The sequence below is a fragment of the Eschrichtius robustus genome, chromosome 15 (genome assembly GCF_028021215.1).
Source record: "Eschrichtius robustus isolate mEscRob2 chromosome 15, mEscRob2.pri, whole genome shotgun sequence".
NCBI classification, from domain to species: domain Eukaryota; kingdom Metazoa; phylum Chordata; class Mammalia; order Artiodactyla; family Eschrichtiidae; genus Eschrichtius; species Eschrichtius robustus.
In genome coordinates, this window is record NC_090838.1 from 6,158,343 (window position 1) to 6,302,521 (window position 144,179).

The following is a 144,179-nucleotide window of genomic DNA, read 5'->3' on the forward strand; positions in this document are numbered from 1 at the left end:
TCACAAACTTTTGGAACTAACCCTTTGGGCTTATTAAGGAACTTTCGGCTGGAGGACAGGTCACTCGTCCAAGTCACAAGGCTCACTGATGACTGAGCCAGATGAATATCCAGGTCTCCTCCTAGGACAATTAGTGCTTCAATGTGGGTTACCTCTACTTTTTAAAACCATTCTTTTCACTGAAAAATTTTTCTCAAAACTGGTATCTGTGGAAATCCTGTATGTGAACATCACACATGGTGGGAGTCAGTAACAAAAATACTTTTTAAGCAAAGGTATGGTGGAGGCATAAGGGGAGGCTGGACATTTTGGAAGCCAAATAAACCTTCTCTATTATGCTGGGTATTTTAGACGCTAAATAAATTTCTTCAATTACCCTGAGTTCCAATTATAAATGCTTATTTTAAAAACCAAGAATAAGCGGGTTGTAAAATGGTGACAGCTGAGATACATCAAAATAAATTAACTGCTATTGTTTCAAAAAAATAAAATTGCGGGAAAAGTAAGTATTTTGTTCATTTTTTCCCTGAGTAGTATAATAATAACCAAAAATATTGATATAAATATGATGCTGATTGATCATCTCTGGAGTGGTTTCATGGCAACTGAAGAGTGGAGAAATAATATAAATATGCACTGAATCCTATTCTGTTGACTAAAAAAGAAGCAAGCACATATTACAATGAATCCCTTTAAGTTTAACATAGTAGAGATATACCAGTCTTCAATTATTCTGTTATAATTAGAAGTACTAATCCTTACAACACTCCAAGTAGATATATTCAGTATATAGAGCACAAAAAGTCTCTTCTTGAGGAGGAAGGTCAAGCTGAGAATTAAAATTATTTCTTTAGTTTTTCTCCTAGATTGTATACCTGTGATTATAATTTCTCCAAAATTAAATAAAAGCTATTCAAAACCCATTTCATACAAAAAACAAAAAAACAAACAAAAAACCTAGATAATCCAGGGGGATGGAAATCAGTCAAATTGTATATATAAGGTATTATCTTCAAAGTAATTGGAAAATTCATCAATCATCTTGCTTTCTAGATGGTAGTGCTACGATTACCTTCACTGAGCAAAAAACAGATAACAGTGATATTAGGTTTATAGGCTGAGAAATAAAAAATAGTCAGGTAATGGAACTAAATCATGATTATTTGTTAATGGCTAGGTAGGCTGAAGAAAAAGAAAGTTTTTAACGCTCTTTCTTGTTTTCACTTATGACATGCCTAGACTTGTCTTTTAACCTCTAAATTTGTTCACTTTTTCTTAATAGTGATCAGATTCTCTGCAGCATTAATTAAATGGAGGAGACATTGTGGGGGGCAGATACTTTCCATGATTATTCTTTTCTAGCCTCTCACATTCCACAGTTCTCTTAAGTTCAATGCATGGGAAACAGAAAATTTATTTAGCAATCCGTCTTTTCCTGGGAGGTAACAGGGCATGGCTAACACCATCAGGTGGAAAAAAAAAAAATTACCTTTAGAAAAATAAAAACATGTCATATAAACAAAGAGGAGGCTATTTCTAAAGTTCTGGGAAGGTACACTGATATTTTTGCTGATTAGACCTCAAAAGTTCCAAGTACATTTGCTTTTCCTTTCGTTTTTAATTGAAATACTACACAGCTTAAGCCAGGGAGTTGTTCTGTCCTTAACTTCATTTGCAGATTTATTAATGACAAAAAAAAAAGAGAGACTCATCATAGATAGACAATTTGCATTTCATTTAAAAATTTAAGGCAAAAAAGAAAATAAATTCCACAAAAGATGGGTCACAGAAAAGTGAAGTCAGAAGGCCCTGCCCATCCTTCTCCCTTTCCGCCCATGATTCATCATCTCCGGCCGTGGCCCTGATGCCAGGCTGGCATCACATCCCACTCCTCTGCTTTCAGCTACTGCAGCATCACAAGACTGTGGGGTTAAAGGAGATACCCAGCAATTCAGGCGAAATTAATTATGGTGAAAACAGCCCATAAGATAAAAGCACATTTTTCTACTTAAAGAATCTGAAACTCATTAACAAGAGTTAGTGGCAAAACTTTTATGTGAGAAGTTAAGAGTTTGGAAACTAATTTATATTATTCTCTACAGAGGTGGTTCAGACCCAATGACTTTAAGTTTTCATTTTCCTAAAACTTTCCCAAATACCAATTAAATTGTCATGGATAAAAAAGTGATTAGCTAGAGAGTAATTTCACTCAGTGATTTCTCTTTCAAAACCTTCAAGCAATCTCCCGCTATTATTTTCACAATCCTTTTATCATTCTATGTAATTTATGCTTGATACATTTCTTTTAAAAGTCCAACGTAATAAAAAGTTATTAAACTTTTATGTCTTACAGAATCACAAAGAACTCAGATAAACAGGGATGAAGAGCACTTCTGCAGAGCATTGGTCACCTGCCCTGCACACCTGTGTGCGCTGGTCACAGCTGCCACTGGCTCAGGCTACGGCCCCCGCAGTGCTTTCTTCATTCATGTCTTCCTTCTTTCCTTTGTCATCTTCTCTCTCTCTCCCTTTTTTTTTTTTTTTTTTTTTAAGAAAAATAGCTTAAAATATCACATTACCAACATTTAACTATGTTTAAGAAATCCTTCCTTGAAGGGCTCTCTGTCTGACACAGGGTAATTAAACTCTCCAGGAAATTGGCATCCACCACTTTACAGTTGCACAACATACTGTAGTCATTTGAGATACTTTAAGAAAACCCTTCAAATACTGAGATGTTTATTGCATTTTAAAGTATCCACAGTCTTAAATAGCCTGTTCAAATTCCTCCGGAATTCCTGTGCAGCATACAACATCAAATATTGAAATAGTGTTCTCACAATATTACACTTGAAAATACCATTTAGGAAACAATATTTTAGGAAATAGACAGTTTAAGGCAAGACATTCATTTGGAAAAGTTAATTTTTCTCAATCATCTAGATTGACACAATTATTTTTCCATCTCTTCAGTGCCTTGGGATACACAACATACATTCAGCAGCAGGGCACACTTACGACCCTATGGACATATGCTGAGGTCCTGAGTGCCCATTGAAATAATGGAAACATTTTTGATAAGGCATGGCCCACAGGGACATGGCATGGGAGGGGTCTTTCACTCCATTTTCAAGCTGGTACACAGGGCATTCCCTACCTAAAACTGTCCGATTTCCCCCCACGTGATCTCTTTCCCAACAGACACAAACCCCTTGAAAGGTGCTAAGATTGGTTTCTGTTAACATACAAAAAATAGCCATCCGAGTGCTTTCCCCATCATTGCTTTAATGATGAATGTCTAGAGGCTATTTCCTGATTCTGATTGCAAACATTGTTTGTTGTGGAAAAACTATTCTGTCCCAAAGAATTTTCTCTTTCATCATACTTTTTGGATCGTGACAGCTGAACGTTTTCATGTGTATTCTTTCCTCTTTGAGTTTTTTTCACCGGAAACAACAATAATACTAAGATACTAGCAGAGTGAAGGCTGTAATACCAGGAGCTAAAAGAAAAAAGGAAAACTTTACTTTATTAAATTCTGATAATTAGCAAGACTTAATTTGACATTTGTCAAAATGTCACAAGCCTCACCTAGGATGTGTGTATTTACTACACTATCCTTTTTTTTTTAAATTAATTTATTTAATTTATTTATTTTTGGCTGCACTGGGTCTTCGTTGCTGCACACGGGCTTTCTCCAGTTGTGTCGACGGGTTTCTCACTGCGGTGGCTTCTCTTGTTGTGGAGCATGGGCTCTAGGCGTGCCAGCTTCAGCAGTTGTGGCGCGTGGGCTCTAGAGCACAGGCTCAGTAGCTGTGGTGCACGGGCTTAGTTGCTTAGCAGCATGTGGGATCTTCCCGGACCAGGGCTCGAACCCATGTCCCCTGCATTGGCAGGCGGATTCCCAACCACTGCGTTACCAAGGAAGCCCTACACTATTCTTTTACCCATCCCCCTTGGATGAAACTCTAACCATGTATGCCAGTGGGTATTTATAAAGCACTCACACTAGATATCATATTGCATTCCTTTGTAAAGGTCATAAGGCCAGGACTAAATAGAGCAAAAACAAAAATGTACTTATTAATAGCTGCAGAGATCTGAAAAAAAACTCTAAAATCCATAGAATCAAATATTGAGCAAACTATGCAGGTAGTAAAGGGAAAGTAATAGCCTTGCCTGTTATTTACTGTCCTAATTAAGTTACAAATATTCCAATGATGAGAGTAATAGATAAGTAATATTGCTTCTTGATGGTTACTGTCACAAAATGAAGGTCACATTATTAAAGATATTATTAGAAGTATCATGCCTCAAATTAAATATAAACCAAATGTGACCTCCTGGTTCTATAGCTGTAAGTGCCAGTGCCTGTTGAACAAAGTACCTGAGACAGAAAATCCAACCAATAGCTCAGTCACATTTAGACATATGTAATATTTCTGTTCAAATGGACATTTTAGCAGGAGTTACTTATGCCTTCCTGTATGATTATTATGACTCTGTGCTGTCATTCTAAATGCTAGGGTAATGGAAAATAGTTTTTGATCTCAAAGATATCACTATCTACTATGGGGAGAGTGGAATTTGGTGGGGGAGGGAGAGAAGATAAACATAAACAAAATATGGAATTCAAAACAATAATTTCTATCATGTAGAGATGAAAAAGTACCAGTGAAATATAAAAGAGTGAAAAGGGAACCAATAAATGAAATACAAGTAATTTATTATCTTTTGACTGAAGAAATTAAGAGAATTAATAATTCGTTATAAAGAACAAGCTATACTGTTTTTTAACTGCTTCATCGTATTCTTTATTGTTCATCTTTTTTAAGTTTTCCTTTCCTTTTGGAGTTACCAGTCTTATAGCTGAACTCTTGTTCCATAGACTTTACCAATAGTTACTGGTGACTATCAGAGGATATATTTCACTTCCGTCCCTAAAATATCCCTAGTGACTCTTAAGCCTCTGCTTTAACAAATAAACTCTTAAACCCTGGCTCTCGAGCAGGGGTGAGCAAACTACGGCTTGTGGGGCAAAGCTAGTCTGATGTCTCTCTCTTTTTTAAATTGAGATATAACTGACATATAACATTATTAGTTTCAGGTGTACAACATAATGACTCGATATATGTATATATCATGAAATGATCACCACAATCATCTAGTTCACAACCAAGTGTAGGAAGAAGAGCTCCACTTTCCAGTGTAACCTTTGAGAGATCTGAAGCAGTGGTTACCCAGCTGATATTCCTCACTGTAAATCACACTCTCATCGGAGGTCTGAGTGGTGTTAATCCTTCCATAAATAAACTTGTGACTGCTTGGTTTAAGATTTAAAAGTAACTGACAATGCATTTAACTGCAGAAAACAAGCTAGGGTACTATTTTTTCTATTCTACCCAATAGCAAGAAGCTCTCTTTTAAAAATAAATTAAAATGAAAAGTAAATAAAATAAAATAAAATGATACAAAGGAACTTATTTACAAAACAGAAATAGACTCACAGACACAGAAAACAAACCTATGGTTACCTAAGGAGAAAGGGTGGGAGAGGGATAAATTAGGAGTTTGGGACTAAAATATATACACTACTATGTATAAAATAGATAACCAACAAGGACCTACTGTATAGCACAGGGAACTATACTCAATATCTTGTAATAACCTACAATGGAAAAGAATCTAAAAAAGAATATCTATATATACACACACACATACGTGCATACATACATATGTAAATAACGGAATCACTTTGCTATACACCTGAAACTAACACAACATTGTAAATCAACTATATTTCAATAAAAAATTTTTTTAAATTTCCGATATTTTTAAGAGTAACACTTACCTGTAAAACATGAGTGATGGTTTTATAGAAAGAAGAACGAATGGCACAACTGTGTAACTTATTGCTATCTGAGTTGCTATCCATGTTATGACATCATACAATAATTTAAGTTGGGGAGGTTCGATGAAATGATGTCTAAAGTTATTTCTCACCTGAAATAAACAAAAATATTTATCTTTAACACTGCTTATAAAATTACACTGACTATATCAACTCTTTCAAGGATGTGGAATAAGCGAAACTCTCGTACGTTGCTGGTGGGCATCTAAAATGGTACTGCTACTATGGGAAAAGCTGGATCCGGTTCAGAAAAAACTAATACATGTATATGTATAAAAAATATGGAGAGCGCATGGGGAAGCACGTGAGCAAAATGTGTGAATCTGGGCAAAGGGCGTACAGGAGTTCTTGGCAATTTTTCTGTAGATTTGAAGTGGTGTTAAAATTAAAAGTTCCCCCCCAAAGTTAAAAATTACACTTCCTAGAGCTCCTTAAATCATATTTTGTAAACTACAGTACAGGCACACCTCGTTTCATCGTGCTTCACTTTATCATGCTTCGCAGATACTGCGTTTTTTACAAACTGAAGGTGTGTGGCAGCCCTGTGTCGAGCAAGTCTACTGGAGCCATTTTTCCAACAACGTTTCCTCACTTCTTGTCTCTGTGTCACATTTTGGTAATTCTTGTAATACTTCAAACTTTTTCATTATTGTTATATCTGTAATTGTGTTGTGTGATCAACGACCTCTGATGCTATTACTATAACTTGCTGAAGGCTTAGATGATGGTCAGCATTTTTTAGCAATGACATATTTCTTAATTAAGGTATGTATACTTAGACATAATGTCATTGCACCCTTAGACTACACAATAGTGTAAACATAACTTTTATGTGAACTGGGAAACCAGAAAAATTCGTGTGACTCCCTTTACTGCAATATTCACTTTATTGCCGTGGTCTGGAACCGAATCCGCAATGTCTGCCTATACGTAAATAAGGTTCACTCCGTGATTAATTTTTCTACTACTATGAAAGGAGACATCCTTCCTCTTCTTTAACCTCTGCATTTGTGAAAGACAGCTATTACACACTGAGCTCAGGTCAAAGAGCACTTATTAAAATGAATGGCAATTACACACATCATTCATTAGGGGAAATTGAGAAGGGCTTCTCAGGAAAAAAGTGCTTTCTAATAACCACTATTTTAATATTTTTTAGCTTCTAAAACAGTCAAAACATTTCCATTTTGAAATGTGCAAACTTAACCAAACACTATTTTTTTTCTCTCGTGTCCCGGCTTTTTTCGTCTAATACGTTTATAGGTGAAGAGTGGCCCTGCTCTGAGACGCCACGCAAGTTCTTCAGAGGGGATGCAGTGTGAGGTTAGTGGTTCTTCCACACACAGACCAGCACTCTCAGTGGCAGGACCCTACCCAGGTTTCCTGCCTTGCTCAAGGCGGCAAAAGCTACCTGCACCCTCTCCCCTTCTGTCCACCAGGGGCAAATCCATTTCCCAAGGCGTGGCTCTCAGCAGCCCATCCCCACCCTTACCCACCCTCCCTGACTCCCTGATGTGGGACAGATGAGGATTAGGCTCTTCCCCAGTTTGCTGTTCAAGTTCTTCTATTACTGGCCTCTTCCTCTCTCTCCAGCACCGCCTCCCCCGCCCCTGCCCTTTGCCTTTCCAGGATCATCCACCCTTTAGACATACATGAAGGCTCTGCTTCAACCAGATTTGCTCGTCATTCCCAAATACACCACACACTTTCTAACCTGGTTTTGCTAATGTCATTTCTACACACAGAAAGGCATTTTCTCCCCCCCCATTACGCTTCAGTCACTACTGAAACAGTAGTGACTATTTCAGTCACTGCTGTCAGTCACTACTGAAATAACTTTCATCATCATCATTCAAATAACTTTCGTCATTTCTACACCTAGAAAGGCATTTCCTCCCCCCATTACGCTTCAGTCACTAGTGAAATAACTTTCATCATTCAAAGCCCAAATCCAAGCACACTTTCCTACTGGGGCCACCTCTAGTCAACCCAACCAAAAGGGATTTCCTTCCCTCTAAACACCTATGGTACTTACTATCCATAAAAGCGATGGAATCTATCATATATGCCTTGTGGTATATGCACCCACACACACACCCCCATACACAGACAGATACCTACACACATACATACACCTTATGCCCTTAGATTACAAACCACAGAAGAATAGCCTTTAGTTAATACTTCTTGACATTTACCTCATATATCTCCAAGGTACCTTAAAACTGAATACAATAAATATCTGCTAGTTTGTTAAATGAAGCCACCTCACCTGTAACTGACATAATAAGCCTGTTCAAACACTGTTTTTGTCACGTCACTTTCCTCCGATTGACTTCCAAGGACTTACACTAAACTGCCCCTCTTCTTTCCCATGTCACCAGCCTAATTCCTCAACTGTTTCCCAAATAATACACCAGGTCTCAGATACCCTACAGACCTGCGGCCTGCTTCGCACGTGGTGTCCGCCATGGGGAATGGCCCGTCCACATTATCTAGGCCTGGCCACGGTCCCCTCTTCATCTAAAAGAGGACTCAAAGGCTGTAGTTTTCAGGAAACATCTCTAAAATAAACCTACTCGTCTGGTCATCTCTATTTCACCCAGTTTTCAGCAATCCTTCCGAAGATTCTGTGACAACGAGGAACACGGTGTGGAGGCCTCTGTGGGCCAGGCCTTCCTCTCAGATGAACCAAGCGTGCAGCCCGCGAGGCACACCCCACGCTCCCAGCCAGCCCGCAGCACTGACCCGGCCAAAGGAGCAAGGCTGCCCGGTAGGCAAGAGGCTTACTGGGCCCCTGACACCAGGTCACGTGACCAGCACTGCAGGACGAGAAGGAACTCATACTCACGGCTCGCGCTGCCAGCGTCATCACCACTCCCGTGAGGAAAGTCAGGTAATAGCCCGGGTACACCCCATGCCAAATGGCAGAGAGGATGAACGTCTGGATGGTTGGACTCAAGGAGGTGCGCTCATAACACACCCTGGAAACCATGGAAAACATGAGTGATTAGAGCTTATCAAGTCCACAACGATCACTCTTATTCCTGGTCAGGATCTAGGAAAACAGCCACAACTTATTTTGGGCATCAGCTTGATCTGTGACTTCACGGAGGTTACGGCTATTGGGGATCAGATTTATGAAAAGAAATTTCATTTCCATCTCTTTACTGGTACACGTAATGGCCAAAATGATCATTTCTAGTGTTTGGGAGTCTATACTATGTACAGAAGAACTTTAACAAATATAAAAGTTATTTTTATTTTACATTATTTTATTATTTTCTTTAGTAACATTTAGAACTTTCAACTGATCTAACAATAGTCTTCTGGGAAGTAGGCTGTGCTTAGTGTAAAGTGTTCTTGTCACAGGTAGAGAACTCAGATGAAGATAAGATTTTCCTAAGGTATCAAATTTAAAATACAACAACAAAAAATAACACAACAGATTAGCTCGGGAAATCTCCACCCACTGGGGAGACTGCAAGGCACCATGAAGCGGTGATAATGTGTTTCCGATATTTCAAGAGGTAAAGGGATTGAACTTGTCATGAGTAAAGGACATGACAAAAGAAGGCTTCTCTACACAGAACGGTGCTTAGAGCCCTCCCATCCCAGGAGCAGTCGTTTATGAAATAAGCTCAAGATCGGGCAGTGTGTCCCATCAAGAACAAGAAGACAGGACCACTGGGAGTTTCTGCGCGGTGTCCTAGCTCCGTCTTTTGTAATCGGTCCCCTGCCTTCCCCGTGTGCACGTGACAAGCCCTCATAATTCTCGGCACAGGCGCCTCTTCGCCCCTCGTTCCCGCACGCTTCCCACTCACTCTCTCATCATTCTCGACAGGGAGCAGCACATGGAGATGACTGCCGAGTTTGTACCAAGATGGTGACCTCCCACTGCAGAGGCTGGGTCTCTGCAGCCTGTGCCCAACATATAAAGGTCCGCTGTCCTGAAATATTTTAAAACTGGAAGTGTTGTGCGAAATCTAGGGCATACGTATGGTGGCTGTGTAGGCATTTTTGTTTGGCCAAATCTCCCATGAATGAGGGACATATTGGTGATCTCAAACCTTGGTGGGCGTCTTTCAAGGCAGGCTACGAGGTCAGTGGGCTACATTCATGACTCGAGCCTAAACAGTTCTCTGACTTGGTAGCACCCTGCTTCGGACGACATTAACTCTGATTCCCGGTTAACGCAAGGTCACAGCGTGAATTTAATTTAGTTAAGAATGTGAACCCCGTGAAGCTCAGCCTCAAGAACTAGAGGCCAAAGCTCAGCTGATGATGGTTCCTGAAGGAGCTTACCTTTTGAGCCAAAGAGCTGTCTGAATATTCCAATTATCAAGAAACATCTTGAAACTTGTTGACATCTGAAAAACAAAGGAACTTTCTTCTTTGGCTGACAAAATAATGAAGCTTTAAACGTAAGTAACGTCTCACTGTGCTAAGAGAACATTACTTGACAATGATGGTAGTGTACGACCTCTTTCCTTAACACCGTTTTTTTCTAATAGAGTAACATCATTCTATAAAAGGAGTTACTGGAGGGAACATCTGTGAGGTAAATGGATTCTCACCATTTTCTCCTGTGTGCTAACACTTACAGGGGTTGCCATGGAACTATCCCAAAGACACTCCTGATGGAGCAGGTGAATGACCTTCCAGTGGCCGTTCACTGGGGGCCGGAGTGGACGCCCCATCAGCTGCAGCTTCACTTCCTTCAGTGCCTCCCTCCCCGGCTCCTGGGAGTCTTGGCCTCCCGGGACCTGCTCCCCCTGGAGGAGTGGTCTGCACATCTTCCTACCTTTCCAGGGCCTCACTCAAGCTTCCCCCACTAACGCCGCCCCCCGATCTCAGAGGGAAGCTCTGGTCTCCTGGCCGCGACTCCTTCCCTGTGTGACCACCCCTCCTCGGCTCTGCACTTCTCACCACTTTAGATTCTCTGCTCCGTTATTTACTGCTCTCGTCAAAACCTGAGGATGAAAACTTCTTAAGAGGCAAAAAAATCGTACTCTTTTATGAATAAGGCACATATATACATATAGGATATAAAGAGATATATACAATATATCTGTGATATTAAAATTTCATGGGGCCTGATTAGGAAAAAACAATAGTCTCAAAAGCTCCTTAGTTGGCAATAATGAACAAAACGTTAAAACACGGCCATATATTCATCACCCAATTTCCACAATTATCCATTTTCGCCTGTCCTTCCCCATTTTATTACTGACACTGTTAAGAGTATTTCAAAGCAAATACCAGACATCTTATTTCACCTGTAAATAGTTCAGAATTTATGTCCAATAAATAAGGACCTTTAAAAAAAACTACGATCAGGGACTTCCCTGGTGGTCCAGTGGTTGAGACTCCATGCTCCCACCGCAGGGGGCTCAGGTTCGATCCCTGGTCAGGGAACTGGATCCCATGTGCCGCAACTAAGAGTTCGCATGCCACAACTAAGGAGCCCACAGGCTGCGACTAACACCCGGCACAGCCAAATAAATAAATATTTTTTTAAAAAAGAATAAGAATAATTAAAAAAATAATGTTATAAAAAATAAAAATAAAAAAATAAATTAAAAAAACTATGACCAAAAAAAAAAAAAAAAAACTATGACCAGATCTAACCAAATTAACAGTAATTCTTTAATATCATCCAATATCCATTTTGTATTCAAATACCCCTGACGGTTTAAAAACACGGTTTTCCAGTTGGCGGGGTCAGTCAGGATCCAAACATATGGCACGTCTGGCTGACGTCTCTTTTAATGTGTAACAGCCCCTCTCTGCCCCCCGCTTTTCCCATACCGTGCGTTTGTGCGGGAAATCGGGTCACTGGTCCTGTGGCACTCCCCGCTTCTGGCCCTGGTGTCTAACTTACTTCTCTATATTCTGGGTCCCTTCCAACGGCAGAAGGATCTAGGGACCTGATCAGGCCTGTATGTCCTGTGGTCCCACAACCGCAGGTGCCAAGGTCCAGCAGTGGGTCTGGCTGCTCCGCTCACTATTCGTTCCCAGTCAGCCTCTCACCCGAAGTTCTGGTAACTTCTCCCATCGGGAACAGCCCCTTACGCAGGCTTGCAGAGCAATGCCTCCTCTTGGTTTTCCTCTCTTCTCTCAGCTACCCCCTCCCGCATGCCTTCCTTTGCCTGGCCTGTAAGACGGGGGCTCCTTTGGGGGCTCTCGTCTCTTCCCACCCCCTCAGTGTCCCTCATGGCTACTCTCGTGGTTCCTCCCAAAACCTGAAGTGCGATAGTTCCCAAATTACAATCTCAGCCCATGCCTCAGCATTCACTGGCCGGCTGGACCACTCGGGTAAGTCTGACATTTGAACACACCACCTTTCCCTTCAAACCTGTGCCTACCCCTTGCTCCTTACCCCAGTGAAAGGTACCACGGTGAACACAGCGGTCTAAACCAGACCTCTGGGCATGATTCATAGCTCGTTCTCTCTTGCTGATTCCAATGTATCACCAAGTTCTGCTGAGTCTCTTAAACAGTGTCCAGTGTGTTGACGTCTTTCCAGCCCCACTGCCACGACCCTGGTTGAGGTCATCATCATGCTGGACTAACACAGCACCCTCCTAACAGGTCACTGTCTCAGGAGGGCGACGCCTTCTGCCTGACATAGCCCCATCCTCCTAACGCACACGCACACACACACGCGCACGCACACACACACACACACACACACACACAATCGCCTCACTAGTCTAAGCTGGCCTCCTATCTTAGAAATGCCCTACATCTCTCTGATCACAGCCAATCTTTCTGTATCCCTGTAACCCCCCCTCGATTAAAGTTCCAGGAGAGCCCAGATTGTACTGATCTTATTCACTGGCTCCCCAGGGCCTGGGGCACATGGTCGATGACCAATAAATATTGGCTGATTGAAAGAATGAGTATTATTATTACAAATCTTTCAGGACCAGTCTTGGGACATCACATCATAACCTATGAAGGCAAATTATGTTACTTAAAGTGTCATAGGGTAACCAACTTCTTAATGATTTACTAACCTCTATTTGCTGAATTCTCAGATTGGAAATTAAGTCCCAACGAGCTGCTCCATTTTTGTCATATCCTCTGAATCCAAAGCCTGCCGCATTATTGATAGCGTCAGCTGTGATACACAAAGGAAAAGAAACTATTACAAACCTATGTAACAAACCACTATGTTCTCCCAGAAGATGTACGTTATCATATACTATCATCTTTAATTCTTAAACAGTCAAAGTAGATTCATTCTCATTTTTATATGATATAATAAAATGGGCCTTGATCCAGTTTTTAGGCTCTCCTAACAGTTTTTAGGTTCTATCCTTATATGTAGGACATGAACTTTAAGGTTTGTTTCTCCTGCATAGATGACCCTAGTTTTTCTCATTGGTCTTGACTATATATTCTCAAGAGGGTATTCTCCCGGCTATCACCAGGGTAAGATTTATACTTCCACACATGGACACGAAGGTTTATTCACGTGTTACTTACCTAACGTCCATGCAAAATAGTATTTGGGTCTGGCAGCCAAAAGAGAGACGTATAGATAGATAACCTTGGTCGGCCATGAAGCTGTAGCTTGAAAATGCTCATCAATGTTATACGCCACAGGTAATGTCTTAGAGATGGTCAAGTGAAATAACAAGGAAAGTCCACAGACTAAGAGCTTCTGAATAACTGCGAGCTGAAAGCAAGACAAGACTTCGTAAACTTAATTGATAACGTATTTGCGTATTATTGCCACATAACTCTTCCTGAAGGTCGTATTAACCCTGTAACTCCATCCAAAATCCTGAACTCAGGCGTGCTCAGAATTTAAAGCCGCCACTGTCTCAGTCTGAACACATGAAGCCTTATGTCTAATGACTGCCTCTGGGTTATGGCTCAAATCACACAAGAAACCCCAATGTGTATTTTCAGGACTTTCAGTAAACTTAGAAAAACTAAAAGCAAACACAGGTGTATAGGGTGACTATGTAAAAATGTTAACATTAATAAGTTTTGGTAGTGGATTTAATGTGACCACACACACACACACACACACACACGACTTTTTTTTTCCATTGTGCTTTTTCCCTATTTTCCAAATTCTAGGTATTTCATGGAAAACTCTTTTTACAATAAACAACTTTCACGTTTCTTTAAACCTGAAAGTTCTTTAAAGCAATTTTGTTCAAATGATAAAACGAAAAGAGCCACACCCAAGAAAACAAAAAGATCTGCATAAAGATTCTGATGGAAAGAAAAGGACAATCTTTACTTTATTCTGGTAAGGTTAAATTACCTTGAAAAACACCAACTCATGGTGTTTTTGTGTTTTCAGTAGGCTAGACTATTTCAATCTGATTCAATATAAAGGAGATTTTACAGGCTACAGAGGTAAAGAAACAAACAGACGAAAGAATGTAACAAAATACTTGGATTTAGTGTCCTGCACAGTAATCAAATAGTATTCAAATTAACTACACTAATTTGCAGATGAACACCTGTATTTAACACTTTCTGTAACGGGGGCCAAAAAGAAAGGCTCAAAGGCGAGAGTCAGAGCACATGCCTGATTCCTGCACTTTCGAAAAACCTTTATTTATTCTTGGGAGGCGCTGGAAGGTCAAGGGCTCTTTGTTGCAACTGTTCTTATTCTCATTTTCCTGGTCGTCTTTCAAAGCTTCCTCCAGTAAAGTAAGGCTACCTTTTCTTCACTCCTACCTCCAAAATATCTAACCTACACATCTGAATTTGCAACAGGTAATTAGGTAAAAATTATAATTATAAATGAAGTGAGATGAACCGAATGACCTCATACGTGAACGTAAAAATCGGGTACATCATTTTAGTAACATAATGAGAAGTACTGTGGCCATTAGACTGTACACACTAGTTTCCAGGTCTCAGTTTAAAACAAGTTAAAGTAACATATACCTGATCTCAACTACCAGCTGGCGCACACACCAACGAGAATCCCCAAAAAACCTCAGTCAATGTGGGATCAGGAGCTCTGAAAGGCAGGGGTGAGGGGGCCTGAAGCTGGGAAGCCAGGTGTAACCCCCCGTTCCCACAGCCTCCTCTCCCCCATGCTGGCAGGAGGCCAGAAGTTAACTCTCAGGGAAGCCTAACCAGAAAAGAGCCAGGCTTCAGGACGCGGGTCCAGAGTGGGGCTGGAATGAATGTGGAACCTGCGGTGGATGCATCCCGAGAGGCAATGTCTGCAGCCCCTGCCTCCCAGCTCCACAGACCAGCAGTCAAGTCTGAACACCCCGGGCAGAAGACAGGAGAAGCCCGCACTCAAGAAACCAAACAGCCTCAGAGAAAAGACCTACAGGCATCACAGCAGAGACTGACAGGTGTTCCCCAGGAGACGTGCTCCCCTTCTTACATAGCAATGGATTTTCTATTTGGGCACGGTGAAGTCTAGCTAAAGACCACACGTCACAGCCTCCTTTGCAGTTGAGTGTAGCTATGTGGTCACAAATAACATGGACAACTTCTGTGGCGAACCATCTTAGACCATGAGGATGAGGGAAACGCCCTAAGGATGGCCAAAACGGGAGCTTGGATCCCCCGCCCGTGGAGCTGCCATATTACCCATGGACCGCTGACACTTGAGCTGTCCTGTAAGAGAAGAATAAATTTCCACCTTGTTTAACCTCCTGTTATTTTGGTCCTTGGTTCAGCAGCCAAACCTGTATCTTAACTAACACAGATAAAGACAATTGGGAGGCCCCCAACAAATGGGCCGCTGGGTACCTGACTGACCCACTTGGGATTCAAAGAGTCTACACACCCCACTCATAACACAAAGAGCTTCTAAGTGCCTCTGAGTGATCTGTAAATAACTACCACTATTCGACTGTGTGAACTATGTACATATGAAATTTAAATTTAAAATATATTAGAACAGTGAGATAGTATATTAAGAGTATTTGCTATTGTCAACAATCTCTTATTTATGATGTCCATAACCTGAAGGAGGAAAGTGACGTTTTCTAAGAGCAAATCCCATAAAAATTCAGAGTGAGGCGACAGAAGTAATACATAAATTTGTACTGCTTTTTGTTGGGTTTGATTTACCACTACTTATATGTTTGTTGCACTTGATATTTTTCCAGCATTTTACAAAATTAAGTCTAGCATCTTAATTCCTAATTTCCTAGTTAGGAATTTCTAAATTCCTAAATTCCTTACTAGGAGTTTCCTAGATTCCTAATTTCATTCTCTTCCCAGTATTCTAGAATAAACCTCTGGGATATCGAAGCTGTCTATTAACTACCTTGAGTTCCTCCTACGGCAGTGAGGCCTCTGAAGGGTTAAGTGGTCAGCCTGACACAAAACAGTCAGCGAAGAGATCTGAATATACCCAGTTTCCCGTCCCAGTTTGAGCTGGCATTTATCAGTTAACACTTGGCCAGTTAACGGAAACTGTGAAGACAAGAGCATCTTTCTGGTGTAAAACACAACGGGTTGCACGGCACGAAAGAGAAAATACGAGAGATTTTGCAGATGAGTGCACGTCTTCATTCACTCTTTGTTTCATAATAACTTAGAAAGGAGCTGGTCCTCTGTTCCAAACCCCACATTCAGAGAAAGCATACTAGCCCCACCCTTTTGTCTCACAGACTTGTTGACTGGCCTATTTCTCATGGACCTTTAGATTCTACCAGATCAAGTCCAGCAGAACGTGGCCTGCACAGAGCTGCACAGGTTCCCTGAACAAGGAGCAGCAGTTGTTCCAGGGAATAAAGATTACATTCGGGTGTGAGGCTCAGACCGCCTGGGCTTGAATTCCGGTTCTCCCACGGCCACCCTGGGAAACCCTGGTCAAATTACTTAGCCTCTGAGTCTCAGCCTCCTCATCTGTGAAGTCGTGAGAATAAAGCACCTGCCTCGCAAGACTGTCCTAAGGGCTGAAAGTGCTGTGAAAGTGTTCACTATTATTATCTTTTTTATTGTGAACACTGGACAAGGTTTTATGGAAGAGGTGAAATCTGAAGTAGGCCTTTAAAGAGGCGTGAGATTTCAACTGGCAATGGTCGGCATTAGGAGAGACGTAAGGTACAGCTAAGGAAAAAGCCTGGAAAATGAGGCTCGGTCAGATCCACGAGATGGGCTTTTCTGCAAAATACTCCATGACTACAAGGCATTATCCTCACTAAGGAACGCAGCACGGCTTTTAAAGTAACGTTACTTTTGTTCTTCAATCACGACTGTACTTCTACTAGGCATCACCACTGGGTACTGTGTGAAGGGTCATTTACCTCGAAAAATGCTTTTAAAGAAAAAGATGGGTAAACTCAAAACTTGAAAACATTAGTATCTTGAAATAAACAAGGCTAATCAATACATGTTAGAGAGGCTGCAGACGAATCTCATGATCTTACGTTTGGAGATGGCTCTGTCTTTTCATACTGTATCTCTTCTTTTCCATGTTCGCCTGATTGTGTCATATGGTACGATCTGCCTTCGATGAAAGTGATGTAGTCTTTGTAAGAGCAGAGTGGGCCTGCCAGGATACCCATGAAGTTGCAGTTGTAACTTAAATACTCCAGAAGGCTCGGCATGCGTCTGCAACGAAAAGACACGCAACGTGTGAGATGGAACGTTTGCTTCCAGAAAATGTGACAAGAATGATCTTCTCCAACCTCACTTCTCTTATCGTTTCCAAAATAAAACAAGCTTTGATTTTCATTTGCATCCAAACAATAAGAATTTAAAGGTTCAGGATGAAGGAATGCGCAACAGTATTTCTGGATAAAAGAGTTTCCATACAGGTCTTTGTGAGCAACTACGAAGGGTTTCTACCTAACTCCTCATGATGAAACAAACCCGAGGAGGACAAGATATGGCAGCAAGAATCATCTCTTACTAGTCAATCATTCACTCATTTAACGTATCTACGTGTGCACCGACTACTACACACACGCTCCAGGGTCTAGAGATACCGCAGTAAATAAAACAGAGGAATTCTGCATTCATAGAGCTTACAGAACAGCTGCAGAAAACAAACAATAAAAAAAATACATCAAGTAACTTCAGAGATGCTAAATGCAAGGAGAAGGGGGCATTTTGGTGTATTAATGAGTCAGAGGAGGCCCCTCTGATCAGGAGACGTGTGAGTCGTGTGAGCGTCCCTGACAAGGGCTCCAGGCAGAGGGAACGATGAGGGCCAAAGCCCTGAGTCGGGGGCAGGCCCAGCAGCAGGCAGCCCGGTGTGGCTGGACGGGCTGAGCCAGGCAGAGAGGCAGGAGGGGAGTCAGCGAGCCGAGGTGAGGTAACACAGGGCCTGCCTTGCAAGGCGCGGCGGGAACCTTGGATTTTATTCTGAATGTGCTGAAAAACTACGGTCGGCTTTTAAAATACCTATGGTTTGAAAGAATCCCTCCAGCCCCTGGGTGTGGACAGAGAAGGGTGGATGGGGGAAGACTAGTCAGGAGGCCGCTGACCTCCAGGGGGAGGTGACGGGGCTGGGGCCTCGGAGCAGCAGTGTCTGCCTGCATTCTGGCAGGACAGCCCCGGGGTCGGCTGATGGACCGGATGTGCGGCCTAAGGGAGAAAGGAATCAAGGATGTCGTGCAACGTTTTTTTTTAATTAATTTATTTATTTTTGGCTGTGTTGGGTCTTCGTTGCTGCGCGCGGGCTTTCTCTAGCTGCGGCGAGGCGGGGCTACTTTTCATTGCGGTGCGCGGTCTTCTCATTGCAGTGGCTTCTCTTGTTGCGGAGCACGGGCTCTAGGCGCGTCAGCTTCAGTAGTCGTGGCTCGCGGGCTTCAGTAGTTGCGGCGCACGGGCTCAGTAGCTGTGGCTCGAGGGCTCTAGAGCTCAGGCTCAGTAGTTGCGGCGCACGGGCTTAGTTGCTCCGCGGCACATGGGATCTTCCCGGACCAGGGCTCGAACCCACGTCCCCTGCATTGGCAGGCGGACTCCCAACCACTGCACCACCAGGGAAGCCCTACTGCAACGTTTTTAATTCAACTGCTCTCAGGTCAGTCCAAATGGCACACAGTATCTAAAGTGTACCAAGCATTCCAGTTCTCAATGCAGGTAACCGGGAGAAAAACAGTTAATAACGTAGGAGATAATGCAGACCATGTATATCATCATGTAAATGCATCAGAAGTGTATTTTTTTTATTTTTTAAAACCAGCTCCATCTGTGAAGTCTGCCATCCACTGACAGCTATAAACTACCACAAATAAAAGAACAACTACACCTGGGGAGAGTAAGTAGGCTCTTGAATGTGTGACGGCCCTGTCTTCCTCTCTAAGATGACAGGTGATCTGCTAAAAAAGCACAGTCTCTATGGCCAAGAGGAGTCGACAGAACCCCCTCACGTATATTTTTATTAAAAAAAACAAAGAGAAAACAGTGCTTCTGGCCCAACTGACACTCAGCTAGGTCACCCCTTAGCCAAAACTCCTTAAAATTTTTTTCCTGAATTACTTTTCTACATTTAAAAGTTTCTGGAACATTAAGGAATTTTTCTTGAGGGCTCACAAGTGATTGGGAGCAAAATGTTTCTGGCAGATTTTCTCTTGTAGTTCTTTCCATGTAACACTGAAACAGAGGGCCTTCTCACCACCTCGCACAACCTGGACAAGTGCCCCGTCGTCACAAAGCTGCCAAAGCGCCCCTTGTGCTCAGGCAACAGAGCCCCATTTTCAACACCACTTATTTCAAGACCAAAACAGCGCCACGTTGTCAAGGCGCATCTCAATCTTACCACGTCCAAATATGTATCATAATTTGCAAGGACAGATGATTCTGAACCATGAAACTTGCTGACGTACAAATGACAAGTCACGTTAGGAAAGAGGCAGATAACTATAATACGTGCTATGAAATGAGAACGAAGTATAACCGTAATACTCTATTTATGACATCAAGTGGAAGATTCGTTCTTCATTCCATAAATACTTATTTGATATCAACTGTGCGTCATCCCAGGTTAGGGCTTCTCAGTCTCAGCGTTACTGACATTTGGGGACAGTATTTCTCTGTTGAAGGGGACCGTCCTGTGCACTGTAGGACATTAGCAATACCCCTGGCCTTGACCCGGCAGAAGTCAGAAGCACCACCCCTCTCCTTCAGTGACAACCAAAAATGTCCCTGGCATTGGCAAATGTCTCCTGGGGGCCACAGGCACCCCCAGGGCAAACTGCTGTTGAGGAGATGGGAATGTAATGATAAGGAAGACGAAGGTCTGTCCTCCTGGAGCTGACAAGTGGGGGACAGGGAGAGGGACAACCCCAATAAATATATTAGAAAACATCAGACAGTGATACATATGATGAAGGAAAGCAAAGCAGGGCCAAGGGCTACAGGGTGCTGGAGGGGAGGGCTGTGCGGTGACAGGTGGGCTGGGCAGGGAGGAAAGGAGGCTACGGCTCCTGTGGGACCTGCCACGCGGCCATCAGACCTTTGTCAGTTTATTCTCGATGGCATGAGGAGCCACGGGGGGGTTTTCATCAGGAGAGGGGGATAATATAATCCAATACGTGGTAAAAGAATCTCTGGCTGCCGGATGGGCAGGAGAGAAAATGGAGACCAGCCAGGAAAGCTCTGACAGTGGACCAGGTAGAGAGCGAGGTTAGGCTGGGGTGATGTCAGCGGGAACGGTGGTGAGAGGCCAGCCAGATTAGAGACGGCCAGATGTCATGGTCAGGTGGGAGACAGGTTTCAGAGGAAGAGTTCACTTGACTTGAGGGTGAGGTGGATTTGCAGTAAGAGAAGGGAAGTTTGCCTAAGTTTTTGCAACTGGGAGGGAAGTAACGGTGGAAGAACAGACGGGGATGGGGAGTGGGAGAAGGGACACGGAAATAAGAAGTTCTATTTCAAACAGGTTCCATTTGAGACACTGTTTACCCTCCACGCCTGGACGCTGCAATGGCAGGTGGACATACGAGGCCGGGGCCCAGGACAGAGGCTGGATGGGGATATAAACGTAGCAGACTTCAAAATGTGTGGACGGTATTAAAGCCAATGGAAGGCCAGTGATCGCCCGGAGAAGATGGAAAAGTCCAAGGATGTGCCCTGCAGCACAGGAACACTTCGCAGTGAGGCAGAGGAGGAGGATTCAGCAGAGACCAAGAGAAGCAGCCGGTGAGGCAGGAGGACACTGAGAAGCATGTGGTGGCCCGGATGGTAAGCGGCGAAGGTGTTCCACGGACTGAGCGAGCCAACGGGTCACGTGGTGCTGAGAGGCTGGGCGGCCTGCAGACCGAGGCGGACCATTAAATCTGCCAAGGTGAAGAGCAACCTTGAAAGAATGGTGGCAGACAAGCATCGAGGACAGAAACCTGACTGCAGTGGGCTGGGGAGAGAAAAGGAGATGAGGAAGTAAGACTAGAGAAATCCTTCAAGGAGTCTTGCTCTAAAGGAGTGGAGAGTCATGGGGTGGAAGCTGGAAGTGGCTGCGAGGTCAAGAAGGAGTTTTTTCCCATTAAGTCGGTGGGCATGAGCCCACAGAGAGGGAAACATTGGTGAGAGATGATGCGCAAGATGGGATAACTGAAGAAGCAAAATCCTTGAGTTTTGTACTCAAGAAGCAACGGGACTCAGCGCTGATGTGAAAAGCTGGCCTTGGGCGGGACTGCGGACGGTGTGTACGTGGCACTGGGAAGGAAAGGAGAGTATTCTGTCACAGACACAGGCAGGCTGGTAGGTTTGGCGGTTGCAGAATGAAGTAGAGTTGCCTCATTTTCTCCAAAAAGCAAACACCATCCCACGTGCGCGGGGCGGGGGGACGGGGTGCTGGGAGTTGGGGAGAGAGGACGACGTCGTTCCCAATCCTGCAGCAGGTGGAAAGTGAGTGGACGGCGGGGAGGAGGCAGGGGAACTGTGGTTAATACTGAGCTCCGTAGTTTTAAATCTGGGGTAACGAATCTGAAACACTCCAATCGGCAAGACAACGTTTTTCCACTCTGCCTTCTTCCGCTGTTTGGGCGGGCGGAGAGTTGAATGTAACCGGGTTTGGGGTCTTGCCAGGTGGCCGTGTGGGAGGGAAAGGGGGGACCAGGGCTGAGTGGCTCCTGACGAGTGGTTCCTGGGATGGACTGAGGACTCATACAGATCACAGAGCCCAGGTCAAACTAACCTCTCAGCAACTAAATAAATTCAAGTGCACATTCGCTGATATACAAAGATATATCAGCGAATGTGATCTATATATATCTATATAAAGACTGGCTATAGTGAATATCAAAATAGAATAATTTTAAAGATGGGGAAAATATAAGAAGATCCTCAAGACATACCACCTGGGATCAAAGATGAGCACTTAGGGTAGGGCCTTCCTACTACACAAACAATTTCATTCTTCTGACAGCCAAGAATATATTATTAGTTCCAGGTTTACAGGAAACAAGGTGCTTGTGGGAAGTTTTTCTTTAGGTAGATTGAGTATCTGACCTCTAATTACATTAGATTAAGACCGGCCCTGCCAAGAAATTAAGCTATTCTCAGATGAGTCCACAGGACGCACAATAAACAAAGTAGCAGCCTATCCCAAGATGAATTCCTCAAGTACCAATGGGAATATCTTGCTGGTTCTTCATTATTTCAAAACATGGCATCTCTGTGCTATATTAACACATCTAAGCCCAGCACCTGCCATCAGGTCATTGGTCTATAAATGGTAGCTGTGATTATGACTCATAATTACTACGTGAAGACCAAACAATCTTCCTGTCTTCAGGGAACTCAGAGCCTCGCAGGAGAGACAGAAGATTTCGTAGATGCCTTGTGGCCTTACAGGAGGTGCATGCTGCATGATGAAATACTCAAGGTGCTATGGGAGCCTTAGAAGGGAGGCCCAGCCCAGCCAGATTTCGTGGCGGGAGGTGTGCAGACGGAGGAATGTTTGGTTTTCATGAACTAAGGGCTTCTAGGAGGACAAGTTAGCCTTGGCCATGAGTAAGTGTGTGTCCCCAGCAGGGACAGCGTGAACCTCGGCAGGAGACGATTTACAGGCACATACCTTACCGCTAAGCCTCTCTGTGACGGAGTCAGTTCTTCATCCTTTCGAAACATCCCTGAGAAATAAAAATAGGCGATTTATCAATTATGATTTCTCCCAAGAAAAGAATGGTATTTCTTCCCATTCACACTTGCATTACTTTCCTCATTTGAAATTCATGTTATAATCCCAATTTTGGTCTATTTGGTATAACTAGTCCCTTTCCTTCTCATTACAACACAGGCTCAATCATGTGAAAGGACCATCATGTAACCAAACGCGCCTGGCTCTGGGCAAGATAAATAACACATGTCAGGGAACTAATCTGACTCTTTTCTAAAGGAAAGTATTATTATATTTAAAAATTCCCCAATGCTAGCATATTTAATAGTAAATGCAATGACTTTTCAAAGGGAGGCATGAAAATGTTTCTGTTATTGGACGATTCCAATGACTAATCTCAATGGTACGGACAGTATAAAGCAAGGAAGGATTTCCTCACTCCTACGTGACTCTAGTGAATGAAACTGAACTCAGTATACCATCTTCATCCACTTCTTTACCTGTCCTCCAAACAGGAGAACGTTACCTATGATTACACATCAACTTACTGAATCTTAAACCCAATTTAAAGGCCAGAGGAGGTCTAAGAAGCAACAACACACTTCGAAAATTCTTGTGGGTCTGCCCGAGCAGGTGGCACAGGATGGGTGATGGGTACTATGAGGCTGCAAATCCATCCAGGCTGCATATAAATGATTGCCCTACAGAGACTCCTCCTTCAGTCTCTGAAGAGACCAGAGTCTAACTCTTAGGACTCAGAGTCCTGACTGCCAGCATTTGCCATGGCAAGGTGTCCATTCACTGAGGATACAGAATATGAATATGTAAGTATTTGTACTAAAAGGAGACATAAATGTGTGTGTGTTCATGTGTATAAGGGAGAGGGGCAGGGGGAAAACATGCAAATTTTAATAAAAATGTCACACAGAGATGAAGCAGGGATTAATAAAACTTGATTTAGACCAAATGTCTATTTCCTTCATATTTTAAATTGCCACTGATGTGGGTCACGTGCCTGACTCACATTATTTTACTTTGTTTTTGTCACTGAACTGAATGCAAAATTAAGAATAAACAGTGAAAGAAAACAAGCACACTTTAGTAACCTTAAGCAGAGTTCAATATTTTCCCTATCTTACCGCCATCCCTTTCTTTCCTCTAATAGAAAGTTATCATAATCTCTCAAACAAATGATGGTTGGAATATAACCTTTTCAGCGATGAAAAATTAATTTCCAAATTCTTACCATCATGAATCTCATAAGCCAAACTAGTGATCTTCTGGGTAATTATCATCATTGGGCTACGACAAAACAGAAAATAAATATTTTAAAAGAAGAAATTTAAAATAATACTTATGATATATGAAAGAGTTTTTATTCTGCTTATGACTACAAAACCCTGAAATTTTTAAATAAAAACAAGACCCCAAGGAATTTCAAAGAGAGAACTCCAGGGTTGCTATGTTTGGGGAAGCGATAGAAGACAAGGGATGTGGGCTTTCTCCCTTGCTTTAAGAAAAGGCTCATCCTCTAAAGGAAACCCGTGTGAGCAGAGATGCAGCCCCACCTCCTCACTTCCTGCCTGTAACCTGAGGCCAGAGCTGAGGACCACACAGCCGCCAGATGGGACCCCATCACCCCATTCTCACTCAGTACTTTTCAATACTCTGTGCTGCCTTTTGCCTCAGGGCTGAATTTAAAGATGGAAAGTAAGTCGCCTGGGAAAAGGGGAATAGGTAGAAAATTAAAGGAGTTTGGGTGAGAAATGTGGAGCAAAACAGAAAGATGGAAATGGGCAAAAAGAGGAAGGACGACATCTATGTCCCTATTCCAGGAACCAGGCGAGGCGGGGGAGCAGCTGTTAAAACGCCCTGGAGCTGCACAAACCAGGTTACGCGCCACAGAAAGAGGACTTTCAATGTGTGTCACATGTGAGAAAATGGCAACCGTTTTCCCATATTTCATCATCTCTAATTGAATGGATACCTTGCGAAGAAAAAAAAAATCCACATAAGAAAACCCACCAGGCTAGATTTTTATCCTTTACGTTAGTTTACAGACATTGGTATTAAAGAACAATTAACCCTAAGTTACTTGTTTATACTTTTGGAATCTCAATAAAACCAGGAGGAAATCATGGAAGGCCCATCGCAGCCGGGGAGCGGCAGGGGGGCTCAGACCCACCACGAAGACCCTGAGCTTCCCCCCTACCCTCCCACCCCCGCCCCTCCCCGTGTCCACTGCTCAGAGCACAGACTGCCACCTTCACCAAAACAACCAGCATCTTTAAACATGTAAAGAAAGGAGGTGATTTCTCACCGTGTCAGCAGCGCCGGCAAGGGTTTGTTTTAAATGGTCCGACCACTGGCATGAGATGCACAGACCTGGGCCCCCCGAGAACTTAACAGCTCACTGGCCTCACCTAACAGGCAAGATCTCATAAAAAACCTGTCAGATGACGATTGCTCTTAAACTCAAAGTACTAACGGAGAGGATTCCTCTTGAGTTCCCTTAAAGGTCAGTTCCTACATATACATCACTCACTCTCAGGAAATTATTCCTCCGCTAACCTATTCCCCCAGGCTGCTTTCAACACCCGGTTGCCATTTTTTTTAACTTTGCAAGATATTTTACATGCCTTTGAGGATTATAAAAATACCTTGTAACTCCCATTTCCCTGGGGGAAAAGAATCATTTTTCTCACCTGCCTAATTCTCTTCATAGTTCAGTTAAAAAATGGATGAGAAAATACTCTTCGGTTCTAAATTTTAATTCTCACATCACCTTAAAACATCATAAAAACACCTGATAAAATAATTATTAAATTTATGCTATCAACTCGGTGACGTACTAAATTGTTAGGTCCATAACATCAGATGTTCCCCAAAGGCAAGTATGTGCTTCTTAAGTGCGTGCCCTTACTGTGCCTACTGGTTACCTGGCAGCCCCATGCAACTTCTACTCTACCAGGTGTGTAGGGCGCAGGCTCTCATGGAAGTGAGCTGGGCTGGGGGACGGAGGGTTCCCAGGAGCATGCTCCCTAACAGAGGTGGAAGGAAGGCGGGGAGCAGACCCACATGCTCCAGACTCTCCCCACACGTTGCTTCCTCCTGGAGCTGCTTTGCAAGGAGATCCCCGTCCCCTGCTTCAGGCCTCAGCTTAACAGTCACTCCGTGCAAGAGGCCGTGGGCAGCTCTACCCCAGGAGCCACCTCTGCCCAAATGCGACACACGCCCTTCACTTCATCTCAGTGCCTTGTTTATCTCCTTCAAAGAATTTTTCACATTCATGGGTGTTTCATTTATCCAGTGACGGCCGTGTTTTAAAATCTGTCTTCCCTCTTTAGAAGGTCGCTGCTATAAGGAGCTCACAGTCTTTTTCACCACGGACCCTCCAGGGCCGAGCACAGTGCCTGGCACAGGATGTGTGCTGAATAAATATTTCTAAAATACCACATAAGCTGAATCTTCTGAGTGTCAAGATCCATCACTCCTTCCGTAGGTTGATGATGTTCCCTCCCTCCTGTCCGCTCTCCTCTGTGCTTGAAAACAGGTACCAGACTGTTCTGTAATTATTGGTTGATTTTCCTGTCACCACAAAATCCATGGACTACTTAACAGCAGGAACACTGTCCTGTTCACCTCTGCACCCTCGGTACCTGCTATATACTCGGGCTCAAAGGTCTGGCTGGCTTGTAAAAACGTCTCACATGACTTTTCTGTTTCCTTAACTGATGACCGTTATCCCTGAACATTTCCTCTGGTTTTAAAGGGGTGGCCATTCCACAGCCTCTGGTCCAACCTGTCACAGGCTGGGGTCAGGGGGTGGCTAATGTGACAGTAAAAGGACAGAAGACAAAATCATTACAGAGTGCCTATGAAGGGGCCCTTTGTGAATGAAAGCAAAAAGTACTAGGGGGAAGCTCAGCACGGGAGGAACAGACTAACGAGGGCTCAGAAGAGTAAACCAGAGGGGAAGGCAGACCGACGAGTCCCACGCAGGCATGAGCCTGGCCGGGAGACAGAGCAGAGAGACGGAGGTAGGGCTGGCGCGTGCGGCGGCCGCCCGGAGCACACAGAACCCAGCGTGCAGAGGGGACGCTTCTGAGTGGAAACACTCCCAGGGTTGACAAACAGGTGAAGTGCAGTGGTTTTCCTAACAGTGTACTTTGTTCACAAATACCTGAATGGCGACAGTTAGAGTGACTCACGCAATTTTCACTTACACCTTTATTGACATGTTCACTACCTGTTTGCATCCAATATCTAATCGCTTCCCAGGTCCTAGGAAGTCTGAGATAACGCGACGTGAATCACACTCTCCTGCTTCCCTGGGGTGGAGGCTGCGGGGTGCAGTGGGGAAGGGCAAGCAGTCGGCTTCCGGGTCTCCATGGAGTGAGGCCCGGGCCTGGATGGAACCACCTGCACGTTCTGTACCACGACGTCGCTAGATTTAGGTGGGACTACACGTACTTCTCCCCCGGCACTCTGCCAGGAACATGGAAAAATGTGCCCTCTAGCTCTTCAAAATAAATACCTCAACTGATGAAAGAGCTTCAGGTAATATAAAATAAGATGTAAAGAACTAAAAAACTCCATAGACTTCTTATAATTTTTTTTAAAAGGGTACAAATTAACTTTGCTTTTTAACTAAAACATTTACATGCATTTTTTTTTTTCCTCTACAAAGAAGGAGAATAATGGGATTTACTTCTATCACACAGTGAAACTCAAACTGTAGTTAAACATTATCAGAGAATGAATACTAAAAAAGAACAATCACTTTCTGGATTGTTCCATTATTTCAAGGAGACTGCTAAACTCTAACAATGCTGCTACAAAGCAACTACGAGCACCTACTAGGTAAAAGGTCAGTTTGTCACCAGGGTACAAGTGACCTAACAACAGAACCAAACTTACTTCTCCACTCCCAGGCATGTCTAATACACAGGTGTTCTCTCCTCCAAAACAGCAAAACCCGCTGAAACCAACAAACCCCACGGACCTAACACCAAAGGAATGTACAGTCAGAGAGGATGGAAAAGGCTTCTGAGCCATCCATCCGTCCCCTTTACTCCCTCATTCGGAAAACAAGTATCTAATGAGCACCTGCAAGGCACCAGGTGCTGGGGACACAGCCGTGAACGAGACAGGGTTCTCATTCTTGTACTGGGGAGGGACGGATAACAGATGAACCTACAGGTAATAACTATATCGTATGCCAGCTGTTGCTCTCCTGCTCAGCAGGGTTGGGGAGAGGGAGTGCCAGGACACAGGTGAGGACTGGCCTCACCCGGGGGTGACGTTTCACAGGGAACCTGAGTCAGGGAGCAAGCCCTGGTGAGGCAAGTTCACCAGCCCCCAGGTGGGTGTGACTGGCCTGCTGGAAGGCTGGTAAGGACGCCGCTGTGACTGGAGCAGGCAAGTAAGGACAGGAACAGACGGTGAAGACAGACGGGGGGCAGCGGTCAGATCTAGGAGGCTTCTGCAGGGCGCTGTGAGGACACAGGCTGTGACCCGAGACACACCGGGAACCGTGGAGGGTGAGGGGAGAGAGCTAACTTGGTTCTAAATGGGTATATTCCAGCTCTGGGTGGAAAGGACTTTGGGGTGCTGGGATGGGGCTAAGAGACAGGCGAGAATGGCAGCCCAGACCAGGGTGACAGCACAGGCCTTGTGAAATGGATTCCAGCCACCTTCTGATGGTAAAGACAGTGAGATTTGATGAAGATTTGACGATGGATCAGATACAGGGTTTGAGACCTGAAGCCACCAAGGTTTTTGACCACAGCAAGAAACAGAAGGATGGGGCCGGCTGAGAAGCAGTGCAGGAGGAACAGGGAAGGGAAACTGGGAATTCTGTGTTAGGCAAGTTCAGTGTGAGATGCTGACCGGACAACCGGGCGGAGACGTGGGGAACAGACAGGTGGACCCGCGAGTCAGAAAACAGCTTACGTCCCGACTCCAGTACTTATCAGTTGTGGAGACGGGGGAGCTATTTAACTGCCCCCCCAAAAAATTATCGTCTATAAAATGGGGATAATAAAGCCACCGTGTGGATTAAATAAAACAGCAATAGGACAAATACCATGAACGGTATCTGAGGCACAGCAGATGTTTGATAAAATCTTCGTTCAATAAATACTGGAACTGCTGCTCAACAGAAGGCATTGGAGGGCTGCGATAATTAACTGCAAAGTGCTGTCTCTGAAGGAGCTTTCTCACTAAATTAGGAGCTAAACCGGTACACGAAGAGCTGCATAAAAAAGTGTTAAGTGCTGGGACTTCCCTGGTGGTGCAGTGGTTAAGAATCCGCCTGCCAATGCAGGGGACATGGGTTCGAGCCCTAGTCCGGGAAAACCCCACATGCCACGGAGCAACTAAGCCTGTGCACCACAACTACTGAGCCTGTGCTCTAGAGTCTGCGAGCCACAACTACGGAGCCCGTGTACCACAACTACTGAAGCCCGTGCACCTAGAGCTCATGCTCCACAACAAGAGAAGCCACCGCAATGAGAAGCCTGCACACCACAACAAAAGAGTAGCCCCCGCGCGACGCAACTAGAGAAAGTCCATGCGCAGCAACGAAGACCCAATGCAACCAAAAATAAATAAAATTAAAAATTAAAAAAAAAAAGTGTTAAGTGCTAAATGAGATATTTGAAGAAATGTGTAGAGAAATGAGAGATAACCTCAAACTAAGCAAACTGAGGGGGAAACACCTCGAACAGGAGTCACTTCACCTGGGCCTTTAAGAGCAGGGAGGTCTGGATATGCAGGTAGGGTTGGGAAGGGTGTTCCCGGCAGAAGGAATCTGAGGGGCAGAAGTGTGAGTACATGAAAGTGGCTGCAGCATCAGACGAGACAGGCTGAGAGGCGAGGCTGGGCACACACATGGGGGCTTTGAAGGCCAGAGATCAACTTTTTAGAGTCTTAAGAGAACACTGCAGATTCCTGATAAATACCGTTATACCACACTGCTTTGTGAACAAACATAAAATCGGGGAAAAGGCTAAGGTAGGGCGGGGAACAGACATACCAAACCATATAACAGACCCGTGCCTGTTGACTCCTGGTAACTTGAACTACCTCAGTGGCAGCTGGGCGGAACGCTTCCCCTAACCAAATGTAGGTCGAGGTGTCAGGAGACGCTCCCACAGGAGGAAACAGGATAAATGGAACACTGCGGTTTACGGGCTGAATAATTTACATCAGCCCTATTTACAGCACAGGCACTGGGCACAGCAGAGCGGAGGACGGTGCGGAGCGGCAGGAACCTTCCAGGACTCAGCCCAGTGAGCACAGAGAGACGGAATGAAGCTTTTAGACCAAAGGGTCTCTCCCTTCTTCTGCTTGACAGCACTGTCTCCTGCAAAAGTACTTAGCACCCAGCGAAACGTACGGCGCATGCTCAATACATCTTAGCTGAATGAACACACGGGGGCAGCTGGTAATAAGATACTTACTGAGCATCTGATACTATCTGGTTAGCTCTAAAATATATTCTTGATTTCAATGGAAAATACGCCACGTGTATCTTTTTTTAGGTGGATGCTTAACCAACCCTTCAGCTCCACAAAAATCGACATACTCCAATCAGAACTCATTATCTTCCTGCCCCCAAAATATCTTTTTCTGCTTCCATCTACAAGGGTGCAAGTATTTACGTTTCTTTTTCTGTCTCACTACCATTTACTGAATATCGAGAGGGGCTATTTGGATTTGGCTATTCCTATGTCAGTCCTACAATATTTAAATGACAGCTGCTTTACAAGCAGTGTATGTTTTTATATTGAATTTGCTACTCTCTAGAGTAGCACTCTAGAGAAACTTTTCAATGTGTCTAATTTCCCTCAAAAACCTCAACTTAAATTGCATAACATTTACAGATTAACTAGAGAAAAAGGACCATCTTTACAATACTGACTGTTACTCTCTGAATAAACAAGATGTTTCTCCAGTCAGTCTTCTTTTATATCCTACAGTAAAGTTTCATAGTTTTCTATACAGAGGTCCCTGCATTTCTTTTTACATGTATTCTTAAATATTTCATAGTTTTTACTGCTTTTGAAACTAGGATCCTTTTTCCATTATATTTTCTAACTGGTTATTGCTGATATAAAGGAAAGCTATTTCATTGTTTTACACTTCTCTTGTATCTATTTTCTGAGGCCAATGTGAAAGCTAACAACCTAGCTTTTCAACCTTTCTGCAACAAGAAGCTTCTATTAAGAGGTGGGTCCCTTTTGTCTAATCAACATTTTAAATGTATACTGAACCTATTTCTCTCTCTCTCTTTGCACACACGTACACACGTGCGCACACACACACAAAATCAGTGTTCCACACCTCTGCAAGTAACACTGCCCTGTACAAAACAGTTCCCATGCTATTCCTCAGCAAGAGCTTGGCTTCCCTTTTCTAACTTCAGGGCAACGGGACAGCTTAGCACAAAGAATGGTTCCCTTTATTCAGTTCTACCTTCTTCAGACAGCCAACGTTTTGGATGGCTACCATATCTATCCTAATTAGGATCAAGTCAGGATCTTTTCTGCTCATGTGTTGTAACACACTCAAGGCTTCTAAATGCTTCTTTTCTCTTCTGTGCCCATTAAAAAAAAGAGAGAGTCCTTTAACTTAGTTCAGCCTCGATGGTCTCCTTGAGCTGATGTGTCTCTGTCTAATCTTTATCAGTTCACTGATAATGGTCAGATGTTTTCTCCTAACGGATAAAAATTACACATTAAACAGGGAGTTTTGTATCAGGTTGTCCACCTTTAAAATGCTATGTTATTTCTCTTTGACATGCTTCAATATTTTAAATTATCCTTAAACATTTAAATGAAAATTTTAATTTCACTAAAATACTTAAAGCCATGTCACACGCATTTTGTTCTTAATGTAAACTATCCTCTAAATTGTGGGGTCATGGAACTAGCCTTTTCCAACAGAATGGGAGAAAGCATGGCATGTTCTCTCTTTGCTCAACTCACTACTGGACACGCCCCCTCATCTACTTAATCAAGAGGCTTCCAGAGACCCTGAAGGAGGTAGGGCCACAAGAAAGAAGGAGCCTGGTTCCCTGAATGACCGTGCGGAGCAGAGGCCCCCTCCTCACTGGACTGTACTGTGAGTGGGAAATTAACCTTCATTATGTAAAGCCACCGAAATGATGTCGTTGTTTTGACAGTGCTAGCCTACCCCTAGCTAGAGAGTGACATGAGTTTAGAACAGCAGATAAAGGAAATAAAAAATGACCAAGATTAAAACGAAGGAGGGGTTACAATGATCCAGCAAACACTGGGTCTCACGAATTTGTACTCGTACCAATCCATACTAATAGACTCAATTCAGCTACGTTAAATTACTCATTAAATCTGGCAGTTTAAAAATATAAGCAGCTAGTTCCTACTTTCGTTATACTAGGATGACAACACGTGACCTGGGTTACCTCTTCAAGTTCACCAAGATTTTCATGGTGGCCCAATACATTTATTGATTCTGCTCAATAGCTCTTTTCTTCAAGAATTCCTATTATTTATAAGCTAGATCGCCAGCATCTATTATTCACTTCTTCTGAATGCCAGATGTATTTCTCAATTCTATTCAATATATTGCTAATTTGACTAACTAGTGTTTTAGTGTATTTAATCAATTTTGTTTTGTCTTGGTTTTGTTTGTTCTTTTGGATGCAGTCTCCTTTCATCCAAGCCTATTTTAAAAATCTGTTTAATAAAAGTAAAATCCACTTTGATCTCATTAAGGAGAAAAAGATATTTCATCTTCTGAAATTCTCTTGTTTTATAACAGTGATTTTTCTCTAAGCTCATACAACTTTGGGCCTTTTCTACTGTTGAACAATTTTTTTCATAGATGTCATGATTTGTTTTATTTTTTCCACTTACTTATCCTTAAGTTGGATTTACTGGTCATTTTTTATCCTGTCCAGATGACTCAAGACTGACTTAAAAGCAGGTCTTCTGTATCTTGTTCAACAGAGAAAGCTCTCAGGCTTGACATAAAGACTATAGAGTTTTACCTTCAGCTTCCCCACCTGGTACCTAGGTGTTAGCAAGTGTCCCTTTACAAAGATGGTGAGCAAGTTCATTGGTAAGGACTTGGACTGCATTTATCTCATAATAGACATTCCATCAGTTTTGTTACAGGGAAAAGACCTCTCCAGTACCAAGGAGGTACTCAATCTCCTTTGAAGGAATAAAAGCCAGAAGTTATTTCTACCACTCAGTAGAATACTGAATATAAGAATGTAAAACATTCCATAGAAGTGAAATGCATAGAAGTAAAATACATGCTCAAGTGCCCTCTCTTGGAAATTCAGAATGACAAAGCTAGTCCGAGGACCTCTGGTCCAAAGAAAGTCCCCCAGTGTGCTAAGAAGCAAGAACAAGCAATCAGATGTTACACAGAAGCTGGTGAAACGACTGTATAAAAGGGACTCCAGAGAAAGGAAGAAGGAAGGAAAGGAGGGAGGGAAGGGCGGGGGGAAGGAGGGAAGGTAGCAAGGATGCAGGCTCAAAGGGGCTGATTTTCATTAGTTATAAGTGATTGCAGAAATTTCTAACAGAATTAGAAAATGCTTTCAATATCAGAATGCTGTACAACAAATTTAATTGCCACCTATTTAGAAATTTTGTATAAGCCAATTTTAAAAACCAGGTTATTTTTGTGACTTATGTAGCACTATAAAAGACCACTTTACAAGAAGAAAAATGCTAAATTCATAAAAGAATTTTCAACTAACAGAGCTTTTTATTTGAACCACTAAATGCAACTATATTTTGTCCTTTAACCAACATGTTAGAAAAGATAAACAGGCTTACCCTGAAAAATCCGCGGAATATTGTCCATAATCAAAGATATAGACTCTAGTAATTTGGCATACTGTGAGGTAACCCAAAGCAAACACAAAACAATATCTGGAAAACAAAAACAAGCTAGATTAGTGAAATAAAAAGATTCATTTTGTTAAAGAATACATTTTAAACTAATTTATTAATTATATGATACAGTTCAAAAAATTAAACATTACTAGATCTACTCCGCAAATAGCTTTCTTCAATAAGTTTAAAAAATCTTTACTAGTGTCTGCTTCAGTTTACTTGAACTTTGTACCATCTTCAATGGTAAGTGCGTTTAGTTCCTACCTTTATTCATTTTTTCCTTCTGAAAAAACTCCATACACCAAATTATGTATCTGAAAGTCATGCTCACAGCATGAAACTGAATATGTTGAGTATTGATATCTGTTCTATTTATTCCTCCTTCTTTCTAGAAAACAAAATCTAGTATGAAAATATTTGGCTGAAATATACATTAAACAAGTTCTTAATAGGATTTTTAAAACTTGTCCTCAATTGTCTAAAATCATAAACACTTAGTGTGGGTCAGGTGGTATTTACTCACATTTTAAAACATGAACGTTTAGTAATTTTCAGTCTTAAGATGTATGGGAGAGAGTTACAATAATTAAAAACACAGTATGGGAAAAAGAATTTACATATCAATAGAACAGAAATCCACAGACTCCAGAATACGTAACATTGCATAAAATGAAGGCTGCAATGCAAATTAGCAGGAATGGATTGATTATCACCGAATTAGTTAACCATCTGGCTGGGGGAAGGGAGTTGTATCTTCATCTAAACAATTCTAGATGGATTAAAGAATTATGAATACGACATAAAACCAAAACACACAGGGGCTGTGGATAAATATTCAAACATTCTCAAACTGGCGAAGGACTTTCTAAAACATATATAATGGAGAAATCAATGGAAAAAGACCAATGTATCTGGCTAAGTTAAAACCTTAAACTTCTCAGGTAGGCAATTCAGGAGGTTTTATGAAAAGGTCCTTTCAAACTTTATACCAGTAGGTAATTCCGACCTACTTGGATTATTCCTGAGCAAAGAAAAAGGGAGGAAAGCTTCCTAATTCAAATGATTTACAGAGTTAATATATTCCTGATAGCTATATCTGATAAAATGGCACATGTGCATACTCATACACAAAACGCTGAGAAATCAAACCTAACATAACTTCTAAATATCATGTGGCAGACTGCATTTTCCAAAGAGGGCTGCAACAAGGTCCCCCACTTCACATGCTCGTCTACAACCTGCCCCTCTGTTCCCTCGTCAGGAGGAGGAGTCTTTCTCTACCCACTTTGAATCACGGTTGGCCCTCTAACTGCACTGACCAGTAGACTACGGTAGAAGTAACACTTTGCTAGTTCAGGTGCAGCCCATAATTAGCCTGGCAGTCTCTCCTTCCTGCCTTTTGGAAGTTGTTTGTCAGGAAAAAAGCATGACTGTCCCAAGACCAACACATGTACAGGGTTCTGGAGGAAGGGAGTGTCAGAGAGTGAGGTGCCAGGGAGCACTAAGTCTTTAGACGTGTTACGTGAAGCTGAGGTCAGGTGAAAAAGAGGGCTCAATTCAGTTGAACCTTTCCTGAATTCCTGACCCACAGAACAGTAATAAGTGCTTTATTTTAAGCCACTGCATTCTGATGTAGTGACATAATCAGAACAGAAATTGGTAAGTGCAAACAGGGTGCTACCATAGGAAAAACCTAACACACACCGGCTTTAGGACAGGGAACAGGTGGCAGCAGGAAAGGTCTGGAGGAGATTGCTACTGAAGACCTAAATAGCTGGAGGGAAATTAAAATTGGAAGCAGAGAAAAGGCACCCCAGGTTATACAGTGACTGGGGAACTCTGCTGCCTGCTGTAACATGGAATATAAGAAAAATACCCAATAAAAGCGCTGAAAGGTTTCTCTTAGATGCATACAGCAAGGTACGGGTAGAGAGAGAGGAACTAAAAAAGAAAATGTGCAGGGTTTGAGCAGAATTAAGGAAAAATAGAAAGGGCTCAGGACAGTCTTTCTTGTCAGCAAAATATTCTTAAAGTAATCAGAGTAAAGATGAAGTCACGGGTGCTCTTGATGACACCTCAGAAAGATTTAAGGACACAACTTTATAGAACCTCTTAGGATTTAAAAAAAAGAGTTTCTAAGAATCTTAAGGGTATATACCTCTTAGACTCTCTGCAAGGCAACATTTTTAGGAACCTGAAGGATGTTGTCCCACAGCACTTTCAGACCAAATTAAAAAGGAGACTATCAAAAAGAGATCTGTGGGTGCAGCTTTTGTCTAATGCAGGGGGTTATAATTAGATACACAGGAAGCCCACATCATTTTTAAGGGAGTTACATGAGATTGGACTGAAAGGGAGAGACAGCTCAAAATGAAAACAAATCTTTGGGTGCCCAACTCTCTACTGTTGGGTAGTCGGCTAAGAAAACTATTCAACTGCAAAATCTGGCTATTTCTTATGAAAAAGGAAGGAGAGCTCAGGGTGTGGAGTCAAGAGTCTAGAGGGTGAAGCCAAGAGCCACAGAGAACCACTTGCAGGGACTAGGTCTGGGCCCTAATCAAGGAAGTGATAACAGGTGTCCGTCTGGAGTTCACAATTGTTACAGACCGGGGATTGCTAAGTGACCTGCATTCCCCTCCTATTTGAACAGAAAGGTCCACTACAGCTATCCTATCACTGTTCACCACTGTATAATGGGTCCACCAGGGGCCTCTTTAGTTTACGGTCCTCAGATGGAGAAGAACTGTACTTCAGGGACCACAGCCAAGAAGCCTCATCCATACTAGACCTGACTTAGATGACGAGATAGAGATCTTGAGCTTGATGCCATAATGAGAGGAGACTCTGGGGGATCTTGGGAGCCAAGTAAGTGCATTCTTCATGTGGGATGACTGTGAACTGTGGAAGCCAGAGGACAGAAGGGCTCCTAAGATTGCTGCCCCCAGTAACAACCCTCCCTGTGGCACATGTAGCTCTGCACCTCAAGAGTTGGAATATAATTCTCCTCACCTTGAATCTGGTCGAAATAACTTGGTTTACCAACAGAATACAATGGAAATGACTTCCTGAAACGTCAAGGCTAGGTCATAGGAAGTCTTCCTGCTTCCTCCTAGGTTTCTTGGAAGGCTTGTCCTTAGCACACTCTCTCTGAGCCCAGCCATTACCTGTGAGCAGCTCAAGCCCACATGGAGAGGTAACATGCAGGTGCTCCAGTCAATCATCCCAGCTGATCTCCCAGCCAGCAGCCAATGTCAACTGCCAGCCTTAGAAGGAAACCTTCTCGGATGTCAAGCAGTCATGCTTTCAAATAACTGCAGTTCCAGCCAATATTTAATAACAGCCACAGGAGACCCTAAGCAAAAACTGTTCAGCTGAGTCTACTCCAAACATAAAGCCATGAAAAATAATAACAGATCACTGCTAAGACACTAAACTTGGGGTGATCTGTCCTGCTGCACTAGATAACTGAAATAATGCCTTGAAAAGAGTTTAGCACACTAAAACTGATTGTAATTTAAAATAAGATACCTCGACCAAGCAGGGCTTATTGGATAAATGCAAGAATGACTCAGTATAGGAAGATGTATCATCATAGTGGCGAGTCAAAGGGGAAAAACAGTTATAACAGATACATACAAAGGCATTCAATAAAATTCTATAACGTTTCCACAAAGCAAACAGAACTCAACAAACTAAAGGAAGAGGATGCTTTCTTAACATTAAAAAGATCTATCAAAATATTCAGTACTTTGTTAGCCCTGAAACACTAGTAATTCATGGGGGAAAGCATATGAAAGGTTTTGAAGTGGGAAAGAAGAGGCATATGTGTTAGTGTAAAATAACTTACTTTTAGACTTATTTTGAAAATTCAAATAACATTAGAGTCCACTCTCCTCAAATCTCTAAATTTAGCATCATAATCCCAAGCAAAATCCCAACAATACTTTTAGTGGAACCTGATTAGTTGACTTGCAAGGTCTTCTGGAAAACTAGACAAACATATGATGGGGAGGACTTGCCCTCTCCTACCAGATAAAAGAATATGTCACGGTGATTTATAATGCAGTATTGATGCAGAAACAGGCCAAAAGATTAACCTTACAGAGAAGAAAGTTCAAAAAAAGACTCACTGTATAACTGAAAGTTTTGGTCATTATAAAGCTGGCATATAGAATTAGTGGGAAAAAGATGAATGAGGCAAATGAAGTGTAAAAAGTTAGCTCTCCTTTCAGAAATAAAAATAGTTTTCGAGTTCACACTACACACACATACAAAAATCCAGTCAGACTGTGAAAAAAAATAAGACAGTAAAAAGTCTAGAATAAAACACAAAAGAATATCCTCAAACTTTTGGAATTGGGGAAACCTTCATAAGCATGACAAAAATCATAAATGCCACAAAGTGTGACAATATTTATTATATAGAGATTATTGGAGAAATTTCTGTATGAGAGATGACAGAAAATTAAATAAGTAACAGAAATTAACTACTACACGTAGGTTAATATCCCTAATGATGAAATTCTACAAGTCAACAAAGAAAGAGATTAAGAATTCAAGTGAAAAAAATGGATGAGAATGTGAATGAGCAAATTATAGAATAAAGAAATTATAACGGCCAGTCCATTTAGAAAAATAAATTAGATTCATGATAAAGAATGACCAGGAAATAATAATAATAATGCAGAAATGCATATTAGAATTATAATATTTATCCAATATAAAAAGTTTAAAAGTAGATAATACTTTAAGACTGGCAAAAGTTTAAAAGTAGGGACTTCCCTGGCAGTCTAGTGGTTAAGCCTCCGTGCTTTCACTGCAGGGGGCACGGGTTTGATCCCTGGCTGGGGAACTAAGATCCCACATGCCATGCACAGAGCAGCCAAAAAAAAAAAGACTAGTAAGACTGGCAAAAGTTTAAAAGTAGATAATATCCAGTTTGGGAGGGAAAAACAGGCATTCGCAAACATAGTTGGTAGGGATGAAATTTTAAACACCTTTTTTTGGTAGGTGATTTTGCAGCATACCTCAGAATTTGTACATACTCTTTGAACTGCCAGTTTCACTGCAAGAAGTCTACCCTAAAAAATAAAAATACTTATATATATGCACAAGGATACATACAACGATATTCACTAAAGCACTGTGTTTAATGATAAAAATGGAAAACCAACTAAATGTCTCCAATGATATTAGCTATAATAAATGGAAATAATAAAATAAATAGAAAGCCACCCTATACCATTCAGTAACAGTGAATAAAGAGATATCTGTATGTACACACAATGAAAGTCAGAGTCAAGTGGAAAAAGTAAGCTAAAGAACAGTGTGCTTAAAATGCAATCCCATTTTAGGTTCTCTATATATGTACACATCTGTATGTGTATATATAAACATATACAGATACATCATGGAAAAAGTTCTAGAACAGAACTGTAGCAGACACTCTAGGCTGACTCACTCCATATGCATTTCCATCTCTGTTCACCCTTGCTTTCCTTGCCTATAGAGGCCAAAGGCTAAATATTCCATTTCCCAGCCTCTCTTGCCATTAGAGGTGGCAAGAGACACAGCTCTGCCCACGAGGTGTATGCAGGCGTCTGCTGATTCTCCTGGGAAGGTGCGCGTCTGTGTGGCCCGTGGTGGTGGCCGTCTGCAGGAGTGTCCCAGATCTGGTTCATACCAGCTTATGAAAGCTGTTAATTTTTCAAGAGTTTTTGTAAAGTGGTTGTTAAACTCAGCCATTACTAAAAACTCAATGATATAAACATAAAATTAAAGAAATTATCTTTCAAAGGTATTAAATGTTCAAACTCATCACTTCTCAATTACTTCTTGACTTTTGCTATTTTCTGTGCTCTTGAGGTGATTTACATCTCCTGTATCTGTGTGGTAGAAATAGTATGTAATTGTGAGCTACTGAGCATTTCTTCCCAATTCCACATTCAGGGGCATCAAGTTAGTAGCTTTACGTGGTGCAAGTATTTACACCTTGAAAATTGGCAAACACTGTAGAATGTTTAAAGCAGGGATCATCAAACTGAAGCCTGTAGGACAAATCTCGCCCCCTCCTTGTTGTTACATAAATGAAATTTATTTGACCACACCTATGCCTGTTTACATACATATTGTCTATGCCTGCTTTTGCCTTAGAAGAGCTAAGCTGAATAGTTGCACCAGCAACTGCATGGCCCTCAAAGCCTAAAATATTTACTATCTGGCCCTTTATGGAAGAAGTTTGCTGAGCCGAATTAGAAGTAACGAAGAGAATGCCAATAATGCATGTTAAACTTTTAAAAGTATGTCATGACCTGTAGCCACTACATTGTGAATAGCCAAAAAAAAAAAAAAGAGGAAATCTTATTCTTCCAGTATTTAAAAACTGTTATTCAATTCAGCAAAGAAGTTGCTCTTACTCACATTACGGACGAGAAGAGTGAAGTGGCAACATATATCTTTATTGCTTCACTTTCAATGTACTCATTAACGTAAACAAAAATATCAACCGACATTCATCATGGAACCACATTTGTTTGCCCATGATGTGAGGAACTTCTTTACTGAACTGGAAAAATATCTGTAGTCTAATTCTGTCAAATCATGGTTGAATTGCAACCATGGATTAGTTATGAGTTGGTCAAAAGTCAATGAAAGCATTCTGTGAGAATCAAAGAAAAAGAGGGGATACATGCAGCTGGTGTGATGTGAATTTCTTCTGCCCAGAATATGGATCTGACTGCTGCTGCAGCAACCATCCTGCATCCATGAAGTAGCGATCTAACAGGCGAAGGACAGCACCGCAGAACAAGAAACCTGCTCCTTTAATAAACACTGCTGAGCAGCTACACTGGCTCTGAATAACCTAAGTCCAGAAAAAAAATCTCAGGTGGTGGTTTTTTTCTGCAACTGAAATGTATTCCTAACTGATACCAAAGCACACCAAACTTTTGTTGTTATCTTTTCTTTTGAGATAGGCTGCAGGAAAGGGTGATGGGGAAAGCCCCCAATTTTTCAAGTTCACACAACAGCAGAGGAAAGCAGACATATAAGTCAATACATACGTGCACACGATATTCTTATAAGTGCTATGGTCACTGCATGGGTTTCACTGAATGTCTTCAAACAGAAAATTATGCATGCAAATAAAATCCAGACAGACATGATCTAGATTTAAATAATGGCCCCATCACTTTTTACTCCTCCTATCTGTGTGATCTTAAGGAAGTTTCTTTACTTCTGAACCATAGTTCTCTCCCTTATAAAAGGCAGACACACAGGCAGGGAGCCTGACTACGGTAAATGAATCACTGTGGTCTCGTCCTCCTTGCAACCGACCAGTTTACATGTGGGCACAAAACTTAAGTATGGTCAAGGACACATGACACAGAGCTTTTGGAAAGGCTTTCTCCTTGAAGTAGGACACTTGCTACTGTCATGTTGATAAGCCCAGCTTATAAAAGGAGCTAGCCTACAGACAATATGCTGACATAGCGAAGCAGAAAAGCTAAAGAGAACAAAAAATAGACCTTTCTGATGCCCTCATTAAAACTGAGTTGCTGAGTTAACCAACAAGAACTGCCTTGCCTCAGGACTTCTTGCTTCAAGAGGTAAATCTTCCTGTACTGTTATGCCATTATACCACTATGAGCTGGGATTTCTGCTCTCTGCAGTTTTTCAAAGCAGCCTGATACTATCATCACTCGTAACAAAATTAAATCAACAAGATTTGAAGAGTTCCAGAGAGAACCTTTTATTATTTGTTAAAATATAAATGTTGAATTACTGCCCCATTTTAAAAAGAAAAACCACATCTAAAATACCCATTCTCTAGATATTAGATACAAATTGGAAATTGTTCAGGGAAAAACAAAGTGCTCAGGGACTATGGAAACTGATGGGCTAGCAATGATGTGAACTGAGAAAGAATTCTCCCCAAATGAGGGAAACAGGCAACATCAACAAAAGGTTCAAAATCTTGATGGGAATAAAGACAAAAACTAATAAATGAGTAGCTGTTTTAATGTGCTGAAATCAAATTAAACTGTTCACTTTCCAAGGTGCCTGAGCTCAGATGGCTTTGGGTGCAGCCCAAATTCAGGAAAGGCCTGCATATCTAAGTACTAACTGCATTTCCTCCTTATTTTGCCTTCCCCACTGTCTATACTCTCCAAGGCTCTCTTTGAAATCTTGAAATCAGGTAGCCTAAGTCCTCAAACTTTACTCTTCTCTTTCAAAACGTTCTGTAGTCTTTGCATTTCTAAGTAATTTTTGAAGCCACTTTAAAAATGCAAGGAACACTATAAAACAAAAAGTATGTAAGCAAACAGAGAAAAAAAATTAAGGAGACGGGCCTCCCTGGTGGCGCAGTGGTTAAGAATCCGCCTGCCAGTGCAGGGGACCCGGGTTCGAGCCCTGGTCCGGGAAGATCCCACATGCCGCGGAGCAACTAAGCCCGTGCGCCACAACTGCTGAGCCTGTGCTCTAGAGCCCGCGAGCCACAACTACAGTGCTCTGAGCCCTCGCGCCTAGAGCCCGTGCTCTGCAACAAGAGACGCCACCACAATGAGAGGCCCTCGCACCGCAGCGAGGAGTGGCCTCCGCTCGCTGCAACTGGAGGGGGCCTGCGCGCAGCAACAAAGACCCAACGCAGCCAAAAACAAATAAATAAGATAAATACATTTAAAAAAAATTATACAATGGAACTTTAAAAAATAATTAAGGAGAAAGTAAAGTTAGTATTCAGATGTTACAAGTGCTGTGCACGTTAGACACGTGGATCAATGAACAGAACAAAGAGTCTAGGAATAAAGTCACACGTATATGGTGAATTGCAACTCAAAACAGAAAACACGGTATGTGGACAAATAGTGCTGGGACAAATGGATAACTACACAGAAAAAAACTAATTTCAACCCTTAACCTCATAGCACACAAAAAAATTAACTCGGAATGGATCACTGACATAAACATAAAAACTAAAACCATAAATCTTCTAGAAGAAAATATTTATAACCTTAGGCAGGCAAAGACATCTCAGAAAAGACACAGAAAGCTCTAAAGTGTCAAATAAAAAATTGTTAAATTGACTTCATCAAAACTTAAAAGCTCTATTTGTCAAAAGTCACCACCAAGAAGATGAAAAGGCAAGTCACAGATTGGGAGAATATACCCACGTACCTGCCACAGACTTACAGCCAGAAAACAGAAAGAATGAATTATAACATAGTAATAAAATTCAAGTCAGAAGGTTCGAATAAACGTGTCCCAAAAGAAGATGTACAATTGGTCAAAAGGGCAAGAAAAGATGCTTGACATCATCAGTCATGAGAAATCTAAATTAAAATCATAGTGAAATTCCACTGTACACACGTTAGAATCACGAACATTGAAAAGACAGATAAAACCAAGTGTTGATGAGAATGTAAACAACTGGTACTCTCACACATTGCTTGCAGGAGTGTAAAATGGTAATAACCACTTTGGGAAAGTTTGGCAGTTTCTTATATGATTAAACATACTTTTACCCTATGTCCCAGCAAATCCTCTCTAGGTATTTACATAAGAGAAATGAAGACGTATATCCATAAAAAGACTTGTACAAGAATGTTTTAGAAGTTTTATTCCTAATAACCCAAATTTGGGTTTTTTTAAAAATACATACAATTTTTTTCTAAAGATTTATTTTGATGTGGACTTTTTTTTAAAAGTTTTTATTGAATTTGTTACAATATTGCTTCTGGCTTTTTTTTTTTTTAACATCTTTATTGGAGTATAATTGCTTTACAACGGTGTGTTAGTGTCTGCTTTATAACAAAGTGAATCAGCTATATGCTTCTGGCTTTTATGTTTTGGTTTTTTGGCTGCGAGGCATGTGGGATCTTAGCTACCTGACCAGGGGTTGAACCCACACCCCCTGCATTGGAAGGCAAAGTCCTAACCACTGGACCGCCAGGGAAGTCCCCCAAATTTTGAAATAATCCAAATGACCATTAATAAACAGGTGAAAGGATATGTAAATGGAGGTATGTTCACACAATGGAAGGGTACTCAGCAATAAAAGGAACATACTGTTGATAAACACAATGACGTGAATGAATTTGAAAACATTAAGCTGAGTTTAAAAAGCCAGACACCGAAGATTACTTACTATATACTTCAACTTATATGAAATTCTAAAACAGGCAAAGTAACCTATGGTGATAGAAAGTAGATAGCTGGTTGCAGGGGCCTGGGCTGGAATGATTACAAGGGGAATGAAGGAACTTTGGGGGATGAGTGAGGTGTCCTGTATCTGGATTTGGGTGGTAGTTACACAGGTCTATACATTTGTCCAAACTCACTGAACTGGTGGTTCTATTTTGTTTTAGGTAAATTTTATCTAAATAAAGTTGATTTAAAAATTATTTGGAAACAAATTTTACAATCTCCATTGCAGATTCCTTCTCAACCTGGGGTCCCAGGGTTCAGTCCTCTTCTCCATTTGCACCTATTTCCAAAAGGATTTCATCCAATTCCATGATTTTAAACTATGTAGGTGTTTACCTACTGCTGTATACCAACAGCACCCAGATTTTATATCTCTAGATTAGACGTGTCTCCTAACCTCCAAGCTCAAACAATCAGCAAGCTCCTTAACATCTCTATTTGGTTGCCTAACAAGCATCTCAAATTCATCACGTTCAAAATAGAAATTCTGACCTCACCAAAACAATTCCTCTCCCTAGTCTTCTCTGTCTTTATTAATGGCATCATCTTTCACGCAGCTGCTTTGCCCAAAAAACTAAAGTCATTTTTGATGTATCTCTATACTCACATCCCATGTCCAAATCTTCAAATCCATCTTCATATTTCACATCATGTATGTGAAATGTATATCCAAATCTATCATCAAAATACACCCTGGACTGAGTAATTCCCACCGGAAGCAGGTCCAGGCCTGGACCACTGTAAGAGCACCCTGACTAGCCCCTGCTCCCACTCCCTCCCGAGTCTGTTACACACACAGCATCCAGAGTGTTCAGGACTTGCCAGCAGCTACCCACCACACTTAGAACAAAATCCAAATTTCTGCACGAACTTTTGTTGCCCCAGAATCTAACTTAAAAAAAAAAAACAAAAAAAAACAAAACTGAGTTCTTTCTTTGGTTCTACTGGATGAATGAAACACATTTACATAGGCTTCTATTTTGATAACTTAAGAAATAAAGAATTATTTAAGATAGATGAAACTAGAATATTACTGAAGCTTAGAGAAGCCTGGCAACACTTGAGATCACCCATCACACATGCACACAGGTGATCATTGGAATTCCAGCAATTTGGGGGAGGATAAGTTAGTTACCATCAGGGTTGTCTCAGGTTGGTCATGATTTGCTGAAACAGGGCTCCATTTCACTTTCAGGATAACTGTGTTCTTTTATAATCGTTTCTTGCTAAACCGTCCTGAGTCTTTATTTGATTCCCCTCCCCCTGTCTCGATGGCCCTGCTAAGTGAAAACTGTAAAGCTGATAGAAGGTAAGCTCAGGTTAAAACTGCTAGGGGGTCACAACAGCCTTTAAGTCAGGGGTCAAGTTTTCTTCCAACTGGTATCTCCAAACCTTACCTCTACTTCCTGGCATATAAGCCTGCATATCATGGGTTATTATGTAATTTTGAAGAGAGACTCCACTCAGTTTAAAAAGCAAACACCTCTAAGTAAATACTTCTCCAAACCTACACTCCGTTCCTTTTAAAATGTATTCCAAAATTACTATCCACAATTACACATTTCCATTTCTAGAATATACCATTTCAAATTAAATAATCAAAACTATAATTCACTTAATCTAGTTATTTCTACATTTTAATCTATTTAAATAGCAATAAATGTAAGCCAAGAACTGTTGATACAAAAAAGCAGTAAATATTGGCAGGGGGTGGACACTAGATTTAACTCTAAAGATGGCACTAGTGAGAAACAGAGTTTGCAAAGTACTTAATAAATGATTTACAGGATCTTAAAAATAGACTTTGGTAACAAGTAACCAGAAAACTGTACAATACTCACATTAACTAACCAGAGAGACAATTGGCTAAAATGCTAAATATGTACACAGGTAAAAATTTTTGCACTAAAAATACAACAGTCATGTGAATACAAACACAATTATTAGACATAATGAGAGCTTGCTGACCTACGGGCGAATGAAGTAAAGCAAAGGTGAGTGTTCTATTTCTGGGTATATTTCAAAACAGGATCTTATGCCTGATAAAGTCAGCAGAGACCTGGAAAGATGACTGCTTAAAAACTGTTCAAGTTTCCTATGTAAAAATTTATGATTAATCAAGTCTGTTCGTTTTCATTTAGTGGCTATTATGTGCAAGGCAACCTGCAGAGTTATTTTTCTATGGGGTGGCATTCGGAGGTAGCCTAAAAATGAGGCTGTTATTCTAAAACCAGCATCCCAGAGTAAGCTTGGCTTTTCCTTCACCTATACTTTTATGAAAGTAACACATGCACAGTTTCAAAGTCAAAGGGTCCGACACCGGTCACCAGGACAGAGCCTTCTGCAGCCCTACACCCCACAAGCAGGCTCTGCTCTCCAGAGGCTGCCAGGCCAGTTCCCGGATCCACCCCTGGACTTGGCAGGACAGACTAGCTGGTTCTCAACAGCACCATCCTCGCAGGCACTTAGGTTTCGGCTTCTTATGCCATCTCCAGCCCCCGTCTTGGAGTTTACACCTCTTTGACGTTTCACTACCATTTAAGTGGAGTTTCAGATAAATGTGTGTGTTTAATCTGCTACAATTAACTGGAAGTCTCAAAACTTAGTTTTATAACCATCATCAAAACATCAGTTTTCTAAAATCTTTTCGATAGTATCTGCATTTTATTCTAATTGGCCAGTCATAAATTTAATGGATTTTTAATAAATGTGACCCTTAACGTTTCTTGTTCTTTTTACTTTGTGTACAATAACACATTCTAAGATACATTATTTCTGGGACTTCCTGGTGGCGCAGTGGATAAGACTCCGTGCTCCCAATGCAGGGGGCCTGGGTTCGATCCGTGCTCGGGGCACTAGATCCCACGTGCATGCCGCAACTAAGAGTTCGCATGCCACAACTAAAGAGCCGGTGAGCTGCAACTAAGGAGCCCGCCGGCCACAACTAAGACCTGGTGCAACCAAATAAATAAATATTTTTTAAAAAATAAGATACATGATTTCTGCTCAAGTATTAGACCCAAAGGTTAAGTTTATCCTCAGGTAACCAATAGGTGACTATCAACTATCTAACCACATGATGTCTTTAAGAACCAAGTTGAAAGGCTCCTTCCACTATCACCACATTTATAAACACCCTCTTAAAGATACACGGTAGCCATTCTTCACATTTTTAGATCATGTGTCTCATCTCTTCGCAGAGTTGGTTTGTTAAAGATGTCACTTTGACTCCACACACTTGCCTTTTATAGAAGGAACAGTAAGATACGGCTTCTCCATCTCAAGAACCTGACATCGAGCCAGCAACAACGGTCACAATGTCTGGCAGCCGATCGTGACTGCAGTGCTGGGTTTCCCAGGACCAGCCATCAAAATGCCAGTCACCCGTCTCACTATGTCTATTTCGAGCGTCTTAATCACATTTTGTGAGAACTGTTCTCTTAGATGTCCGTATCCTTCACTAGACCGCACTCCTTGAAGACTTCAGACATCTGCGTATCTGAGCCTGGCATGGTGCCTGACAGAGAGGAGGCGTTCTGTGAAGAGGCAGAACACAAGCAGCGTGAAAAGATCATCGCAGGCCGGGGAAGTAAGTGAAGGCTCCCCTCAGGAGGACAGCAACATCGCCGTAGCTGCAAACACGGAGCAGGAGGGACACAGAAAAGATGACAGCGCCCAGCCAGGCTGAGTGCCCAGGGCCAAGCCTGGTCAGCCTGACGCCTACCTAGTGGAAACTGGGAGAGACAACAGGAAATAAGCTTAGTGGGTAAAATGGATTCAGAGTATTCTGAAGGGCCGTGAGTTTCTTGACTGAGTATTGCGGCTATTCTCCCATAGGCATTCAAAGATTTTTGAACAAAGAGCAATACGATGAAATAGTTTTTAGGCAAATAATAAAGACTAACCCATATATATGATGGATGGTAAGTCAGAAGAACACTTACACAGCGGGAGGAAATAAGTTCCGAGCTAAGACAGGGGATGGGACAGCAGATGCTAAGGATTTCCAAGGAGGAACTAAAAAATAATCTCGTTAACATACTGGCTATAGAAACTAAGAAGAAAAAGTCAGGTTTGTAAATTAGGGTGTATCAGGAGAACACAGAAGTTGATTCGGGAGTGAAGACTGGCCCGGCCAGAAAGCTGGCTTGATCTCTTCCCAGCTGGTGACTCCAGCCAAGCTGTTAAATAAAGCCTCAGTCCCCTCCTCTTTTCCATGTACATTTTTTCTTAGATGATTTCATTGAATTCTAAGCCTTGAAAGCCTAACACCAGGCTTGTCTGCCTGCCGTCCCGACACGAATATCGAATGAGGCCTCTCAGACTTAACCTGGCAGAGGAAGCCCTCCTGCCCAGTAAGCAGCTTCTCCCCCCAGCCCCCCCATGCCTACCTGACACAGCACCCCCCGGCCGCTGGGGCCAGAAAAAGTCGACTCCCCCCTCGTCGTCACACCCCACAACCAATCTGCAATGCAGTCCCCCTAGTTCTACCTCTGAAACCGAGCCCGTATCTACCCACCCCTCCCCCTCTCCACTGCTACCCTCCTGTCTCCCATCTGACTTGCCTGCTCTCTCTGACTGGTGGGCCTTCCACCACGCCCACCCTCTAACAATCCTATCCACTCAGAGCAGTCGGAACAGTGTCGTGACATCACTTAGAATTCCCTGGTGGGCTCCCACTCCACTTAAAACTACAATCTGCTACAAAACAGAAACAGAGTTACAGATGTAGAAAACAAATTTATGGTTACCAAGGGGGAAAGGTGGGGGGAGGGATAAATTGGGAGGTTGGGATTGACATATACACACTACCTAGATAACTAATAAGGACCTACTGTACAGCACAGGGAACTCTACTCAGTACTCTGTAATGACCTATATGGGAAAAGAATCTAAAAGAGACTGGATATATGTATATGTATAACTGATTCACTTTGCTGTACAGCAGAAACTAATACAACATTGTAAATCAACTATACACCAATAAAAATTGATTAAAAAAAAAAAAACAAGCTAACTAACCGCAATCCAGCTCTGCCTACCTCTTTGACTTCATTTTACGCCACTGGAGACCTTGGCCCACCAGGGAGCAGCAAGGCTGGAGCCCTTGCTGGGCTCTGAATACACCCAACACCGGACTCCTGAGAGCCTGGCCCAGGCTCCTCCATCTGCCTCAAGGGGTCTCCCTCTGGTTCCATGAATAACTGGCTCATTTGCATCATTTAATTCTCAACTCATCTAAAATAGCAGCCATGTTCTTTCATTCATCTCAGTCTCGGAAATAACATTGATTGAATGTGGTGTTTACCTGCTTATTGTCTGTCTCGTCCCATGTGAACAATAGCTCCAGCAAGGCAGTCCTTCAGCAGTCCTGCTCACGGCCACTCCTCCCACACCTAGAACCGACCACGGCACAAAGAAGGTACTTGGGTACTTAACGCGGACTTGCTGACGATAGCCCCAAGTTCCCCATTTTTAAACTGGGTTGTCTGGCTTCTTACTATTAAGTTGTAAACGTTCTTTATATATTCTGGACATAAGTCCTGTATCAAATATATGTTTTGCAAATATTTTCCCCCAGAGGCTTGCCTTTTCGTTTTCTTAACTTTTTTTTTTTTTTTTTTTGGCCACGCAGCTTGTGGGATTTTAGTTCCCCGACCAGGGATCAAACCCAGGCCCTCGGCAGTGAGAGCGCAGTGCAGAATCCTAACCTCTGGACCGCCAGGGAATTTCCTTTAATGGTGTCTTTTGAAGAACAAAAGTTTTAAATTCTGATGAAGTACAACTAATCAGTTTTTTCTTTATGGACCATCCTTCGGGTGTCATATCTAAGAAGCCTTTGCCTAATCCAAAGACATAAGGAGTTCCTTCTATATTTTCTTCTAAAGTTTTATAGTTTTAGCTGTTATATTTAGTAGGGCTATGATATGATACATTTTCAGTTAGTTGTTATATATGGTGTGAGGTAAGGCCCAGGCTCATTTCTTCACATATCCAACTGTCCCAGCACCACATGTTGAAAAGACCGTCCTTCCAAATGAATGGCTTTGGAGCTTTTGTCAAAAATCAAGTGACCACAAGTCTAAGGGCTTATTTCTAGACTCTCAATTTTGTTTAAACGATTTACATATCCATCCTTATATCATTATCACAGCATCTTTATTACTGTAGCATTACAGTTAAGTTTTGAAACCGGAGAGTGTAAATCCAACTTTGTTGTTCTTTTTCAAAACTGTTATGGTTATTCAAGTTTCTTTGTATTTCCATATAAATTTTATGACTGGCTTGTGAATTTCTACAAAAAAGCCTTCTGGAATTTCTGTTAGGGATTACAATGAATCTGTAGATCAGTTTGGGGAGAACTGCCATCTTATCAATATAAAGTCTTCCAATCCACGAATATGAAGTACCTCTCCATTTACTCTTCTTTAATTTCTCTCAGGGATGTTTTATAGTTTTCAAGTGTACTTGCATTTATTAAACTTATTCCTAAGTATTTTATTCCTTTTGATGCTCCTGTGAGTGGAACTGTTTTTGCACTTTCACTTTTGGAATATTTGTAAAACATAGAAATATAGTTGATTTTGCATACCCATCTTGTATCCTACAACTTTGCCAAACTCCTTTATTAGATCTGGTGGTCTCTTTTGTAGCCACTCCAGCACTCCCTTGACGACTGTTTGTGAGATACATCTTTTCCACTCTTTCACTTTCAAGCTGTGTCTTTTCATCTAAAGAGTGCTTCTTATAGAAAGCATATGGTTAGATCTTTTATTATCCAGTCTGCCTTTTGATTCACATTTAATGTAATTATTGATACGGTTAGATGTACACCTGCCATTTTGCTATTTGTCTTAGGTATGTCTTGGGTCTTTTTTGTTCCTCCTTTACTGCCTACTTTTGTATTTAAAAATATTTGGTAGTATGCTATTTTAATTCCACTGTTGATTTTCTTCACTACATATTTTTTAGTTATTTTCTTAGTGATTGCTCTAGGGATTACAGCATGTGTATTTCAGATTGATGCTGACTTAATTCTGATAAAATATAGCAAGTTTGCTCCAATACAGCTCCATTTTCTCCCTTGTCCTTTATGCTATTATCATTATATGTATGGCATCTATGTATTGTTATAATCCTAACAATACAGTGTTATAATTACTACTTTATACAGCCATATGTCCTTTAAATAAAAAAAGAGAAAATATATATTTATACCATTTTTTATATTTATCCCCATATTTACCATTTTTAGAGCCCTTCATTTCTTCCTGTGGATTCAAGTTACCATCTGGTACACTACTTGCAACCTGAAGAACTTCCTTTAGAATTTCTTGTAAAGCTGGTCTTTGTTTACCTGTGAATGTCTTTACTTCACCTTCATTTCTGAAGGATAGTTTTGCTAGATATAGAACTTGTGGTTGAAAATTTTTTCCTTCAGCATTTTGGATAAGCCATTCTACTCTCTTCTGGCCTCCACTGTTTCTGATAAGAACTGCATTGTCCTCCGTCTGCAATGAGCTATTTTTCCCTTTATGCCTTCAAGATGTTCTCATTGTCTTTTCTTTCAACAGTGTGACTATAATGTATCTTAGTAACCATCTGTTCGTTTATCCTTCTTGGGGTTGTTGAGCTTCTTGGACCTGGAAAGTAATGTTTTTCATCAAATTTGTGATACTGTCGGGCATCATTTTTTCAAATACTTTTTCTGTCCTTTTCTCCTTTGACTCACCTTTTGGAACTCTCATTACCCATTATGTCGGCATACTTGATGTCATCCCGCAGGTCTCTGAGGTTTGTTTTTCTTCAGTATTTCTTACATTTGTTCTATAGACGGGCTAATAGCTACTGATCCATCTTTAAGCTCAGTGATTCTTTCTTTGGCCATCACAAACAACTATGTAGCACATCTAATGAATTATCATTCTAGTTATTTACTTTTCAACTTTAGGAGTTTCATTGGTTCTTTTTAATAGTTACTATTTCTTCATTGATATTCCCTATTTGTTGAGTCACGGTGATCATAACTTCCTTTAATTCTTTGAGCATATTAATAATAGCTGCTTTGAAGTCTTTGATAAATTCAACATCAGGGTCCATTTGGAGACAGTTTTCAATTGACTGCTTTTTTCCCCTGTTTCTCATAACTTTTTGTTTAAAAAGGGACACGTTAAAATAATATAGTAACTCAACTTTGTCTTTTTTCTTAAGCATTGTTGTGCTATTTTGTGTTGAATCTCTCTCACCCATGGTACACAGCGGCTGACATCTCCACTCAGTTTTTTAAACTCTTGGTTTTATTTTTCAGCCTCACTCGAGGAGTCACCTGTGTCTGTAATCTCAGTGGTCAGCCAAGGGTTGGTCAGGGCTTGTGTTCAAACACCTGCAGCCAGTAAGGCTTCTGCCCTCTGCCAAGGGATCTACGTGTGGGTTTGAGAGCTCATTCTATGGTCCAGCAGTTCTCAAGTCCGCCCCCGCCTTCCCTGTCCCTCAGGCCTTCCCAGATCTCCCCTGGCATGGATGCGGTCTCCAGTCAGCCAGGGTTGCACTGAGATCTTCTCTAGTCCCTTTATAGCTCTCTCACTGCCAGGATCTCTCTGCTAAACGTATGGACCACATCCTCAGGACAGGAGAGCTGAAGGCATTCTCTGTGAACCATTGCATGCATGGGTTTTCTGCCTTCCACTCCAAATCAAGTCAATCAAAGCTGCTGTTTTTGTGGCCATCCCTGCCCCAGGAGAACTACTCTGCCAGGGAATGAAGAATGGAGGTAAGCCCAGGCAAGAACACCACAATTCCCACTGTTCTCACTCAAAGGTCACCCGTTTTCTTTTAAATAAATGCGTCTCAAATTGTTGTTTACTTTTGGTCAATTTCCAGAGCCTTAAAATGGTTTTGACCAGTTCATCCAGTTTTATCGCTGTTCTGGGGGGAGAAAATTTGCAGACCTTCTCATTCCTCAATAGCTGGAACATCTGTCAATTAAAATAGTATTTGGTAGGCTAGCATGGAAATATTATTTCTGTGGGGGGTAAATTCAAGTTCTAAAATAGATCCAGAAAATCAGAAACATATCCACACCTAGAAAAGTCCTGGTGGCAAGAAGAGCTTGCCAGCCCTCCATGGGAGAGTCAGCTGAGCTCTGTTACTGGGAAATCGGCTCTGTATTTATGACTCTAACAGAAGAATTTTGAAACACTTTAAAAAACCAGCTGCTCTACCAGCAAAAGCCAGCCATGCCGTCTTCATAAAGATTCAGAGGCCCCCCTTTTGTTCCCAGTCACTAATGCGCCCCTGTCCTCTGTGGGGTCAGTAACCTCCTCCCCAGGGTCCCGACTTTAGGCTTTTCCCTGGATATAGAGACACCAGATTCTGGAGTCCAGGGACCAGCACACACTCTTGATTTCTTCTTGGAGACCTGCAGGTAATCTCTGTTCCACAATAAAACTGCTGTGGCTCGGAAGGCAGGGCCTGCTGGGTTCCCTGCCCTGGCGCTCTGCCCAGGTGCCCTCTCACCTGGAACCATGAGGTCTCCACAGGTTACAAATACAATACAAGTCGTGAGGGACTGTGTTTGTTCTTTCACAAAGCCTTATTCATGAATAAAAGGAAAGGAGCTTAGCTGTATTCACTACACCAGACACAGTGACATGGATACATGAAGCCACTCGATTCTTCCCTGTCCTCACTTTGTTTATGGATGACAGAAATGACCCAAACCTCCTGGCTACCGTTCAGCTCTTCTAAGAAATCTAACTCCTCTCCCACACCTGGCTCTGTAACATAATGAAGTCACTTAATTGTGTTTTTTTTTTTTCTTAATTGTGTTTTATAAAGAAAATTTCCAAAGTTGATCCAGATATACAAATAAAATTGGGTATTGGCTGCTGGTATTAAGCAAGATTATTTCATCGTTCAAAATGCAAAGACTTCTATGGGACTCCCCTGCAGTCCAGTGGTTACTACTCTGCGCTTCCACTGCCATGGCTCGGGTTCAATCCCTGGTTGGGGAACTAAGATTCCACAAGCCGCGTGGCATGGCCGGAAAGAAAAAAAAAAAAAAGCAAAGACTTCTATAGTTTACATCAAGATTTAAGACCTCTGAATTGTAGTTCAAAATATCATCTGATTAAATAGTCCTTAAGTCAATAAATACACAGAAATGAAAATTTAAAGTTTTTAAAAACATCAAAAACTATGTCTGGCAGACAATGTAATGACAGAATCTTGAACTGAGAAAGACAATTACCCACAAAAATGCCTCCAGATTTCAGCCTATTCTAGTTGCTACTAAAACCAGGACCATGAAAAAAAAAAGTTTGGAAAAGGCTTCATGTCACCCCTACCACCCCCAAGTCAGAGATCCTGGGCCCCTCCCAACTGGAAGGCCAGGAACCTGTCACTCTCTGTTCTTCAGGGCTGCACTGTAACAAAGGGTCCTGAGCTCCCTCCCCACTTGCATGAAAGGTCACTCATCTTTCTTCTCTTATACTTCGGGGTGAAAAATACTTAGGTGGAAAAGGAGAAAAGGAAAACGGTGATCCAATTAATTCTGTAAAGATCTTCAAAGCAAGGGCAGCAAGGAAGACGATGAAAGTCCAGCTGTGCGATGTGATCTAATGAAGCGGCTGGAGCTGCAGAGCAACAGCGGACCGCGGGGTCAGGCGGGCAATAATTACAGCTGACGGGCACCACCACCGACTGCGGGCTGACCACGCCGGGCGTGGCTTTCAGATGTCTCAGCCTCAAAACAACCCAAGAGGAAACTGAAGCAAGGTTGTTCTCCGTGATGGCTAACACGCGGGAGAAGAAGGGAGAAGTGAGGATTTATCCCAGTGGCCTGGCTTCGCTGCTCAGCTGCCCGAAGAGGGTGTAAGCGAGGGCGGAGAGAGCTGGGGCCCAAGATGCTCTGGGTGTTCATCTCGGGCCGCAGTGGAGACGGGCAGGACCAGAGAGCGGGCAGCACCATCTCTGCAGGGAAGGAACACCTGCAGGCCACTGACTCACGTCTCCTCCTGCCAGGGACGTTTCCCCTCCTCCTTTGTCTCCATTTCTGTTACTTCTAAACGCCTTACCTTGCATCTTTAAGGATTGTCTCCCAAGAAGTGTCTTTATCTTCAACTTTTACTTATGAATTTATGTTATCTGCTAAGCGTGAGTGGATAAGGTGAGTAGATTTAAAGGTGGCTAAGATTTACACTAATCTTTGAAAAGAATGGGAAAGGGAACTGAAAAATGTCAATTCAACTAACTTTCAAGAGAACTGAAGGCTTAAGTGAAGGAATAAATCATGAAGCTGTAGCAGCCCAGAACCATCACATGGGTCTCTCTCCAACACTCTGCTGCCTAAATACGACAGGGATCTGTGTCCACCCCAGACTGGACATCTGCCTGGTGTACAGAGTGGCACGGGAGCAAGAGTGGCAGAGACGATGTACAGCAGGAAGGTGAGGTCAGGAAGACACTGACCAGGAGAACACGTGGAACCAGCATCCCCTCTAGCACGGTCTGTAGGCTCTCAACACGTCTCTGTCGTTTCACTGCACCTCCAGGAGCACGTCCAATTGTGGAGGAAGGGAGTAAGGAAGCTCGGGTACAGAATCTGTGGTCTCAGCTGGCAGATTTCAGAGGCAGAGCGGCAGCAGGCAAAGAAGTGGACGGCGAGGGCACGAACACAAGGAACTGTAAGAGCCCAGATGGTTCTGGTGACAGGGCCAGGTTACAAAAGGCATGAGAGAATTCTAGACCAGCTGTCCTCAAGCTTTTTGGCCCCAGGGTCCTCTACACTCTTCAAAATTACTGACAAGACCAAAGAAGCATAACCCACTTAAATAATCGCCACTGATATTTACCATGAGAACAAAACTGAGAATTTTAAAAATATTTGTTAATTCAAGAATAACGACAATAAACCTACGATGCTAGGTTTTCATGAAACAATGTTTTTATGAGAAATAAGTATGTTTCCCAAAACCAAAAAAAAAAATTACTGAGAAGGGCAGAACTATATTTATGCTTTTGCAAATCTTTTCAATGTCTGACTTAATAAGAAGACAGCTGAATTCGCAAATGTTTTTGCTGCAGTATCACACATCACGTAGCCTCGGGAAAGCACCACTGTACATGCAGGGGGAAAAGAAAGTGAAAAAAGCAAATCATATCTAAATATTATTATGTAAACAGTTTTGACTTGAGAGCCTCCTAAAAGGATTGCATGGACTCCTGGGGTCTCTGGACCATACTCTGCAAACTGCTAACCTAGAGAAGGGTAGATGACAGCACTTTGGAGGGACAAACAACAGAGCGGCCAGATAAGCCCCAAGACTGGGAAAGAAGTCGTGGGGAGGCAAGAGAACTTCCATCTGATAGCAAATTTGGCTAGCACCTTTTCTGTTTTGTTTTTGTTTGTCTGGGGGAGGGGTGGATGGAGTGGGTCATATATCAGAATCACTATCCCATTCGTTATCCCAAAGAGGTGAGAATTACAGCTATAGAAAATACTATTCCTGACAAAAGTATGTTCTGTTGGGTGTACTGGGGGCGAGAAAAATGGTTAAGAATCACTGATTAACTTAGGGCTCTTAGATTTAACAGGAGTCATCAAATGAAGCCTAGATAAATTAAGAAACTAACCCAAGAATTAGAATTAAGAAGTTTAGCTTCCCAATTCAGCATTCACACTAAGATTAATTTATACTACTTGCATACACACCAATTAACAGTGAGGGAAAACAACCCCAAAATAAAATGGCTGGGACACTGAACATTTCCCATGGAAAACCCACACGTTTATAATGTTGGGGAGGAGCCGATTTTAGTGGCTGCATGGGGCTTTTTTTTTTTTTTTCCACATCTTTATTGGAGTATAATTGTTTTACAATGGTGTGTTAGTTTCTGCTGTGAATCAGCTATACATATACATATATCCCCATATCTCCTCCCTCTTGCGTCTCCTCCCACCCTCTCTATCCCACCCCTCTAGGTGGTCACAAAGCACCGAGCTGATCTCCCTGTGCTATGCGGCTGCTTCCCACTAGCTATCTATTTTACATTTGGTAGTGTATATATGTCCATGCCACTCTCTCACTTCGTCCCAGCTTACCCTTCCCCCTCCCCGAGGCCTCAAGTCCATTCTCTACATCTGTGTCTTTATTCCTGTCCTGCCCCTAGGTTCATCAGAACCTTTTTTTTTTTTTTTTTTTTTTTGTCCATATATATGTGTTAGTATACGGTATTTGTTTTTCTCTTTCTCACTTACTTCACTCTGTATGACTGACTATAAAGCTGAGATACAATTATTACAGTACAGGCAGCTGTAAGGATTGCATGGGAATGCACCTCAGCATTTAACATGTATCTGACATAGGATTTGTGTTTAATAAACGTTAGTTATTACTGGCAGTTTAGCTATTAAGAGTAACTTATTTGCAATTAAAGTTGTCTATTGTCCTTTAGGGGTTTCATCTTATTCATTTCTTAACTTTTATCATTTTCTTCATTGGATTTTATTTTCAAGTCTTTAAGTCCACTCTCTATACATTTTAAAGCTCTCGTGTCTAAGGAAAAATGCTTTGCATACTATTCTAAATAATAGCTTTCGATTCACTCGTGTTTTGAAATGAAACTATGCTCCAACAAAATGAGTTCTATACAAGATTTTTTAAAACCTTGAAAGGCAAATAGTGCCAAGCCCATCCTGAAACCGTTATCTTCTTCCCAAGGCAAGTCTTGGTAAGGCACATACTCTGTAACTATCCCAAGGTTAATTTCCAGGCCAGGAAAAGATGAGCAATCCCATCTCTTTTCTGGGCCTCTCTAAGTTTAAGCCACAGCTCAGTTTTCACTGTGAGAAACAGATGCCCAGGCTCACTTGCTGTAACATCCTTTCACCAAAATGCCCAGCCATTTTTCAGGTCATCAGATATTTCCCCTATTACTCTTTGTCTCTCTCTCCATAACTACTCTAAATAAGGACTCTGTTTAATAAGCCAGCAGCAGCCGGTAGGACAAGGTCAGTATCTTTCCCCTACACAAATTAATTTATCAGAAAGAATTTTAAAATTCTCTTTTTAGTCAACTGACATTAAAATAGTATTTTAAAGTACTATTTTTTTAAATATTTATTTATTTATTTGATTGCACTTGGGTCTTAGTTGAGGCAGGCGTGCTCCTCAGCTGTGACACGTGGGCTCCTTAGGTGTGGCTTGCCAGCTCCTTAGTTGGGACAGGTGAACTCTTAGTTGCAGCATGCATGTGGAATCTAGTTCCCTGACCAGGAATTGAACCCAGGACCCCTGCACTGGGAGCACAAAGTCTTAACCACTGCGCCACCAGGGAAGTCACTAAAGCACTATTTTATAGTAGTATTTACAACATCATAAATCAACTCTAATAAAATTTTTTTTAAAGTCTGTATTATGGGGCTTCCCTGGTGGCACAGTGGTTGGGAGTCTGCCTGCCAATGCAGGGGACACGGGTTCGGGCCCTGCTCTGGGAGGATCCCGCATGCCGCTGAGTGACTGGGCCCGCGAGCCACAACTAGAGAAAGCCCTCGCACAGAAACAAAGACCCAACACAGCCAAAAATAAATAAATAAATAAATTTATTTAAAAAAAAAAAAAAAAAAAGTCTGTATTATGTATTTGAAATAATATCAACCTCAAGCATGGAGCTTGTAAAAATCTGAACAATTTTAAATAAAGGAAGATTATTTAGAGGATAAAATCACTACTATTCAAATATTTCTCTAAAGGGTAAAGCCTTTTAAAAAGATCCCAACACCGCATTCTAATGAAGACTAAGAAAAAGCCAGTCACAATACAATGTCTCCATTCTTGCTATTTTTTCAAAAAATAAACCAGGCTGTTTATGCTATCTTGTAAGCAGGTGAGAATCTCTTTTTGTTTCTCCAATTTAAAAAAAACAAAGAAACAAAAAAAACTTTAAAAGAATCTCAGTAAATCAATAATCTAACAACAGAAATTAATTTCACAGACGTCCAGGGCTGACTGTTACCGGTTTTGTTACTAGTTCTAGTGACCTCACATTTTGGAACTACCGTTTTCTTCTCTGTACAGCGGAAAATGACACCCCTACACGGGACTGTAGGCACAGTTAAATGGAATATTTATAAAGAGCACTCAGCAAAGTGACTGAGCATGGAAGTCACTCCACCATTCAAGCTCCAAAGTCCAAGTCCAAACACCCTATTAAATCACACTGTTTCTAACACAGTGAAGACAAAACCTGCCCATGTCAAGTCTATAAATGTACTATAACAATACACCACAAGCAGACTCAGCATTCAGCAAGCCCTAATTTTCCAAAACAATTTCCTCATTTCTTACCTAAAAGTAAAAAAAAAAAAAGACCATTCATGCAAGCTTTTTCTCTCACAAAACTTCAACACGGACCACATATTTTAGGTAAATAGCATGGTGTTATGACACATAACTGAATGATTCTGTTCATCATCTTAACAGATGGTTACAGGGGTTTTAATTTTTCCTTCAACATCCTATCAAGGATTAGGATCTTGTTGCAAAAGATTAGTTTCCAGAGGTACCCAAAATGAAAAGGTGAGTCCTTGTACTTTGCCAATGAGAAGTACATAGTCTTATTTTTAATTATTACAACTATCTGGTTATGTTTATTAACATATGAATTGTTATTTCCAAGACAAGAGAGATATATCATCTAATTGGATAATATCTTCAAAACTCCCTTTTGTTTTTTAATTGATTAATTTGGAGAATGAGCTATCAAACTGGCATTTTAGACAGACCTGACCTGGCAGGGCCCCATTACATGAGTCACCTGTGCAAACCTCTTCCTGCGCTAACACATTCGGATATAACAGCAACACCCAAAGTAACCGCGTTATTTACCAAGGGATGGGTGTTCACCTTGTCGGCATCCCCACGTCAACGTAATCCTCCTACTTCGTATGGAAACCCTTAATCCAAGGAGAAAAAGCTTCCCTTCCTGGCTCAAGAATGACTGGAGCCTTAACAGAGGTCCAGTTTACAACTGGAAACACAACTCAGAATTCAAATACCTCCCAAAGAGATACTACAGTGCCTTAATGGTGTAAAGGAATCTGAATCAGACCCTTTCCCGAGTGCAGGATTTGATGGTATGATGGTATGTCCTAAAGCTTCTTCAGAATCCAACAGGGTCTGGACATCCTACTACCTCTCACCAAGTAACGGGTTTTCCTTCCCATGGGAATTGAGAATATTGAAAAACCCTCAGATCCTAAGCACAATATGCCAAAAGGCCACTGCATCCTTTTGAATAAAAATATCTGCATCTTTGCTCTAAGGAAGCGTAACCAACACATACAAATCCCTGCCTTTGTTCAGGACCCTGAGGGCTCCCATTACCTCTCCTCAATCAATTCAGGGTATTTCTATTTAACGACGCATTCTCCTAATCATAAGGCTTAAAAAAAAAAAAAAAAAAAGCTTAATGCTTAGAAGTAATAAAGTGCAGAAGCAAAAAGCTTGGGTGCTGGGTGCAATCAGACACACCCAGCTCTAATCCCAGATTTACCTCCTACTAACCTGCTTCTGGGGAAACAGATCTACTGCGCCCACCTCCAGGGCTGCTGCTAGGATTAGGTGACAATCCATGTGCTCTGCACAGTGATGGATACGAATAATTACTGAAACATCAACTGTTGTAAGGAAAAGATAATGTAAAAAATCACTTTTAGAATTACTTACGGTTTTCCAGTTGAAATCCAGCTCTTAGCTCAGGATAGCACAGCAATACCCAAAGGGCCTGTACCTTCATTCCAAGCCACTGAAAGGCTTTTGAGTACGGTCCACAGAGAGTGGAAGAGAAAACGTCTAAGAGTCCAGTTTCCTTCCTGCCACATTTTATTCCCTCTCATGGGATTATGGGGTTGTCCTTGGTGAAGTTAATATTCTCCCCACAGAGTTCCTGCCGTGCCACTAACTACTGCTCGTTAACTTCATGAGGACAAATCTTCAAGTGACTTGAGGCTTCTGCCCGCCAGACGGCATTTCCGAGATCTTCATTCCTTCCTAGTAGACTTCAAGCAGTTCTTCCCGACATTGCTATCCAGATATCCGTATTGCAGGAGTCTCGGTGGCACCGGCAGATGACAGGTGAAAATGGATCCCTGTCCTACCTGCTCTTCAGGGTCACAGATGATTGAGACAAAAGCACATCAGCTAAAACTGCCTGGTCCTTCCCTAACCTCACTCCCATGCCCAGGGCCGCTGCTCTACAGCCAACGTCAGGGGGAGAAAATCAGGTAGGGAGCAGGAAGCACCACTGACTGCCAGTCAACCCATCAAGCTTGCCATTCAAGGCCTGCTGCACGGATGAATATAATCTGCTCGGAAATACCCAAACAAAAAGAGGTGCAGGGGCTTCTCTGGTGGTGCAGTGGTTGAGAATCTGCCTGCCAGTGCAGGGGACATGGGTTCGAGCCCTGGTCTGGGAAGATCCCACATGCCGCGGAGCAACTGGGCCCGTGAGCCACAACTACTGAGCCTGCGCGTCTGGAGCCTGTGCTCCGCAACAAGAGGGGCCGCGACAGTGAGAGGCCCGCGCACCGCGATGAAGAGTGGCCCCCGCTCGCTGCAACTAGAGAAAGCCCTTGCACGGAAACGAAGACCCAACACAGCTAAAAATAAATAAATAAATAAAATAAAAATTAAAAAAAAAAAGAGGTGCAAAAAAGCCTACAAATATTCACTCAACAGAACAGAACAGAACAGAGAACCTCTCTTCCAGAGCTTCTATCATCCATACGCTCAACAATGGTATTATAAAATGAGGAAAGCATCCCTGCCGAGGAGTTCATGGTCTGGGAGGAGAAAAAATAAATTACAGCGACTGCGTGAATACTGACAGCAAGCTCTCACGTGACATCAGCAGGGGCAGCAAAACGCAGCAGAACACTCGGTGACCAGGAGTGGCCTCTGAAAGCATTTCTCCCAGAATGTGAACCCTCTTCTTGGCAGCCGAATCCTGTATGCAGACAAAAGCTTACCTGGGCTCACCTGGGCACCCACATGCTCCTCAGCTGAGCCACTGGTTTAATGCAATTTAGACTCAGAAAGGTAAGGTGACTTGGCTAAGGTCCCAGAGCTAATGAAATGCAGCAGAACCTGAATTCAAACCCATACATATCTGCCCCTAGTATTCATCCAATGAATCACTAAGGCCACCTGGGGGGAAGTCGGAGTTTGAAGGTGATCTTCTCTCATGTCCTAGGCCTGCTGTTCAATCTTATACCAATACAAGAGGATTCTGAGGAACATGGTTTTTAATATTTCCCCATATTTAACAATATATTTCAGCATAATTCTACTTAACACCAAAACATCGGTACTCTGTTTCCAACTGTTTCATTCTGCTGAGCACATAGTAAGTGGCTGATGTAGATACACTTTCTTCTTTTTACTGCTTTCCAAGCTGGTCACTCCTTGATGCCTCCTCAGCCCTGAGGGCATCAGCTTTCATAACAGTAATCACAGCGTGATCGGTAGTTTGACAGTAAGTCTCTTGCAGAGACGGAGCATGTCTTCTTATCCATCACTGGGCCCCAGCATCACGTAACAAATACTTGTTGCATGACTGACTGTCTTAACATCTCCAACTCAGCGGTGCCTATCAGAGGGTAAGGACCACATCGCCACTGTCTCTGAGTTTCTGGAAACACTGTGGCACACAAGGTGTTTGTTCAAACTGGTGGGTAGCTGAGCCATGGGACGGTGGGGTTAAAATCACCTTCTTACAGCTTTTACAATATCATCCCATACAAAGCTTGGCAACCCATTCACAGATGCAGTTTTACTCTATGTATCTACCTCTTTTTCATGTTTTCTTTACGTCATTTGTTTTGGTGAAAATTACTTGCCAGGTTATAAAGAAAATACTTTTCTGCTTAACTTCTCAAGGTTATCAGGCTCTCCTGTGCTTCCCATGTTAACTATCCCACATTTCTGCTGTTTATATTTAAACAAGGCCAGTTGCCTTGTGCCGTGTTCCAAAATCTGAGACTGTTTTTTGGAACTCGAAACAAGCTTCCCCGTAGAAAAGTTAAAAAACAAAAAACACAAAAATGCAAAACTAACATGAAGGGCACTTAGGTTCTCACGCCCAACCACAAAAGCTTATTGAGCCCATCAGAACACCACGGGACCCAGCCACACTGCGCTACCTTCTCCAGGGAAAATGCCTCCCAGTCCCAGCTGGGAGCACCTGAAACGCATTGATATCCTCCTTCCTCTTCTAACCAAGTGAGAAAGGCTCTCCCTCCACCCATTCCCCCATTCCCATCACTTCTGTTTCTCCCCTACACTCCACTCTCCCTGGGAACAGAGATCCAAGCAAAGCCCAGGAGGTGCTCAGTTCTGAGAATCAGGGCGGCTACAATGCTTGTTCACAAAATTCTCACGGGGCAGCCCTGAGATGGTGCACAGGGATTTTGAAGGAGGCAGAGACCGTGGCCCAGAAGCAAGAGCTCTAGGAGGCTACTTGGAAAGGGCTTGCTGTCATGCAGAAGTCAGGTTATCATTCACTCATTCATTCAGTAGACACCTACTGGGAGCATACAACCTCCAAGGTGGTGTACGACATTCAGAAAACCAAACAGGTAAGACATGACTGCCGTCACTGAACTTGTGGCGTACGAAGGCAAAAGACATTACTCCCCTAAGCATCTCACTGTAACTGAGGTCATCCTTCCTTGGGTCAAAAATGTGCATCTTCATACTTCGCCTAGCAGGTACCAATTCCATCTCCGGATTCCTAAGAACAGCAATATATACTCCCTTTCAGCATCTGAAGACAGCTTCACGTCCCCCTTCAACACCTAGATTTCCTTCCTTCGAGGGCACTGCAGGTTTTCAACGCTCCTTTCGACCCTTCATTCTTATAACTAAACTCAAGAAAACGTGGATGCATCTGAACATCTATAAATTTGCCTAAATGAGAAAATATACCAAACTCTTGAACCAACTTTCAGAAAGCACGCTACTTTAAGACTGATCTTCCTTCTTGCACCTCCCTTTACAATGTTTTTTATCTTTTTAATAGCTTTATTGAAGTAAAATTTACATGCCATCAACTCACCTAATTTAAGTGTACAATTCAATGAATTTTAGTGAATTTATACAGGCAGTTTTGCAACCAAAAGCCTGCTGGAATTTTGACAGGCATTGCATTGACTCAATGGATCAACTGTGAGAGAATTGCCATCTTAACAATACTGAGTCTGCCAACCCATGAATGTGATGTCTCTCTCCGTGCTTTAGGTCTTCTTTCATTTCTGTCAGCAAAGATTTTTATTTTCAGTTTAGTGGTCTTGCACTTCTTTCAATAAATTTATTCCTAAGCATATTATCCTTTTCGATGCTACTGTGAATGAACTTTTAACAAATTTCACTTTTGGACTATTTCAATATGTAGAAATAAAAAGAATTTTTGTGTATTGCTCTTATATACTGTGATTTTACTATTCCCTTTATAATTTTTTTGAATAAGATATTTTTCATTATTGCGCTAAGTGTTAAACATCAAGTCCTGAGTCCTGCATTATTTCACTTCCTTTTCAAGCAAAAGCTATGCCAAGAAGGCGAAAATTTCAACCAGCTTTTTAGAAACCATCTGCTTCAGAACAATAATCCAAAGTAAATCATTAATATACAAAGTTCATTATTCCATTTTTTGTGCTATAGCAAGTTTAAAATTACCACTTGGCAAACCTTATTTCATATTTTTGAAACTAGCAGGAAGAGTGTGTGTCTGCCTTCCTCTCTTTTTTCAAATCCCTGTGGCAGGAGTGTGCTTAGTATATGGTCCACCCGCTTTTTTGGTAAAGGAAGTCTGATGGAAGCACAGGTCAAGTGCGTTGTTCACATACTGTCTATGTGCACAACGACAGAACTGAGAAAAGCCGTGACAGAGGCTGTGTGTCCTGCAGAGTCTAAAATATTTGCTATCTGGTCCTTTACAGACAGTTTGCCAACCCCTGCTCTCAGAAACGCTGGTCAAATCTGTGAAAGTTAAATTCTCCCCATACTAATTAAGGTGAATCAATATCCTAAGATATAGGACCTTCTATCCCTAAATACTCTTTTTCTTCTTGCCTCTAACACTTAAGGTTTTCAATTTTTTTTCCTCAAAAATTTCAAAGCTTATATGAAAATAAGCTTTGAATTCTAGGATAAATTAAATTTTAATGGTAAATTAAAAAGCACTGAATTCTAGAATAAATTAAATTTTAATGGTAAGTTATCTAATTATGGATCAGAATAAAACAGCATACATATAAGTGTGAAATAAAGGGAGCTACAAAAATGAAGTTTATATTAAAATATTTTAATTTACAAATGGATTTGTTACAGAGAGTGCAAAAACTACACTATGAACAGCTTACAAAGTATATAAAACAAAGAGATCCAAGAATTTTTAAACTGTTAAATACTCAGGGAGTCCAAATCCTTCACTTAAAAAGATTTAAACCCTTGTTGTTCAAAGAAACATATTACACATACCATGTAAAACTAGACTGAAAGAAATAAACAGAACTGTATTATACATAAACAATAACTCTAGACAACAGAGTAATGCTATAAGCCCCATCTAGTATATTTGAATGAAATTCTGAAGTTTGGACCCATTAAACGTTTTAAATTAATGTAAAGGCCTAAGTGAAAAGGGGGAAAAAAGCATGTACGGATAACAAGAAAAAAAAACAAAAAGGAAAAAGTAAAGTCAAACAGAAAAACACATAGGTATAAACTGAAATTGAAGGGAGCTAAAAGAGATTAAAATACACACTTTCTAACTTAATTACTCACCTACTCTTTATTGCCAACGCTAGCAACTAACATGGCAAACCCATTTATAATAGCCTGCTCCGTGGATGGTGTCAAATTCTAAACATGGGCAACATATATGCAAGTAGCACTTTCCTCCTGATCACTTACTGTAAAAGAGCAACAAAATCAACTGTACCCAACTGTGTGTCTCTAAGGCTGCACCTTCCAACAGAATTTTCTATGACCACAGAAATCTCCTCTGTCTGCACTGCCCAGTCCAGTAGCCACCAGCCACCTGTAGCTTTGGAGCACGTGCCATGTGGCCAGTGTGGCTGAACGACTGAGCTTTAGATGTCAATTAATTTCAATCTACAGGCCACATGCAGCTAAGGGCGCCATACTGGACAGGGTCTGAAGCCTTAAAAGTTAACTTCACAGACTGCCGTTGCCTTTCAGAAAAAGAAACAATTTCCTTTGACCAAATATGAATCTACTAGCCTTTCAATTTAAAAGACTTTTGTTTACACAGGGAAACACAAGTTACCTGTTTTCAGTAATCTAGCCAGACTTTCCTTCTTCTTCCAGATTCAAAACATACAGCTCCTTTTTTCAGATATTAAAGATAGTACCGCTTTGAACCTGCCATCTGTATGAGATTTTATAAATAGGGTCATGATGGTATAAAAATTGCTTCAAATGATACACCATCAAAATATTTTACTCTTGGGGCTTCCCTGGTGGCACAGTGGTTGAGAATCTGCCTGCCAACGCAGGGGACATGGGTTCGAGCCCTGGTCTGGGAAGATCCCACATGCCGTGGAGCAACTGGGCCCGTGAGCCACAACTGCTGAGCCTGCGCGTCTGGAGCCTGTGCTCCGCGACAAGAGGGGCCGCGACAGTGAGAGGCCCGCGCACTGCGATGAAGAGTGGTCCCCGCTCGCCGCAACTAGAGAAAGCCCTCGCACAGAAACGAAGACCCAACACAGCCATAAATAAATTAATTAATTAATTTAAAAATATACATATATTTTACTCCTCTTATAAAAATTGAAATCAAAACACCAAGAACCTGGAGTACTGCAGTACAGAAGGGAGGGGGAAATCAACGCAGGTGGCACCAGTGGAAACTGAGGGAAGACATTGGGTCAAAACAGAGTGGGTGACCCATGAGTCAAACACCGAAGATGCAAAATAGAATGAGATTTGGAAAAATGCTAATCGATTAGTTACAAGTCCATCATTCCTTGTACAGAACTCTTGGAGCCACATGTATGTCAGAATTCAGAGACATAGTGCACCACAGATATCACGGAACACCCCCAGCAGGATCGGCCAGCAAGATCTGCGGGTACCCGGCCCCTGGGTGTTCAACCAAGTAAGCGTTGCACACCTCGACTTTCCAGTGCACATCTCTGGCCCAGACCTCCACACCACCTCCCCAGCATCGATGAACTGCCTCACAGACACCCCAAAGTCAACAAGCACTTATTCAGCTAATACCCAGAGTGTTTGCTACATATGAAGCACTGTTTTAGATGACTATATACCTGTTTGAAACGCTTATCCCCTACACATGCTCCCCACCTCCAGGGTTCTCTACACTCAGAAAACAGTGCTTCCATCTACCTGGCTGTTCACACCAGGAACCTGGAGTCCTCCTGATACCCTTCTTCCCCGTCAATCACTAAATCCTTCCAAATGTACCTTCTAAATCTCTCTCCAGTGTGTCAGACTCACTCCAACTCTCCACTGCTGCCACTCCTAGACTAAGCCAATAGTCCTTACCTGGAGGTGGTTATGCCCCCCAAGGGACCTGTGAAAATATCTAGAAACATCCATGGTTGTCACAACTTGGGGAGGAGGTACTACTGGCATCTAGTGGGCGGGGGCCAGGGAAGCCGCTAAACAACCTACAGGGCACAGGCCAGTCCCGCGCATCCAAGAATGATCCAGCCTAAACTGTCAATAGAGCTGAGGTTGAGAAACCCTGCTCTAAGTAAATAGAAGAGTGCTGCATACCAAGGGTTTTATTTTTGTATTTATGACAGTTCTTGAAAAAGTGATCACAATTTACAACAATTTTTATAATTATTATTAAAAATAATAATTTTTAATGTAATAAAATTCTACTTGACCCAATTCTATTATGTTGGAATACGTATTATATGTGAATAAAGCGAGCACTTACGTGTGCATGTTCTCCACTCCTATTATGATCATGATACAGTAGGAAATTCCACTTTGTACAAGAAAATGTAAGGCATACCTGTAAAAAGTAAGAGCACTGTTAGAAGAGCCCACTCACAAACATCAGATTGAAATAATTTAGGCTAAAAAGTGCTTATCTATAACACACGACACTGCCAGATAAAAAAAAAGGAAGCAAACCTCCAAAGCCTAAAATTCTGTGGATACCCTAGAGAGGGAGTCCCATCCCACAAGCCCCACAGGAGCTGGAAAAATAAGACAAAACCCCATAAAGCCCCACTTGGGGCCCTAGCATTCCACGCTTACCAGCTACATGAAAGCTCTATGGGGTCCCGAGGCTCAAGGTTTACAGCTTTTTCTATAACTCAGGAACAGGGATGAAAAGGAGTAAGAAACCTGGATTTCAGAATAGTCCTGACAGAACATCAGTTTTTGGCTTACCCAAACTAACTTCGTCGATACAGCTTTGTATCTGCAGTTATCTTTTCAAGTATTACTTACAAAATAGCAAAAAATACTAAATATTAGAATTCACTTAAAAGCAGGTACACCCAAATTTATTTATTCTGAAAACATGATGGCTCAAGTCAAATAAGCTTCCTTATACAAATCCAGTCAATCCTTAATTTGCAGTAATCTATCTACAAAACGTTCTCACTGAGATGACACAGTTTCTTCTAACGTTCTAATGTAGAAATCTACCATTAAATGAGAGAACTAACTTAACCACTCATGTCGCAAAATTCAGGCAAAACATGACTCAGATCTCTGGTTTTAAAATCCATCCAAATTATCCCTAAGATTATGCATACATGTGCACACACACACACAAACACAAAATTTCCATCTTCTTTCCTCTTTGACGGCATGAATAATGTATGAAAAAATTTTCAAATCATTGTATACAATTTAAAGTATTAATAAGTATCTTAAGCTATGATTAAAATTACTTTCTAACCTAATCATCACAGAATAACAGGCACCTCCAATGTGAAAAAGCTACTTAATTTTTTTTAATTTTCCATAGAAATATTACAAATAAGAAGTAGGCTCCAAGGCAGGCCCATAGAAGAAACTTATTTTACTCATTGTACAAAGAATGTCTGTCAGTCTGTCTACTTGTCTCTTCCTCTGCCAACACACACACACACACACACACACACACACACACACACACACACACAGAGAAACAATGTTGGCCTGGAATGCTACTATATAACCAAAGGACCAGGAGGCAGCAGAAAAACATATTTGTGTATAAACTGAAACAGAAAGAAGCTAAGAAAACATGATTAAAACACACACTTTTCAAATTCATTACCAGCTCCTATTTATTGCCAGCACTAACAGACTTCATGTGAAAATGCTGAAGTGGCCTGCTGGACACCTGCACAGGCTTTATTAATTAGAATAGAACTCATTGACGATAAATGTCTTAAATGAAAAAAGATTTTGAGGACTCTTGGGGAAATATCTTTCCTTTCCTACTGAATAAATTTCCTTGGAACATGAGGGATATGTGACAACTTAGAAGCTAAAAGTTCTATGCTTCAAATAGCGACGTGGTTCCTTCTATCACTTTGAGACGCCCACTCCCCGGGCATCGCCATTCAGGTGACAAGCTTAGCGATCTTCTGGAGTGCAATATGACACTCTGCCAGTTGTACAAGCCTTTGTTCCTGGCATAATATAGGTCTATCTGTACAGAGTGGACCTGCATTGCCCTCTATTTCACTGGCCTCCACAACAAGCATCAAGTTGCCTGTGCACTCAATCATAGCACTGGTGACTTTCCTCGTAATTTCCCATCCACAGCTACTCTACTTGCCCTTATTAGAAAAATGAGCATAGTAAGTACACAGTAGCCACCTAGTACTTTTCAGGATTAAAAGAGAACACACGAAAAGTGTTGACTGGGTTATCTGGCACACAGTACGCTTTCAAATATTAAGTATTATTAGGGAGGTAAAAATGCAAGCAAGAAGGTATCTTAGAAGTGTATTATAATCCAGCCCTCATCATTTTAGAGTCGAGGAAACTAAGTCCTAACATATACCCAGTTAGTACCCTAAGTGACATTGAGACTCAAGTTGTTTCCTCCTGGGCAACTTATCCACTGGCTGATTCTTCACAGGGTGAGCCGGAGTGGAACCCCACGGACTGTGGATCATAATCTTTCAAACAAAACAATCCTTTATCCCCAAACTTCAGTTTGTTTTTAGATATCACATTGTACATATGTTGAATTTCAAATCACACTAAAGGCAGGTATAAAATTTATTTTTAGCGAAAAAAAGAGTTTTAAAAAGGTTGAGAAACACCTCTTCGATTGTTCCACTGATCTTTACTGAATGTCCATTTTCCGAAAGGCACAGTACTGGCCACTGGGAATAAAGAGTCAGGGGATACAGTCTCTGTCCTCAGAGACCTTCCAGTCTAGAGAGAAAGACATACTTTAATACTGTATGATAAACTGAGGAAGAGATTGGATAAACATAAACATTTCTAATCTGGACCACCGACTGGGCAGTGGTAGCAACAGACCATAGTCACAATAACGGTCTTGACCCTGAGTAACTTTCCCTGCTCACAAGGAGCTGGCTACTGTGCTGAGCCCCTTTCTGCAGTACTACATCTTTTAGCCATCACAACCATCACTGGTTCCATTTTACAGATGAGAAAAGTGATGCTAAAGAGCCTGAATAACATGTCCAGTCACACGGCTGCCGCCGAGGCACCCAGAGTGGAATGCAGGTCTGTCTGGATTCAGAGTCGAAGCTCCAGTCTGTTACTCTACACTGCTGTCAAATAGCTAAATAAGTAAATAAAAGTATAAAGTAATTCTCAGTGAATAGAAACTTATAGATGATGGTTCAAAAAAAAAAAAAAAAAAGCTGAGGCCAAATACAAGTAGGTAAAATAGCCAATTATATTTAGACAACTCACTAACATATGTCTTCCAAAAGAGAAGTTGTCAAAATCAATAGGAAACAGGATTACCTTTGAGCCTAAAAAACAAAGTGCTAAAATGCAAATCAGAAGGATACGCTACTTCCCTACTCATTCCGATTAGCAGAGTTTATCTTTTACCTGGCACAGAGGCACAAACAAACTCTCTTCCCAAAGAAAGGAATATAAAAATTTTCTCCTCCAAGAAAAGAACAGAGAACTCTATTTAAAAAAAAAAAAAAAAAATCCTGGCTATCACATATAATTTGAAATACTTAGGACCACCTGACATTAAGGTGGGTTCCTCGGGACACTGTGATAAAGCACGTGAGAAGGCTTCACAGCAAGAAAGCACCCCGTCGGTAAAGACCTCCCCTCTGGCAGTCCTCCAAGTCACACGGCCCCAGGAAACACAGCTGACATCTCAGTCTTCTACTCTGTGTCCACAGACCGCAACGTGAAGGGTGTCCCGGAGTTGGCCACTCTGGACGGCAAGCCTTCCCCGACCCCTCCTCAAAATATGCTGCCGAAATACACACTGAACACCAAGTATGTACGGGTGAAATGCGTAGACTGGGATATGCTTGAAAATACTCCAGAAAAATAAGTTGGAGAAAGAATAAAATAAGAACGGTAGAATTTTAATAATCGTTGAAGCTGGACAATGGATATAGGAGGGTTCATTATATTATTTTCTGTACTTTTGTATTCGAAAGGCTCCATAACACAAAGCTAAATACACACACACACATACACACTACCCCCATGACATGATTTACAAGAAGTTTAAATAGAATCACCTGAGAAACCTAAGAAAACTTTGATGACATAAATTTGATGTTATCAAGGAAGTGGAGAAACCATGCCTAGATCTGATTTAAGAGATCCCATTGAAACCCCAAGGACTCCACACACACCTACCACTGGCAGGGCCTATCAGAGGACTGGTCACAGGGCAACATGGCAGAGACTGAATAAATTATCTCTGATTTTTCGTGAGTTTCTAGGACACATGTGGAATTGCCAGAGGCAGAAACTAGATTAAGAAATATCAGTATACTTCAACCCGCCCAAGAATCAAAAACAACCTCCTAGAACAAATGCAGAGGCATTGTCAAAGTCCAACAGTCCACAGCCCACAACAGAAGCCACTAAACCACAGATCAAGCGACTGCATTTCCATCCTCTCAGGGAATTTCCATGTCCAACAACAGTCTGCCGAACAGCAAACCTAGAAAGCCTTCTCTGCGACTGTGTAAACATAGCAAATGAGCAAGCAGCATAAGCTCTCACTTATGAAGAAGGAAAATTCGGGAGAAATCATAGAGCAGAGGGCCCTTCCACTGAGCGTCTCTGCTGTTTCGTGGAGACACTGTGCTCTTCTCCTGATTCCCTCTGTCACATACAACCACCGTCACCTGGGACGAACAGGAAGTGACAGTGTTTCTGTATTGATTCACAGCCCTGACAATTAAGAAGGGAGCTAAGCGAAGGAAACACACGTACACACAGCATCTGAAGGGCCATAAATAAAAGCTTTCCATGCTAAGTAATTCTTCCCCACCGAAACCAACCAAACAAAAAACCTCTTTTGGCTAATGGCAGAATCTAAAGAATGGTAATAGAGTTCTATCAATGGGCTTTACCAGACTCTTAAAAGCCACTTGCACAGAAAGAAAAAAGCTATTTTGAATGGATCATTTGTCTTGGCATAAAAGACCTGCAAAACAGGTGAAAGAGCTACTCATGACAGAATAAAATGTCTTTATATCCTTTTTCTTCATCTGTCCTTTTTCATAAGTTATAAATAATAAATTGCCCTCTGAACCCCAGCTGAAGAGACAGAGCCCACTCTCCACTCTTTTTTTTATATTAAAAATAAAAATATAAAACTTTTTAGGTAACTATAAGAACAAAACCCTACATAATGTATCCTTCTACACACTCAATTCACAAAGACGTCCAAAGTCTTCATTAAGTATGATCAAAATAATTACTTACCATCCAAAGCAAAAAAGTGCAAGATAAAGGCCCAAAAGGGTAGCAACGACATGTCTTATAAAAGAGCTAGTTTTGCTTGAATGTAGGTAAGTTCGAAACCAAATGGCTGCTAGCAAGGCAAAGAGTTGGCACACTACAAAGTTGACCTGTAAAGAAAAATTAAAATTTCATATTAGCAACACAGACTTGAATTTTTCATTTGATGTTACATTTAAATTCTCAGGACAAAAACACCAAGGTTACAGAAAATTAAGATCTCCCAGTTTACTAAAGAAACAAAACAAAAATCGGGGCGTCTTCCCAGGGATGACAGCCTCAAGTTCAAAGTGAAGGGCTGATGCACACGTGGGTGCTACACTTGGCAGGGACGTTGGCGCCCAGCGTGGGGAGAGGCCTGGGGGGGCCCCTGGAAGAATCTGGAAGACACAGGGATGCAGACGCAGAAACGGAAAGCACGGGGTACCCTATGGTTTGAGGGAAAGAGAAACTTATTTTAATGACTTGGGCGACCCTGTAACTGGTGGAAAAGAAGAGCTCTGAGTTTCTCCAAAACTCCTCTGGGTCAAGATCTGGTCAAGATCCCCGGGAGTCTGTAGAATGCACCCTCTTCCATTTGGAGTTCCGTACCATCCCTGGCGAGGGAGTCAAGGGGATGCTGCTGGTCTGAAACCACCACTGAAAGGAACCAAATGTCTCAGCTCTGGGGGCCTCAAGCACTGGTCCAGGAGGCAAGCAGGTGAATAAGAGAAAGGAACCTCCAGAAAGCCATGAGGGGTAGCGTTCACCCCCAAGGCCACCAAGGCAAGTTCTTAAATGTCCTCATAACTGACCAGGAACGAAATCGTTCTCAATTTTCAGGAATGCATACAAGCTGGCAATAGTGCTGCGGCTCTTTTCTCTCCCTTAACATTACTTTTGCCCTTGCAAAATGATAAAATAAAAAACTACAAGTAAGACTCTCCTGTGGTGTTTAAAGACTCAAGAAAAACCTGCATTTCTATCCCTTATGAAGTAGATTCTCATAGAACGTTAAGGAACACATGCCTTAGAATCTACAAATACAAGAAAAATCCATTTGACATTAGGAACTTGTAAGAAACGCATTTAACAACAACAAAATCACTGTTGCAGGGACCTAAATTAGGAACAAATCACACTATCTACATGTCGATGCCGCCACAGATCCACAGAGATATCTCTGCCTAAAGACACAGACAACTATGTGCTTTTTCTTGCATTACAAGGAGAAAAACAGTTGAACATTGTTGTACATTGTCTGAGAGACCATTGTTCTTTGAAACAGCTAGACTTAATACAAGCAAAATGTCATTCCAACAGGTTCTGAGCACTCTTTCTCTCCTACAGGGTTCCAACAATATTTTTTTAATTAAGCAAAAAGTAGATATACCAGAAAAACGAATATTGACATTAATAACTACTCACATCTACAAAACTTCTTACAGTTTAAAAACTTTCAAATATCTCATAACTAAACAAAAATGTATGGAACATCTACTCTGGGCAAAGCATGGGAAATCAAAAAATGCATAAGCCCCGCGCTAGCCCTGGATGGCTTTAGAATCTAATGAAAAAAGCAAATACGTGCACAAGGAACTTCAACTCAGTTATTAAAGACTGTACAGAAAGTGCTTTGAGGACACCCCAAAGGAAAGAGCATGAAGGGCTGACTGTCACAAAGTTGGGGACATAAGACCTAATGACAGCTGATCTCCACAAACATCCAAGGAGTCGCTCCCTCCCACTCCCTCCTCCTCTCTCTCTCTTTTCATATTTGTCTAACATAAAACAAAGTGTGAACTAATACAGAAGCATTCTAGAACCACTGACATACAGAATTTTGTATCTTTGTAAACATCCATTTCAACGTTGTCGTCTTACAGAAAATGAGACCAGATCTCACTCCAGACACTGAATCAAAATCTTTGGGGGCAGGCACAAAAGTCGGTAATTCAAAAAGAAAAACACAGGTCCCAATCATCCTCCAGGTATGAGAACCACGGTGCTGGAAAATTAGAGAAAGGGCATTTTCAGCAAAAACAAAACAAAAACAAAAAACCCCAGTGTGAAGGAAGCACTGAGGCTTGAAAATGCAAAGCAGCAGGGTATAGTGGGGACAGCGGGAGATGACGTCAGGATGGGGGTGGGTTCAGAGAGAGAGGGGCTTTGCAAGTCATGCCGAGGTGTTTATAGTTGAGCCCATAAGTGATGAAAAAACACCGGCAAGGACTTCCCTGGTGGTGCGGTGGTTAAGAATCCGCCTGCCGGATGCAGGGGACATGGGTTCCAGCCCTGGTCCAGGAAGATCCCACATGCCGCAGAGCAGCTAAGCCCGTGCGCCGCAACTACTGAGCCTGCACTCCAGAGCCCGCGAGTCACAGCTACTGAGCCCATGCGCCACAACTACTGAAGCCTGCGCGCCTAGAGCCCGTGCTCCGCAACAAGAGAAGTCACCACAGTGAGAAGCCCGAGCACCGCAACAAGAGTAGCCCCAGCTCGCTGTAACTAGAAAGCCCGCGTCCAGCAACGAAGACCCAATGCAGCCAAAAATAAAATTAATTAATTAATTAGTTAATTTAAAAAAAAAACACACCGACAGCTTAACACGTGACCCAAGCTCTGCTTCTGCAAAAGAAGGACCAGAATAAGGAGTGTGTAGCAACAGGGTGCAGGCCGTAGCTGTTCCAGCCTCCTTGAGAAAGCAGGGCAAGGAGACAGAGAGGAAAGAGCCAGTTCGAAGGACACTCAGGCCACAGAGCCACCGGGACTGGCCACTAGACCAGGGCCTGAAGGAAGAGGAAAGGCCGCGAGTCATCAGTGGATGACGACATGAACCAACGCGGGGAAGCGTGGGTCCTAGGGGAAAAAGAACCCCCCTCGAGCACGCTCAGTTTGAGAGTGTGCAGGGGGCAAGCATGCTCGCTCAGACGACGTCTGCGAGGCGGGTCTGGAGCCAGCAGAGCAGATGCGAGTCTGGGAGCGATGGACACGGCGGAAGGAGAGCTGTGGACAGACAAGGGGGCCCAGGGCAGAATCCCACAGCAGGCAAGTCACAGCCGGGCCAAGTCACAGCAGCAAGAACGGGCACACTGTGCGTGGGCGGGGCAAGAGGAGGCTCGAGAGGCCATGGTCACGGTCAGGTCACAGGGCACAAGATCCAAGACAAGCCACCTACCTTGGCAACTGCACCTTTATCAGTGAGCTCGGTGAGAGCATGCCCAGAGCAGAAAGCCACATTTCACAGATGAGGAAGCTAAGTCCCAGTGTTTAGGTAACCCGTCCAAATTAATACGGCCTACGAGTAATTCATACGTTATCCACTAGTGGCCAGGACAGCTGTGCAGGAGACACAAGATGCGTGAAGCGGGATCCTGCTCTGAAAGCACGCAGAACTAGGGTACAACTGAAGCGCCAGGGAGAGAGCCCCGGGAGCAGGTGCGATTAAGTACCCCGACCTGGGGGAGCAGCCAGAGGCACAGCTGGTATCCGGGCCTTGTAACTGGGCTGACAAGGAGAAGAAGGATTCGGCCCGTCAGACGATGGTGGCAACTCCAGGAGGAGGGAGCAGCAATTCGTATCAAGAAAAAAACCCTGTAGGAAATCCAGGTGGGGAAACCCGGACTATCTGTTACTTACCATGGGAAACAACAGAATGGGTAGACACCCAGATGTTCAAATAGCTGTTGTGAAAGGTCTTAAAGGTAAAACTTTCCCATATCTTAGTCATTCTTTCACGGGTGGGGTAGGGCTGGGGAGGCAAATGAATACCGTAGACGGAAATAGAGCAAGAAAGAACTAACGGGGCTTCCCTGGTGGCGCAGTGCTTGAGAGTCTGCCTGCCAATGCAGGGGACACGGGTTCGAGCCCTGGTCTGGGAAGATCCCATATGCCGCGGAGCGACTAGGCCCGTGAGCCACAATTACTGAGCCTGCGCGTCTGGAGCCTTTTCTCCGCAACAGGAGAGGCCGCGATAGTGAGAGGCCCGCGCACCGCGATGAAGAGTGGCCCCGCTTGCCGCAACTAGAGAAAGCCCTCGCAGAGAAACGAAGACCCAACACAGCCATAAATAATAAATAAATAAATTAAAAAAAAAAAAAAAGAAAGAACTAACAGACCTACAAGGCACGGACATCCATCACGTCGCGGGCTGGCACTTTCCACTACTTCCCGCCTTCAATCCTTGAAGCAAGGTGCTACCTTCCCCGAGTTTACTCAGGCAACTCAAGGTCACTTACAACACAGGTGAGTACCCCAGGCTCTAATCCATGTCTGGGTCTAGGCTGTTCAATGGCTGCCTCTCTACTTCTAGAGAAGGTCTGAAGGTCCAACTTGACTGCTACAGGCAAGACCCTGTAGAGAATTTGCGATCCGCAAAATATGTCCATCCTAGCTAACAAAATGTCACCAAACGGCTACTTCCCACACCTAATACACACAATAAAAGAGAAGCCATGTTGAGCTTGCGTACATTTGTTTTGGTTTGTTACAGGTCAACCCTTCGTACAGGCTTTCTTCCAAATGGAAAGAAATATAGACCCAGAAGACTTTAGGTTCTCTTTTTCAGCACCATTTTGTTGAAAAGGTACCTATACAAGTGACCTGATGTACCTTCAAAGAAGTGCCCCCAGAAATTTGGGAGCGGGGGGGTGGGAGGGGAGGCAGGGCACAGGAAGGGGAGAGAAGCAAGGGTGGAAAATCTAGCTAAATGAAGATTCTTTTAATTAAAAAATTAACTTTTGTGAAAAGTTGCACACAGAAGTACCTATGAAAGCAATTGTTGTAGACCAACCAGAGGATGCTCTCTAAGGAGCATGTTCCACGTGAGGTGGTGAGAGAAGGATTTTCTTCAACACCAAATGCCGTGGTTCAGTCTCACGAGTCAGTGTCCGGGCGTGCAGGGTGAAAGCTTACTGCTCAGTAATTTATGCCACTCCAAAGAAATAGCAACAAGATTCACTTATTTTTAAGGATATTCAAAGAAATTATTAATAGTACCCCCAAACAAATCTGCGGAAGCATTTAGGGAGGGAAGGGTCCAAGACAGTGACGTCGGAGGCCCCTCCGCTCACGTCCCTCCACGGACATACCAAACCAACAGCTACACCTCTTATGAAAAAGTGTATAAACTGCCACCCATGCCGCACAACAGTTAATTACCGCCACATCAGAACTAAGCATTCTATAATAAGCCAACAACTGACTTATAGTAAGTTGAGAGTGAAAAAACTTAAATCTCAAAGCAGCTCAAGACGAACAAATACCACACGATATCACTTATATGCGGAATCTAAAATGTGACAGGGCTTCCCTGGTGGCACAGCGGTTGACAATCTGCCTGCCAGTGCAGGGGACACGGGTTCGAGCCCTGGTCTGGGAAGATCCCACATGCCGCGGAGCGACTAAGCCCGTGTTCCACAACTTCTGAGCCTGCGCGTCTGGAGCCTGTGCTCCGCAACGGGAGAGGCCGCGATGGTGAGAGGCCCGCGCACCGCGATGAAGAGTGGCCCCCGCTCGCCGCAACTAGAGAAAGCCCTCGCGCAGAAACGAAGACCCAACACGGCCAAAAATAAATAAATAAATAAATAAATAAATAAATAAAATAAAAATTAAAAAATAAATAAATAAAATAAAATAAAATATGACAAGTGAACTTATCTACGAAACAGAAACAGACTCACAGACATGTGGTTGCCAAGGGGGCGAGGGGAGTTTGGGATTAACAGATGCAAACTATTATATATAGGATGGATAAACAACAATGTCCTACTGTACAGCACAGGAACTGTATTCAATACCTTGTGTTAAACCACAATGGAAAAGAATATGAAAAAGAATGTATATATATATGTATAACTGAATCACTTTGCTGTACAGCAGAAACATTGTAAATCAACTCTACTTCAATAAAATTTTTTTAAAAAGATGAAGTGCAATACTCAACAAATTAACAGAAGTACCCCAAAATCAACTGCTGCCTCCGTATCTCTATCAATGGAACACAAATTACATCTAATGTTACTTTTCTATTAGTATAAATGGCTTTTGGGTAGCATACTTACATTCTTAGCCAGTGGCTCCCAAGGTAAACAGGCAGTCTCTGGGAGACCCTGTATGGGCGGAGCTGGGGGAATGAGGCACACAGCCTGTGGCCAAGGATCACAGGGGTTCTCAAGGCCCCACAGATACAACCTTTAGCATCCTCAGCACTGTGCTTGCACCTACCGGTATAAGTCCAGCTGTGTAATAACCACCTGCATAGCTGATGAGAAATAGATTCTTGAATACTAGCCCCAGAATTTTTATTCCCCTGGTCTGAAACAGAGCCTTGAATTCTTTTTTTTTAATTCTGCAGGCAAAACTCGTGTGCTCTATGTTTGAGAAATGTGTCCTCACCAACCAACCTCAAAGTCAAGTAGATACAAGGGGGCCCAGAGGCAAGGCAAAGAACCACTTGTATCTTCAGGAAATAACATAAATTAAATCCATATAAGATACCATTATGTATCGACCAGACTGACAAACTTTTTAGGTCTGACAATATTAAAGTAGACTACGGTGTAGAGCAATGGGTCTCACACACGCTAACACAGCCACTTGGGGAAACACCTCAGCACCTTCTTACAGGACTAAAGATACTCACACCCTAGGACCCAGCCACTCCACAACTTAGAGGTATAACACGGGGACCAGGAGACATGTTCAGGAATGTTCAAAACTGTGCTGTTCATAACAGCCATATGCTAGAAAAAAACCAATGCCCATTAACAGTAAAATGGCTAAATACATTGAGGTGTATTCATACAATAGGCAACACACAGAACAATGAAAATGAAAAATTACAGCTTCTTACAGCATATGGACTAAACTCAACACACAACGCTGTATGAAAGAAGCCACACATCTCTTGAATTTAACTCAGAGGAACACGTACGACATAAAAACATATGTTTATAAAAAGTTCCCCCAAACAAGCAATAAACCATACTGTTTGGGGATGCCCGCATGAGTGGTAAAACTATAAAGAGCATGAAATGAATATCACTGAAGTCAGCAAAGTGATCATCTATGGAGGAAGGGAACAGGTCACAATGAGAGGCATACAGGGGGCTTCTGTGTGCTGGTGATCATCTGTCTCTTGCCCAGGGTGGTTACAGAGATATTGGCTTTTTAATTTTGTGTTAAACTTTACGTAATAGCTGTGGTAACATTAGGTGCTGTAATAAACAGACACACACAAAAAATATGCAATGGCTCCAACAAAACTGAGGTTCAGGTAACAGTCTAGAGCAGATATGCCTGGTCAGTGGGCAGCCCTCCCGGGCAGATGACGTCGGGGTCCTGGCTCCGTTCTGTGATGCCATCATCCAGAACCTCATCGTCGCTGCATCCGGCCTTCGGAAGGGAGACGTGAGAGGATGGAAAAGGCACACTTGTTTCTAAAGAGCCCTCGCCTGAAAATGGGACATGGCTCGCCGTCACTCATACTCACGCACAGAGCTAGTCACAGAGCCCGACCCACTGCAAGGCTGACCAGGAAGCGCGCCAGGACGGGACAAACACTGACTCCTGGGGAAGAGCTAGCAGTCTCTACCACACCATTCTCTGGAAGGAAACCCCAGTAACTGGTAACAGTGGTTGCCCTTCAGGGTACAGGACAGAGGTAAAGGGAGACTTATTTGTCATTGTACAGCCCTGTCCAACTTTTTATTTTGCACCATGGACATGTATTATCTACCCCCAAATAAATGGTTTAAAAGTAATTCATGCTGGGACTTCCCTGGTGGCGCAGTGGTTGGGAATCCGCCTGCCAATGCAGGGGACACGGGTTCGATCTCTGGTCTGGGAAGATCCCACATGCCACGGAGCAACTAAGCCCACGCGCCGCAACTACTGAGCCTGAGCTCTAGAGCCCGCGAGCCACGACTACTGAGCCCACGTGCCACAGCTACTGAAGCCCGCACGCCTAGAGCCCGTGCTCCGCAACAAGAGAAGCCACTGCTATGAGAAGCCCGCGCACTGCAACGAAGAGTAGCCCCCGCTCGCCACAACTAGAGAAAGCCCGCGCTCAGCAACGAAGACCCAACGCAGCCAAAAATAAATAAATAAAATTGATTCTTTAAATAAAGAAAGTAATTCATGCTTCTTTTCAAATTTCCAAACCAAAACCTGAGCACCAGGACTGAAGACTGTAATCATCTCATCTCCCTACACTGAGTCTGCATCGCTAGCTTCATCCTACTAAATTTAATACGACGGCAGCCCGTCTTACAGCATATAAGCATTTTCAAACATGATTAGGCCACTGCCACAGAAAAACAACTCTTTCAGGCACAGGGTAAATGAAACTCCACTCCTACTAGAAGCAACTTTGGTAAATTAAACTCATTTCATTCAACAACCACAACCTCCCCATAAACAGTAGAAGTGAATCCCAACCAAAACTTTGGGAAACAGGTTTCTATAAACTGCCATAAAAATCTACAGATTCGCCAAAAGAATAACATTCTGCCCAAAATTCAAACTGGACACATGAACGGAATTCTTCCCTGCATCCTCGTCTATCTTATCATTCTACCCAATTGGCTTGTTTCCTCCAAGGACGCCTATCTTAGTTAACGGGATCACCCCGCTCCTCGAATAGAAACTATGGAACCGGTACTCATACTTTTGGGCTTCCAGAACACTTTTTAAATCAGTTCTATACAGCACTTGTCACTTACTGGCCTATTAGTCTGACTTTCCCTCTAGACTGTGAACTTCTCAGGGCTTGGGAACAAATTTTATTCATCTATGAATCCCTACCCATCCCAGACTGCAGTGCCTGGCTCCATCTGTGCTTTTAATTTACTGAAAGAGTGGAGGAAAAAAATATGCTTCAAGAGTTTGCCTAAATAGTATAGACTATTAGGAATTTAACAGCTCATATTTTATCTTCTTCCTTAGAGACTTAAAGCCTTAATAATAATTGCTCCAATTAGAAACTCCATAACAAGAAATAAAAAATAAATATGTAAGCATAAAGATGCATTCTACTCAACATTCTGTAAACACTATTTAGGTAGAAGAAAGCACAGACATGGCAGATTCTGCACTCATAAAACTTAGAGGTGGGCAAGAAGACACACAAATGAACTATAACAACGGTGGTGGCCAGGCAGGTTGGGAGGCAGAGGGCATGCCTCTCGGGGCTCCATCCTGCCTCCTGAATTACATGGCAACTGCCTACCCGAATCCCACATAAACAAAACACACTGGGTTTAGCCAGCAAAGCCCCGTGTCCACCAGGACAGGGCCGGCCCTTAGATACAACTTTCTCTCCTCTTCCTTCCCAGACAACAGCACAGGGAGCTGCAAGGCGAGAGCCCAGACATCCCCTAACCTCCTACTCTGTGCTAAATTTGACGACGTTAAAAAGAGCCAGACTCCCGGGGGTTCATTAACTGACAGATCCTGAAGTATATTCTCAGATCATCCACAGAAACCAAAAAGTAGTAAGCTTTTTCAAAGGCACCGAAACAGAAGCAGAAAGCAAGTGATTCAATCAAGACACCAGAGATTAAAAGGACACACCTCTTACCTACAAGGTTAATGAGAGTTTATTTAATTTCAGTCTTGCCATCTATATAAGATTCCTATGAACTAAGAAGGAATTTATTTCTACCTGCTTGTAAAATTAAAAGGTGCTAGATTAACTGCATCCACAACTGCTAAATTATGAAACTCAAGTAAAGGCAATCCACGGAAATAAGCTGAATCCAGATGAAATAAACTCACCATACACACATCCCAAAATATCACACAGAGCACAGACACAAAGAAAGGGTTGATCTGCTTCGCATCAACACCACTTGTCAAACATACTCTGACAAATGACTGAGGAGCTCATTCCTAAAAAGGATAAAGGGGAAATAAATATAAGAACAAGGAACCATCTCCCCTTTTATTAGGAGCTTTTGGGGCGAGAGAGAGAGAGAGAGACTCAATATTTATCTCTTAGGTGGTTACAAATAATATTAGCACATCAGAAGACTTACTAAAGGGAAAAAGGAAGAGGAGTCTATATTCACAATGATGTAATAAACAAATCCTAGTACATCCACCCAAGAGGATATTGCTTAGCAAGAAAAAGGAATGAACTATTGTGACACTCGCAACATAGATGAATCTCAAAATAATTAAACTGAGTAAAAGAATTCAGAAAAATTAAGAGTGCAACTCTATTTATACAAATTTCTGGAAAATGCAAACTAATCCATAATGACAAAAAGCAGATCAGTGGTTGCCTGGGGATGCAGGGCAGGGAGAAGCAAGAGGGAGGTATTACTAGGGGACACAGGGAAACTCTGGGGTGATGGAGACGTGCATTATCTTTATTGCAGTGGTGGTTTTATGGATGGATGCATATGTCAAAACATTCAATTTTACACTCTAAAAAGGCACTCTTTATTGTGCGTCACTTATACCTCAATAAAGCTGTTTAAATTTTTTTAATAAAAATAAATTCACATTGACCATCATTTGGGTTTAACTGAAAACCTTAACAATGTGATTGAGATTACCTTTGCTTTTGGAAAGATATTTCATTTCAGTTATATATCCTGCTTTGTGGACAAGCAATTGACATGCAATTTTGGAAGGAATACAGATGCGGAATACTTAAACGCCTGTATTTCCTTCCCATTCATCACTTTCACGGTTTAAAAAGCTGAAAGAATTTTAGTGAAAACTCCCATCGCTTCAAGTTTCTCACAGACAGCTTCTGTGACTCAATAAATGTCTGATTTTCAGAAAGAAGGAAAAGACCATCCAGTCCGACTTCCTCAACTTAAAGGAGGAAACTGAAGATTCCATCCTCTCCCAGGAATTCATGTCTACGCTGCTGACACCTAACTTTGTAATTTTAATCTTGACCTCTCCACGGAGCTTCAGACTCGTTTTTTCAGCTGCCCACTCAACCACCTCCTTGAACGATAATAAGTATCCTAAACTCGCTGCAGTCAAAGGGGTACTTAGTCATCCAGGCAACTTCTCCCCCAGATCTACCCATCTCAGCCAACGCACCAGCACAACTTCAGTGGCTCAACCGAACACCCAGCAAGCACCCACTCCTTACCAGCTTCCACGTCAAATCCATCCCTAAGTCCTTTATCTCTGTCTCCAAATTGCATGTGCCATGCATGCCCTGTCTCCATCTCCACTGCTGCCGCCTCTTCTTGCCTGGACGACCAAGCCCACAGGGGCTCCCTATGTCCCCTCCTGCCTCTCCAAGTTGGGCACCACACTACAGTCATGTGACCATGTCAGTCCTCCTCTTTCAAACACTCCAGCAGCCTGCCCATCATGGTCAACATAACATCTTAACTTCTTACTCTACCCTCAAAGAGCCGGGCCCCCTTTCTAGCCTCATCTACCACTGTTTCTCTCGCTGGCTACCTTTCAACGCGGGATGTTCCCTAACACACCAAACGCACCTCCGCCTCAAGGCCAAAGCCTCCCCAGCCCCCCATACCTGGAATGCACAAAATGCAGACACTTCGCCCTTCACATCAGAACTCAAACATCATGTCTTCAAAAGGCCCCTGTATCTTGCAAGCTAAAGCAGCATCCCAATCAGTTTTTAACATATACTCTATCTCATTTTACTGACTTTACAGTACTCATCACTATCTCAAAGTATCTTGTAAATCTGTTTACTTATTTATTATATTTCTAATACCCATTCGTTCATTCATTTCTGCAATGACTATTAGAAGCTTTAGTCCAAATAAGAATAGTGACTTAACTTGAAAGCATTCATATCCAGGGGCCTAGGTGCTACTGGGTAAAAAGCACCCACCCTAAAAAAAAAAAAAAAGTCAATTTTAGCTATCCTATTAATTACACAAGGCTTCAAATGATGCAAAGAACTCACTTTTCTCCTGGGCTACCTCATTATCGTCAGATTTCAGTTCAATACAATACCAGCTTACAAATATGTTGATTTGGTTTTGAAATTACATTGCCTCCCATCAAAAACAGTACACTTTTCAATAACAATCATGTCAACATAAAAAGTATTAACTTTTAATGATTAGCTTGGGATCTGAACACCCTGCCTTTGGAATATTTAGCCATTAAGCATTTAAACAACACATTATCTGAATGAGCCAATGTAAGCGTGTTTAATTTCTTTTTTTTTTTTTTTTTAGAACTTTTAAAGGTTTCAGACACTGCTACCCAGAAAATCACAATTGATCATTATGCCTGTTAATGTCATGTAGTTTGAACTATCCTATAGTAAATCATTAAGATAATCACTAGAATGTACATTTCATGAGAACAGGGATTTCTATCTATTTTGTTTACTGTATTCCTCAGCATCTATTTCTGACATATGACCAGCACGTAACACATGCGTGTTAAACACCTGCAAACTCGTATTTTGTTTTATCTTATTCTGATCGCCATATTCTTCCAAATTCATGTGTTATCGCTTCTTCCTATTGCTTGATGTTATTTGAATACTAAGCAGGAGCTAAAAAGTAATTCTTGTATCTAAATCACAGTAAGAATTTGACCTCCAAACTCTGCGGTGTCATCTGGTAAATCAATCACAAGAGATCCACCTGTGTCCTGCCACGTAGGCTGTCCTGGAAGGCCAGACTCCACCAGTCTGATACACTGACTGAGCCAGCAATCTGCTAACAAGTTTCTGCTCTCGGGCTAGGAAGGAAGCCACAGCTGGCAGACCATCTGTACAACACAGATTATCAAATATTTACACCAACTCCGAGGTGAATATTAAGCAGCACCACAGAGCTGATAAAGTCACATAATTAATTCATCAAAGGCAGCGATTTCGACTTATAGGAGGGGAGTCTCTTGAGGTGTGTCACAAGAACGTATTACTAATGAAAATTAAAGTAGTCAAGTTTGTGAACAACTGACTTTAATAAAGTTTCTCCTCATAGGAAAAGGCAATCGAGATGCAACTAGTTTGCTGGGAACTACACATATCAAAGAGCACAGAAACGGGACCATGGTGAATGGCACCAAGCGTATCACAGCAGGCCGATGGCTGTGGGTCTAAAGTAAGCAGCTCATTACTACCTAATAAACCATAAACACAAATCCCTGCTCCGGCCCTGACCAGGTAGTCTCTGGCATTCATTACCTCTTTATGCAATAGTTTCTTAATATGAAAAAAAGAATACCCTCTATCTACACTTCTAGATTATGAAATATACCAAACCCCCCCAAACAAACATGATATGTACCTTCTGATCCTTGACCTGACATGGTCTGCCTAGCTGGTCAGCTGGTTCAGACCCCATGAGGGGAGCTCCACTTACATGAAGTATCTAGAATAGTCACACTCATAGAAACAGAGAGTAAAATAGTGGTTACCAGGGGCTGGAGGAGAGGGGAAACAGAGAGTTGTTTAATGGGTATACAGTTCCCATTTTACGAGATGAAAAAGTTCTGGAGATCTGTCACACAATGATGTGAATATACTTAACACTACCGAATCATACAGTTAAAAATGGTTAAGATGGTAACTTCTATATATTTATATATGTTATCACAATGTTTTAATTTTTAAAATTACTTTTTAAAATAAATAAATAATCGAGAATGTCTTCATTGAAAGACACCGTAAGGAAAATGGAAAATCAAGCTACAAACTGGGAAAAGATATTTTACAATACATAAATAATTCAAATCCAAAACAGAGAGAACCTGTAAAAATCAAGATGAGAAAGGCAAACTACCCAATTTAAAAACAGGCAAAAGACAGGACTAAGCATTTCACAGAAGAGGAAATACAAATGGCCAGGAGCTATATGAAAACACACTAACCTCACTCGTTCAGGAAAAATGAAAATGAAAATCACAAAAGATCTTTTCATACCCACAAGACTGGCCAAAATTTATTAACCTGGTAACAACAGGAGCCAGGTGCTGGTGTGGATGAGGAACAAAAGAACTTTTAATACACGGTCGGTGGGAGCGTATTCTGGTATAACCACTCTGGAAAACAGTTTGCCATTATTTAGTAAAGTTAAAGATACAATCTCCATGACCATAAGGCCACCAGTAGGGAGATAAACTTAAAGAAACTCTTGCACATGTGACAAGGACACATGAACAAGAACGTTCAGTGCAGCATTGTTTATACAGTAAGAAACCGTAAACCATGCAAACGTCCTTGGACAGGAGAACACAAACAAGTGAGAGTATATTCACACTAGTCCAGAGTGAAAATGTACAAAACACAGCTACAGCTACCAATGTAAATAAACATAACCTGATGGAAAAAGCAAGACTCAGAAGAAAACACACAGTATGAATCATTTACATAAAGATCAAAATCAAAACTGAGCAAAACTAAACGTGATGTTGTTACAGATACATATGTTTGTGGTTAACACTATGAAGAAAAGCAAGGAAATGATAAACCCCAAACTCTGGAAACCACTCCTCTCCTGGATGAGCCCTAAGAGGGGCACCCAGGGAGGTTGCAAAGGTTCTCCTGAAGCTGGAAGCATGAGGGAGGGTCTCACCATCCTCTAAGAGTACGTGGTGCTGGTACACAATCTCCTGCAAATCTGATTTTTATAAAAACTCCCCAGAAAAGGGAAGACGTACTGGTACAAAAAGGATCTAAAAACAAGTAAAGAGCTTTGGGGGAGAGAAGGAAAAAAGAAAGAACTATAAATTCCCCCAAATTCTTCACTTACTCCATTTTCTAAGTGATAATGGACCAACTTCTATGTATATAGCAACTTAACACTTAAGCCATCAGTACCGCTGGTCAAATGTTACATAATTTGATGTGTAACTGTCAAAGACCTTTAGAAAGCCCTATTACGGCGCCAAATAATATAAATCCCTCAGTCTCCTCTCTTCATCATCACCAGGAGAGGAACCAAGACAGGAAAGCCGGTCACCCGCACTGGTCACAGGAGAGGGAGCGCAAGCAGGAGGGGTCCAGAAGGGGCCACAGGGCCGGCGCTCTGCCCGAGAGAAGACAAAAGCCACAGCCGCGGCCGCGTCAAAATCCAGCTTGCGGGAGGCCTCCCACTCCTGCTGGCTTCCCTCTAAGAAGGAGGAAATGTAATGCGCTGCACGCTGGCTGTCTCCGAGGCCCCCAGAATACATGTACACAGTTCCTCGGGGAAAAACCTAAGACATCCAAATCAAATTCTGAATTTTCCACTGCTCAACTGGCCGTAAAAGCTGGGACACAGGGCTACTGATGCTGACCAAAATCACCATTTCCTCTTTTCGTTCACGACGCTCTCAGAAAGGACATTTGTTTGATTTTAGTTTTTCTCATCATTCTGATCAAACTACCACAGGCTCTTTATTCTACCAAACCAAAGTCAGTCTGAAAGCACAATGGAATTCTTGAACTGCGTCCTGAGCCCTGCCCTCCATCCTGAACTCCAGACTCACAGTCAGTGGTCTACTCAGCATTCCTTCTTCAGGTCTAACAGGCTCCCTAAGCTTAACACGGTCAAAGGAGACTCTCTATCCTTCCCTTCCCACGCTCCAAAAGCCATATCGCCCCTGGAGCCCCCATCGTTGACCAGCTGCTTAGGCCAACCACGCGGGACAGGTGTCGCCCCCGACTCCTCTCCCTCACGTACATCCCTCACCAGCAAGTCACGGCAGCTCCTCCTTCCAGGAGCCCCCGGGCAAAGCCGCTGCTCACACACCACGCTCTGCTCCCCTGGTTCTCCTCTAGCGCTCCACACACTAACAAGATCTTCCTACAGGGAAACCAGATGAGCTAATTCCTCTGTTCAGCCCGGCAGACGGCCTGCCCCCACGTGCGGGCTGCCCAGATGCCCTCTTCCAGAGGACGATGTGGAGAGTCAGGGTAGAAAAGAGAAGCGTCCGTGGAGAGCCCTGACGAGCACCATCTCAGCCAGGTGACAAGGCTGACGTCAACAGCGCTAAGTCGGGTTGAAAGACGTGCCCTGGTTATGACGTGACGGAAGTGACACTGCACCTCTGTGCTCTGCTTCCCAGACATCCACCAGCCAGACCTAGTCTTGAGGAAAACTCTGGACACACCCCACCTGAGGAGCTTTCTACAAAATCCCTGATGACTCTCAAAGCTGTCAGGTCACCTAAAACAAGGGAAGTCTGAGAAACTGTCAGTCCGGAGGAACCCAAGAAACATTGACGACTAAATGTAAGTGGGAATATCCTTGCACAGGGTCCTGGGTCACAGGAAGGACCTTGTTATGGACTGAATATTTGTATCCCCCCAATCCATACACTGAAGCCCTAACCCCCAATGTGATGGAATTTGGAATTGGAGCCTTTGAGATGTAATTAGGTCATGAGGGCAGGGCCCTCATGATGGGATTAGTGCCCTTATAAGAACAGACACCAGAGAGGGAGCTCCTGCCCTTCTCCCTCCCCAGACACCCAGACACACACACAGACACACACACACACACACACACACACACACACCAAAAAACGTCCACATGAACACACAGCAAAAAGGCAGCCATCCGCAAGCCAGGGAGAGAGGCCTCACCAGAACCTGACCACACTGGCACCTTGATAAGGACAATTGTGACAAAAGACCATTCTAATGTAACACATTAACAACAGGAAAAAGTGAATGTGGGTTATATGGGAACTTTCTGTCTATCTTCACAACTCTCTGTAAATTAAAAGAGTTCTAAAATTAAAAGTTAATTAAAAGGGGCTTCCCTGGTGGCGCAGTGGTTGAGAGTCCACCTGCCAATGCAGGGGACATGGGTCCGATCCCTGGTCCAGGAAGATCCCACGTGCCGCAGAGCAACTAGGCCTGTGCACCACAACTACTGAGCCCACGCACTGCAGCGACTGGGGCCCGCGCACCTAGAGCCCGTGCTCCGCAGCGGGAGAGGCCACCGCAATGAGAGGCCCGCACACCGCAGCGAGGAGTAGCCCCCGCTCACTGCAACTAGAGAGAGCCCGCGTGCAGCAGCAATGACCCAATGCAGCCAAAAATAAATAAAATTTTTTTAAAAAATTATTTTTTAAAAGTTCATTAAAAAAAATCCAATGGCTTCCTATCCTATTTATATTCTAACCAAATTCCTGCCAATCTCTTTCAACTCAATACCTACTAGTCTGGTCTACCAAGATCACCTTCACAAGGGTTAGTCACACAAGAAAATACATATGCATTTGTCAAAACTGACCAAACTATACACTTCAGATCTGGGTATATATGTTATACTTCAATAAACGTTTTAAAAAAACAGGATTGCCAAAATGAGAAATTTGATGACATGAAAATTACCCTTGAACTTGGTGGCTTAAAACAATAATATACCTTTTGCTCTTGAACCTGCAATTTGAGCACGACTAGGAAGGGAGAACTTATCTCCACTCTCCTTGGCATCAGCCAGGGGCTGTAATTATCTAAAGGCTCACTCACTCTCAAGTCAGCTTCACATGGCCTGTGTGCCCTGGGCTTCCTCACAATATGGCAGGTGGGTTCAAGGACCAGCATTCTGAGAGAGAGAGACAGACAGAAAGAGAGCCACACACACCCACAGCAACGGAAGCTGTAGCCTTTTAGTGACCTAACCCCCAATGTCACACAGCATCCACTGTACTCTCTCAGCTGAAACAGTCACAAACCTCGCCAGGTTCAAGGGGAAAGGAAATAAATCTCATCTCTTGATAGGGAGTGACAAGTACCAGAAATACTGCTGTGACCACTTGTGGAAAATAAAATCTATCACAGGTTGGAATATAAAGTTGAGGGAAGTCTCCAAAAGACACAGGTAGCAAGAGAGACAGAATTCATCCAAGAAATCAATATCTAATAGATAAGAGTTCCAGAAAGAAAACAATGACAACGACAAAGAAAACACAAGGAAGAAGTTATCTAAGAAGTAATTCCAGAGGATTTCCCAGAGATAAAGAACATGAGTCTTCGATTTGAACAAACTTACCAAGTATCCACACAGACACAATGTGAAATTTAAGAACATCAAGGAAAACGGAAGATCCTACTACTCTTCAAGAAAGAAAATCAGGTCAACTGCTCGTTAAGAGAATTAGACTAGCATCAGACTTCTCATCAACAATACTACACGCTGAAAGATAATGGCACGATATCTTGAAAGTTATAAGGGAAAGATATTTTCAACCTAAAGTTGCATGAAGATAATTTCTAATATATAAAGAGGCAGAAAACTTACTTTCCATGTAGTCTTTCTTGGGAAGTTACTTGGAGATGCCCTTCAGCAAAGGTAAAAGTCTAAACCAAGAAAGAAGGCAAGGATTCAAGAAGTAATGAGTTTGGCTCATACGTGCAGTAAAAGGAAGCTGTAGAATGCAAACTGTGCAGTAGGCCAGTGGAACAGTCACCCCACATTTGAGATGGAAAGTGAAAGACTCTAGAAGACCACTATCCAAGGAGAGAAAGATAAATTCTCGAAGTGCAGATGTTATCCCTAAGGGTGTGGAATTCAAATTTTATGTTAATAATATACTTTCCAAATTTCTACAGTGGGCAAGTATTGTTAATTCTAATAACAAAAAAAAATTTATATAAAGAAAAATTTTAAATAGCAAATTTAAATGACAGAAAACTATCTTTAAAGAGTTTTAAAATTTGCCTGCTTCTCTGCCTAAAACTAAGTCTTTGGAAGTTTTTTTCCTCCCAAAAGAGAAACAATGACCATTAAAATCTTATGCTCCCCAGCCCACAAAACAAAGAAAATAGCTTTCTTTCCCACTTAACTGCCAACAAAAATGATCAGTTTTTAAGGGTTCCATTCTGTGTCCTACTAGAAGTGATTTACCAAACAAACCCGTAATTCTAAAAAAGTTATCCACTAAATAGTAAATCCACAAAAAAATTTTTAAAAAGACCTTTCCATGATATACTTTTTTTTTTTTTTTCACTTTATTGAAGTATAGTTGATTTACAATGTCATGTTAGTTTCAGGTGTACAGCACAGTGATTCAGTTTTATATAGATATGTAGATAGATATTCTTTGTCAGATTCTTTTTCCTCATAGGTTATTACAGAATGTTGAGTATGGTTCCCTGTGTCATACATTAGGTCCTTGCCGGTTATCTGTTTTATACATAGGAGTGGGTATGTGTTAATCCCAACACCCTAATTCATCCCCCCCCCCCATTTCGGAAGTAACCGACTATCCAAAGCACTTACTGGCACATGTGCCCATAGCAGTGGGAGCCACGCAGCACAAGTGTCACCAGCGCTGGGGTCTAGTCCAAGGCCTGCCACTCACCAGCCAGGAGGCCTGGGAGGCACCAGGCAGCTGTGCCCTCGCGGTCTGTCTGTCTGCAGCCAGAGCCTCGGGGCGCGGTCAGGAGGGGCAGTGGAGTGGGTGGAGCGATGAGAATGAACAGCACGTGCCCAGCACAGGCGGGCGCTCGCCGCGTGCCGGTGATGTCACACCATCTGCCCGTATTCCGAAACGTCGTTTGTTGAGCAGTTGGAACGTGCGAGGCATCTTACATCCTCCATTAACTGAATAACACTCCCAGTAACCTGGAAAATAGTCACTACTCTCCCCATTTTAAAAACAGGAGCTCAGAAAATTACTATTTTCCAATACACAAGTGCTAATTCTGGACTACGGGGCTGAAAGCGCCTGGCTTGTCCAGGGCCCGTGCGGGTGGTGTGCTGCAGGGACACCGCCATGGCCACGTGCTCCAGGCACACCCCTCCCGGGGAGGCAGGGGGACTTCTGGGCTGGCACCCACCCACCCCCTGCAGCCACGGGGTGGCGCGCTTGCCCGGATGTTGAAGACCAGACCTGATCTGGAGAATGTGCGGTATGACATTTTAACCTGCAAGTGAAATCATGACTGGAGAAGCCCAGGGAAGCCCCAGGGTAAAGAAAGAGAAAGGCTGTCTCTGTCAGAGTTAATGCAGGTAATATTCGCCACAGTGAAAAAGGAGCACCAACATCATTACAGCCTTCACCGTGTCACCACGCGCCGTCGGAAGAGTATGTGACAACGCTGTCACGGCACAGAAACGGCCGAAACCAAAGCATCGCTAAGGACGACAAGGAGCTTGGATTCAAGGACACCTAACGGGGGAGGCAGACAGGAAAGGGCTAACCACTGTCTACTAGTGACATCTGCCCTCTTCTTAAACTCTGTGAACATATGCACACCTTCCCATAAAACATTCACTTACTGTTCATATTGGGATATATCAAAAAAGACCTCACTGACCAGAGCCTCCCATCAAGCCTCTTAGATAGCCTCAACCACCAGAGGGCAGACAACAGAAGCAAGAAAAACTACAATCCTGCAGCCTGTGGACCAAAAACCACAGTTACAGAAAGATAGAGAAGATGAAAAGGCAGAGGGCTATGTACCAGATGAAGGAACACGAAAAAACCCCAGAAAAACAACTAAATGAAGTGGAGATAGGCAACCTTCCAGAAAAAGAATTCAGAATAATGATAGTGAAGATGATCCAGGACCTCGGAATAAGAATGGAGGCAAAGATTGAGAAGATGCAAGAAATGATTAACAAAGACCTAGAAGAATTAAAGAACAAACAAACAGAGATGACCAATACAATAACTGAAATGAAAACTACACTAGAAGGAATCAATAGCAGAATAACTGAGGCAGAAGAACGGATAAGTGACCTGGAAGACAGAATGGTGGAATTCACTGCTGCGGAACAGACTAAAGAAAAAAGAATGAAAAGAAATGAAGACAGCCTAAGAGACCTCTGGGACAACATTAAACGCAACAACATTCGCATTATAGGGGTCCCAGAAGGAGAAGAGAGAGAGAAAGGACCAGAGAAAATATTTGAAGAGATTATAGTCGAAAACTTCCTTAACATGGGAAAGGAAATAGCCACCCAAGTCCAGGAAGCGCAGAGAGTCCCATACAGAATAAACCCAAGGAGAAACACGCCGAGACACATAGTAATCAAAGTGGCAAAAATTAAAGACAAAGAAAAATGATTGAAAGCAGCAAGGGAAAAACGACAAATAACATACAAGGGAACTCCCATAAGGTTAACAGCTGATTTCTCAGCAGAAACTCTGCAGGCCAGAAGGGAGTGGCATGATATACTTAAAGTGATGAAAGGGAAGAACCTACAACCAAGATTACTCTACCCGGCAAGGATCTCATTTAGATTTGATGGAGAAATCAAAAGCTTTACAGACAAGCAAAAGCTAAGAGAATTCAGCACCACCAAACCAGCTCTACAACAAATGCTAAAGGAACGTCTCTAAGTGGGAAACACAAGAGAAGAAAAGGACCTACAAAAACAAACCCAAAACAATTAAGAAAATGGTCATAGGAACATACATATCGATAATTACCTTAAACGTGAATGGATTAAATGCCCCAACCAAAAGACATAGACTGGCTGAATGGATACAAAAACAAGACCCATATATATGCTGTCTACAAGAGACCCACTTTAGACCTAGGGACACATACAGACTGAAAGTGAGGGGATGGAAAAAGATATTCCATGCAAATGGAAATCAAAAGAAAGCTGGAGTAGCTATACTCATATCAGATAAAATAGACTTTAAAATAAAGAATGTTACAAGAGACAAGGAAGAACACTACATAATGATCCAGGGATCAATCCAAGAAGAAGATATAACAATTATAAATATATATGCACCCAACATAGGAGCACCTCAATACATAAGGCAACTGCTAACAGCCATAAAAGAGGAAATCGACAGTAACACAATAATAGTGGGGGACTTTAACACCTCACTTACACCAATGAACAGATCATCCAAAATGAAAATAAATAAGGAAACAGAAGCTTTAAATGACACAATAGACCAGATAGATTTAATTGATATATATAGGTCATTCCATCCAAAAACAGCAGATTACACGTTCTTCTCAAGTGCGCACGGAACATTCTCCAGGAGAGATCACATCTTGGGTCACAAATCAAGCCTCAGTAAATTTAAGAAAATTGAAATCATATCAAGCATCTTTTCTGACCACAATGCTATGAGATTAGAAATGAATTACAGGGAAAAAAACGTAAAAAAGACAAACACATGGAGGCTAAACAATACGTTACTAAATAACCAAGAGATCACTGAAGAAATCAAAGAGGAAATAAAAAAATACCTAGAGACAAATGACAATGAAAACACGACGACCCAAAACCTATGGGATGCAGCAAAAGCGGTTCTAAGAGGGAAGTTTATAGCTATACAAGCCTACCTCAAGAAACAAGAAAAATCTCAAGTAAACAATCTAACCTTACACCTAAAGAAACTAGAGAAAGAAGAACAAACAAAACCCAAAGTTAGCAGAAGGAAAGAAATCATAAAGATCAGAGCAGAAATAAATGAAATAGAAACAAAGAAAACAATAGCAAAGATCAATAAAACTAAAAGTTGGTTCTTTGAGAAGATAAACAAAATTGATACTCATCAAGACTCATCAAGAAAAAGAGGGAGAGGACTCAAATCAATAAAATCAGAAATGAAAAAGGAGAAGTTACAACAGACACCGCAGAAATACAAGGCATCCTAAGAGACTACTACAAGCAACTTTATGCCAATAAAATGGACAACCTGGAAGAAATGGACAAATTCTTAGAAAGGTATAACCTTCCAAGACTGAACCAGGAAGAAATAGAAAATATGAACAGACCAATCACAAGTAATGAAATTGAAACTGTGATTAAAAATCTTCCAACAAACAAAAGTCCAGGACCAGATGGCTTCACAGGTGAATTCTATCAAACATTTAGAGAAGAGCTAACACCCATCCTTCTCAAACTCTTCCAAAGAATTGCAGAGGAAGGAACACTCCCAAACTCATTCTATGAGGCCACCATCACCCTGATACCAAAACCAGACAAAGACACTACAAAAAAAGAAAATTACAGACCAATATCACTGATGAATATAGATGCAAAAATCCTCAACAAAATACTAGCAAACAGAATCCAACAACACATTAAAAGGATCATACACCAAGATCAAGTGGGATTTATCCCAGGGATGCAAGGATTCTTCAATATACGCAAATCAATCAATGTGATACACCATATTAACAAATTGAAGAATAAAAACCATATGATCATCTCAATAGATGCAGAAAAAGCTTTTGACAAAATTCAACACCCATTTCTGATAAAAACTCTCCAGAAAGTGGGCATAGAGGGAACCTACCTCAACATAATAAAGGCCATATATGGCAAACCCACAGCAAACATCATTCTCAATGGTGAAAAACTGAAAGCATTTCCTCTAAGATCAGGAACGAGACAAGGATGTCCACTCTCACCACTATTATTCAACATAGTTCTGGAAGTCCTAGCCACGGCAGTCAGAGAAGAAAAAGAAATAAAAGGAATACAAATTGGAAAAGAAGAAGTAAAACTGTCACTGTTTGCGGATGACATGATACTATACATAGAGAATCCTAAAACTGCCACCAGAAAACTGCTAGAGCTAATTAATGAATATGGTAAAGTTGCAGGATACAAAATGAATGCACAGAAATCTCTTGCATTCCTATACACTAATGATGAAAAATCTGAAAGAGAAATTATGGAAACACTCCCATTTACCATTGCAACAAAAAGAACAAAATACCTAGGAATAAACCTACCTAGGGAGACAAAAGACCTGTATGCAGAAAACTATAAGACACTGATGAAAGAAATTAAAGATGATACCAACAGATGGAGAGATATACCATGTTCTTGGATTGGAAGAATCAACATTGTGAAAATGAGTATACTACCCAAAGCAATCTACAGATTCAATGCAATCCCTATCAAATTACCGATGGCATTTTTTTCGGAGCTAGAACAAATCATCTTAAAATTTGTATGGAGACACAAAAGACCCCGAAGAGCCAAAGCAGTCTTGAGGCAAAAAAATGGAGCTGGAGGAATCAGACTCCCTGACTTCAGACTATACTACAAAGCTACAGTAATCAAGACAATATGGTACTGGCACAAAAACAGAAACATAGATCAATGGAACAAGATAGAAAGCCCAGAGATTAACCCACGCACCTATGGTCAACTAATCTATGACAAAGGAGGCAAAGATATACAATGGAGAAAAGACAGTCTCTTCAATAAGTGGTGCTGGGAAAACTGGACAGCTACATGTAAAAGAATGAAATTAGAATACTCCCTAACACCATACACAAAAATAAACTCAAAATGGATTAGAGACCTAAATATAAGACTGGACACTATAAAACTCTTAGAGGAAAACATAGGAAGAACACTCTTTGACATAAGTCACAGCAAGATCTTTTTTGATCCACCTCCTAGAGTAATGGAAATAAAAACAAAAATAAACAAGTGGGACCTAATGAAACTTCAAAGCTTTTGCACAGCAAAGGAAACCATAAACAAGACGAAAAGACAACCCTCAGAATGGGAGAAAATATTTGCAAATGAATCAACGGACAAAGGATTAATCTCCAAAATATATAAACAGCTCATTCAGCTCAATATCAAAGAAACAAACACCCCAATCCAAAAATGGGCAGAAGACCTAAATAGACATTTCTCCAAAGAAGACATACAGACGGCCACGAAGCACATGAAAAGATGCTCAACATCACTAATCATTAGAGAAATGCAAATCAAAACTACAATGAGGTATCACCTCACTCCTGTTAGAATGGGCATCATCAGAAAATCTACAAACAACAAATGCTGGAGAGGGTGTGGAGAAAAGGGAACCCTCTTGCACTGTTGGTGGGAATGTAAATTGATACAGCCACTATGGAGAACAATATGGAGGTTCCTTAAAAAACTAAAAATAGAATTACCATATGACCCAGCAATCCCACTACTGGGCATATACCCAGAGAAAACCGTAATTCAAAAAGACACATGCACCCGAATGTTCATTGCAGCACTATTTACAATAGCCAGGTCATGGAAGCAACCTAAATGCCCATCAACTGACGAATGGATAAAGAAGATGTGGTACATATATACAATGGAATATTACTCAGCCATAAAAAGGAACGAAATTGAGTCATTTGTTGAGACGTGGATGGATCTAGAGACTGTCATACAGAGTGAAGTAAGTCAGAAAGAGAAAAACAAATATCGTATATTAATGCATGTATGTGGAACCTAGAAAAATGGTACAGATGAGCCAGTTTGCAAGGCAGAAGTTGAGACACAGTTGTAGAGAATGGACATATGGACACCAAGGGGGGAAAACTGCGGTGGGGTGGGGATGGTGGTGTGCTGAATTGGGCGATTGGGATTGACATGTATACACTGATGTGTATAAAATTGATGCCTAATAAGAACCTGCAGTGTAAAAAAACAAACAAAACAACTAATACTAAACTTTCATTGGGTTATTTGTATGGAAATATGTTAATATAAATGTTTCAGACATTACATGAAATTTCTAAAAATCTTATATTTGTATTTGTATGGAAATATGTATGGAAATATGTTAATATAAATGTTTCAGACATTACATGAAATTTCTAAAAATCTTATATTTGTATTTGTATGGAAATATGTATGGAAATATGTTAATATAAATGTTTCAGACATTACATGAAATTTCTAAAAATCTTATATGTTCTGGTATAATGTTATAAGTAATAATCCTAGTTATTACTTTAAAATGTATATCTCAGAAATAACTAATTTTCTTGTCAACTGCATTATTATGAACTTTCATCAAATCTTTAACCGTGGTCATTTTTAAGTCTTTTGTCATTTACAGACAGTTCTGGGTGTACTCTGATGATTTTGCAAATATGTTCCTATAAAAGGGTTTCATCTTCAAGAAATTCATGGGAAAGACTCTGACAAGTACAGGTTTCTGGTAACTGACTGTACTGCTGAACTGAATGAATAAGCATTTTCAGAACTCTAATGAAAAACTGATGAACTCATAAAAGTGCTAACAAAAGATCAAGATGAAAAAAAAAATTAATTACATGGGACTGAGTGAACTGATGAGGATGAGTATAATTTTTGTGACTTTCTGTCTGAATTTAAAAAAAAAAAAATCCCACAAGGACTCAGAGGCAAAGAATATACAAATCAATTTTCACTGCAAAGTAAAGGAGCTGTCACAGTGGAGGATTACTGGACTGAATGTCAATATTATGACATAGTATGAGTGTGTTTCATGTTTGGTAATTGCAATCATTGTTGCTTTTGTTGTGGTCATCCATGTACAATGCTTGGTGTCAGTCTATTTATCTCTTGTAAAAATAAAATACAGTGTGTGTGTGTGAAAAAAAAAAAAAACATAAAATAAATATAGAGATCTAAAAAAAAAAAAAAAAAAAAAAAGACCTCACTGGGTATTTCAATAATAACTTCTCCTACTTTGTCCTTGCTTTTTTTTATATATATTTATTTATTTATTTTTGGCTGCATTGGGTCTTCGTTGCTGCGCGCGGGCTTTCTCTAGTTGCGGCGAGCGGGGGCCACTCTTCGTTGCGGTGCATGGGCTTCTCATTGCAGTGGCTTCTCTTGTTGCGGAGCACAGGCTCTAGGGCATGGGATTCAGTAGTTGTGGCACACGGGCTCAGTAGTTGTGGTTCACGGGCTTAGTTGCTCCGCGGCATGTGGGATCCTCCCAGACCAGGGCTCGCACCCGTGTCCCCTGAATTGGCAGGAGGATTCTCAACCACTACGCCACCAGGGAAGTCCCTGTCCTTACTTTTTAATTAGAAACACATCCTAACATGCGTAAACTATCCGTCACTCTGCAGGAGCCTAACTTCTTTACCACCACCTATGAATGTGAAGAAAAGAAACCTAGCGAAACCTAGATAAACTGAAACATTTTGGGTGTGTGCTATTTTGTTTAGCTACTTTCTTTGGTGAAGCAGAAATTGTTTCAACTACTATTGTTAAAAATCTTAAATATACATATATTAGTCCACTTTCCTTTCTTGGTATTCACTCTTTCTTATCTCCTCCTTGGTCTAAAAAGAATTTAAAGCAGATTCCCTTTTTCTGACTCCAAAACCCACATTCTTTCCAGTAAGCCATTCTTCTTCTCAAACAAATATCCATTCACTGACTGCTACAAGCCAACACTAGCTAGTCTAGCATTGGAGATTCAAGAGATAATGAAGAGTTCCTTTCCCCAGGAGCTTCCAGTCTACCCTAGTGAATAAACATTAAAGAAAAAACAAACACCTATTATAGTCCAGTACGATAACTGCTATAAGTAATGACATGCACAGGTGTTATAATAATAATGGCTAATAGGTATTCAGCATTTGCTATGTTCCAAACTCTTTACAGAGAAAATATCTTACAGAAGTCCTCCTCACAATAGGTACTACCTGCTTGGGGGACCCTCCGTTGCCCGGGGCCTCCTGTTTCTTCTGGTGCAATGCATCCCCCTCCCCATCCTCCCCATCCTCCCCATCCTCCCCATCAGAGGAGGAAAGACTTCACTAAACCTTTGGGGCTTTCTTTAGACCTGCCAGCCTCAGCCTGCTTCACTGTGTGGGAAGTTAACTGGGGAAGTTGCTGCTTCTGGGGAACCTGCAGGCGCCCAGCTCTGCCTGTGTTGGAGGAGTTAACCTAACTCAGGAGTAAAGTACTGGGAACTCCACGGGGCAGGACCCCTGAGTCACACCCTCCAATTCAGCTTTCATCAGTAAGGCTGACGGTTTGATCCACGTCTGACTCTTGTATCTATCTCTCTCTCAGCCAGGGCTAAATTTGGCAAGAAAGGGTTATTAATTACTAGAACCTGAAAACGCCAACATGATCATTATCTCTATTTTATATATGAGGGAATGGAGGCTTCTACAGCTGAGAGAGGTTAAGTTTCCTTCCTAAAAAGTGGCAATATCACCATTTGAAACCACTGCCTCGCAACAAGAGAAAAATAAGTTCCCAAACTGGGATTGCATTAAGCTTAAGCTGAAATTCCCAAAAGGAAAGAGCAGTTAATGCTAAAACAGGTCATTTGTTCTATCATTTGCTGCTGTAAATTATATTCAGTTAGCATCAAGAAATTAAAATCTAAAAAACACATATCATCATCAGATTGATGATAGTTCTCTAAAATAATAGACAAATCCGTATTGAGCACCTGCTATGTGCAAGGCCCTGCTCCAGGCATTAGACAGTGGAAAAAAGAAAAAAAAAAAACAAAGTCCCTGCTCTCATGGAGATGACACTTTAGTGTGAGAGAAACAGACAATAAACAAACAAATGTATAGTGTCAAAATGTACAAAAGAATGTAAGGTCGATATTTTAAAAAATAAGACTGACAAAGAGCAAAATGATAGGAGGTTCTACTTTGGGGATGGGGAGACCAGAGGAGGCCTCCTTTAGAAGGCCTTGAGCAGAGAGCTACAGCAAGTGAGGGAGCGAGCCGGACAGACATCTGGGGAGCAGGAACGTCAGGGCAAAGGCCCCGGGTGGGAACGTGCTCACAGTATTCAAGCAATTGTGAGAAGGCCAGTGGAGACAAAGTAGAGGAGAAAAAAATGGTAGGAAATGAGGTTAGAGAGGTCGGCAGGGCCGAATCATGGCGGGACCTGAGGGTCCATTCCAAGTGAGAAGAGGATTTCCCCACAGCTGTCTGAGCAGGGCTAGGACATATGATTTGCACTAAATGCCTACCATCACTTCCTTTACAAGATTAAAGTTATGTGATAATTTTTTGTTTCTTCTTCACCTACAAGTAGAGAAATCAAGAGAGTGGAGTTTTCCCTGTTATTCTCAGGAACATGAAGTAGGGCTTCTAAAAGGAGGAAGAAAAAATGGGAGTGTCTGCTCTATTAACCATGACCCCCGCTGGCAGGGGCTCAGGACCTCGGAGCACGAGGCAGGCAGACGGCACCAGCAAGGTGTGCAGGCAGCAGACACCAGTCTCCAGCATCCCTAACAGTACCAGCCAACCCGCCAGTGGTGTGGTTCCTCTTCATGGTGAGTCTAACTCTCTCAACACTAAACCAACTGGAATGGGAGCCAAGCCTGCAAGGAGAACTGGTGAGCAAATGCTCTGAATAGGTTGAGCATAAATCCTGCTGGTAGACTTCCAGATGGTTCGGAGTCTTAAAATGAATGTAATGTCATTTCTCTAAAAATTAGAAATATAATCATCATAAACTTGTATGCAATGTAAACATCTGACAAATGCCTGCAGAGGGAGGGCACCAGCAATGGAGAGAAGGAAGACGCGTCTAGTGCGGGAAATAACCTAGTAAACAGACACAGAAACAGAGCAGAAGACGCCCAGAGGCAAGGGATAAAAGGAGGCCACACCTCTAAGGCATAATCTCAATCCTTTCAGCACTTGGTAAAGGCAGTGGGGAAAGCACAGCCACTGGACCAGAGCTGACACCACCCAAGCTGGGGAGTTCCGGTAACTTTCTGACTCATAAAACATTCAAGTACTGAAGAACAAGGCAATGTAGCTTCTAAAGGGTGCAAGTATGAAGAAATAAAAAGTGAAAACAACTTAAAATATTAAAGGAGAAAATAAACTGTAATAAATTAAAAGCAAAAGCAAAAGTTCTAATAATTGTTTCAAAACCAGTGATTCTGCACATTGTTTCAGACTCAGGAAACTTCTTTTCCTAAGGAAATAAACAGGTATGCACCAAACGAATATATAAAGAAATTTACTGCAATATCATGATACCAAAAAATTGTACACAACAGAGGAATAATTAACTATTTAATTAATAGTTAACTAGTTAATAGTTAATAATTAACTATATCCAAATGATGGAACATTATATTGGTTTTGAAAATCAATTGAATAAAATTGGAAGTGACTCACAAAGTGTTACGTAAAAACAAAAGGTTACAAAAATCTTACATTCAGTATGCAGGCAATTTTGTTTAAATATACACACACTAAAAAGAAAGGTAGCAAAAGGTGAAGAACAATGAGTGATTTTTAAATTTTCATCTTATACCTTTCTGTGTTTTATAAATTTTATACAATGAATATATATTACTTTTAAAATCAGATAGAAAACACACAAACTATATTCAGTTCCCTACTAGGATACAAAATACATTAGTGAAAACACACGAAATTGGAAATGCACACATGTCAAACACATCTACATGTTATAAGAGACGGATCAGCTCCCAATGAGCAAAAAACAAAACAAAAAAAAACCCCTAATTTTGCCAACTTTTCAAGTTATAGATGAACTAAAGTTTGGTTTCACCCTGTTATTCAGCCCAAATCCACGATTTTGCTTTGCTCGGGATCTTGGCCTGTAAAAGGACAAAAAGGCCTAATGCCTTTTTCCTGGTCATTTCTATCTAGCATCCTTGAATTTCACACTTATCTCAATTTTATCACTTGAGATAGACTAATCTATCATTTCTTTTTTTTTTTTTAATTGAAGTACAGTTGACTTACAATATTACATTACTTTCAGGTATACAACATAGTGATTCAATATTTTTATAGATTATACTCTATTTAAAGTTATTATAAAATATTGGCTATATTCCCTATGCTGTACAATATATCCTTGTAGATTATTCATTTTATACATAGTAGTTTGTACCTCTTAATCCCCTATCCCTATCCTGCCCCTCCCCGCTTCCCTCTCCAGACTGGTAACCACTAGTCTGTTCTCTAGATCTGTAAATTTCTTTTTATTCATTCCTTTCATTTTTCAGATTCCACATATAGATGATAACATACAGCATTTGTCTTTCTCTGTTAGACTTATTCCGCCGAGCATAATACCCTCCAGGTCTACCCATATTGTTGCAAATGGCAAAATTTCATTCCTGTATACACACACAAACACACACATATATATCCTCTTCTTTATTCATTCATCTGTTGATGGACACTTAAGTTGCTTCCATATCGTCACTGCTGTAAATAATGCTGCTATGAACGTTGGGGTGCACATATCTTTTCGAATTAGTGTTTCTGTTTTCTTCAGATATATACCCAGGAGTGCAAGTGCTGAGTCATATGGTAGTTCTATTTTTAGTTTTTTGAGGAACCACCATACTGTTCTCCACAGTGGCTGCACCAATTTACATTCCCACCAACAGTGTAGGAGGGTTCCCTTTTCTCCACATCCTCACCAACATTTGTTATTTGTGGTCTTTTTGATGATGGCCATTCTGACAGGTGTGAGGTGATAACACTGTGGTTTTGCCTTGCATTTCTCTGGTGATTAGTGATCTTGAGCATCTTTTCATGTGGCCGTTGGCCATCTGTATGTTGTCTTCGGAAAAATGTCTATTCAGGTCTTCTGCTCATTTTTTAATTGGGTTGTTTGGTTTTTTAATATTGAGCTATATGAGCTGTTTATATATTTTGGATACTAATCCCTTATTTGTCATATCACTTGCAAATATTTTCTCCCATTCAGTAGGTTATCTTTTTGTTTTGTCAATAGTTTCCTTTGCTGTGCAAAAGCTTTTAAGTTTAATTAGGTCCCATTTGTTTATTTTTGCGTTTGTTTACTTTGCCTTCAGAGACAGATCCAAAAAAAGATTATGACGATTTATGTCAAAGAGTGTTCTGCTTATGTTTTCTTCTAGGATTTTAATGCTTTCCAGTCTTACATTTAGGTCTTTAATCCTACTGTCATTTCTGATCAGCAAAATAACACCAGTAATATAAACAGTGCATGTCATTCATATCTATTGTTCATATATGAATATTAACTTTCAAATATATACATAGATAAGAATTCTACATTTAAATTGGTGTGAAATCACCTTGTGTCCCTATATATTAATATTCTATCAGTTAAAATATGAATATGTGCTTGTTATCGTGAGAGTAAAATGTTGTTATAACTGATGAGTATGAAACTATTAACAGGAAAGCAAATGAGTTAACGTGAGAGTTGAGAAAGGGTTCATTTATATGACAGTTTTAGGAAGAACATTATATTCACAGAGGAAAATTTTTATAAAATTTTTTATAAGTCAATAGGAGATTATAGTATTTTATAATTATATTATACTTATAAAATTGTTTAGTGTACTAACATAAAATAATCTTTAAGAACCATATTCGATTTTTAGTTATTTAGTTTTAAATCATGAAAAAATGACCTTTTTTAATGAAAAAGCTCTATTTGGGAATTCTATACATCTTATGCAAATGAATTAAAAGCAGAATAATTAGCTCTGCCATCTCAATTTCACAAGGAGAAAGAATGCTAAACTCACACACAATAATATCCATAATGAATCATACATATGTAATAAAAATATATAAGGAGTATGGAAAAAAAGGAAAGTGTTAAAGAGAATTGGGGTTCCCAAAACATGTTTTATTCTCACTAATTAAACCTGAGATCAATAGTCTTCATAAGAATGTTTTAAAGAGAAAAACAAATACCGTATGCTAACACATATATATGGAATCTAAGAAAAAAGAATGGTTCTGAAGAACCTAGGGGCAGTACAGGAATAAAGACAAAGACGCAGACGTAGAGAATGGACTTGAGGACACGGGGAGGGGGCAGGGTAAGCTGGAACGAAGTGAGAGAGTGGCATGGACTTATATACACTACCAAATATAAAATAGATAGCTAGTGGGAAGCAGCCGCATAGCACAGGGAGATCAGCTGGGTGCTTTGTGACCACCTAGAGGGGTGGGATAGGGAGGGTGGGAGGGAGACGCAAGAGGGAGGAGATACGGGGATATATGTATATGTATAGCTGATTCACTTTGTTATAAAGCAAACACCATTGTAAACACACCATTGTAAAGCAATTATATTATACTCCAATAAAGATGTTAAAAAAAAAAAGAATGTTTTAAGAAGAGAATTCCTATTGTTTTGAATCTACAAAGAAACAACTGTTTGCAGAAATGATTACAGGACACCATCAACCATTTTCAGGAGTTGAAGACAAAGAAATTTTTGAGATTTGTCTGGATAATATTCAGCTTTAACTCACTATTGATTTTAACACTCAGCCATCAGACATTTGACCAAAATTGTGATTTGAGGGACCCCTATTTCAAGGCAACCTTAGATAACACATTTCCAGCATTTCATCCACCTTCTTCAGTGATGCTCTTTTTCTCACGCCTGAACACAATAAACCATGAGTACCAGGAGTCCACTGAGCCTAAAGAAGTGGTATTCGGGGTACGCCTCGTGGTTTCTATCAGTGTCTCAAATATCACTGTCTCAAAGAACATGTCTATTACCAAATCAGCAATTTTATTTTTATTTTTAGTACATACTAGCAAATAATAGAGGCAATAAGCAATAAATCTTCAAACAAGTATGCAATGCTCTAAAGAGGGCAACCCTTGGAAACCAGACTTTCAGGTGCAGGGCTACCCATCCCAGAACAGCTAGAAACGTTCACTCATGAGTCTCTGCATTTCCAAAGTAGAAGATTTAGGGGGAGCGATACCTAATTTACTAAAGTGTACTTGTTCATAAGCCAACCATGTGAAGACAGACGGAATGTCCCCAACAATCCAAAAGGTGACCATGAAGAAGTGGGCTTATTCAGACCACTTCCGGATTGTTCCAGAAAGTCTGTAAGCACCAAGATGACAAACCTTCTAACCATGACAGCTACCCAGAAATGGCCTTGGCTGCCCTAGCGAAGGAAGCAAGCTCTCCAGCACAGATGTGTTCACACAGAAGCCAGAAGGCCATTCACCAGAGACTCCCATGAGGATTTCGTTTCACACAAGCAGTTCACACCAAAGGTGCGATGACCATGATCGCTGACATTTACAGAGTGCTTCCTACTCACGAGGCTCAGCAATGCAGATAAAGCAAGGTTCAAGCCACTCACACAGAACCACAGCTCAAATCTAAGCTGATTCCTGAACCCACGGTCTTAACTGCTAGACTCTGAACACACGAAACCTGTTTGCTTTTTAATCAGCTGCATCAGACCCTGCCCATCTCCCCTCTAGTCTCTGCAGCTCGAGGCCTCACAAAAAGCCTGGCCATCAATCAATACTTATTCAAGGGGCGAGCCTGCCCTGCTTTCCGCTTTCCTTGCTTCCTTAACTACAAGTCGCACTTCTGCTCTGGGATGCCAGGAAAATTTATCCTTCAAGATTCTGGCTCAGACGTTACCTTGCCCTGACCAATCCAAGCCCGAGTTACGGCTGTTTTTCCCTAGAAGATGCCAGCATGGTGGAGCCTGCCCTGCCCTCCCACAGACGAGCCACATTTACTAGCCCTCACCCCACCCACATCCTTGCTGTGACCTGTGGCCATGTGACAGAGCTCTGGCAAAAGGAAGGACGGTCAAAGTAACGCGCATGTGCCACTTTTGGCCCACACCTGCAGCCACAGGGGTTCTTTCCGCCCTTGTCTGCTGGAGGACTGAACCCCCTAAGTTCTCAAGGTCTGGCTGCCAGACCAGCAGCAGTAACGTCACCTGGGAACCTGTCACACTTGCAAACTTGGACTTAACTGAATCAGAAACTCTGGTCATAGGGCCCAGCAACCTGTGTTTTAAACAGTATCACAGGGGATGCTCATGCAACCTCACGCTTAAGGGCCACTGCCCTCAACAAACCAGCCTCAACTGCAATCAGGCGATAAGGCCCCAGGTAGCAGAACAGTGTGTTGGAAGGAACACTGGTCTCTGTAGGACCAGGTGAAGTGGAACTATCCACCAATCTGGACCATTTACATCAAAACTTATGTGAGAACACAAGTAGTCTATTACCTTTAAAGGCCCTGACTTATTGGTGGGGCTCCCTGCAGCAGCTTTATCCAAGCTAAGCCCAGCATCTCTCTTCTGACACACCTTTGCATGCTGTGCAGATGCGTCAGTCCTTCTCTTCCGTCTGGACTAGAAGCTCAGGAGCCAGACCAGCTCTCACTCATCTCTGCATCTCTCCAGGGCCTAGAAAACCCCTGGCCTATACCAGGTGCTCGATGAACAACAATACCTACTTACCCTTTTCCATCTTTACTGCCAACATGGTAATTCGTAATATCTAAAATGATACCAATAAGCCAGCAACTTCCTTTTACAAAAATGTTCTAAAAGTAACAACACTCACTATAGACTAAAACTTTCCAACTCTACGATTCTCAGAATGATGCCAATTTGTCAAAGGTCTGTCTTCGGCACTGCTACTACCTCGTTTCCTGGGGTCCCAGTGTGAGAGAAGGCTCTTAATTCTGATCCAGTCCATCCTCCCTGATATATAACTTATACTAATACACATTTGGTTTTCCCTTGCTGTACCTTGCCCTGCTGCTCACGGTTTACTGTCCAACATAAAGATAGCTTATCTCCTTGCTACCCACGGTACTAGCCTAGCCAGGGCGCTGGTCTGTACTGATATTCTCCTTCATTTTACAAGAGCTGAAAGGTGCCTTTACCAAATCTGGAGTTAGGGACAAAATGGGCAAAAGCAACTTAATATTTTCATTATTTTCCAGAGGTTCCTGCTTTCAATAAAATCAATACAAAAAGGAAAACAATCCAAGACCAGCCTTCTGGCACTATTCTAATCTATTTTGTCTTTGCTGAAATGGTCCCAACATCCTTCTGTGTTTAATATTCCGAGCAGGATTTTTTTTCTAAATCGACTCACATGTTTCCTACCAAATGCCACATTCCTAACAAAGTTACTGCATCAATCATTTCATGGTCCTAGGTGCTAAAACTGAGCCTGTGCCAAAAACCTACTTGGAACAGCATATTTATTTCCCCATTAATTTATATTCCCTATACCTTAAAAAAGAACTCGAACTCTTTAGAAATGAATCCTTCCAATCCATATGGAAAAGTGTAACAAATACCCAACAATACCGACAATACCCAAAAATTCTGTTCTTTGATTTTGACTAGTTTATCAGAATTTCCATTCAAATCTAACGGAAGGCTGAAGCTCAATGTTGTGATGCCAAATATACCAAGATTTTCCTTTACTATGTGGCTTTTAAAATATTTTCCAAGAACAAAAGGAGAAGACGTAACTAGTCTCATACTACATGAAAGCTACAGGGACCGCATAGAAGGATGATAATCTTAGACTGAGGACACTTAGCCATCCCCAAAGATACTAAATACCAGCCAAAGGGTACTTCTACCTTGTCCTCGGCTCTACGCAGACACCAAAAATCTTCGTGACTTCTATCCTTGGTAAGCAGCTAACATGAACAGCTGTGCCAGTCCCAGTATTAGAAAAGGCACCCTAACACTTGCAGTGAAACGCACTGTAGATTAAACTTAAACTCCAAAGCCTGAACAGTTATCACGAGATAAAATATGCTGGCCAAAATTCAACGTACACTTTAAAAACCTGAAAAATTGGTAGGGGCTTATTGGGCAATCAAGACCTTTCCATGAGACTTTATTCTCTACTAGCTAGACATTTTTTTTTAACATCACACCCATAATATAGCCTTGACCACTTAGGCCAGTTAATAATTGAAATACTGGATCTGCAAAAAGAACAAAATGATAGCGGTGTGAAAGTCCAACCTTCCCACTTTAATGGGATATTAACTTTCAAGATTATTTCTAAGGTGTGACCCTCTCCAAATGACTAGAACTAGTCAGACAAAATTTAACTTGAAATCCTGCTGGCCAGTTTAAGGATGAAATTACTAAGTGATGAAATATGAGAATTACATCTTCAACAATCCCATGACATGGTTCCCAAGGCTTCTGCAGCCCTGACTGCCCTGCTGTGGTTATAATCGGGCCTGTCAAGGTTCCTCCGACATCTCAGAAGAGCACAGCGCTGCTCAGATTGGAATGACCGCCACCAACTGTAACAGAGATTGCTACCTACTTCCTGACGGCCAATGAGCTAAATCTGGCCTAGCTATGTTGTTTGGGCTCAAAAAACAGAAGACTTAAGAAAACTTGAGCCAAAGTTTTAAAAATCACAAATTTTCACCAAAAAATCCAGAATTCCAGCTTCCCTTGAAAAATCAGCTTTGGTAACCAACAGCAAATGTGAGGGGGGGCTTTCCTTTTAGCCTGGGCATGGGATTTCCATATGGTCATGCTGTCCATATCTCAAAAAATGGCTGCATCTACATTCACATCCATTCATGTTCCTTGCCCGGCAACCTCTAGACATGTGAATTTGGAATTTATGTTGGCATTAACTACTTCACCTAAGCCATGACCTCATCAGGTAACAACACCTTACAGTAAACAGAAACTCCCATGGTTTATTCATAAAATTTAATCCTGGTCTCAGGCAAGTCTCCTTCTATACAGTTAACTTCGAGAACTTCACTGCAAGTCTTTACATTTATCTTTGAAATTTGATGTTGTTAAATTAGATACATTGAACTCAATCACTATTTATTGTGCACCCAGAGGATGAGCGGTTTTGAAACTAGTGGTTTTGCAAAAGGCAGAGCCTCGGGCTTCCCTGGTGGCGCAGTGGTTGAGAGTCCGCCTGCCAATGCAGGGGACACGGGTTCGAGCCCTGGTCTGGGAAGACCCCCACATGCCGCGGAGCAACTAGGCCCGTGAGCCACAACTACTGAGCCTGCGCGTCTGGAGCCTGTGCTCCTCAACAAGAGAGGCCGCGATAGTGAGAGGCCCGCGCACCGCGAGGAAGAGTGGCCCCCGCTCGCCGCAACTGGAGAAAGCCCTCGCGCAGAGACGAAGACCCAACACAGCCAAATAAATAAATAAAAATTACATTTAAAACAATAAAAAGGCAGAGCCTCTCTCTCTAGTTTTAACAAGGTAAGTATCACCTGAATGTCTTTCATATGCTTAGTTTTACCTATGATCTACCTTCAAAAAGAAACTGAAAGGATTCAGAATTTTTTGTTTGTATAAGCTGGGAGCTATTTATTTTAAAATAACATGTAACTGAGTAACTTAAATATGTCTAAAAGTATATATTATCTACAACTCTGACCTTCTACAGATATCTAGTTTGGCACAGAAAACCTCTAAAAACTAGAAAAGTTTCTATGGGATTATGGATTAAAACAGAAAGTATGTGGTATCTCTGTCCGATGCCGAGACGGGAGCAAGGCAAGCTGGTCAGAGGCCCACACGTACACGGAAGAGGGAGGTCCATCTAGTTGGCAACTGGGCTGGCCCCTGGCTTCCTCACTCCACAGGGACACAGGCCGCCCAGGGAGGATCCCTTGATGACACCTGCTGCCGGCCAAAAGCCAGGCTTCCCCGGACTGTCCGGCTGGGGGACAAGGGGGTGGAGGGGTAATATCCGCAAAGAGCCCTCTTGCAGGGCCGCCCCCCACAGGGCTGTAAGGACAGCCCTGTGTTCTTTCTGGAGAAAGACAGTTCTGCACTCTGAAGGCTTCTTTTTTTCTGAATAGCTTGGTAACAATGCTGATAGAGCTTCTCTTTCCAGTCACCCCTTATCACCCAACAGTGTAATGACAGTGTAATCGTTAGCTGGGGATACTGGTACCTCTCACAGTTATCTTCATTTTCCTTTGAATCATCAGTCACATTCCTCCAAAATTCTTCAATGCACATCTCCTTTTAAGTAACCCTCCTGAGGAAAATAAAAGTCAGCCAGAAAGGTTTACACAGTTTCCTTCTAACCCACGGAGATGTACTGTGCAGCCCTTTACGTAAACACTCACAGCAGAGGCACCCCGTAACTCTCGCGGCTGCGCAGCTAGGAGGAAGCACGGCAGTGCCCACACGGAGGGACTGAGTCACAGTGACCTGACCCCGATCTGCGGAGCTCGGCCAGCTGGGGAGCCGAAGGAGCGCCAGAGACAAGGCAGCACCCCATCCAGGGAGGGGACACCACTGCTGTCCTGACCCCACGACCAGCCTTCCAGCCGGGGAGGGTGTAGGTGCCAATGAAAGACGCTGGAAAAGTGAAGTGTCCCCAGGAAAAGGATCCCCGAGAGCCCCTGGCGCAGGGCTGCTCAGAAGCTGGGAACGGGTACCACCCCGGCCGGGAGCCTCCGCCTGGCCGCCCGGCCAACCCCTCTGGTAGCTGCTGCCTTGAAAAGTGTGAGAACCACTGCATTAAACCGCAGCCACCTTCTCCTCTGTATCCCGCACGGCCAGCACGCTGTCCGGCACACGCCGGACACTCCAATGCCTGCAGGATGCATCACGGCAAACGGGCACTGCAAACCCTGATGCACCCGAGGGACGTACACACCGTGTCCTCCACAAGCCCTGGAAAAGCAGCCCGGCAGCTGCAACACCCAGCACGGACTGAGCTCCGTGCGCTCGGCCCTCTGCCGGCAGGACCCCTGATGCCAGCCTCAGCCCTGTGGGAGGGGCCCTCACCCGCCCCGGGATACAGACCAGGGACTTGCCGCTTAGGAAAGCGCAGTGAGTGCCTGGAGCGCCCCGCCAATCAGTGATGAGCGGAACTTTAGCGGGTCTGTGCTCCTCACCACGCGAGCCGCTCACTCCGGATGCCCTCGTGCCCGCAGCGGTCCTGAGCGCGAGAGAGGCAAACCTGAGTGACAGGCCCTGTGCCTGAGGAATTTACACCCTGGCAGGGAGGCGCGCGAAGTAAGCAAAAAAAATGACGTGCTGCAGGTGCCATCAGAGCAGGGAAAGCCGAGGCAACTCCCCCGAGGCCCCGACTGACAAGGACAAGGGCGACCAGATCACGCCAACCAGCGGGGGTTCTCGGACCATCACTTCCGAGAGCGAGGAGGGTACACACCCTTGACAGGCAGCTGTGGAAAGGGGCAAAGACCCCCAACGTGTGCCCCTTACCCCCCTCCTGAAAAAGCCAGATCGAGGCGATGCTGGGCTTTTGCATGGAAGACACAGGAGAGGCTGGGGGAGCCCAGAGCGAAGGACAGAGGTTGAGCAGGACGACTACCTGTCTACCTTCTCTTCGAGCTTCTTCTGCAGCGCCAGCCTCACTGCAGAACCGCTGCCAAGGTTCGAGAAACAGCTCCTGGAAGGGGCTCCGCCGGGGATGCCCACAGCCTCAGGCAGCAGCATGTACTTACCTACCGCTTGTGCCCGCGTTAGACGCGCACAGTGGCCCCATGGGCAGTGACGCGCGACTGGAAAGGATGGGGCAGATCTTTAAAAGCTTCATCCAGGAGGCATAAGCTTTGGCAGAGTATCGCAAAATATGGGTTTGCCGACGCAAAGGAGTGTGGAGGGGATTCCAGGCAGAGGAAATAGTTTGATCAAAGGCATGGAGTTAAAAGATAAGAAAATGTATTGGGGGAACTTAACTGGTTCTGCAGGTCCTTCGGGCAGCAGACCAGGACTGCACTTCCAGCCCGGCCACTGCCACGTGCATGGGGGCTTCTGGCAATTTCCTGCTCCTCTGGGGAGAGAGTGTGGGTGTGTGAGGGGTGGCCAAAGTAGGGGCAGGGCCCGAATAACAGAAAAGGAGCTGGCAGCCATATTCGGGAGGTTCTAGGCCTCTCCTGTGGGCCAGGGGTTCCCAGAGGTAAGCAGGCCTGAGAATGGGTGGGGCAGGGCCTCTCACAGGGCAGGCCTCTCAGCCCAGAAGGACCCCAAAGTTAGACTTCTGACATTTTCTACACATGAGGTTACACATGCAGTCACTAGAGATACAATGACAGGACTGGAAAGGGACAAGGACATCATTCAACTGAAAACTGGGGGCCACACTGCCTAGTGTGCACTTATGAATTTTATTCTTCCCGTATATTGTGACTATATTGTCAATAGCACAATTACACTGCATGACCTTTTGGAGATTACAAGTTAATCGGTTAAATGCAAACATTTTAAAAATGTGTCACACTTTGATAACCTTTTAGTAACATGGAGAACCTTAAAAAAATGTGGCCAGGTTGCTCTCTACCTCTGATGGTAGGAGAAGGTGGGTAAGAATGAGCCTGCTTAAAAATGTAGGTTCCCTGGCCCTCACTGGGTAGCTCTGGGTAGAGCCTGGGAATATATAACAACAATCCCACATGATTTTTGATACAAGTGGTCTCACAGCCACACTTGAAAAAGCACTGCAAAGGGCAGCAGGGAAGCTGGGAAGAGGTTTAAGCAAGAAGTAACTAATCAGTATTACACAGTTTGCCGCTGGATGTGGCTATTAGTGTGGCAGGCAGAAGCCTGATTATAATGGTTGTGAGAGTGAGCAGAGATTAGCAAGATTCAACTGTTCTTTCAAAACGTGCGACTGAGAAGAAAGAGACAGAATAAGGATGTGCCTTAAGGGCCTGACAAAGGGTTTTTTATTTGTATTCATCACGTAGAGAGATGAGTAACACTCATGTAAAGGGCATACCAGTAATCACAATGTCCTGCACAGGATTTCCACGCCTCCAGACCCACTCTCTGTGTCCCCAAAGTATCAACTTGCCCTCTGAAGGAGGCACCAGCAGGAAAGAGAGGATGGGAGGGAGTGAGGTATTCATCTCCCCTCACCCCCTCCCTCAAGCCCACCGCAGGCTGGATGGGTCCCTCACTGGGGGCCACAGCTGCTCCTGGCAGGAGCCCCTACAGCTCCCCTCGTAGGGTTCTGATCCCCTTAGGGCTCTGCCCTTCCTTCCTCTGGCCCCTCCAGGCCTAGAGGAGCTGGTCCTGGGAGACCACCCTATTCCTTGCTGATTTCCCTAAACCTGCCCATATCTTAGTAAATGGTTCTTAAAGTCTCCTTGGTTACCTAGTTCAATCTGTCTCCTACCAGAACCCTGCCGGATACATACAACATTAAGCAGAATATAAATGCCAGAACAGTGCCAAATCCAAAATGCTACTGTGGTTCAAATACAACAGCAGTCACATCAGATGGGATTCAGGAAAAGATTCATCTGCAAGGTGCACTGGATGCGGGCTTGGAAGAACAGTGAGGGTTCTGATAAGCAAAGGAGGGGGGCACATCATTGCCGCCTATTCAGATCTCCTGAATCCGAATTCTATCTTTCTACACATCAGCTATCCCTCCCCTTTTCCAAACCCTACACATTTACCAAAGCAGGACCCATGTCATTCGTAAAATCATTAAATGATCACTCTGCTGGGGGCCCTGTTTACAGCTTGTTTTATTTTAAAGAAGTCTTGCCAAGTTCTGTCATCGTAGACTCCCACCTGTTAAATCGACTGCAGGCAAAGCTGTGTGTGAGCTGTTTTGATTATTTCCCTGGAAAGTCAGCCCTGATGGGCCACAGTAAACAGAGACTAGGGTTATTTGTACCTATCCAGGCAGTAATAACACAGGAAGCATTTTTAAAGCAGGGGACAAAGAACTCTTGAACAGTGAGGAAGCAGAAAAACCACTTTTGACTCCAAATTCAAAACGAGATTTTAATCCTAGTTTAATCACTGCGTGGGGAATAGGACTGAACCTGAGCCTGATATTTCCCTTCCTAAAAAGGAAGTCCTAGAGATTTAAAATGGAATATATGTGAACAGATGTTAACTTCCCAAAAGAAAAATAGAAGACAAATTCCAAATATTTCATAATTTGTAAAGAAGGAAGGAACGTGCAGCAGATGTATACTAGGAGCCAGGTACTTTACATAGATTATGTATTTTAATCTCCACAATAATCTACAAATAGCTACTATTTATTATCTTTATTTTATAGGTGAGGAAACTGGGCCTTAAAGAAATATACAGTAATTTGCCAACAAGCACAAGGCTGGCAGAATCTGGTTCCAAGCCAGTCATCACCACAGCATGACTACTTCCTACCGATGAAGGGAAACAGACACAGGGAAACCGACACGGACTACAATTCAGGGCACGCGGTCCTTTGCCTCACTGCCTCAGATTAACCACAGAGGCGGTTTCAACTTCAAAATTTATTAGTCCATTTTCCTCCCCTGAGTTCATATTTATACTCCCTCCAACTCAGTCCAAAAAGAATTTGAGGCAGCTTGAGGAAACAAACACAGAAACATGGGATTTTAAAACTAAGTGCAACACACATTTTACACAGGGGGAAACTCATTTATGTAAAGTGACATTTCTAAAATTAGGTAACTGACAGGGCCCAAAATACAGATTCAAGATTCTCAGGCCCATATGCCTTCCTGATGAAAAGGAATCTTCCACAGCAGATTGCCTCAGTATGGCAGCACTCTCAGGATGAAGGCTGAGGCTCATTACGGGCGTAAAACTAGACAGGAGCGACGAATGAGTTAAATATTTATGTCCAAAACCTAAAGCATTCAAATGGCAACTTTAAAATAAAATAGACCTTTGATTTGCTTGTTTTGTTGCCATTCACCTTCTTCTCCTAAAAGTCAGCATCTTCAAAAGGCTCAAAACTGAGAACGTCATTTATTTCTTCATCTATAAAATGGGGTTCATCACAGCACAGAATTGTCAGAGGATTAAGGCAGTTAAACTATTCTAAACTATTCTTTTCCCTAATATACTATTTCACTTCATTGGTTGTTTACATGGCATGGGGCGGGGGAGAATATACAGCAACCCGTCAATCAACGAAATGACCAAAAAGAAGGAAACGAGGATTCTCCCTCTGTACACACACGGCTTTCCCCACTCCAGCCATCACCACCAGCACTTGAGTGTTGGGAAAGCCCTTCCTCTCCACACTGTCCTCCAAAAATACACTGGCAACCTGCATCTAAAACATGGATCTGACAAAATGATTTGCCACGTGTTCAGAATAGAAATTGAAATGGACCTTTTACTCAAATGCGTAATACCATACGTACATACGTACCTGAAGCTAACACACTTCAGGACGTGAATTTTATCTGACTTCATAAGGTGTTGTGAGGACGCAGGAAAATAATATAACGCATGTGGAAGAGGTTTGAAAACTGTAAGATGTTATCCGTGATAACTATTACCTGACTTGGCAGGATTGGTTACAACAGCTGGTCCTTCTTCCTCCCTCCCCCAAACCTTTCCGAATATCTCGAGTCTCCCTCTTGCCCCCTCTCCCCGCCCCAAAAAGTTCAGCACGTCATCTCTAAAACAAGGACCCTGTCCCCAAACAGGACTGTTCGATGAGGTCAGTCTCATCCCTCACTGGCTGTCGGCCAAGTACGCCATCCTGGACATCACGTCACCAGGCAATCTTATTCCAATTTCATAGTAATTACAGCATCAAGGGAAATAAGGAAAGAAAAATGGTTTAAACGGAAAGGAAAGGAAGGGTAAAGAGAGGGAGGAAGAAGAGGGCTAGAGAGCCCCTCAGTCTGATAACTCAGAAGTGAGGTAAGTCAAATGCAATAGAACATATATATTCAGGTTAAAAAATAAAAACAAAAAAACCTCTTAAAAATAATAGGTTGATCTGGACACAATTATTCTCCCTTGTTTGGTATTCATGTTGGAGTTTTTAAAAAAGTCACCACATAGCCAACTAAGAAAGAATACGATTCTGTTCAATGACACCTGATGTCTTCTCGATAGCATGTTTGGTCCTTGTCTCTCCCTCAGTCCAAATCCCCCCAGATATTCCTTTAATGATAACTAACCGCTCTAGAAATAAAGTCGCCTGGAATGCAAGGCCTAGAAAGGGGAAACATCAGATGCTAAACACTTCCCATCTTAAAGCATCATCGAACCTCACTAAATACCAGATTTTATATTTTTATTTAAATGTAAGACCTACTGAACAAATACTACGGTTACCTCAAGGTCACTCCAGAGTTCTCAGAAAAGATGAAAGAATCCAGGAACCTAAGGCAGGCAAGATCTTTTGTCCCTGTTCCTTGCCTGGTCTTTACTGCAACATATTTCTTCCTTTCTCTCCTACCTGACCCTGCAACCTGCATTCTTCTATTCCATACATACCAGTACTTTCTATCATTTCATGAATTCCGCACTCACTCTAGTAAAAAAGTTTAACTATTTTCTGGCTCTAAGGTCCTTCTCTTCCTCTGACATCAAATAACTGCTTTTATAATTTCCTAAATTTTCAGAACACTGTCAATTAGTGCATACCAAGTTAACACACTAACAAGTTATATTTTTACACTTTTCATTTCCTGATTTGTCTTTTTCCTGTTGAATCACACTATTTGATTACAACTAATTCTTAGGCTTTCTCTCAACTGGGACCCAGTTATTTACATGTTACCAAAATTCATTTCTATTTTGATCAACTTCAAAATAATGGCTCAGTGACTACTTATTCATCCAATTTTACTAAATGAGTTTTCAGTTATTCCAAGTGCTTTATCAGCAAAAAAGTCAATTCTTTGGTGCTTCAGAGAAACAGTTTATTATTATCATAAAAAGTTAAGGCTTGTGTGGTATTAATCCAATAGTCTTAAGACTTGCTAAGAGAAAACAACCCGAAATACAAGTGGCTATGCAAATTCAGAATGGTCTCAAGAGAACAAAGGTGTCCAAGGTACCAAATCAAAACCTGTAGATAATAAGAGGAAAGTCAAAATTTTAAGTCCTGTCCCCTTCCCTTGGTTCTCCTGCTTACGTCAGCACTAAAAAGAACTTGCTCTGGATTGCTGAGATTTTTAAATGAGGTTATTATATTAAATCACTTTTAAAGGCACAGGCATTATATAAATTAGAAGGCATGAGCACAGTAGAGAAAATATTTCATCGTGATAGGGAGAGAGAAAATGAAACAGAGAGAAAGAGGGAGAAAGAGAGCATAATCTTGTTCCCTAAAATAAGTGAAAAGCTATAGGCCTATCTCTCTTGCTCTCATTGGCAAAACAATTTTTAAACAGATACCTACCCTGCATTTGCTGATACCCTGGCAGCAACCTACTTAAGTCAAGGAGGGTTGTAATACACTAAAAGGCCATACACTGTGCTTCACTTCAGAAAAGTGAGAATTCTCCACAGGGCTGAGAAGACGAAAAACCATAAGTTCTGATCAGTTTATTAATAAACAGAGAAAACTACTTTCTTATAGTATGCGATTAATTTCACTAGTGGCACTTTAATCTGTTAACAAGATTCACATTATAACTGTAGTTCAAGATGTATGGGGGATAGGTATTTACTAAGAACCAACAGCTATTACTGAGCTATAAGTAAGGAATTCAGATCTGAACAGAGGTAGAATTTTTTTATACTCATTGAACATACTTTTATTTTACTTTTTAAAACACTGAAGCACAAAGCACTTAGTGTCATAACGTTAGACACAGGGGTCGTTTCCCGTCTTGCTGCTATGAAACGGAGTCTGGACACAGAGGAATCCAGTATTATAAATGAAATCCCTGATGACATCAATGACAGCAACACATTCGGGAGGACAGTGAACCCGGATCCCTTGGAAAGTGCAAACACTTCTAGATCAAGTCCACTTGAAATAATTTTAAGCAAAATTTTCAGTGCACTACCTCTAGCCTGGGGCTAAAGCAATTATCTCTGCCCCACCAACTACCCTAAATGTCACTCTGACAAATACTCCCAAACTTTCTTTTCTGAATAAAAATGGCGCTGCTTTTCCCACACAATCCTGTTTATATCTCAGTAACCCTTAGGCCCTTCATGCAAACTCAAAGTGAGGACTTAAATGTCACTCTTCCCTATACTGTGTCAAATGCTTTTTTTGGGGGGGGCGGGGGCGGAGGTGTTTCCATCTACAAGGTTGCCACTTTCTCCGCTAGACACCCTGGGATCATTAACTCACTTTGCCTTTTCTTCCTAACCCCTGCCTGCCTTGCCCCAAACTGTTGCCTCTCTCTCTTGAATACGCCGCACTTCCACGCAAACTGTCCCAAAGAGCCGGTCGCCGACCCCTGAGCTGGCCTCCTCCACGCCACACACGTCGTGTCCAGCGCACCCTCCACCTAGGCACGTCCATCCTTTCCCCGTGGAGTATCGGGTGCCACGCGCGCAGGGCACAGACACCCCGGCTCCCCCAAAGCACAGCCTTTCCACGCACTGTCTACACCCGTGCCCACACGCCCTGGAACCGGCTTCGGGACTCCGATCGCCGACTACGCGGTGCACGCACGCCCCGGGTCGGGCGCTGCTGTGGCAGGGAGCAGGGCCAAGCATGCACGCGCGCACGTCGGTGCCCGGAGCCCCCCCGGGCTGCCCGGGCGGGGTGGGGGCTGGGTGGGCAGCTGGGGGGGGGGGGCAGCGGGCGCCAAGCGGACAATAACAAGCGGGTCGCCTCCTCCCTTCGCCCCCGCCCCAGCCCGCGCCCCGGGTCCCGGGTCCCGCGCGGATGGCACACGGCCGCGGAGGGGGCGGCGAGGGCGCGGTGCCAGCGGGGCCGCCTCGGGTACCTGGTCGATGGGCAGCTGCACGGCGTTGCTGAGGGGCTGCAGCAGGGTGGAGCCCGTGGTGCTGGTGGTGGCCATGGCCTGCCTGGCGCTCCGGCCGCCCGCGCCGCTCGCCCGCGACTGAGCCGGGCGACGCCGAGGACGGGGAAGCGACCGGCGCGCCTGCCCCCTGGCCGCCCGCGGTCGGAGCGCGCGGGGCGGGGCCGGGGAGGGGCCGGGGGCGGTGACCCGCTCGGCCCTCCTTCCGCGCCCCCGCGCCCCCGCCGCGCCCCCGCGTCCCCGCCCGCGCCCCCGATTGCCCGCGCCCGCCCCGCCCCCTGACTTCCAGCAGCTTCCAGCCGCCCCCTCCCCACCACGCGCGCCCTCGCGCCAGACAGCCCCGCGGCCCAATCGCGGAGCGGCGCCCCGACGCCCGCAGCCAATCAGAGGGCGCCGACCGCGCTCCGCCCCCATCCCAGGCCCCGGCCCGGGGGACGAGGGGCTGTCTGGCCACAGTGGGCGGGCGGCTCGCGGGGATCGCTCTCCGGTGCCGCCGGGGAGCTCTCCGCCTCCTCATCCCATTATTCCTCGTCCGTGCCCGAGGTCAGCGGCCAGCCCACCCCTCTCTAGGATGAACGGTGGACGACAAAGGGGAACGGGTTGGCTGCCAGACGAACGGGCGACGTGCGGGGCGCCGTCGAGCCAGCGCTGGGGGAAGTTGGGAACAAAGCTGGGGGCCGGGAGGAGGAGGGCAACAAACCAAAAAAGTGACCTAGATAAGAAGTCCCTTTGTCTTCAGGATTGCTGTGGAAAAGCGCAAACTTGAGTCCAGTGCCGGTTGTGTGTGCCTTTCGGTCACCCTCAAGCCCACCTGGGCCTGGCGGGCTGCGACCGGTCCAGTTCGACGCCGCGATGGCGCCCCGCCCCAGGGAGGGAGGCACTTCTCACCTGTGCCTGCGGCTTGTGTGTGTGTGTGTGTGTGTGTGTGTGTGTGTGTGTGTGTGTCCTTACCTGCCCGGCCTCTGCCGTCTTCCTCAGAGCGAAGGCTCTTTCTCAGCATTTCGTCACCCCTGAGTCGCCAGCTCCCCCAGACTCTTCCATTGTGCTGTTTCCACGTACCTTCGGTGTGTGGTGGTGTGTGTGTTATGTGTATGTCTCATCTATTTGTCGAAACTCCGTGAAAATAAGCCATTTGAGTTCCTTGCAAATGCAAGCGTCGACTTTGTGGAGAAGATTTCAGACGAGGAGGAATGCTGGAGGACAGCATCAGGAGAGCTCAAAATTCAAGGAGTTAAGAGTGTGAAGTTTTTGGTAGAAATAACTAATGGTTAATGAGAGTTCAACCGCATGCTTCAATTGCTGCGTTAAAAGTATAATAAATCATTTAATCCCCACACCAACCACATGAGGGTGGTACTGCTACCACCCTCAACCAAAGAAACTGAGTCACAGAGAAGTAACTTGCCCAAGAGAGCACAGCTAATAAATAGAGACAGGATTGGGATCCTAGATACGTGCCTTCAGAGTTTTTCTTAATTGCTAGGCCCTCTTCTTCCTCACACTTAAACCCAGTCCAGAAATTTTCATCAGCTGTCAGGTGTGCCACTTACTTGATAACTACTGTAGAGTCTTGGATGATGAGACAGCACAGATTTATATACATGAGCTTCAGTAAATCACTCTCCTGGAACTTAGTTGTCTCTCTGAAAAGGAGGTGGTTGAACTGATTGGTTCAATTCCTTCCTGCCCAACTTTCTTTGTTTGGTTAACTTAATCCTAACAACCAAACTGAATGAGGGATAGAAGGAAGAATCAAAAAGCCAGGACCTTCATTCTCCTTGGGGTAGTGATTCAGAGGGAGTTGTAATCAATTAGAGACCAAACCTGCTCAATGGGCTGCTCATTCAAACATATTATCCCCCAAATCTGGAGCCCTCTATTAATCTCAGAAAAATTTTTTTTTCCTTTCCTCCACTTTGGAGAAGTGTAGAGAAAGCATGCAGGAGGCTGAGCATACAAACTGAAGGAAAACTTGAAATACCATTTTAAAAACTTAAAAAGTGAGTGTTGGGAACATACTGCAACCTAAAGTAGCATAAAGATACAATCTCAGGTCTAGAACAAATAATGTCTATGAAAAGGAGTTTGCTTAGACTGAATTTTTGTTTTAGTAGGACTTGACAGAACACTTCTCTATTTGGGGTAACCACATGAAATTAATGTCTACAATGGGGAGGATATTAGCCATCTGAAAAATTTAGCTGTGTCAGAGCTGTAAAGGTATAGGTAAAATATAGTGTAGTATTAATAACTTAGATTTTGGAGTCACACAGACCTAGATTTTCGGCTGTCTCTGCCTTTTATTAGCTACCAGATCTTGGGCAAGTTACTTAACCTTGCTAAGCCTCAAGTTTCCTCATGTGTAAGAATGAGCATAATAATAGCACCAACTCTGAGTTATGAGGTTATAAAAGCTTACCTAAGTGAAGAACTCAGAACTGTGCTTTGTATATGGTAAGACTGAAGAAATATTAATTACCATCCAAGAAATGTAATGTGATTCTGAAAATGGAAACTATTTTTCTCATATTAAAAGTACTACATCTTCATGTTTTTTGTTGTTTTTTTTTTTAAATTATTTATTTATTTATTTATTTATTTTTGGCTGTGTTGGGTCTTCGTTTCTGTGCGAGGGCTTTCTCTAGTTGCGGCGAGCGGGGGCCACTCTTCATCGCAGTGCGCGGGCCTCTCACTATCGTGGCCTCTCTTGTTGCGGAGCACAGGCTCCAGACGCGCAGGCTCAGTAGTTGTGGCTCACGGGCCTAGTCGCTCCGCGGCATGTGGGATCTTCCCAGACCAGGGCTCGAACCCGTGTCCCCTGAATTAGCAGGCAGATTCTCAACCACTGCGCCACCAGGGAAGCCCCCATCTTCATGTTTTTAATGAAGAAAATGAGGCCCATATTTTAAGCTAAGAGCTCAGTGACGATAGCATAAATTTGATGCAGGCCTTCTGACCAGTATCTGCTAATTAGACCTGAAGCTCTTAAACTGTGATGAAGGGGGAAAGAATTGAATTAATTATATACGATGCCTCACTGTCCTACCACAGATAACATTCATCCTATAAAAATGATTCTCACGTGCTTGATTCTTAAAAACAAACATTTACTGAGTGCTTGCTATATTCAAGAACTGTGGAGCAGGGCGTGCTGTAATGAGGAAATGATGCTTATAATCAAAAAAAGAAACAGTCATATGTATACACAAAACAGAGAGTGAGGGGTTACAAGTACCAAGTCAGATCCTTTTCTTAATGTTAAAATCAAAAGAAAGCATCCAGGAGAAAAAAAACTTGGCTGGAAGTCAAAAGACCTGAACTTTAGTCCTGACTTATTTTTTTTAATTGAAACATAGTTGATTTACAATGTTGTGTTAGTTTCAGGTGTACAGCAAAATGACTCAGTTACACATGTGTATATATGAATATATATATTCTTTTTTTTACATTCTCTTCCATTATAGGTTATTACAAGATACTGGGTATAGTTCCCTGTGCTATATAGTAGGTCCTTGCTGGTTATCTATTGTATGTATATTAGTGTGTATATTTTAATCCCAAACTTTTAATCCTGACTTTTCCACCAAAGAGCTGTGAACTTGAGAAATCTGCTTAACTTTTCTATGCCTTAAATTTCTCATTGTTATTATTATTATTATTATTATTTTGGCTGTGCTGGGTCAGTTGCGGCATGCAGGATCTTTAGTTGCAGCATGCGGGGTCTTAGTTGTGGCATGAGGGATCTAGTTTCCTGACCAGGGATCGAACCCGGGCCCCCCTGCATTGGGAGCATGGAGTCTTAACCACTGGACCAGCAGGGAAGTCCCCTCATTGGTAAATATGGATAATGATAGCTTTTCATTCTGCCTCACAGAAGTATCGTGACTATGAGCATGAAATTAATAATAGGCTAAATTATTTTTAAAGATATTAGCAATATTAGTATTAGAAATAATAATGAGCAGGAAAAAACTTTCAGTATAGCAACCACATTTTAACAAGAGTTACTAACTTAGACCAAATGGTAAGAGCACTAAGCAGCGTTCACGTATAATTAAATGACTATCTACCGGTGTTCTCATCCTGCCTCGATAGGTCTGCCCCCAGAATTGGCTATGGTAATTCAAGACTGCTAAAATGAAGATTTCCCTTTCCAACTTATTTTTAATTTTGAATAAACCACTCAGAAGAAATGAATAATCTACCAAGCTGCTTTTGTTTCATAAAAATTGTATGTGTCATGAAATGAGTCCCCAAGGCAATTATCTTGCCTATTCTATGCCCTCATATAATATCTTGGGATAACTTTGATGAGGGGCATTGGACCATTCACATAATAAAAACCCCAGGTAACTGGCTGACATCTTTAAGCACTTACAAGCTAACCCTAGCCTGAGACCAAAAAATGAAATACAGAAAGCACCCTTGGGACTTCCCTGGTGGCGCAGTGGTTAAGAATCCACCTGCCAGTGCAGGGGACATGGGTTCGATCTCTGGTCCGGGAAGATCCCACATGCCGCGGAGCAACTAAGCCCGTGTGCCACTAAGCCCGTGTGCCACTACTGAGCCTGTGCTCTAGGGCCCGTGTGCCACAACTACCGAGCCTGCGTGTCACAACTATTGAAGCGCGCGTGCCTAGAGCCCGTGCTCCACAACAAGAGAAGCCACTGCAATGAGAAGCCTACGCACCGCAATGAAGAGTAGCCCCCGCTCGCCGCAACTAGAGAAAGCCTGCGCACAGCAACGAAGACTCAATGGAAACACCCTTTAAGACAGGGGTCCCCAACCCCCGGGCCACGGACCACTACCAGGCCACGGCCTATTAGGAGCCAGGCCACACAGTAGGAGGTGAGCGGCGGGCAAGCAAGAGAAGCTTCATCTGCCGCTCGCCATCACTCGTGTTACCGCCTGTACCATTCCCCCACCCCACCCCCTGGTCTGTGGAAAATTTGTCTTCCATGAAACCGGTCCCTGGTGCCAAAAAGGTTGGGGACTGCTGCTTTAAGACATAATGTGCTTCAGTTAGGACATCAAGCGTAACAAAAACAGGAAACAGTAGAGATAGGAGACCTGCCTGGAGCCACTGAAGTCCTGGCTCTGCTGTTTTCTGGCTCTAAGGCTGACCTGTAACAACAAACAAACCACTTATCTTCAGTTTCATTGTCCATACATTAGGAGATTAAAAAACTAAATAATTTCAATGGTTCCTTCTTCCTCTAAAATTATGATTCCCAAGAATTTCTAGAATTTTTTTCTGTCTCTCTGAGCCATTCAGTCTAGGTTTATTTGACTAAGAGATACAAACAAAACTAATTATTATTAATCAATTTGAGAACTGCATTGCTTTCCAGTTGCTCCACTGGTTTCAGAACTACCTGTAATGTATTACATCTCTAATCAACTTTCTTCTCGAAAATATCTATTATTCTCAGTGATCTGTGATGATTTCTGTGTTGTATCTGTGCATCTTGGGGAAATATTTCATTTTCTTCATAGATTTATTTAGCTTTTCCACCTTTGTATAAACGAGTCAAGTCTCAAAAAAAAATCCCCTTAGCGCTTATATATTGTAAGTACACCATCTGAAACCCTCTGATCCTTAGGCATAGAAAAACAAAGTACAAACTCTCACGCTTCCCCATGCTTGCATAATGGCATTTGTGTCCAAATTATGAAACATCTTAAATGTAAGTCAAAATACCCACCGGAGATTTCATCATAATCACCATCACCACTAGTCACGCTATTGCGTCTACTCAGGTGACCACAAGGGGTAAGAAGATCTCATTTTCTCGGTTCTGCCTAATAGTTCAGGTTATTTTGATTTATCTATAATTATAAGAAGTTTATCTAGAATTATTAAATGTATTGACATCTCACTGCTCTTCCAAATAGTCTAGTCTGGCTGCTAGGGGAGGAGCTAGACCCTCACCTCTTCTGTTGCCAGCTCTGGAACAAAGAGAAAGCCTTCAGTGAGTCTCCAGCCCACCAAAGAATTCTGCGTTGTCTCTCAGAAGCCCATCACTTTCAGCAAATTTCCCTCTTCATGAGTAAATGTGTCAAAAAACGTATTTTGTTGTAGATATTTTCTGCTTAGACCCTTCCCATATTACTGTCATTCTTCAGATACTGGGTTTTGCTTCACAAATTGCAATACCAATGCTAGAGCCCTAAACAGTGAAGAATTAGGAATAAGAATTGTCTCTGCATGTAAAGTCTGTGGTTGCCACATCTAACCCACTTCCCTTGTCAAAGGACTTGCTGTCCTGGACAGGTTACTCTTTTGGTTAAACATGAGGTACCTGCTAAGGAAGGTCCTTATAAACAGATCATGGTTTCAATTTCATCAACTGTCTTTTATTTTCCATTTGAAAGCCAATAGTTATTCTCTCTTATTTGGGTTTTTGTATGTAAATTCTGACCCAGGCTTAAAATACTGTATATCACAAGACAGTTCTTATGAAAATCACAACACATTGAAATTAAGGGGAAGGGCTTCCCTGGTGGCGCAGTGGTTAAGAATCCGCCTGCCAACGCAGGGGACCTGGGTTCGAGCCCTGGTCCAGGAAGATCCCACATGCCACGGAGCAACTAAGCCCGAGCACCACAACTACTGAGCCTGCACTCTAGAGCCCGCGAGCCACAACAACTGAAGCCTGCATGCCTAGAGCCCGTGCAACAAGAGGAGCCACCGCAACGAGAAGCCAGTGCACCACTATGAAGAGTAGCCCCCGCTCACTGCAACTAGAGAAAGCCCATGCACAGCAACGAAGACCCAATGCAGCCAAAAGTAAATAAATAAAAATTAAAATTTTTTAAATAAATAAATTAATTTAATTAAATTAAGGAGAAAACTGTAATGAAAGAGGTACCAAATGTTCCCAAGTTAGTTTAAACCAATTGTATTACTAAATTTATAAATAATGTGTTGCCACTTCCAGAATGAGAATGCAGATCGGGTGGAAATAACCTCCAATGGAAGCCCCTTTCTTAGATTCTTCATTTGCAATATTATCCCTAATTTTGTTGAGGCATTGGGAAGGTAGGATTATAGAAAGGACCAGGTAAAGAAGTTGGGCCCTGGAACCAGATTGCCTGAGTTTGAAGCCTACTTATGACTTAATTTATTTGGGGCAAGTTTTTTAACCTCCTTGGGCCTCAATCTTCTCATCTATAAAACGGGAATAATAATGATTTGTGCCATTCAAATAAGCTAATACACATAAAGTACTTAATGCTTATAACATTGTAAGCTCTTAATAAATATTAGCCGTCATCACCTCCATCATCATGATCATCGTCCTCACCATTATTATTATAGGAATTGCTGGTCTTACAGTATATGGTCACATTTACCATGGGTACTATATACAGAGTAGAACTGTAGTTTAGCAACAAAGGCTGGTTTAGTTTCTTCCTCCAAATTGAGGGCGGGGGGTCGGGGGGACACCAAGGGCTAAGATTTGGAGTATAAAGAGTACATTAACTTAAATGATTTATGACAGTCCTGGCCTATCTCACCTGAAAGCATTAACAGAGCTTTATATTTACAAAAATAAATGACAGCTAGGTTTAAACTTTTACATCTTCTTAGATGCTGGAATATATTATGGTAAGTTATATTATTTTGTTTTTTAACTGTCAGTATCTATTCTGAGCCTTTACAACCTACACAGTAGGAAAAGGATGAAAAAAAAAAAAGACAAATGGTAATTTATATAAGAATTTCACGGGTAAGAACTAAGCAAATGAATGTATAATTTATAATTTGGCATATTACTTTGTGACACATTTAAAAATGATTACTCTGATGATTTTGAAAATTCCAGGTAGCATTAGACTCCATCCTTCCATACAGTGTTTCTTTGAATACTATCTCTGAATCCACAAATATTTATCTTTTTCTGGTTAGCGTCCAGCTGGTAACCAATGAAATGATCTTACATTATTCTAGGATGGGAGCCAGGAACTTGATCTTATTGCATAAAGCTATTCCATTCCTCCTTGTATAAAATATATTCACCTATGGTCCCTAGATATTTAGCTGAGAGAGCACTTAAAATTGTTCCCTTTGGAGCTGCTTGGGTGTCACTGAGAAATAAACGAATAATAAAACCAACCCCAGTATGTCTGACACAACCCAACAAGTCAGTGTGTCTCCGTGCCTTCCACAGGACCACCTTAATCAGAATCACCCAGGACATTTGTTTAAAATCCAGATTCCTGTACCATACCAAACACATAAAGAATCAGAGTTTTTTTTAAAAAAAGAAGAAGACGAAGAATCGTAATTTCTAGGTCAAGGCGCTGGAGTCTGCATTTTACCAATGTGTAATTCTTACACATATACTAAAGTTTAAGAAGTGTTTCCCTATTAACATACCTCTGAGCTTGTTCACTGTATCTAATCAGTTTCCCCCAACGTGGATTAACTGGGCAAAAATAAAAGAGGCCTAGCACTGAGGCACATGATCTATACCCAGGGCAAGCAGCTGAATCACCCCAGCATCAAGGGACAGATATTTTGATCATTGATGTTTTCTATTTAAACACTTGTAATGAAGAGGGGAAATGATGGAAAAATCTGCACATAATGAGGTATGGGGAAGTCATTCCAGCTTATACATGGTTTCACTTACACTTTACTGACCAAAGTGGCCTGTTTTGTGGCCTTTCAGACATGCATTGTACATCTGCTTTGGTCATTGAGGAGGAGAATGCATTTGAAAGTCAAAATGAAATGCTGAGTACCTTCTAGTTAGTTGCATATGTGCAATAAACATAAAGATATCAATATTCCTCTGTATTTCTGTGTTTTCTTACAAATATCAAAAATCTGCCAACTATGAGATTCTGTGTTTGAGAGCCAGCATTGGCCAATGCACCATTCAAATGATAGAGAACTAGGACCAGGAAGAGAATTTGGAAATCAAATTGAATTCATTTACCACAGTGTTCAGTTTTTAAGAGCCTCATCTAGATCAAGACCTATAAGCAATATGCATACGTAAAGTCTTTGCCAAGGAATAGTATATCTAAGGTCTTCTATGGGGAAAAAAAAAAAGTAATTATAGACAAATATTAACAAGACCATCCAGGGAGAAAATGAATAAAGGAGCAGTTAAGACATCTTAGAACAATGCAGACTTTTTTTTCCTCGGGCTTCTGTTTTTTCTTTTTAACTATTATTTATTTATTTTATTTATGGCTGTGTTGGGTCTTCGTTTCTCTGTGAGGGCTTTCTCTAGTTGTGGCAAGTGGGGGCCACTCTTCATCGCGGTGCGCGGGCCTCTCACTATTGCGGCCTCTCTTGTTGTGGAGCACAGGCTCCAGACGCGCAGCCTCAGTAATTGTGGCTCACGGGCCCAGTTGCTCCGCGGCATGTGGGATCTTCCCAGACCAGGGCTCGAACCCGTGTCCCCTGCATTCGGGCTTCTATTTTTTGAATTTCATTTTTATTTTTTGTAAAGTAATACATGTACAAGTTCTAAAGAAATCAAATAGCACGGTGGTCAACAAAAAAGGAAAGTCCCCTGTCCCACCTCTCCCCACTCCTGTTTTGCTTCCCATAGCCAACATTTTCAACTCTTATAACTGTCTCTATTTGTATTGTCCTCTACATTTTCTTTAAAAAAAAGCCTTGCTATTTCAAGGCTTTCTCATTTTAAACATTATACATTGACTACTTTACTATGCCTGGTGAGAATACAGCTCTTTTCCCATCCTCCCTCCAACCCTATCCTCCCATATAATTGTATCACTCCTTTGGGTTAAGTAAATAGTCAGAGTTTCCATTATTATGACCTCAAAAATATTGTCCAAAGATAAGTCACATATATACTATGATTTTGTTTCCATTTCTCTACTACTTTGTATTTTTCCTAGAGTTAACATTTGGCTTTTCATTTTCTTCAGTTTTCCATGTACCTATCACTAATTCATCTCTAAATCCCACCACACAACTCTAAAACTCTTTTATCACCACGATCATATGCATTGTATAATCTATCAGTTTTATGTTTTTGCAGGTGTCTTGGAACCCTACTTCCTCCTGATCTGTTCTGGATTGTCTGCTCTCTAAACTCTAAAGCAAGCCTTCAGTGTAGGATTTATTTTTTTGTGGGGGGGCAGGGCGGGGTTAGGGTGTCACGGAAGGACCCCTTTCATGTCTCTCCTACACTGGAGTACACGGATGTTGCACAGCCAGGAGCAACCCTCGGTCACACCGCGGGGCTGTTCTAACAGTACCCACTCCCTGCCCAGCTACCCCCTGCTGTTTGATCCTTACGATTTTAGGGACCAGATGGTACATGCATTCTCAACAGGGGCAATATTGCCTCAATAGGGGGCAAAAATTGTTTTGGAGGAAGGGGGAGGCCAAAAAACTTACTCTTTAAAATACAAAGCACATACATCTAGTACATAAACAGATATATAGTATATCTGTAGTATTTAAATTTCATGAGTGGGACTAATTGGGGGGAAAAAGTCTAAAAAGACTCCTCAGGGGAGCAATAATAAAAGGAAAAAAGATTGAGGAATGCTGAGATAGTACAGCCTTTGCCACAGATGCACCAGAATGTCAGATACCCCAGGTAACTGTCACTTCTCACATCTCAGCCCTGCAAGTCTCTCATGGGTGAGTTTGCGTGATGGGTCGTTGGTAACATGCAGAACTGTCGCTGCCAGGGAGCCTGGCAAATATGGTTTTAGCTTTCTAGAGTCTAACGCAGAGGGAGGCTGTCAGAAAGGGAGGGGGGGGGTGGGTGTTGAGTTCACCAATCTGTAGCATCTGCCAAAGCTGGGTCTAGAATAGATTGAGACCATTTTGCACTTAGAATTGTGAAGCCATTGCTCCATCTTCTTATAAGTTCCAATGATGCTGCTAAGAAATGCCACTTTAATTCCTGATTCTTTGTGTGTGACCTGTTATGGGTTTTTTTTGGGGGGGGGGTTCTCCTTCCTCCTCTGGAACCTTTTTGATATTCTTTTTATCATTGATGTTCTGAAATTTTAGTGATGTGTCTTGAGGTGGGTCTTTTTTATTCATTGTTGGATATTTCTGTGGGCCCTTTCATTCTAGAAACATATGATCTTCAATTCAGGGAAATTTTCTTCTTTCTTTGATATTTTTCTCCCGTTCATTATGTCTGTTCTTTCTTTATGGAATTCTTATTTGTAAAATACTGGACTTCCTGGATTGATCCTCTAATTTAATTTTTTCCCTATTTCCAGCTCTTTGTTTTTTCTTATATAAGACTGCCTCAATTTTATCTTCCGACTTTTTCCTAATTAATTTTTTCCTTCAAATATTTTTCATTAAATCAATGACAAAAGTTATATACATTTCCCTCATCAAAAATTCTTGTAATGAATAAAAGTAACAAAATGAGATAACAGTGACATATGTTTCATACATTAAAAAATTTCCTGTTGGAAGAAAGGGAATTTGTACAGCAAAAGAAAACAAGCACTCAGAACACACCCAAATGTATGTGCAAAGACATATCCATCAACTAGCTGACTGTGTTTTATTGTTTGCATAATTACTAGACCAAACACTTATGAAATATAAGTGAGAACATTAAGAAATATGAGATCCACTTCATGTTTCTAATTTTCACAATGCCAGCGCTAGACTCATAATAGTATCTTTATTGACTCTAAATGTTAAATGTTTCCAAAGTAAAAAGCAGACAACTCCTAGATCCTGCTGAGCAGGTTTTGCTGAAATAGTGGATTTCACTATACTGACAAGGAAAATCTGACTCAGCTTATAGTAAAATAGTATGAGTAATAAAGAACACCAAATAAATATCACCAAGAGTATTACCTACACATATTAAAGTATTGATTTGAACCATGTTCTAATTGAATTGCATGCTCGTCAAATCAGCTAACTTTACCTAAGACATAACACCATATCAGAGAATATGAATTCACCCGTCAATAGTTTCCAAATACCTAACCCCAAATTCATATTTGTATACTCGTTAAGAATTACAGTTTATTTAGAAAAGAAAAACACACATGCATCTTTATAATCTAAAATATTTCATATTATGCATAAACAATATTCAGATGTAAGTTTTGGACCATGTTTACTTTTTCCTAAGTTACATTTCCTAAGTCATCAAGATTTTCTTATAAAGGTAATTATTAAGTGTATTAATTAAACAAACTTATAGTAGTATTTCCAATGCCAAATTTCCACCTATTAGATATGAAAGTATAAACTTCTTCTGAATAAAGATATTTGTCCAGATTTGGGGTCTAAACATTTTCTCAGGCAAACAATTTAGTGAAAAAAATTTGACCTTCATCTTAAAATGTATGCAATCTCATAATAAGCCCCTGGATTTCCAAGTTGAAACAAATCTTGGATTTCTAGAAAAGATAAACCCTTTATTTAAAAGGAGAATGGTGGGTTATAAACTCACCAACGTACTGAAAATCCTTTCGTTTCAGAAAAGCCAATACTCCTGCTAAAGATGTGGGCAGTCGGTTATAACATGGATATAAATTTCACCAATATTACTTCTCCTTAATAGTATTGCTGTAGATGCATCTTTGACCTTGGGCAGTGGTCTCATTTGATGGCCTGTGTAATATATTTGATTCTCTATATACAAATCAAACATTTACTCCCCAAGATACCATATTCACAAAGTCAAAAATTATACTTTTATTTAGAGAAGTAACAGTGACAGAGTCAAATGAGCCATCACTGTTTGCTACTAACAAGATAGAAATTCTGCACAATATTTTCACTCGTGGCCATTTTGATGTCTGTAAGAGCTTATAGCACAAGATAAAATTCTCATCAACCTTAAAAAAAGTAGCAATGAAAACAACAAGTTCAATCCTGGAAAATTTTCCGCCATCCCCAATATAAGTTAAATTAACCAATATAAAGCACAAACAGGGCTTCCCTGGTGGCGCAGTGGTTGAGAATCTGCCTGCCAATGCAGGGGACACAGGTTCGAGCCCTGGTCTGGGAAGATCCCACATGCCACGGAGCAGCTGGGCCCGTGAGCCACAATTACTGAGCCTGCGCGTCTGGAGCCTGGGCTCCGCAACAAGAGAGGCCGCGATAGTGAGAGGCCCGCGCACCGCGATGAAGAGTGGCCCCCGCTTGCCACAACTAGAGAAAGCCCTCGCACAGAAACGAAGACCCAACACAGCCATAAATAAATTAAATAAATAAATAAATAAATAAAGCATGACACAAATTAAGCAATGTGAATGCCATCAAGCTTTAAAAAAAAAAAAAAAAGCACAAACACAGTGATGCGGTAGAGGAAAACTAGGGCTCAAAGGTGTGACAGAATATTCCTTCTGACGTCATAACTATTCTAATTGACTACACATGTTCCCATCTGGAGAATTAAATAACTCTGATTCAACCTGAATGGATAAGCAAAATTAGCATCAGTGATGCCAGTATTAGAAATTTTAGAGACTGCCTTGGTGGTGCAGTGGTAAAGAATCTGCCTTCCAATGCAGGGGACGCAGGTTCGATCCCTGGTCGGGTAACTAAGGTCCCACGTGCCGCGGGGAAACTAATCCCACGCGCCTCAACTAGAGAAGAGAAAACCCTCACGCCACAACTAGAGAGAAGCCCATGTACCACAACAAAAGATCGCGCATGCCTCAACGAAGATCCTGCATGCCTCAACTAAGACCCCACGCAGCCATAAAAATAAATAAATTAATTAATTAATTAAATTTTTTATAAAAAGAAATTTTAGAAACTCCACTTTTGTCTTTGAAACTTCCACAGATGACAAGATCAAGAGGAAACCAGCTCATTGATAATTGAACAGCTCATTGAGTTTTTAGAGAACATTAAAAAATTCATATGAAGTGCATTAAGTTAATACGTCCTTAAGTGTTAGCTATTGCACATTTGTTCATTTACTCTGAAACTATTTTTGTTTATTGAAGAGATAATAGAAATATATCTAACAGTCTTTCCATGAACTGCAAACCTCCTTAACTATATGTCTAATCTTAGTGCACCTACCACCTTTAAGTTAATTCTCATACACATTATAGGAGCTTCAATAATTGTAAAGCACGATGCTCAAATAACTTTTTATTAGCTGAAATTTTGTTTGTAGATATAAATAAAACTTGGAGCATATTTTATTATATCAATGGATCAAATTTTTTCAAAAACGGCTGACACCTTTTAAAATTCTAATATCATGGTAGATTAGATAGATATGAAATAGGCAAAGATCAAGTTAAAAGAAAGCATTTATTTCAATCAATAAAATAGAGGGACTCCTTTTATGTCCATTACTTTAATCTTTCAGTAACAAAATATGTATTTGAATGAGCTTCAATCTGAAAACTGAGCAATTGTTAGCCCTGAGAGGGAGCGAGAAAAACTGAAACTCTTCTTTGGTGCTTTTGCTCAAAATCATCAGCGTCAATAATAAAGTCAGAAAGGAAGAATTATTAAGTGAACATCAAACTGCCAAGGACCTCGGGCATATTTAATCACCTCAGCCAAGTATCTTACACATGTGTTTCATTAGCCACAGGGAAGCTGGGTAGAGTGTGGATAGATTGCTATAAAATCAACAACAGCTGAAAAAGACAAGGCAAGCGTGTGGGGTGAGGGGCATCAGCTTTCTCAGTCCACAATTATCAGGGTACTCATGGTAAAGAAAACACGTTGCCAAAATGAAACAAACAGAAGGATCTATGTGTGGTTCAACAGATTTGCTCAAAATGTCACCTCTAAGATTTTTTGACTCCCCAGAATTGTTGAATTACTTTTAATAGCTGCAGGCTGCTATGCTAATAAATATTTTTTAATATAGAGAAACTCATATTCTAATTCCTAATTTTTTTACAAGATATTTCTAGAATATAAAATTGCTCCCATGTAACCAAATATTTAACCCCTGGTTTTAGAACAGGAAAAGCCCCTTATAGCCCGCCAATTTAACAAATGGAGAAACTGAGGCACGGGGATATGTATTAATTTGCCCAATTTCATAGAGCAATCGAGTGGCAGAGCAGGGACTTCATGCCAAATCTCCCGCTCAGAGCTCTTTCTAGACTATGCAGAGCCTCCTCTGTGTCAGCCTTCTACGGGGGACACGAGAGAGTCGCAAAGAGCGTGCTGAGGACTTAACATGCAATTAGGAAGATGAGGTACAGCTTTCCACACCCAAAACAACCCGAAGCAGCTAAATAACAATACAAGGCTGTATGTGATAAATTAAAACCCAAAAACAAGACAGTGAAGTGCTATAGGTGTTCAGAGAAGGGAAATAATGTAGGTGTGAGCAGCGGTCCCCAATCTTTTTGGCACCAGGGACCGGTTTCGTGGAAGGCAGTTTTTCCGCAGGTGGTGAGGGGGATGGTTCCGGCGGTAATGCCCGCGATGGGGAGCGATGGGGAGGGACGGGGAGCGACAGATGCTGCTCACCTCCTGCTGTGCGGCAGGGGTTGGGGACCCCTGGGTTTGAGGACCGAAAAACAGTTTCATGAACTATATCTTAGAACAGTAGAACTTCTTTTCTAACTTGTTATTAAGAAATAATTTTAGGGCTTCCCTGGTGGCGCAGTGGTTGAGAATCTGCCTGCCAATGCAGGGGACACGGGTTCGAGCCCTGGTCTGGGAAGATCCCACGTGCCGTGGAGCAGCTGGGCCCGTGAGCCGCAACTACTGAGCCTGCGCGTCTGGAGCCTGTGCTCCGCAACAAGAGAGGCCACGACAGTGAGAGGCCCGCGCACCGCGATGAAGAGTGGCCCCCACTTGCCGCAACTAGAGAAAGCCCTCGCACAGAAACGAAGACCCAACACAGCCATAAATAAATAAATTTTTTAAAAATTTTTTAAAGAAATAATTTTAGCCTTAAAATAATTACAAAAATAAAAATAGTTCAAGAAACCCTTGTATACCCTTCATCCAGATTCACTTACTGTTAACATTTATCCCATTTGCTTTGTCATCTGCACTATTTATTTATTCCTTCACTCATTCATTTATTTTTCACACATTTTTTTCCAAATCACTTAAGGTAAGTTACATACGTGATGACTTTTTTACCCCTGAATACTTCAGTGTGTATTTTTTAAGATTAGGAATTTTCTCTTAAATAACCACAACACAGTTATCAACTTCATAAACTATGTTGCTAGATAATGCATTTATCTAAGCTAACAATCTACAATCCATATTTCAATTCTGTCAGTTGATCTAACAGCATTTTTAAATCTTAGGACATGTTCCCAGTATAGGATCCAGTCTATGGTTAGGTATTGCCTTGAGGTATCAGGTCTCTTTAGCCTCAATCAGTCTGGAACATTGATCAACCTGGGATATAGCCACAGCCTTTCCCTGTCTTTCGTGACATGGACAGTTTCGAAGACAATAGTTCTAGCTCCCGCTATCTTTTCTGCTTTTAATATAAGAGTCCTCATTTTGTGCCTATCTGCTGTTTCTTCATGATTGCATTGGGGTAATGTTGTATTGTTTGCCCGTGATAGCCATCTGTCCTTCAGAGGTGATGTTCATTTTGATCACTTGGTCAAGGTGTTGTCCAATCTCCCCACTGTACAATTTTGTTTCTTTTTCTCCCTCGCAACCAATAAATACTTTTATTAGGAAATGATATATTAAGATCTTACAAATATCCTGCTCCTCATCAAAACTTCTCTTAAACTTAGCAGCCATTGATTTCCAGAGTCAATCTTTACAACGATGGTTGGAAAGTGGGGATTTTCCAACTCCAGTACTCCCACTTCATTTAATGTTTGGCTTCAGCATTCTGGTGTAAAATGGAGCCCTTCCTTCTTCTCACCCGTCTATCTGTTGATTGACTTATCTTTTTCTTTGCTTCTTCTTTCCTTTCTTTCTTGTCGATTGTAATTCGATAATAATGATTTCCCTTTTTTTTTTTTTTTTTTGTGCTGCACCACACGGCTTGTGGGATCTTACTTCCCCAGCCAGGGATTGAATCTACACCCTCAGCAGTGAAAGCATGGAGTCCTAACCACTGGACCACCAGGGAATTCCTGATTTCCTATTTTTAAATGCTTTACAATTCATTATTGTATTTAATTATTTTGAGGCAAATTTCCCAGATTTGGTCATTGGGAGCCTTCAAGCTGGCACCTATGTCCTTAGGGTATGCCCTATAGTTTTTTTTTTTGATCACTTCCTTACTTCCTTGGCATATGGAAGAATTTATGGAACAATATGTTCCAGACCCATCTCACACCTACTCTGTCCCAGCCCTAGGGAGGAAACTACCTGGAAACAGCCAGTCTCTTATACTTGAACCTTTGGGTAGCTTCTGAAGATGGGTAGAATTTTGATAGGCAGAGAGAATGAACACTAGCATTTCAGGTTCAAACAAGAAATATGCTGAACACAGAGAAAGGATCTCACTTTCCCTCTTTGTATAAGTTTTCTATAGCTATGTAACAAATTACACCTAAAAATAATCACTTAAAACAGTCATTCTGTGGATCGTCAGTTGAGGCAAAGCCCAATGGGAATGGCTTGTCTCCGATCCACTTTGTGTCAGCTGGACTCAATTAAGGCTAGAGGATCCAAGATGGCCCCACTCACATCTGGGACCTTGGTGCTGCCTGTTGGCTGGGCACTAATGCTCCTCCATGTGGTCTCTCTCTCCATCAGGAGAGCTTGACTTCCTCACATTGCAGCCCAGGGCTACAAGGGGGTGAGAGCAGAAGCTGCCAGGCCTTTTAAGGCCTTGGCCCGGAACTGGCATAGGGTCATTTTCCTTGCACTCGACTGATGAAAGCAAGTCATAAGGTCAGCCCAGTTTCAGAAAGGGGGAAATACACTCCACCTCTTGATGGAAGGAGCAGCATGCATGTATAGGATGGGAAGATCTTTAAACACAATCAACCACGTCCTCTTTTTACCCTTTCAATTTTTCGAAGTTAAGTTAGTTTTTGAATTCCAACATGGAAAGGAAGAAATGGAGAGTTTCAGATAGCTGAATAGGAAAGCATTATGTGACTTTTATTTGAACAATGTGATCATTAAAGAATTAAGAAATTCTTGTTCCCTACATTGAGTGAGAGTTCTGTTTATGAAAGATGAAAAGTAATGTTCAAAAGTTATTGGAATAATTTGTACAGGTATCTTGAAATTTTAAAAAATCTCAGCTTAAGTGAGATTGAGAATCTGGAAACGTTCCAAGGCAGATACACAGAAATAATTCTTTTTTAAGTAATTATTCATAAAGAAAGTTTTGAAAATCAAAGGATGGGGGCAGAAGGTGGGAACTATAGATGGGGATTTGATTATTCTTTTTTGATTCTTTTAAACATTGTTACCCATTTTCAATAAGGGCAGAATAACAAGCAGCAACAACAAAGACAGATTTGCATTTCAACATAACTAAATAAAATCTTGATTAAAATAGCAAAAGAGAAAAACATTTTTCCTGCAAATTCATTTCTTTACTTGGTGCCCGTCAAATATTGTGCTATGGACCAGGTACAGAAAGATAGAACCTCTGCCCTTCAGGAGCTCACAGTGGGAGAGACAGACACACTAACGGATCATTAGAATAAGAAACGCAGAATACAGACATGCCAGAGGTACCACCTGTCCAGCAGTGTTGGGATGCTATCCAGCAAAGTTACAGGAAGATAACTTTGAATAGAAACATCATAGACTCAATGATCCTTTAAATCCTATAAAAAATTTTCCGTCAACAGAATGTATGTATAAAGTCTATTACACGTATTCTGTTTCTCTTGGTTTTATTTTTATTTTTAAATTTTTAATTCTGGAGATTCTCAAACATACGCAAAAGTAGAGAGAATAGTATAAGGAATACCCATCACTCAGCTTTAATAATTATCAACATGGATCAAATCTTTGATTTATGCATCCCACTCCCCCATCCCCACATAGATAACTTTAAAGCAAATCCCAGACATTATATTATTTAATTCATAAATACTTCAATTTGTAGCTCTAAAAAATGTACACCTAAAAATATTAAGAATAGAACCTTAATATCATCTAATGTCAGCCAGTGTTCAAATTTCCTTGATTGTCCTATTAAGCTCTTTTGCCATTTTGTTTGTTTGAATCAAGAGATAGTCAAGGTTCGTGTGTTACATTTGATGAGTATCTCTTAGGTCTCTTTTTTTTACTTATTGGAGTATAATTGCTTTACAATGTTGCGCTAGCTTCTGCTGTACAGTGAAGTGAATCAGCTATATGTATACATGTATCCCCTCTCTCTTGGACCTCCCTCCCACCCCATCTCCCATCCCACCCATCTAGTCATCACAGAGCACCAAGCTGAGCTCCCTGTGCTGTACAACAGGTTCCCACTAGCTATCTGTTTTGCACATGGTAGTGTACATATGTCAATCCTCATCTCCTAATTCGTCCCACCTTCTCCTTCCCCCACTGTGTCCACACGTCTGTTCTCTACAGTCTGCATCTCTTAGGTCTCTTTTAATGGATAAAAATACTCCTCTCTTTTCTGATTTCTTTCTTATTATCATTCTTTTGTTGTTGTTGTTGAAGAAACAGGACCATCCATTCAGCAGAATTTTCCAGTCTGGATTCGGCCAATTTTTTCCCTGTGGTGGTGTTTAACATATTCCTCTATCCTCAGGATTTCCTTTCAAGAGGTAGTTAGATCTAGAGCCTTAATCAGATTCAGGTTTGATTTTGGGGGCAAGAATCTTTCGTAGGTGGTAATGTGTAATTCCAATTGCATTGCACGGGCAGACGTAATATGTGGCTGTGTCGTTTTGGGTGATGGTAAAGGGGATTCAGGTGTTAACAGGCTGATCCTTCCTTTACAATGTTCCCTCATCAGCATTTGAATTAATGGTTTTATGTTTTATGTTATGTTATGTTATGTTATTTATTTGGCCACACCTGCAGGATCTTAGTTCCCCGACCAGGGATTGAACCAAGGGCCCGGCAGTGAAAATGCAAAGTCCTTACCACTGGACCACCAGGGAACTCCCTGAATTAACAGTTTTAACAGCTGTGTGTTTTTTTTTAATTTTTTAAAATAAGTTTATTTATTTTATTTATTTTTGGCTGTGTTGGGTCTTCGTTGCTGTGCGCGGGCTTTCTCTAGTTGCGGTGAGCAGGGGCTACTCTTCGTTGCAGTGCACGGGCTTCTCACTGCGGTGGCTTCTCTTGTTGTGGAGCACGGGCTCTAGGCGCGTGGGCTCAGTAGTTGTGGTGCACGGTCTCAGTTGCTCCGCGGCATGTGGGATCCTCCCAGACCAGGGCTCGAACCTGTGTCCCCTGCATTGGCAGGCGGATTCTTAACCACTGCACCACCAGGGAAGTCCCAACAGCTGTGATTCATTTTTAATCCTTTGCCTTGATAATTTGGTGGCATCAGATCTTTCATACTCCCTAACTAAAAGCCACACTTTACCCAGAAATACATGTATGTAACATAGTTCAGTAGCAAGAGTAGAGAATCTTCATCTCAATTTACTCAGTATCTAGCTGACTAATCTCCAATAAGCCACACTTGGGTCTCACTTTCCTCATCTGTAAAATGAGGAAATTGCGAGATGATGTCTCAATTATTTTCTAATTCTGAAATCGTGTGGCCGTAATTTCCCCAGATTGTCATAGGAGTGATACTGGCTTCAGAAACAACACTGGCCTTTGTCCGTATATACACAGGTTCCAGTTCCCTGCTAAATAGCTTTCAAGGGTAAGAAACCTGGAGTGAAAATTTTTGCTGTTCCTATTGACCCATGAATAAAATTTTGGTACTAAGCTGCTGAGGCTGCAGTAATAGTCCTGCGAGTTCTGAGTAGTAAAACCAGTACTACTACTCTTCAGGCAGCAGGTAGAACAACTCTATCAGTTAATCAAGCTTTACGAGGTTTTTTTGAATGATATTTGACATTTAAGTCCCTTAGGTATCTTAGAGATTTTAAAAGAAAACAGTCTTGAGGGTACTTGGTCAGGGAGAAATTTATTTGCTAATTCTGATTTTTGCATAACAGTAACTACAGTGTTATTACCATCTTTAGATGCCTGAAATTTTCACTAGTGACAGTTACCTTACTCCAAAGCCTACTGCTATGTGGTCTATATTTCTTGAAATATAAGCAAAATAAAGCATTTTACTTACCTTATATGCATATGATTTGCAATGCACATATATTTACAATATATATCAGATAACTAACAGTACCCTCAAATGAGTAATTTAACATGCACACAGCTTTCAGTTAAAAGAAAAAGCAAGTAAATGTTGAAAGAGCCGTAGGAAAGAGAGCCAGATTTCTCCCAATACCTTTTGTTTTTTAAATTTTTATTGGAGTATAGTTGATTTACAATGTTGTGTTAGTTTCTGCTGTACAGCAAAGTGAATCAGTTATACACATACATATTATCCACTCTTTTTTAGATTTTTTTCCCATATAGGCCATTACAGATTATTGAGTAGAGTTCCCTGTGCCACACAGTAGGTCCTTATTAGTTTTCTATTTTATATATAGTAGTGTGTATATGTCAATCCCAATCTTCCAACTTATCCCTTACCCCTGGCAACCATAAGTTTGTTCTCTACATCTGTAACTCTAATTCTGTTTCGTAGATAAGTTCATTTGTACACTTTTTTTAGATTCCACACATAAGTGACATCACATGATATTCGTTTCTGTCTGACCCACTTCACCCAGTATGACAATATCTAGGTCCATCCATGTTGCTGCAGATGGCATCATTTTGTTCTTCTTTATGGCTGAGTAACATTCCATTGCACACATGTACCACATCTTCTTCATCCAAGGAATGCCTATGTTTTTTAAGTGAGCACAAAAATATTCATCTCTGTCCCATGAGATTCGTCTGCAATAAACCAGATGAACATTTTACCCACGTTTCATGAACCAGATTGTCCTTCATTATCGAGAAAAGCGTCCCAGTGAGGGCCGGCAACATAGCCCTTTGTTTTATTTTGCAAATCTACACTCCCTGAAAAGATTTTAATTTTAAAACTCTTAGGTGAAGAACTTTCCTTTTATTATCTAGAAGGCAGGAAATGTTTCATATTTAATTCTGATCATCATAAGCAAAATGAGAAAAATGTTAAAGTAGAGGTATGAGGGTCAGGGGAAAAGATCTGGATTCATCTGTGAACTGTGTCAGACCTAAACATTTTTTGGAGAATGCTTTTTGCTGTATTATATAAATTATTCTTTTGCAATGTTTATAATTAACATATAGTAGAGAAAGTAAAGCAGCATGAAGTTGAAATTTATCTTCCACTTAATCTAGCAAAATATGCCTTCAGCCAACAAAGACGTTTTTTTCTTCTGAAGTTTACTTGGAAGGAAGCATATTTACCGAAAACACCTTTGATGAAGGCTTTTGGTGTGAAAGGGATTTCAGCTGATACTGTGGAGGGATATGAAAGAAATAGAAGAACTTTTAAAACTGGGCTACAGAGCCCTTGTTTCTGTTTTGAATGACAGGGGCTCTGGGGCTATTTCCTGAAACAAGAAATGATGGGATGACACTTGACAAACTGTTCTGCTGGTGAGTTGTGACCCACAGTGACATGGCGACGTGGAATGGACCTGCCCGCTGTTTGAAGGAACACCTTGGAAGAGAAGGTTCGGCACCGGTTCTAAAACACTGACTGGACTCTTGGTGTTGAAGCCAAAGTTTCAGAATAATAACTATAAGAAGGTGTCCCAATTTTTTAGGGGACAAAGGAAGGAAAATGAATCTATATACATAAATTTATATTTAAATTCTGTCCTCTGTGAAGGAAAAAACCAGAGCTGGATAGTAGCTAAAACAATAACAGATTTTATTCAAGAATACTGCAATAGGGGGAAATAGACCTCAATCTAGAACCGTGCTCAGTTCCGAATACTGCGTAAGCAAGTGGGAATTCATAGTGAAGGAGCAGGGCAGGGGTCAGTGGATGGAAAACTACTAAGAGGATGCATCAGAATTAAGGGGGGTTCTGGCTAAACGGACCTAGCAGGATTCTTGCTAGAGGCAGGCCAGGGGGATCAGGCATCACCTGGGGGGAGCTGAGGATGAGAAACCTGATTATATATCTGTGGTGATCAGATATCGAGGATGGGAGTTCTTTCTAAACTGACCTAGCAGGATTCTTGCGAAGACTGGATAATACAGAAAGGAACACAGAAGTCGAAAAGTCGGGCTTATTTGAAAAGCTCAGAGGAGCCTGAGTAGAGTTTGGTCAAGGAGAGAATCTTTGTCACCTCTTCCAAAATGGATTTGGTGCAGAGTACCACAAAAATTGTGACTGTAATAAAATCATTAATGTAACAACAAAAATAAAATGACCAAATTTTTGTGAGGGAAGATAAGAAAAAATTATAATAGAAATCTTGGGCTGAGAAAATCTACTGCAAATAAGCACAAAACCAGCTCTGAGTTTCCTGGGGAAGGAGACAGTGAGGGAAACGGAACATGTTTTTTATTGCCTTACAAAATGAAACATTCCAGTTCATCATGAAACAAGCATTTTCTGGCTCTGGTATCCGAGCCAAATTTCTCCAGTCGGTAGATAGCATGAATAGCCCTGGACAATGTGCCCCCAGTAGCCTCACAAGGAAGGCACAGAAGTTCTACTTATGGCTGTTTCTTGTGTGGCCTTTTGATAAAAGCTGAGGCATAATGTGAAGTTTTCTTCTATGACAAAGGTGCCAAGGGGATACAAGTTGGGTCCATGCTTTCTAGAGATTAGATTTGATCCTGGGATAAACTTAGAGAACCTTGAGGGACAAAGCCCTTCCAGATACCATTTGTCTCAGCCGGACTTCTGACAGGAACTTTGTGTGAACAATTCATTACCTGAGTCTCGAATAAGTATCCAAAGGACATACCAATATTGTAAACGGAAGGGAGATCCAAATGCTCCAGTTACCAGACATGAGGTGCCCTTTTGTGAACACTAAGAAGCCTGTGTTGTATTCTTACCAAATGGAAGGGCAGCCCCTCCACCCTGGAAAAATGGGCCATAGGACTGTGCAGGTACTTTGGTTATATAGATTTTTTAT

At 42.0% G+C, this 144,179-nt stretch overlaps 1 protein-coding gene across 3 annotated transcripts; it reads right to left on the reverse strand.

Moving 5' to 3' along the window:
* Window positions 1–965: 965 nt before the first annotated feature.
* Window positions 966–120,254, reverse strand: MBOAT2 (membrane bound O-acyltransferase domain containing 2). Of its 3 annotated transcripts, XM_068564310.1 has the most exons (13): window positions 120,090–120,254; window positions 72,997–73,142; window positions 68,027–68,104; window positions 33,767–33,862; window positions 24,172–24,227; window positions 22,884–22,938; window positions 17,290–17,473; window positions 13,406–13,598; window positions 12,934–13,037; window positions 10,217–10,281; window positions 8,763–8,895; window positions 5,852–6,003; window positions 966–3,502 (listed from the first exon to the last, which is right to left on the reverse strand). In XM_068564310.1, exons 1-13 carry the CDS (start codon window positions 120,162–120,164, stop codon window positions 3,277–3,279), a joined length of 1,563 nt encoding a protein of 520 aa, XP_068420411.1. In that variant the 5' UTR covers window positions 120,165–120,254; the 3' UTR covers window positions 966–3,276. The 3 variants fall into 3 exon arrangements, with proteins under 3 accessions (XP_068420411.1, XP_068420412.1, XP_068420413.1); XM_068564311.1 differs by lacking the exon at window positions 72,997–73,142 and having other exon boundaries at window positions 120,090–120,109; XM_068564312.1 differs by lacking the exons at window positions 72,997–73,142; window positions 120,090–120,254 and adding an exon at window positions 70,368–70,386.
* Between the last annotated feature and the right edge of the window lie 23,925 nt (window positions 120,255–144,179).

Bases quoted from the DNA above. Each gene is read 5' to 3' on its own strand.
- MBOAT2 (XM_068564310.1), bottom strand. From the start codon at position 120,164: ATGGCCACCACCAGCACCACGGGCTCCACCCTGCTGCAGCCCCTCAGC. The intron at 10,282-12,933 runs GTTAGTAAATCA...TTTGTTTTTCAG, and splicing joins TGAGAATTCAGCAAATAGAG to ATGTCAACAAGTTTCAAGAT. The intron at 3,503-5,851 runs GTAAGTGTTACT...TTTTTCTTTTAG, and splicing joins CCATCACTCATGTTTTACAG to CTCCTGGTATTACAGCCTTC.